The sequence below is a fragment of the Varanus komodoensis genome, unplaced genomic scaffold, assembly GCF_004798865.1.
Source record: "Varanus komodoensis strain SLA01 unplaced genomic scaffold, ASM479886v1 scaffold10, whole genome shotgun sequence".
Classification (NCBI taxonomy): Eukaryota; Metazoa; Chordata; class Lepidosauria; order Squamata; family Varanidae; genus Varanus; species Varanus komodoensis.
The window spans coordinates 36,662,486-36,769,193 of record NW_025335269.1 but is presented as its reverse complement, the minus strand read 5'-3'; the positions used below and the strand labels follow the sequence as shown (position 1 = coordinate 36,769,193).

The following is a 106,708-nucleotide window of genomic DNA, read 5'->3' as shown; positions in this document are numbered from 1 at the left end:
GGCTCCGGGGGATTTTCCGGTTGACAAGGCTGGTGATCCTGTCGATGCCCTGGTTGAACTGTGGAATGGGGAGATGACCAGGGCTATTGACACGATTGTTCCCAAGCGTCCTCTCCCACCTGACAGAGCCCTTTCATCTCCGTGGTATACACCTGAATTACGGGCGATGAAGCAGGTTGGGAGACGTCTAGAGTGTAAGTGGAGGAGATCACGGGGTGAATCTGACCGAACACACTTAAGAGCCCATTGTTGGGCCTATGCTGTGGCGGTGAGGATGGCGAAGAAGAAATTCTTCTCCGCTTCCATTGCCTCCTCACAATGCCATCCGGTGGAGTTCTTTCGGGTGGTGCAACGGCTGATACATCCAGGCCCAAAGAAAGATCTCATACCACCCTCAAAGGCCTGCTGTGATGACTTTGCCAGGCATTTCAGGGAGAAAATCGCTCAGATTCGTCACAAGCTTGACTCTATTGAACCAGATTCTACTGAGGAGATGCCAACGACGCCTTCGAGTCCGCAATTAATGGATGAATTTCAGTTGTTGCGGCCTGATGATGTGGACAAGGTGCTTGGACAAGTACGCCCTACCACCTGCTTACTAGACCCATGCCCATCCTGGCTACTTAAGAAAGCCAAGGATGGGATTGGCACCTGGATCCTGGAGGTGGTCAACGCTTCTTTAAGAGACGGTCAGGTACCGTCCTCTTTAAAAGAGGCGGTAGTCCGACCAGTCCTAAAGAAGGCATCCTGGATCTAGAGGTGGCTGTCAATTATAGTCTGGTGGCCAACATCCTGTTCCTGGGCAAGGTGCTAGAGCGGGTGGTGGCAGAACAACTCCAGGCACTCTTGGATGAAACTGATTATCTGGACCCATTTCAGTCCGGCTTCAGACCCAGGTGCGGCACTGAATCTGCCTTGGTCGTCCTGTACGATGACCTGTGCAGGGAGAGAGACAGGGGGAGTGCGTCCCTATTAGTTCTCCTGGACCTCTCAGTGGCTTTCGATACCATTGACCATGGTATCCTTCTGAATAGGCTAGCAGGATTGGGAGTTGGAGGCACCGTGTGGCGGTGGTTCCGCTCCTATCTCAATGGCTGATTTCAGAAGGTGGTGCTGGGGGACTATGGCTCTGCACCATGGCAGTTATGCCATGGAGTTCCGCAAGGGTCTATTTTGTCCCCCTTGCTATTCAACATCTACATGAAACCGCTGGGAGAGGTCATCAGGAGGTGTGGGCTGCGGAATTATCAGTATGCTGATGATACCCAGCTCTGCCTCTTGTTCTCCACCAATTCAGGTGAGGCAGTGGCTGTGCTGAACCGGTGCCTGGCCGAGGTAATGGGCTGGATGAGGGCCAATAAACTGAAGCTCAATCCAGACAAGACGGAGGTCCTGTTGGTGGGTGGTTCGGGACTCGGGATGGGGGACTTGGGCCTTGTCCTAAATGGGTTGCACTCCCTCTGAGGGACAGGGTTCGCAGCTTAGGAGTGCTCCTCGACCCTGAGCTGTCTTTAGAAGCCCAGGTGACGGCAGTGGCGAGGAGCGCTTTCCTTCAGCTTTGGCTGATCCATCAGCTGCGTCCCTTCCTGGAGAACGATTGCCTGGCGACCGTGACACATGCGTTGGTAACTTCCCGATTAGATTTCTGCAATGCGCTCTATGTGGGGCTACCCTTGAAGACGGTCCGGATACTTCAACTGGTGCAGAATAGAGCTGCCAGGCTGCTGACGGGGACTGGGTGTTGTTCTCATATAACCCCAGTTCTCTGTCAGTTCCACTAGCTCCCGATTGAAGTCCGGGCCCAATTCAAGGTGTTGGTTATGACCTATAAAGCCCTCAACAGCTTGGGCCCTGGGTATCTACAGGAACGCTTGTGTCCATATATGCCCTCCCGCCCCCTGAGATCAGCGGCAGAGGCCCTCCTCCGGGAACCCTCCGTGAAGGATATTTGGAGGGTGAGTACTTGGAGGAGGGCTTTCTCTGTGGTGGCGCCCAACCTATGGAATGCGCTCCCCAGAGAGGTCCACCTGGCGCCGTCATTATTTGTTTTTCGGCACCAGGCTAAGACCTTTTTATTTAAAACTTATTTTTAAGTGTTAATTTATTATGGAGGATTTAAAAAAAAATTAAGCCGAGATGCACCGGGTTTTATTTTTAGTGTATAATTTTTTATAGGATTTTGTTTGTTTTTGTTTTTTGCTGTGAGCCGCCCCGAGGCTTTGTTGCGATGTGGGCAGCATAGAAATGTTTTAAATAAATAATAAACTGGCTTTATTGTGTACTTAATGTTTGTCGATTTTAACTAAACTTTTGTAGCAGACTAATAGTTTTGTAGAGTCCCTTTATAAAAAAATCAAAGAAGGATAACTGGAGTTGGGTTATTATATGACTCTATGGTTTGCTTATTAATGCATATTCCAGATGTGTCCTACCACAGAAATGAGAACTGACTACATATATGATAAGACCAGCACATCATAAGAATATAAGGAGAACTCTGTTGGACCAGAGTAAGAGCAAAGGCCTACTTCATCCAGCAACCAGCCAGGTGCCCATGGCAAACCCACAGGCAGGAGGATGAATACAATAGCACCCTGCTGTGCTTGTGGCTGGAAATTGCCAGAACTACCATCATTCAGTGGAAGAACAAAATGGGTCACTTTGCAGGAGTGACTGCACTTTCATTGATTCATTTCTTCATTCACTGCTTACATTTCAATACTGCTCAACAGCCAAAGCTCTCTGGGCCATTTACAAAGATTAAAACTTTAAGAAATACAATATAAAAACCACAGACATAGAACACAGAGACATAAACACAACCATACACACATGTATACAATTTTGCACAATTGACACAAGAAGACTTCAAGAACAGTTTCATATGTTGCCAGATATTTGAGAGAAGAAAGTGTTAACCCGGTGCCAAAAAGATAGCAATGTTGGCACCAGGCAGGCCTCATAGGGGAGCTAATTCAAAATAAATAAATGGTGGGGTGGGGGGCTACTACAGAGAAGGTCCTCTCCCTCGTTGTATGAGCAATTTATGGTTACAATATGACATTCCAACTCTTCACCAAAGTGTCCAGGTTGTTCATGAGTTATTGGAGAAGGAAACTATATGCATGATCATTTGTTATGTGCCATCAACTCATCTCCAACTTATGCAACCCTATGAATGGAAGCCCTGCAAAATTTCCTGTCCTTCAGAGTGCTGCTCAGTTCTTATAATTGCAAGGCTGAGGCTTCCTTTATGGAATAAATCCATCTCACATTTGGTCTTATTCTTCTTCCTTTGCCTTCAACTTTCCATAGCATAATTATATTCCCCACTGAGTCTTGCCTTCTCATGATGTGCCCAAAGTATGACAGCTTTAGCTTCATCATTTTTGCTTTCAAGCCAAGTTCTGGTTTGATTTGCTCTAGGAACATTTGTTTGTCTTTCTGTCAGTCCAGAGTATTTGCAAAGCCCTCCTCCTGCACCACATTTTAAATGTATCAATTTTATTCTTCTTAACTTTTGTCACTCTCCAGCTTTCACACCTGTACATAGCAATCAGCAATACAATGGTATGGGTGATTTTGGCCTTGGTCTCCAGTGAAACTTCCTTACACTTGATGATGTCCTGCAGCAGCAGGGGGTTGAACCCAATGGCCTTCATGGCCCCATCCAACTCTACTACTCTATGATTCTATGATCTTTTCTAGTTCTTTAATTTCTGCCCTTCCAAGTCTCGCTTATCTTTTAATTTATTCATTGCAATCTCCCTTTGAATTGATGACTGAGTCAATTTATGCAAAATCTTTCACAATTTCTATTTCCTTTTCTTCATTGTTGACATTATAGTTGTGTAACTCTTCTGTAGTCTTGATTTTTGTTTTCTTAATATTCAGCAGCAATCTTGCTTTTACTCTTTCTTCTTTCACTATCATGACAAATCATTTCAATTTATTACTGCTTTCTGCCAGTAATATGGTATCATCTGCATATCTTAAAATATTGATGCATCTTCTGCTAATTTTCCCTTCTTCCTCTGATCCTAATCCAGCTTTCCTTATGCAGAAGATACTCTTGCCTGATACCTTTCCTATGGGAAACCACTCTGTTTCATCCATGGCTTCTCATGATCCACACAATCAAAGGCTTTGCTGTAGTTTATAAAGCACTGACTGATATTTTCCTGAAATTCACCCTAGCCAATGCACCCTAGGAGCCAACCTGTATTTGCAATGTAATAGCTCTGTTTCAGAATCCAGCCTGAAGATCAGGCATTTCTTGCTCCATATATGGTAAAATTCTTTGTTGCAGCACCTTGAGCATCAGTTTGCTTTCATGGGTTCTATAGTGGCTTCACTTTTGCACTCCTTTTTTGGGAAATGGAATGTATATGGTATGTTTCCAGTCTGTGCGCCATTGTTTCACTTTCCAAGTTTGTTGGAATATTCTTGTTAGGATCATGATCATACATAAAGTTTTCTCATATTTATTAAGCTAAAATAACCAATAGTCTTATGGTACCTTAAAGACTGATACATGTTATTATGTCATGAGCTTTTTGAGCAGTGCAGTCCTAGTCATCAATCTGTTGCAACAAAGACAAGAGTCTTGTGATACCTTAGGGCGAAAACCTTTGACAGAACAAAAATCCTACAACTCCCAGCAGTCTTCCACCCACGCGAGTTATTTGAGGCATGCTGGGAATTGTAGGAGTCTGTTTTCTCCTGGCTAAACTGGCATAGGATCGCTTCCTTAAAGGACTTAGTTCTCCTTAATCAAGTAGAAATCTCGCCCAAGCAAGCACACGCGTGCCACAATATTGAGGCACCCACGGGTCTTTTGGGTGGCTTCTGCTTAAACCGTTAGAGCCAAACCAAGTTGCAACCCTCATTCCTGAGCGGGTGAAGTGCGGCTGCAGGGGTGTAGCTTTCGGAGCAGCAGGGGGATAAAAGTGTCCATCTGCAGGAAAGGCTGAGAAGACTTCCACAGACTGTCCTGGGTGAACCAAGCCCTGATCCAGCTACTGGGAGACTTAAGATGTGCGTGTGCCGCGGCCGGGGTGGGGGGCGGTCCTGGATAGCCGGCGCGTACTGGGCACGGCCTGAGGAAGACAGCGATGTATCCACTTCGGCGTGTCTATTTTCAGCACGAGACTTGGTGCTCCCGCGTTCTGGACGGGGCGCGAGGGGCGCCCAAGGGCAGGGCGAAGGCTGGCTCGAGCCCGCGGCTCGTGAGGGCTTCCCTTCCCCGCCAGGCCTCGGCGGGGCCACGCGAGTTGCCGTGGTGACGAGGCAAGCCTCCCTCCCCGCTCCCGCTCCCCCCCGCCCCCTCCCCTCCCGGCTCCCTCCACCGCCCCGTCAGCCGCAAACATGGCAGCGGCCGCCCGGAGGAGGCTCCGTGCTGCGGCGGAGGCGGCTCTGACGGCGACGAGCAACGGTCACAGGTGAGGGGGCGCACGGGTTGCGGTGACACAGCGCGGCGCGGGCACACGGGAAGGCAGCCGGGCGGCCGCAGTCAGGCCCTCTGCTCCCTCCGCCGACCCGCACTCTCCATGGCGGCGACCTCTTCTCCCTGGAAGCCTCGTGGAGCCAGAAGGGAGTAGGAAGGGGCGTGGGGGGGCCGCTCACCCAGGCAGCCGAGCCATCCTCCCCCCTCTTGCTTAGGGACAGAGAGCAGGAGGAGGAGGAGGAGGCGTGGTCGAGGGGCAACAGGAATGGCAATTCTTGCCGCAGGGCTGAGCTCCAGGACCTGTTTTCTTTCTCTGCCCAGTACGGTACTCCTGCCGGACTGATCGCTTCACGTGTTTTCGTGGCGCTCCCCGCCCCCCTTTGCTGTTTGAATGCCTCTGTGCACGTACAGATTGCTCCATCCCGTGGGACTGAATCATGACTACAGCCAGACCTGTTAAATTTTAAGCGTGGCGGGATCATTGGGGCATTGAGCCCACACGCTTCTTATCGTTCAGAAAAAGGACAGGAGATGAATCTGTCGGTCCCCAGTGATTCTAAAATGGAGCTATAAAATGTGTGGCAGTGGTCTGCTATGGGGGTAAAGGGTGTGTGTTCAAAGGAAATATTTGTGTGTGTCTACCCTTCCCCCATTTTGTTCCTTCTATTTCAGTAGCCTTGCCTATAAATTTGTTCTTTTGCACACTATGATCTGCCTAGCTTCCCTCAACCCTGCGCTTCCATGAGTACTCTTTTTATAGGATAGTTGTTACTGAATGACAAAGTCATTTCCATTTTACCCCTTTCCTGTCTTCCACTTTCTCAGGAATAAATAAGACCTGTCCACTACTCCTTTTCCCACTTCCTTTGCTCCCACCTATCTCCCCTTTCGACCTCCTAATAATGTGGAAGCTCAACAAGAGTGGCAAAGTTCTCCTGGATGATTCTCCTGAGGATGAAGAGAGCCATCTACATGAGTCACCTCCTCCACTATCACCAGCAGCCACCTTCTCAGCACAGGTAAAAGATCCCAGATTGCTGACTCTGTGGATATTTTTAGTATCTTTGCAGTCGTGGCGCCTTTCATCCTGTTTTGTAGGACAGACTTTCTTCCTTCCATCTTCTCTTTACCTATTCCAGAATCTTGGCATTTTTATCTCTGACCTGGCATTATGAGTAATCACTTTCCATTCCCCTTGGATGCCTACATAATGAGGCTTGTGGCAAGGAGAAGCGGGTATAAACTGCTGCTGTTTTTGGCCTTCTCCTAAAAACTCTTTGCTCAGCAGTGTTAGACTTTGCAATCCAGTGGCTTCATACTTCAGGTCGCTTTCTTTTATCTCAGTCTCCATAAGGCACAGTAGAATGTTTTTTGATTGCATTCATTAAAATCATTGGTTATTGGAAATATAATCTCAAACATCATGGAAAGAATACTGAATGGTGGAGAAGAAATTGTTGAGATTCTTACGTGGATAATTAAAGCAAAGAGATTTGAAAATTGAGATGGAATTTTCTTGCATTGTGGTTCTTCTGTTTAGATATGCATAGATTTTTGTTTTCTTTTAAATTTACAATCATGCTGTTGTAATATTAATATAATATTAGTAGAATCACTTAATATGCATGTATACTAGTTAGCATTCTTGCAACGTTTATAAATATAAAATATATTGAATATATTTTTTCATTGTACAGCTTTATAAAGGTACTATATTGGATATTGTTACAGTACTTTTCCACAATTTTTATTTTGAAAGAAGGGTGTCAAGTGGGAGAAAATAAATTATATCATATTTTTTGAAGATGTACTTTAGTTCCTAGGCCAAAAAGTATTTACTTTGGAATTAGCCTCATTGATTCCTAAACTTACAGTACTTGCTGAGAAGGCAAATGCTCACAGTTGTATGTATATCCAATGGAGATGACTCCCTGGAAAATTGTTTCAGATTGCAGCTTTAGGAATATTTTAGACACAGCTTAAAATTCTGATATATGTGTGCCTGCTTAGGGAGGAAAAAGTGCTACAACTCCCAGCAAGCTCCAAGTGTAGGACTTTTTTCTGCCTAAACATGGTCAGGGTAGCACTTTTATCTACTTATTAATGTGTGCAGATCAGCTAAATATTATCAGTGAACTAGGAATTTGTCGGTGATATATCAGGAGTGTAAAGCAGATCATAATGTCTACTGTGGGGATATCTCAGAAGAATTTGGTTGTAAGAACAGGCAAGGGAAAGACCAACATCACTCACACTGCTAAGTGACAGGCAGTGAGCTTCCTTTATTTTAGAATTGGTGCACGTGGGACAAATTTACTCAGGATAAGATGTGGGATCCTCTTCCCGCCACCCCCAGGGTGTTACTGGTGGAATAGAAGCTCATGTAATAATATGCTGTTTTCCACAGCTCTCTGACTAACGCTGCTTCTCAGCGTTAGATTCCTGACTTTGCTTTAAGGAACAATAACGTATTATGTGTGTCATGAACACTTCTCCCCCTTTTCTCTTTCCAGAAGATCAAGGTAAAAGGCTTCAAAAATATAGTTTTTTTTAACTGAGCTAGGCTACCCAGTCAGGTATACCTTTGCAATACAAAGTGAGTAATTATAAAATTGTTATTAAATTAGTGGTGGAGTTAGCTCTTTCCCATATCAAGAACCAATTCCAAACTGAATCCCTCTTCTCACTTGCTCTCCAAAAGGGGACTAGGTCTACCCCCCAGGGAGGTCCATGGTACTTTTAGGCCAGAAAGTGGGAATGCTGGCCATTACTTAATTGGTCCCCTTGTTTGTCCTGGCAATGAACCACTGGGTTGATCAATTCATACCCCTCCTCCTCTGACCCTCCTTGTTCTGTAGTGGTTCTCTCTCAATCAGGGGTGCTCTGGTTCTAATAGCTGTTTGTCTAATCCTGCTTGTTAACCTTGGCATTGCAGTCACTCATTTCAAGCTTTCCTTCCCTTCTTGTAGCTCACCTAAAGAGCCTGGGCTTTCTAGCTTGAAGGGCTGTATTTTAAGAGAAAGAGGAGCAGTCCTTACAATGTGATCCATAGCATCCTGCAGTCCCTTGCACTCTGAACAAAGGCAAGGGGAATTCCCCGTTCACCTAGATGAGGTTTATGTGTAGTGTAGAAAACAGCTGAGGAAAGCTAGAAAGGGCTCTGGGGTGCCCTCTTGAGACAGCCCACTGTACCATTGACGTCCCACTCGTTGTGGACACAGTGGTAAATATAGAGATGAGGCACAAGTTTTCAGATCAGATCTGGCTACAACTCTTGTGAATACTTAATGAGCCTGTAATGACTTTCCCCAGTCATAACAGTGCAAATTATCCTGTTAAGGACTAATAACTATGGGTGTAGCCCAGCCCTGGTTCTGCCCAGAAGCAGTTAGTTCACTGCCCCTATACTTGTAATCGCTACACCCCTTGCATGCTTGGCATGCCCCAAGGTTGTTTCTGTCTGCTTCTCCCATTCCTGCTATCCTGGGAAAATGGTCTGAGAAATCTTCGCCCAGTTTGATGCTTCAGAATGCCCATTAGCTTTTGTTATTCTTTTTTCTAAACATGTTATATCTGTCATAGGAAGATAGCCACTTCTGGAAAAGCTGCAGCAATTGCTGTTACAGATCATGCAAAAATATTTTGACACCCCTTTTCTGAGTAATGCAAGCCATAAACTCTATATAGGTATGGCCAGGAATGATGTATCCCTGGGTGTGCAGTGCAGGAGCCATCATTGGCCTCTGCTGTCCTCCGCTTTTCTAATGTTTTCCCCCCCCCCAGGTTCTGCCAAGAGCATTTGAATCCATGGCCTTCTTTGTAATAGCTCATACTATGCACGCTCAATTACTATGTACTATTGTAATTTTATATCTGCCTTAATGGTTTGCCTGTTCCTGAGCCACAGTTCTTTTCACCCATATAGAAAGCTGAAATGCATGTCAGAGGGTGGCCTCTGACCTGATGGCAGTGGAAGGTTCCATCCTATACCATGCCTTGCCGTGCTGCCCAGTTACTCTGGTGAATGAGCTGAGGTTGAGCTGTAGTCAAATGTCAGGTGTCCATGTTAGCTCAGAAAACCATGTCGTGCATGGAAATAGGTACACCTTTTCATTCTCTCCTATTCAAACCTTTAAAATATAAAATTGCCAGCAGTTGACAATGGCTGTCTGATGCACCCAACAGCAGCATGAGTGATATCATACCACTTTCATCCTTCTTATGGGAAACCTTATTTGGAGGAAATTCCTCATGGGAAGGAGGGGTTTTGTAGCAGGACTTTCACCCTTTTCTCAAACCTGTTCTTGTTTCTTTGGGTTCCATCTCTGAAAGACTTACAGTTGTTTCCTCTAATCTTAATTTCAGGATATGTAGGTGGGCCAAATGACCCTCACTCAATTCCAAAGGTTTTTTTTACCTATTACAGTGTGTACATGGAGAGGGTGGTTCAACTACTGCTGTGGTTCACTGTTTCCTCTGCAGTTATAATTGCTGGGGCCCATGGCTTTCTCCAGTCCTTTCCCCACAACTGTACGGGTTTGGGAGCTTCCCGAGATCTTTCTTCTACCAAAGTGTTGAAACCTGTTGGACTGATGCATGGATTTGCATGGATTTTTTCCCCATACTTACGGAGCTCTGTGTGGTATACTCCCTGTATACTCCAGAAGGAGACCATATTTTCTTAACAGAGAGAATAGAAGCTTCAAAACAGAAGCTTGTATTCAGGAAAATTGTTTTAATTGAAGAGTTAACCAGTCCTGCAGTACAGTCACTTCACCATCCCTATCTGCATCTGCATTTTACTTTCATTTGAAGAGATGGATAATCTAATTATGAAACTTGATTGTCTTAACTACTTTGTCCTTTAGCCTTGCTCTGGGGTAGTATCAGATTTTTCTGCACTATTCATGGGACAGTGCTGATTGGAATAAAAAACTCTGGTGATTTATTGTGATGAAAGTACGTTGCAAGATGTACCTCATTCCATACCAGGTAGACTTAGGCCAGTGTGACATTGGTGTGGATTGTATTTTGGTTTTGCAATAAATCTACTAATGTATTGTAGAAGAGTGTGTGAAGCCATCCCATAGAAGCTAATGTAGTCCTGGGCTGTTGTCCGTTCTCTGCCACAACGCTGGCACATACATCAGTGTGCTATAGCCTGTAAGAACTATCAGTGATATGTCAGATTCTGATATATGTGATGACAGACTGTGCATTTTAATATAGTCAATTAAATGAGATAAGCAGTGAAAAACAAACTTTAATTTTGCTCTTTGAGGATGAGCTGCCGACTTTTAAATTAAAGAAAAAATAAAAAATGCACAGAAGTGTATTGATGTTACTCTTTGACCTATTTTCCTTTGATCTTGTACTATGCTGTATTTAAGTGGCAGAAGTGCACAGACATGTTTCATGTCAATTGTAGCTTATGGCTGCTTGGTGGATGTTTCATAAGTTCATGTAAATTTCAGCTGTATATTAATTAATGACATTAAAAGTCATTTATACAATTTTGACACTAACTTTTATGCTACCTGAAGGAACCTCAAGAGAGATCCTGAGGGAGTGGGAGAGGATCAATAGCTTCCAGATAGACTTTAGTGAGACACATCAAGTCAGAGTAATGAGATCAAATGTTATAGAGTGGAGAACAGAGGACGATATAGGCTTGAATAATTTGTTTGAATTGGATTTTGTGCAAAATCCTGATGAAGTTACCTGCACCTGAATGCTTAACTATGGGGGTAATTGATGGTGTGCCCATACACTTTTTCCTTTATTTTCAGAAATAACAAGTGGAACCTACAAGAAAATGCTACACTTTATGTTTTTCCCACTCCCATCCCCCAGGAGTGCCCCTGCTCACAGTTCCAGGTAGCCATTATGCAAGTAGGGGTGTTGAATCCTTCCTCTGCCCACCTCTTTGCTCTAGAGAGATGAACCTGTACAAGGGCAAAAAGCTGCTTGGAGAAGGGGCTGCATTTCTGCTTAAAATCATCCCTCGCCTTACACACAGGTCAGCCAGTATTACATGCATGTCCACTCTGGTAAAAATGTGTATGTCTAGTATGTAAAAATCAAAAATCTCAATTCTGAATTCTGCCTCAGAAGTAATTATGCAAACTTAGCATATTCTTGATTGACATATTGATTTTGACTCCTGTCTAATTATTTTCCCTTGCCATTTGGGTATGTGATCTGAGGGCTATTTTTAACTCTTTCCAACTCTCTCTTTTTTAGTAAGTTCAACTAGTTTTTACTGACCTTGTTGATTCTTCTGATTATAAGAATATATATTGTTTCCAGATCTGAGCACTGTTGGCCATTGCTGAGATCTTTTGACAAGCCTGCATCCAGAAGGGTGAAGCTTTATTGCATTGTTTTTATGTGCTGTCATGTCATCTCCAACTTTAAGGTGACACTAGAAATGAATGCGCTCCAAAACTGTCTCCTTGACAGCTCTGCTCAGCTCTTAGGAACTCAAGGCTGTGGCTTCTTTTATAGAATCAATCCATTTCATAGTTGGTCTTCCTTCTGCCTGTGACTTTCCCTAGCATGATTGTCTTCTCCAGTGAATCTTGCCTCCTCATGATGTGTCTGAAATACAAGAGCTTCAGTTTGGTCAATTTTGCTTTGAAAAATGCAAAAAATGGTGAATGGTGGGTTGTATGCAAGAATTGGCAAATAGGGAGCAAGTTTAATGATATGCTTATGCTGGGCTAACCTGCCCCTGCAAATGCTCTTCTCTTCTGCCACTGAGTATTAAGCATTATGAAGCAAACATGGGGTTGGGAACTTCTCAGAGAAACAGAAAATTTCATTCATTAACTAGACATGCACATGTGATTACATTAGCCAATAAATTCTTAAATGTTTGCATGTTAAAAATAGCAGTTTTGTAAAGTCAGAACAGAGATAAAGAGAAGGAGATTACAAGAAAGTATAAACTGTATTTAGCATGTCCAGTTATGTCCCAATTTTAGGCATAAAATGGATCTTGACTTGTAGAAATTGTGGTATGAGAATCCACTGTTTCTTTGTGCAGACCTAATTATTAATGTGAATACTCAAGCAAGACTGATATATGATTCAATCACAGAAGAATAGAGGGAAAGTAAAAAAGATTTGTGTGCTTGTAGAATTAATCCCTTTAGAACCTTACGGTGTGTAGAAAACACAAGAAAAGAGCATTGTACATTCCTGTAGAAACACACTGAATGCTCTGGCATTGTATTGCCAAACCCAAGGGGTTGTTGCTAAGATGTTAATCAGGATTTTCCATGGCATGGAAAGCAGCTGTTAGTTAGCTGTTTATAAAAGGGAGAATTTAGCTTTAAATTGTTAAATACTGAAAAATTCCATGTTAACCAAATAAAAAATAGGAGGTAAATTTCAAGTTTTCTCTATAAGCAAAATGCTCTAGCATAAGAATAACTGATCCTTAAGTACAGATAGGTAAAAGAATGTAGTATCCTCCTAATTTGGAGAAAGAAATACATAGGGCATTAAAAAGATGGCTGAATAACACATGTGTCCCATTTCAAGGAATTCTTTTGGATGTGGGAGTTCTGCATACATGGAACACCCCTGCCTGAAACAGTTTTTAATAGAAGTTGTCAGCATTTTGTTTCAGGGACAGTTCTGAACTTTCCTGTAAAAATTCCAGATTTAGTTGTGGTGAATATTCTTCTTATGCACTATTGGTTTCAGAATCTTCACATCACTTTGTATTCATGGGAAGTAGTATTTCTGTTGCTTACAGAGAAGAACTATGGGCGGGGACTATAACCTTGGTATGAATTGCATAGACAGATCACTTACAAGTGGTAAGGTTTACCCCAAACAGTATACCTGCTACTCTGTTGTTGTATTTATGTAGTGGTTTACCTGAGACACTGGTAAGAATTCCACCTTTTGAATTGCCATTATCACTTCATGCATAACTTTGTTTTTCTTGGAAATCTCCATTCTTTCTATAAAACAGACATAGCCTGTTGAGCAGGCTTGGCCTGGTTAACTAAATGTATGAAAACTAACTGGATTTTATCCTGGGGGAAGATAGCTGCCAACATTAGAAGGCAACCTCTATGATGCTTAAAATATTTTTTCAGGATTTGTAACTGAATTTATAGTAACTTATAGAAATACTATAATATCTTCTTCAAGTGTTTTGTTTTTGGGGAAGTATATTCAAATTACATCTTCAATATTAATTGCTCTTCTAAATAAGAGCTAAATCTCTATATTAATAAAATGCTGTGCTTGGAAAAATGTATGATTGAGAAGAGTTCTATTGCTGGCTCATACTTAATAATATACATCATAATTACTTGTAAGTGGCCATTTCCAAACCTAAAGTTATATTTCAGAGTAAGAAATTATTAAAGAAAGCATAATGAAGGAAAACTAAGACATCCCTTACAATATACTTAAGGCTTGTGGGTATTTTTTTCTTAAGGGATAGGCTATGTTTGTAATTTATGAGGCTTGCCTCAAAATGCTTTTGCAGTTTATAGATTATTAATTAATGAAGATACTGCTAAACAGTCTCAGAATATGTATTATTTAAGTTATTGTGGTGTAGTTGGCACTGAATTACTGGGTGAATTGAAGTTGGATGAGCATTAGGAAATATTCCTATTTTGCAGTGATATTATTTTAGCTCTTAATTGGCATCAAAACATAAAAAGACATGTTAACGGCTTCTGTCCCATTGTGCACATACATTATTGCAGAGGTGCTCAACCTTTCTGGGTCCAGGATATTGAGGAAGTGATGTGGGAGGTGTGGCCTTTCACAAAATAGCAAGAAGGTGAAAATCATCTTGAATTCTTACATGGGATCCCCATTGGATCATCATCAAATTACTCATGGTGGTTTATATAGACAAAGCAATCAAAATTACAGATCTGGCATTTGGTACAATTGGCATAGAACAAAAACATTAATCCAAAGCATGGATGCTCATGTAACTTCATGATTTTTATGTGATGCCAACAGAACCATAGAATACATCTGTGGACAGAGAAGTGCCCTATGATTAATGGTGGTAAAAATAATAAGAATGTAAGAGTTAGGGACTAGCATATACAGATACAATATTTCTGATGCTGAAGGCAAACTCTGGCATCATGATCAGTTGCCATTGATAGGCTTATTGTCCTTCCAATTTGTCAAATCCCCCTTTAAAGCTGTTCAAGTTGGTTGCCATCACTATATCTTGTGGTAGTGAATTCTATAATTTTCACTATATGTGATGTCAAGACACACTCTTCTTTATGAAAATTCATGCCTCTGATCCATGTTTTGCACCGGAAAGCACTGGGTGTGTGATTATATGGTTCAGTCCATGGAGAAAAATGTGTTATGCCATTTGATGCTGTGTTTTGGGGGTGCTATATAAACATTCTGCAAATTCAAGAGGGTCTTACAAGGAGGAAATGGGGAAGAAGGCCAAGGAGCAAAAAATTTGGTAGAATCCTTACAGGAGGAAGAGGACAAGAAAAATCCTTACATTAGTGCTTTAAGAAATGGCAAGAAAGTAGCTTTGATACAGATGGGAACAGCTGTGAATGAGGAAGTAAAGAGAAAATTCATATTACAGACTTCTTGAGCCCAGCAAATGAATTGGAGGAGTTCAGCTGTTTTGAGAATGCCAATGGGGGTGGGGGAGCAGGAAGAGTGGATTAATAACTTTGTTTTAATTAATGAACTCACCTCAACATCCAATATTGTAAATTTTTAAGGAAGGGAATAGGGTGTCATATGTTCCTGTCCAGTGAAAGATGTTCCTACTAATGGAAGTCCAAGGCTATTGCCTTCCTTTGTAAGGCTGCAATTGTATGCATATTTACATAGAAGATTTTGATCCTTATATCTTATTCACCATCAAGAACATGTTCCCGCCACACACAGTCACAAACATCTTCACCCCTATCAACCTGTTTATACATGCTTGAAGGGGAGATTCCCTGAGTTGGGGCTCTGAATAAAAAGGAAGAAAGGTGAAAGCCCTGAAGCAAAAAAAGAAAAAAGGGGAGATAAAAGTGGGAAAGAAATAGAAGGGATTAAGCAGCCTCTCTCCCCACATTGTTCCTTCTTTCTTCAAATTTGCAGGTTTCTGTGGCTGCTTTTCATAAAACAACAAGAACAAAAAAACAAACCCAACTGACAGGAGACTGTTTATGTCTCCTGTGTAATATTTAGTTTGGCACCTTGGTGCATGCCGAAGTTAAGTTATAAGAAGAGGAGCAATTGATTCCCTGCATCTTCCATTGTGTCACTGTAGATTTGGAATGGAACGTGCCTTGCAGAAGCACGGTCTCTCTGTCTCTCTCTCTCTCTCTCTCTGTCTGTCTGTCTGTCTGTCTGTCTGTCTCACACACACACGCACACACACACACTTTTGCCCTTTCCATATTTGTTGTATTACAGCCAGGAATTGAAATGGCTTTATTTGGCTTTGTTACCACTTGATGTGCACAAGTTACTCAGCACTGTGAAGCTGCATTAAAAATGGCAGACAAGTAAGCAAAAACAAAAGTGAAAAATTTAAAAGTGGGGTAAATGCTTCTGTATTGTTGCAGAGTTGGGTGTTTTACCTCACATTTGTGATATCAGTTGTTTATTTACTTTATTTTTTTCAGACCTTAAGTTGGCAGATAGTTCAACAGGGAGTGTTCAATGTCTTCTTTGTAAAAACAGTGCTTCCAAGGTGTCATTCAGAACATGAAGTCCACTGGATGACCGTCAGCCAGTCACTCTTTTTCAGCCTAACATATCTTACAAGGTTTTTGTGATGATACAATGGGAAAAGGAGGCCATGGATATTGCCCTGACCTACTTGGAGGAAAGGAAGAATATATCACATGAAGTTAAAAATAAATCAATTCAAATCCAAGTACAACCAAAACCAAATTCAAGGGGAGACTGTAATTTAATCTTGAGACAAATGGTTTTCATCTCAAGGGGACATCATCTGACTTCATATCCCATTATTCACAGTTCAAAACATAGGAAATATGTACTCCCTACTGTGTGCCAGAGGACATTGCAAAACATATTACACCAATGTAGTGAAGTAAAGTTTTTCATTTCTTTCTTATGTCAACATAAGCTGTCCATATTTAGCTAATAATGAAAATATTAAGCTATATTTTTAATAATGAGTTGAAGAAAATCTTAAAAGGATTGAATGGTGTTTCATCTTCTGTCAAATCCAAAACAAAATGGGAACTTTTTGTTGTTGTTGTTGTTGTTGTTTTGGTTACTTGTAGGTCCCCGGCTCAGTTTTCTGGGATCATGTACTTTGATACTTGACTTTGGCCTGAAAGATGTGAAATTTAAGCATTGTATGTGGTAGCATTTCACTCATCTTCAAGTAATCACTACATTTCATTTAATCAGAATGCCTAATTTCCAGAAATTATTCAAATTACTTCAACATGAAAATAAGTATTACAAGAGGCGTCCTATGCACATTAACAAATAGATGTTTATGCATAATTGTTTCTTTATGTATATAGCCCACTTTTCATATGCTATTCAGCTCATATCAACGAAACACTAGACATATATGCCAGCACCATGCCACTTCCATCCTGTGTCCATACCACAGTTACATGCATAATTCTGTGGAGAAAATGATATATGCAAATATTATGACAAGGATATGCAAACTATGGATGTTTGAACATTCTTTCAGAACTGTGGAATTGTTTCCTGTTTAACATGTTTCAGGAATTTTGTTCATTTATTAATGCTATAGAAAAAAAATGTATGTGTATCTGCATTCAAAACCAATGCAAGTAATAATGTTTTAAAAATTTCATATGCTATCCAACAGTTGGTCAACATGTAATTCCTCTGTTTTACTAACACAGACCTATCTGTTTTTAAGACTTTTTTTCTGACAGTTTAAAAAACTTTAATACACTAACTCAGCAACAAAGTACATTTACAAAATCAGTATTTTCCAGCAACTCTATCTGTTCTATGTATTAATATAATATCTAATCTCATCCTAAATTTTAAGTATCCTAGAATTATATTTTTAAACTGCCCAGTTTTTATTTTTGAAGTAGGTATAGAAGAGGTGCTATTTGAATATGATCTCTACCATAAAAGAATTTCGGACACAGAAGAAATAAAAAACAGTTACCAAATAAGGCTGTGATCTGAAGCATATTTGTGAAGCACATATAACTTCCATTGGCTGTACTGTGCTTCAAAATAAGTGTTAAGGATTGGAATGCCAATGTGTAATCAAATATATAATAGTGTTTTAATTCAGTAGAGTAGACAACACCTATTGCTTGCATACCAAATCTGCTGACAATAGAACATGGTCAAGCCATCGCCTGGGCATGGATCCACATATTTCTAAATCATTTTTCTCTGCGTCTTGTTCTTATGTCAAATTTGAAAGAAAAATGTTACAGGCACTGCCTAGTACTCATCATTGTCACCATCTGGAGAATGTGCTGCTGTTTGATCTCCCACCTGTCTAGGTATAAAGAGGTCACCCACAGAAGATGTTGTCATACTGAATCTGTTCTGCTTTCTAGTTAAAGGTTTCTATTTAGGGTCAGTTTAAGATGGATCATGAAAGAGCACATGCTGAAGCACCCACTGCTCCATACTATACTATATTATGTTTCTTTGTTTTGACTTGTTTTAAGCAGAATGAAAAGAATCTGAGAACATCCAGTGGATGATGCTTGCCAGAGGATGTTCTGAAATGGCTGTGGTCTGAACAGTAGAATAGTCAGTTCATGTTGGGAAATATTCCTGACTATTAAATATTTGCAGAAGCACTTCATGGTTATAGATTTGCTACCACATAGCAATCTTCCAGAAGATACAATAAAACAAAGGGAAATTCAAACCAACATTAGGAATGCTAAAAGACAAACATGTGGACACACTATCTGAGCAGGAGAAGGTAAAACGAAGATGGAAAGAATATATAGAGGAACTTATACAGAAGAAATGAAAGGATAGCAGATTCCTTGAAAGAGGAATCCTACAAGGAAGAGCCTGCAATATTAGAAAGTGAAGTGAAAGCTGCTCTGAAGGCACTTGGAAGGAACAAAGCACTCGGAGTAAGCAGGATGCCAATAGAACTATTCCAAGCTGCATAGAATGAATAGGTCAAGATTCAACAATATACCAACAAATATGGAGAACAAACCAAAAAAAATGTCCCACAGACTGGAAACATTCCATTTACATTCCAGTCCCCAAGAAAGGAGATGCAAAAGGGTGCAGCAACATAGGACAATTTTACTAATTTTCCATGCAAGCCAAGTGTTGTTCAGTGTATTGCAACAAAGACTATTATTACCCTATATGGAGTGAGAAATGCATGAAATTCAAGCTGGATTCCAAAAAGGAAGAGGCACTCACGATCATATCACAAATATATGTTGGCTGCTGGAGTGCAGCAAAGAATTTCAGAAGAAGATAGTCTGTGCTTTAGAAACTTCTGCAAAGTCTTTGACTGTATGGATGATGAGAAGCTCTGGATGGTCCTAAACAAAATGGGCCTCAGCACTTGATTATACTGATGCATAATCTCATACTGGGGAAAAGAAACTACCGTTAGGACAGAATATGGAGAAGCAGAATGGATTCCCATAGGCAAAGGTATCAGATAAGTGTATTTATCTCCCTGTCTGTTCAGTCTGTACACAGAACATATCAGAAAAGCTGAATTAGAATCAGAGGAATAAGTGAAAATTGACAGAAGACAGATCAATAATTTAAGATATGCAGATAATGCTGTATTACTGGCAGAAAGCAGCAATGAATTGAAATGATTTCTCATGACAGTGAAAGGAAAAAGTGCAAAAGGAGTACTGCAGCTGAATATTAAGACAGAAATCATGATTACAGAAGAATTATACAACTTTAAGGTCCAAAATGAAGGCATTGACATTGTCAAAGATTTTGCATAGGTTGACTCAGTCATCAGTTCAAAGGGAGCCAGCATCCAAGAAATTCTGAGGTCTTCGCGACAGGACGGCATACAAATAAATAAATAAATATTCAAATTCAAAGGAGACTGAGGCTTGACATGATGAAGGAACTAGAAAAGATAATCGACTGTAAGGACATTTCACTTGGAGACCAAAGCCAAGATAATCCACAGTACTGTATCCTCTATCACTGTGTATGGGTGTGAAAGTTAGACAGTGAAGAAAGCAAACAGGAAGAAAATTGTTGTGTTTGAAACGTGTTGGTGGAGAATTTTGCAAATACCCAGGGCCAACAGAAAAGCAGTCCTAGATCTAATCAAACCAGAACTTTGCCTAGAAGCAAAAATGGCAAAACAGAGGCTGCCATACTTTGGGCGTCTCATGAAAAGGCAAAACTCCCTGGAGAACATAATAATGTTGAGAAAAGTTAAAGGCAGAAGAGGAAAAGGAAGACCAAATATGAAATGGATTGATTCCTTAAAGGAAGCCACAGCCAGGAATTGACAGGAGCTGAGATCGGGCATTTTGGAGGGCTTTCATTCATAAGGTTCACCATAAGTCAGAGACAACTTGACAGCACATAATACCAAACAGTTTATATTTACACCCTAATTAGCCTCAAAGAAGTACAGTAAAATCTGCCTGTGCATGTGTGTTTGTGAGAGAGAAACTGCAGTTTCAGAGAATTTCCATATGCAAAAAAAAAAAAAAAGCTAGGTCCAGTGAGGCATTTACCTAGTTTAAGAACAAGAGTTTCTGTGGAAGGAAGTAAATGCAGGCCAAGTGGACATTTTATTACCATGGTTGTAATATTTCTGGTTCTCATTGCTGTCATCACAAAAGTTTCATGAACTTTCATGAAAGTGAGTACAGTTTTCTATTTCCCTTTATTTATTTAAAATTTTGGTATCTTGCCCTTTACAGTGTCTCAGAGTGGCAATAACCCAGATAAATAAGACACATTATTTATTATTATTTTTTATAATAAGAGCAAGAGCATGTCTTCAAGGTGAGGTTATATTTTTTGTACCAGGGTTGCATCAAAGGTTTATGCTGAGATGTAAATTTAAACATGTTTCATGAAACAGCTCATTTCCTGTGTCTCAGTATACTTTACTGCATGTTTCTGAGGCACTCTTCCTGGATAGGTTTACAAACAACATTATTAGGTCTTCGTTTAATCAATTTAATTTTCTTGCTACTGTAATGGCAGACATATATATTTTGCATTTCATGCATTTTCATGCTTTAATTTATGAAAAATACAAGTATAGCAAAGTTTTAATAAAGTTTGGTTATATTCTGTATTATAGCAGTTCACACACAGTGTTTGCTGTTCTGATTACTGTTTGTCTTCAGACTCTTAATACAATGATATCCTGCCTTGATGCTGAAAGAGGAAGTCCTGTTGTGCACAAAGTTATGCGATTATTTAGTTAACAGGCTGATTGTTAAACTTGGTATTCCAGTGTCTAGCACATTAATGTTGTGGTGCGAACTCAAAGTAGACATACAAATGCAACTTTTAGAGTCCTTGCATCACTTCAATATATAGCAAAATGTGAAATTAAATTTGCATGTACAAGTACAAATATGGCATTTTCTGACTTACAGATTCAGTATTTTATAGATAGTTCTTAATATTTTAAGTTAATATTAAACAATTTATTTTTGACAGTATTAGTAGTAAACAAATTACAGTGCAACTTTCTCTCCAGTCATGAGCTCATGAATCACCAGATGGTCTCTCTTTACTGACTTAATTATAACATTTGTTACCTGAAAGTACTGTAATAGCCCTGGGGACTTGGATTACACAACAGGGTTCTTGTAACAATGTAACTTTTAAACAATGTAACAATGTGTTGCTATAGAAGCATGGCTATAATCTTCCATTTCTTGTTCTTCAAGTGCCTTGTTTCAGAGTTTTTCTCAAATATACACACTCAGTGTTTATTCCCAACAAAATTTGGCCAGGAGATTATCTTTACATGTATGTAAGAGGGGTAGAATAAATAACTGGCAACAGCTCCCATTGCCAGTTATGGGACTCCCCCTACCCCTAATAATACATGCTTTTAAAACTAAAATAAATAAAAGGCAATTTAGGTATCCAAGTGAAAATCACCAAAAGAACCAGGAATGTCTCCCATTTTTTTTTCATCTCCTCATCAGTAAATATCCTATTGATTGAACCAATGGAGTTGTTTCTAGGTATTGTGGGGGCAGTATTTTTGTTGAAAAGTAAGAATTAGGCTTTTCAGCTGTTTGTATTCTATTATTATTCTGAATTGCTGCCAGTCTCTCCCCTCCCACAGAGGAAAACAACACAAGGAAGTTAGTATTTTTACCTTTTATTATTTAGGGGACTGTCTTGTGGACATAATGCAGCCATTTCCAGAGAACCTAATCCCATCAGACTGTCAGTCCTTGAAGCAATGCTCTTACATATACACTGTACTAGACATACAGACATATTTTAAATGTAATAGTTTCATTGGTATTTCAACACCCAACTTATATCAGCTTTTTCCGTACTTTATTTTGCTTCATGTAACTTAGCCAGTACAGTAGAGTTATCTGCTTGGTGGACACTATTTTGCCACCTAGGAGTTGCTAGTAAAAGAATATTTTGTCCACAAGTTGACATTCCACATACTGTCAAACATGAATTAGTCTTGAGACTGACATTCCTGTAGAGGATAAAATAATCCATTCAACTGGTCATTTGGGTGGAGAGAAGGGGATGGGAGAAAGTAGGGATTGCTGTAAAATAAAATATGCTAGAATGAGGAAAAGGAATAACTGATTGCACTACTTAAGCACCTATGAATTCTGGATCTTAAGTATGCTGGTAAAGTATATTTCAAAACAGAACCGTTATGGACAAAACATGGCAGATTAGTCACCAAAGTCTAATATCTTGGCCCAATCTTATTCTCAAGATGCTTTCTTAACATGATTTTTCCTTTACTGTCATTACATCATACCTATCTGTCTAAGCTTTAATCTGGAGTGCCTTTTCCCTTTGGGGGCAGAGAATTTGTGAATGCAGTGTTCATTGATGAAGGCGGCAGAACCTTTTTGCTTTTAAGAAATAAGTGGAAGTTGCATAAAATAAGTGGAAGTTGTTTGTTTTTTCTAGCTGTAGATTACTGCCTGGCTGGACCATTTGAGTCCATAGCTGTGTTAGAAATTAAGGAGCTGATGTCCAACCAAGTTTACTTTGGCATATAATGACTGGAATAAATCTAGGTGAGCTACAGCTCTTCATGAAAGAGAAGGAACCATACATCTGTTAAAAATGATAAAAATGATTAAGTGGTGAATGAGTAACATCTGAAACAATGACCTGAAACAACATGACAACCCACCGTGCTATTTTGATTGTTGTGTTTGTTTCTGTAGGATGCCTTATTTTTCCTGAACAAGCCACCTTGAGAATGCATGGCTTGTTTTGGGGTTGTTGATGTCATACCTCTCGGTGATTTTATCATGGGTTGCTGGGAATGGCTAGTGAGAATGCCTTTACATTTCCACAATTTCTCCTGCATGTTACTGCTTTTCCATGACATTTATGTGGACACTGTTCTGAAATCCATTTCAACCTGTGACAGTTAGCAACAAAGAGAAGTGATAAGCAGGAAGTTGGTGGGGTGGGGTAGAGGGGATAGCCAGAAGCATCTGGAGAAGGAGCTTTGCCAACAGTTCTCTTATTTTGGGATTGCATGTGGTTATTTTAGGGTAACATGAAGCAGCCTTTAAAAATGGTGTTTGCTACACAGCAATGTAAGTGCTAAAGTGGAAGAGAATATGGGGATGCTTAGTGAAATATCAGAAAAGCAGGTATTTGGACAAAAGCAAAATTTTCCATAAGGGGAATAGCTGGCAAATGGTTTGCTGATTTCATACAGGCCCAAGCATACTATTGGGCATACGAAGTTTCCCTTGATAGCCAGTAATCTTAGTGGACCAGTTGTAGGAAGACCTTGGAACAAGTGCTGCTGCAAGGACATCAAGGATATGTACTGGAGCCAGCAGGAGGGCAAATGAGTGGGAGGACAATCCATGGCAAGCTCAGTCGGTCATCTGTTGGGAGTACTGTGGGTTTTCCAGTGAACAAGCAACCCATGGTAGTTACTCATAGGATGGCTTTGCATGACATGCAAACTCACCCAGTGGAAGCATACTTTATTTATAACTCTTCAGAACCAGTCCTTATTCCATTTGCAAAGTTAACAGTCTTTTACTTCTCTATTACTATGCTGTGTTATCTTAGTTTTGTATCAAGGTACATTTAACTGATTAGAGCTATACATTTAGTGTTATTGAGCTAAACTTTATTTAAAAAGAAGTATTAAGGAAGTTGCTTGGCAGTTAGTTTTCTTTTTTCAAGTACATGCATTATCATCTCAATATTCCCATTAATATCTATTTAATCTATGTTTCTAGCTTTAAGAAAAATAGTGTAAAACTGCTCAAATTGCATATAGGATGCTGTGATAAACAACCCAGAGAGATGGGGGTTTCTCGGATTATTTACTGTAGCAGGAATAGACATAAGCACAAGAATTAGCACAAATGCTCACTTTCACAACATTCTGAACAACCACGGTCGGTTAAGCACAGCAAATGGAAGATGTGCGGCTGGGTCTATATGTACTCCAGTTTGGCTGCAATGAGGAAGAAATTACTTTTGCATCCAAGAATTACCCTGGATGATGGTATTTATGTCCACTGGGCTTTGGCCAAACTTGGAGGAAAAAACGGTTCCAGTTAGTGTATCTTTCAACTTGTGTATGAACAAGAATATGCAGAGTGGGGACTCAGTCATGTTAAGCACTGTAAATTCCATTGATTTCAACTGGGGAGAAGTAAGCATGTTTTAATTATCCCACTTAAACTGGTGAGCTTTAAACTTTTGACTGGATCATATCATAGCAGTTTTTAGATTAATATAGGCTATTAACTGTATACTAACATTCATTCCAGAACATTCTGGAATTGCTAGATTACTAACCACAACAGAGTATAATACCACTCAGGTTTTGTTGCAACTGTATGGGGTAGATGTCTATACTTCACTGTAGAATTCTAACTTACGAAGTCTGTGATTTTTACCATTTTTAAACATGTAAGAGTTGGACCTAATCTTTTACACATAGTCCCCAATCAGAAGAAATGGTCTACCTTTCTCCATAGTGCATCATGCATCCACACAGTACAGTGTGGGTAGGAATCTCTTTGTGTGTCTCACTACTCTTTGGGTGCCTCATTGAAATATAGATGTCTGCTCTGCACATGTGTTTCCATTTGGAAGAAGCCTATTTCTGTGTGTGGATCTCCTGAGACAATTTTGGAACAACTTTTTAAAACTGTAGCATAGCCTTCCCCAACCTTGTGTCTTCCAGACATGCTTGGACTGCAACACCCAGAATTCCCAGTCACTGGCCCTGCTGGATGGGGATTTGAGGAGGAGTTGTGGTCCAAATGCCTCTGAAGGCCATGAGGCTGGGGAAGGCTCTGTAGGATGCGAAGGACTTGAAACAAGCATTTGTTAAAAAAAACTATTTCTTTTAACAATGTTAGCTACTTTTTAAACAACATATTAGACACCCATATAAAGAAAATACATATTAGCATGCAGTGATCTCATAGTCATTGAAATAACATTGCATCTCTGTTCTTTGTAATCCTTTTCCTGATATCTAGCCAGAATCCGGCTTCCTGTAACTTGAACCCATTATTCAGTGTCCTGCACTCTGGAAATGTCAAGAAGAAATCCTGGCCTTCGTCTGTGTGATAGGTTTTCAAGTACTTGTAGAGTGCTGTCATATCTTCCCTCAGTCTTCTCTTCTTGAGGCTAAATATGCCCAGTTCTTTCAGTCTCTCAGATAACTTTTTTCCCAGCCCCTGGATCATCCTTGTTGGCCTTTTCTGAACCCTTTCCAGCTTGTCTGCATCTTTCTTAAACTGTGGTGCGCAGAATTGGACACTGTACTCTAGATGAGGCCTAATCAGTGCTGAGTAAAGAGGAACTACTACTTCATGGGATTGGGAAGTGATGCTTCTGTTAATGCAGCCTAAAATAGTGTTTGCCCTTTTTGCGGATGCATCTCATCATTGACTCATATTCGGTTTGTGATTTACAACAGTTCCAAGAGCCTTCTCACTTACAGTATTGTTGAGCCAAGTATTCCTCAACTTGTAACAACAAATTTAGTTTCTTTTTTCCTAGGAGCAGAACTTGGCATTTGTCCCTATTGAATTTAATTCTTTTGTTTGTAGTCCAGTGCTCCAACCTATCAAGATCATCTTGAATCTTCTTTTTGTCTTCCATGGTTTTAGCTGTTTCACCCAGTTTTGTGTCTTCTACAGATTTGATCATCATTCCCTACGCTTCCTCACCCAGATCATTAATAAAAATGTTGAAGAACACTGGGCCTAGGACTGTACCCTGTGGTACCCCACTTGTTACCTGTCTCCAGTTTGAGAAGATGCCATCTTTGAGTCTAATTCTGATGCAAACTATGGATCCTCCTGATAGTTGTTCCATCTAGCCCTCTTTTTGCTAGTTTGCTAAACAGGATATCAGGGGGTACTTTGCTACAGTCAAGATAGATTATGTCCACAGCATTCCCACAGTCCCCCAGGGAGGTTACCCAATTGAAAAATGAAATCAGATTGATCTGGCAGGATTTGTTCTTGAGAAATCCATGTTAGCTTCTAGTAATCACTGCATTGTTTTCAAGGTGTTTGCAGACTGACTGCTTTATTTTCCCAGGGATTGATGTCAGATTGACTGATTTGTAGATCCCAGGTTCTTCTTGTATTCCTTTCTTGAAGTTAGGGACAATATTAGCCCTTCTCCAGTCATCTGGCACTTCCCCTGTCCTCCATGATTTGTCAAAGATAATGGAGAGTGGTTGTAAGAGTTCTTTCACCAGGTTCTTTATGACTCTAGGATGGAGTTCATTGGGCCCTGGAGATCTGAACCTGATTAGATGATCCTTGACCATTTGCCTATCAATCTTGAGCTGCCATCCTGAACTTTCAGCTAGTACTTCCCATTCACCAGGAAAGTCATAAATCTTCTTTTGAGAGAAGACTGAGCCAAAGTAGGAGTCAAGCACTTCTGCCTTTTCTTTGGCATCTGTTATCATTTGCCTCCCACATTGACTGGTTGAACTCCCATTTCTTTCTTCTGTCTTTTACTTTGGACATACCTGATGAAGCCTTTTTTTTTTGTTATTGTTGCTTTTAGCATCCCTGCTTAGCTTCAGTTCATTCCTAGCTTGAGCCTTCCTGATGCCAACCTTGTAATTCTGTGCTGCCTTCCTGTATTCTTTCTTTGTAGCCTGGTTTTTCTTCTGCTCCCTTTACATGTCCTTTTTTGTTTTCAGATCATCCCTAAGGTTTCTGTGAAGCCACATGGGCATTTTCTGTTGTCTTCTACCCTTTTTCCTTGTTGGAATTGTTTGTAATTGTACCTTTAGAATTTCCTTGTTAAAAATTCCCACCCATCTTGGAGTCCTCAAAGGCTGTCTTACACTCTGGTATCAGCTAGAAGAGATCTTGACCTCCTTCATGACAACCTTTAAGGTACTTAAAGGGATATCATGTTCCCCCTCAGTCTTCTCTTCTCAAGAGTGAACATGCCCAACTCTCTCAGTCTCTTCTCATAGGGCAGTGGTTCAAACCCCAGATCGTTTTTGTTGCCCTCCTCTGGACCCTTTGCAGGAATGGTTTGTGCCTTTGAAAATGCAAAGGGAGGAACCCTAACTCATGACACTTTTTGATTAAGGGCGTGGCAGAATTCCTGAGCTCTGATTTCACTGTGCTGACAGAAGTAGTTTCAGGATTGTTCTCCTCATCTGTTTTAACCAAGACACATAGCTGTTCATATTGCTTGTTTCACAAGTTGCCTTCGTTAAATTATAACTCCTGATGGTGGAAGATTATTTGGCTACTGAAAGTATAGAAGACTGTTCCAAGAGGTTGGGTGAAGTCGAGTGAGTCGTTAATTAATTTATGTTATGTTAGATATTTGTATTTTATTTGTGTAAGCTGTCCTGAGGCTTTTGCAAAGGACAACATACAAATATCCTAAACAAACAAACAAACAAACAAACAAGGTCAGAAGGGGAAAAAAAAGGCAAGATGGCTTCTCCAGACTCTGCAGTTTGACTTAGGTTGCCATGACGCATCCAGAGGCTTCCAAACCTGAAGAACTGTGGGCATCCTATATAGGGTGGGGAAAATGGCAGAGGCAGTCTATGCCTCTCTGCTCCTCCTGCCCTGCTATCTAGCTTTGGCCCTTCATAGGAGAAGGGAAGGAGGCTGGAGTATCATCAGGATGTTATATTCTGGTGGCCCTGGTCTTCTCACCTCTCTGCCCCCCAGAATGCCCAGTTTACTCCTTTCCTGGGGTTGTTCTCAACAACCTTAGAGAAGGTACCAGTATGGTTCTCTCCACTTTGGCTACAAGTGGCTAGGGGGGAAGATCCAAACACACATTCCCAGCTCCAAGGTCAAAGCTCTTTTTGAACCTCAGATCTGGGAATCTATAGACTTGTGTCCCTGTTGATGCTTTCTAGGGGGCCAAAGAATTGTCTTGGCAATACAGATTGTATATTCATGTTCTGCTCCAATGTTAATGACAGGAAAATATCATTGCTATTTTTAGGATAACTTATTCTATGGTGGATGGTACATTTTTTTAAAGCTTCAGGCAAAATAAGCTCATTTAAATACTTAACTTTTTCTTTGCCATACTTTCTAAATGAAGATATACATTAACTGCTTGATATAACCATGGAAATGTATTACAATGATCCAGAGGTTGAGGGCCCTCCCATACTAGAGGTGTTCATGATACAGCTGGATAGCCATCTGTTAGGGATGCTACTATTCTGTGATTTTAAGGGACATCATTTGAACAGTGTGGATTCCATTCAAGCCTCAAGCTCTTGATACCTTTCCAAATATACAAGGCACAGTGTAGAGACAGAAATCCTTTTTCTATATCCTAAAACAAAGTGGCTTTCAGACCAGAGTGCATTAACAGTCCTGACGTATTGCTTTCCTACAATTAACTGGTGCTAGATTTACAACACTTTCACACAAACAGAATATAACACTATATTATTTATTTATCACACTTGTATGCTGCACTCTGTAGCCTGAAGTCTGTCTGGGTGGCTTATATTACATTGAGCAGCATTAAATAAAACAATTCGATATGGACAATAGATGATAAGGCAATGAAAACAGAACAATAAAAGGAACAGTAGAAATAAAATCATAATTACTAATAAAATAATTTAAAACAAACCTGTGAAATAAAAATTGTCTGACAGCTAAAATTCTAACATGTAATAACAACAATAAAACCATTATAAAAACCAACTGGATTCACCAAAGTAATTTACAGGGGAAAAACATTTTCAGTTGGCATCTAAATGACAAGAGACAAAAGAAGATGCCTGGCAGATGTCTATCAGAAGTGTCTTCCATACAGAAGGCCCTTCTCCTAGGTATCTCTTTCCCTGACTTCATTGCAGGAAGGGATTCAGAGAAGGCCCACTGATGAAGATCTCAGTGATTGGATCAGGGCATATGGGGACAGGTGTTCCCTCAAATATTCTGGCTCCAAGCAGTTTAGGGCTTTCTATGTGATGGTAAACACTTTGAATTGGCCCCAGGTGACAACTGGCAGCCAGGCAACTGGCAGCTAATGTAGTCTGCAAAGAACTGGTGTGATAAGTTCATGAAAACTAGTCCTCGTCAGCAGGTGTGCCTCTTGATTTTGGACTAGTTACATTGTCCAGTACCCTTTTCAAAGACAGCCCCATCTAGAGCACATTGTAGAAATCCAGGCACAGGTGCCAGTGCATGGATAACCATAGTTAACTGTACATACCCACTCATCCAAGTAGGATACAGCCGATAAACCAGTCTGAGCTAGTAAGAAGTGCTCCTGGCTACTGAGTCCACCTGAAAAGTGACAACTTGGGATCCAGGAGCACTCCAAGGCTGCAAACCTTGTCCATTGTGGGAGTGCAACCCAGTCCAGGACAGGTTGAAAATTCCCCAGTTGGATGGATGGACTTCCCACCAACAGTACCTTCATCTTGTCTGGATTGAGCCTCTATCCTGTAGTATTGGCTCAAACATTCTCTCCCATGAGGACAAAAACTGATTTCGGTCCAGTTAGAACACAATATTGGTTATTACTTTCCCATCTATGTTCAGTAGAAAGCAATGAACGGGACAGAACCTGCAAACCAGAAACTTTTGATTAAAAGCAAAGGCCTCTGTCTAGATTCTTTATTATATACATTTAGGTGCTAGGCTAAGATCTTCTGCTTCTGGCAGGGATTTAATCTTGAATTTGTAAACTTTTTCTGAGTTTTATTGCTGACTCTTTAATAATATTAATGTTTCAGTATTTTCATTGGCTGCCCTATTGTTTTGGTGATCTCGTTATTTTGGGTGGATATTCTTCCCCAAGGGCATTTGTCACTAAAGGGTATGTAACTTTCATAAATATTAAATAAATACATAAGTATTGCAGCTCAGCAGTCCTAGTTCTGCAACATGCAGCCTCTTGCTTTTTTTTTTTTTTTTTGCATTGGCAGGAGGCAGCATGGGCTAGTTGGTCTCTACTTTAGAGTAGGGCAGTATTTATAGATACTGGAAGCCTTGTTTGGAAGAACTTACCTACAAGTCTCAAGAGAAGAAAAATATGGGACTGCTTTTGAATAAATATTTACCAGTCCCAAGGTTCATTGAAGTATGAATCCAGATAATTAACCCACAGAAGTCTTCTTTGTAAGGTTTAAGGCATGACTGACTTTCATTGCTTTACCTTGCATTAGTCACTGTAGCCAGGATTTAACAAGAGTTCCCACATTATATTTACCTTATGATATATTGCATGTTTAAGCACATGATCTTTACAATAGTCATTTTATGTACTTTAAAAATTATTATTATTATTATTAGGTTCAAGGTGCAGGTTTTCGGGGCTGGAAAGAAGTAACATCCATATTCAATAAGGATGATGAACAGCAATTACTAACAGGATGTAAATCTCCAAAATCTAAAGGGTATGTATATATATAGGAATGCAAAGTGCTATAAACGCCTTATGAACAGTGCGGTCCTATGAATAAGGAATGCAAACATAGCAATCCAGTCACAAAATTCCCCATTCTTCCAAAGCCCTGATGAGCTCTTGCCAGCAGAGTGGGAGAAATGACAGGAGCATATTTTACTTTTCTGTCCTCCTAAAAAGAGATGTCGTGGTGCCAGGTGTGAAAGACTATTGAATCTGTTGGATCACAGTGTCTCTCTCTCCCACCTTGCTGTTTTCCTCTTCCCTGAAGTCAGCGAGAGGGATCCACCACAGAGGTTTCCATAGAGGCTGGGAGGGGATTAAAGAATGTGCAGATTCATCAGCAACCTTAGAGATAGAAGTCCATTGTATCATATATCACCTAGGACATCGGGCAGGAGATTATTCCCTAAAGGAACAATCAGTTAGAATCTAATTACAGTTAGAATATACAGTATTAGGGAAAAAGTGACAACATTCCAGAAGTTGAGATACTTCTTACATTTCAATGTTCACTGGTACTACTCTTCTGATATCAAGATTCTGCTCAAACTAAGTAACCTGCATCCGGGTAGGAAAGGCATTTTGTAGGTGGCTTGCTAAAGTGGAGTGGCCTTTAAAAAAACAATGTGTTGCAACCAAGTGTCTTATTCATGGGAGAACAGGCCTTCTTGAGGATGCAGCTCTATGGCAGTCCTTTGAACCAAAATGCTATAGGGGTCAGTTGAAATCAGATGCCCAGTATGGTATCAAATGTTTAAAAGAGCATACTTGCACACAGCAGCACAAAAGGTGGTCCAATCTGCCGCCAGCACTGTACCCAACAATCAGACTGTTGCTTCTCGCACAAAAGGGCTATAACTTTTGCACCTTCTCTATTTTAAATGTATCTCATTCTGATTAATCTTGTATTAGTTCATTCTGTGGTTAGCCCTTTTTTAAAGCATAAGTAATGCAAAATAGTTGCATTAATAAAATATGTATAATGAGAGACTTGAACAAGGATAAGGAACAAGGATAGAAGGATAATGGCAAAATTGTTCTGGCCCGCCTTAGTCATAGATATATAGAGTTTAAATTTCTTCCCCTGAAGTGTCTGTTCCTTTTATCTTTCTGTAGAACAAGTTTAAAATCAAAAGAGGATGTGAAATCAGAAAAGAAAACAGGATTTTGGGATAGTTTGGTGATAAAGCAGAACGTCCAGACCAGAAAGCCAGATGAGATTGAAGGATGGGAGCCACCACAGATCCCTGCTGGAGACCACCTCAGTGATGTAGGAAACACTCTAAGTGACTCTCCGACGTGGTCAGGCTGGGAAGATGAAACCAAAAGCTCCACAAAATACACAAACCTGGCAAGCTCAGGAAATAGTTCAAGGTGGAGCATCAAATCAGCTGGAAGGTTGGTCAGTATTCGGCGACAAAGTAAAGGCAACCTTACTGATAACTGGGAAGAACTAGAATGAGGCAGTGGAATAGTCTATAAATGATAATAGGTGACATGATTTATGTATCTCTTCAAACCAAAATCAAACTGCTTAATATTGCACCTTTTCATAGAACAATATTATTTGAATTGTTCAGTGGTTTGCTCACTCTATCAAAAGTTGCTTAGTTGCTGTTTTCCATGCTGAACAAAGTACCTACTTTGTGCCTATATTTCATACATTCATACTGTCGAGTATCTTTGTTTGCTCTTAAAAAACCTTAATGAATGTACACTCTGGTTGAATATTGATTGCCTTACTTAAGAACTTCACTAGATTGAAGTTCTAGATTTCTTGGTCTTCTTGGTAAGTTTATATTTTGAATGCTATCCTTGTTCGGTAAAAGTGCTGATTTTCAGCTGATATTGTGCTTATTGTTTCAGCTTAATATATTGTTTTCCTTGTCCTTGTATGAACACATGATTCTCAGGATGAAGCATCAGAGATCCTGCATTTTCCCTAAGGACTAAATGGTACATGAAGTGTGTGAAACACAGATTCATGTGCTTTTCTTCTTCTGTTATAACAAATCTCACAACAAGTAAAATAAGGCTCTTTAATTCCGCTAGGCAGGTTTACAATCATCCCAAAGCATGTTTTGTAAACACGACTGCAGTGAAAGCCAAGGCCTGACTTATGTATTCCCTAAGCACTATAGTAAGCACCAAAAATAGCTTCCATGTGTTTGGGCTCCACGTTGCAGGAATAACATAAGCAAAGACTGATCACTTCAATAACCTGGATCGCACAAATGTTTCCCATGCCAGTGCTGCTACTCAGCTGGATCTTTGCATGCGTTACCACTGCAGCATGGTGCCTGCCCACACAGAACAGGTTGCGCTCACAACTGCTGCGTTATTTAGGGAACACAGAATTCAGGCTTGAGTTTCAGATAAGTCCACCTATGTGGCAGCCATATCGCTTTAGAGGCACATGACTCTTCAGTCTTTGTCATCATTCTGCTTGAACTACACGATCCCATGTTTCCTTTTGTAGGATTTGGTGATCTAGCTCTGCATTTTCATGGTGACAAGAGGTTAATGTTCCATCTTGACAGTGTACAAGGGTTGTTTCAGTGTTTGCATTTGCTATGTGAGGTTTAGTGTTACTTGTTGCTGCTAATTTACTATTTATTACTAAAAAGGAACTATGCATCAGTGCACATGGGAGAGTTGAGATGTACTATAACTGAGGTTTAGGGTTGTTCCCTGGAATATCTTCACTTGTCCATTTTATTTAAAATTGCACATTGTATGAGATCAGAGCAACAGAAAGTGTTACTCTAGTGCAATTCAGTGTGCCTGCATACCACTATGACAAAAGAAGGCTTCCAGTACTTTGTCTGAACAACTCATTTCAGCCAGCAAGAAAGCTATCAAGATACATGTGCATCTTTTTTGTGCTTGTTGCAGCCAAATTCTAATCTCAGACTTGATTGTTTGATATATACTACAAGATCACCTTTGTCACACAGGAAGACACTTCTTTACTTGCCAGAATACGGGGCATCACAACCTCTTCTGTGTCACATTAGCACCATTTACCAGCTTGCCTCAAATTCTGGGGATCTACCTGGACAAGGATGATCTCGCCACAGAGTGTTAGGTCTTTGCAGAAGGCAGCCCAGTGCCAATACCACTTGGGGGAATGTGATAACTGTAAGTAACAGAGGGACTGCAGGAGACAGGAGTTGCTAGAGAGCCATCATCCAACTACCACGATTACTGATTTGAGATATGAAGATGCTAAAAGTGCCTTGTTCTTTAGCAGTCTGCCCTACAAATGCTCAGTTTTAACTACTTTTTTGCTGTGTTCCTTATGTACATGTGTTTAATTTCTGTCTTAAGATTGTCAGATGAATGTTTAATCCAAGATGTTAATATATTTCTTTTCCCTAAGATACAACTCTTTACTCAACACTCCTGCTGAGCCTATATGCCACTGCTTATGTAATAATCTTATTCAGCAATAGGATTCACCAAAAAGCAAATTGCAAGGTTTGCCTCCAACTGTCAATGGTTTTTAAATGAAATGAACTATTTTGTAACTATGCAGAGTTTCCATTTTAGAAGTTTTTTCCATGGTTTAATAGCCCAGTTCACATAAAGACTTTACAATACTGACATGTGGAAGAGTAAGGGATTGCTACAGTTTTAAGATATATAAGCTTCTATCTCTTCTTCTCTATTAATAGATACAGTCTTTTCACTAAATACCATCCAGTGCTTTTGAAACATACCTAATTCTTCCCATGCATCCTCTCTTTCTACTCCTTCCCCAGTTTAAGAAACTTCCATTACAGTAGGAGCCTGTGATCTGGCGGCCTTCACATGAATTGCAGAATTCTGGGCTAGGCAACCACAACTTGGGAGTTTCTGTGTAACAAGAAGATTATCCATGTTATGTCCAAGTGTTCTGCAACAGTCTAAAGCTGACTGTGAGCCACCTCTTCTTGCTTCCTCCTCCTGCTACCCCCAAGAGGTTTTTGAAATTGGTGGTGTCTCCGGTAATTTGAGGGAGGCCTGAGAATGGCCTATGCCTTTTCAGGCATCACATAATAAAGTTGCAGCTTGAACAGGACTGCTGTGGCAAAATTCAGTCTTTTGCTTTGAAGGGTTGCGATTCTGAACTAACACTTTCACTGAATCGATAATGTCAATGCAAATGTGTTTAGGCAAGTTTGCAGGGGAAAAACCAAGTGTAAGCTCATGTTAACTACATTTAAGCCACTTGGTTTGGAAGAAAAGTTAAATGCATGTTTAACTTTTTCCCATTTGAAAGTAGTGGGACTTAACAGGGCTTAACTTGGACTCATTTATACCCTAATTTTAAAAATTATTATTTTGTTGGTCTTGGATGGCATTGCAATGTAGAGCCATTTTCTTTATGCAAAGGATTTCAGGTTTACAGTTAATGGAGGACCTTCATACAGCAGGAACAGACATGTGGGATGTTGGCACTGGACCTGGCTTGGAAAGCACCCCAGCGAAGATCGAGGAGCAGAGTCAGAAGTTCAGCTTTCCACTTGCGGAGGTTGTTACACTTGGACAAGTAGAGGCTCAGCCACGCACATTCTACTGTCAAGTGCCTGTACTTCACCCTGATCACTTGTTTGTGATGCACAGCTTAACCCCATGCCAACATGACGTTCATATATTTGTGCTGCGCTTAGGTAGCCAGTGAAAGAGTTACAAAGCTGGTGCTTATTGTAAGACAAACACCCAACTATCTGGATCCTCTGTGTTGGCTTAAGCTGCTGTAGAGTAACTGGCTTGTGCTACTGAAGTGTGATTTTATGCATGAAAAGCAGGACCGATTTAGCTGGTTCTGTCCCACTGTTCAGAAAACTCTTCCTTCTGTTGCTCATTATAATCATCTGACAGGCCAACTTCGCTGCAGCCTTGTACAGGACCTGCGGATCACAAGGCTTGCCCAGCCCTGCTTCCTCCACAACTACACCAGGGCAAGTGTTGCTACGAAGGGGGACAGCCTGTGCAGGGTCTCCGAGGCGTTGGTCAGACAGCTGCTGTGCCGAATCCCTTCCCAAGCACTGGATGCGAGGTGGCCAGGGGTCAGGGTGGCTGTGTTGCCTTCTCACTCAGTTGTAACCCTGGATCCTGTGTGCTCTGGAGATGGATGGCCAGTCCACAGATCAGGCCTTTAGAAGGCTTTTGAGATATGCAGTACAGCCTGGTTTATTTAAGCTTTTAAAGATTTTTGTAGAAATGGAACAGAGTCCTTGAAAAGTTGTACATTTCATACCTCATTGATTTTTGTAGTATTTGGGTCAATGGGATAGAAGTGTCCTTTGGTTTGGCAGGATCGTGCCCATGTTTTCCTAAAACACAATGTTTAATTTTAATAGCATTAATTAAAATTTAATATAATTTATTGTTGTGCTTTTCTGGAATTGAAAGAGCTTTTCCTTTTGTGGTCTTTTATTTGGTTAGCAAATTTTTGTTATTTCTATTCTTTTAAAATACTAGCATCTAGACATTATTTGGGCTATTTCTTAAATGATAAATGCCCTTCTTTGTTGCTTTGGAACTATTTGATTTGATGTCTACTGGTCTTAAAGAAGCTACCATTGTGATTGTATTCTGAGATTGCACATATGTAAAGATTCAAATGTTCTTTATATTGCCTTTTCACTGCAGCTATGCATAATTCTTGGCTTGAACACAATGAAGGTGAAATGCTTTATGTGGCTGTAACTAGTCACTTAATGCTCACGTGTTTCCTTTTTTTCTGGTATTTTATTAGTTTCACTCCAAAAATATAGTATTTTCACAGATGAATAAAAAAAATTAGTCGAAACCAAAATGCCAAATTCCGTCATTTAATTCTGTTTATTTACTAATCATACTTTAAACTACCCAATAACCAAGTTCTCCAGATGGCATACAGTACATTAAAATATACAAACAATAATAAAAAGTGCATAATAAAACCCAGTTAAAATTAGCAGCAAAGAGTAAAAACCCTTTCATGAAAGTGTAAGGATATAAAAGTCTAAAAAGCAGTTACTAAAATGCCTGGGAGAACCAAAGGTCTTCACCTTCATTCCGGACAGACCATAATGAAGGTGCCAGGCAAGCCTTGGAGTGGGCAGCATCCCATGGACTGACTGTCTGACTGAAAAGTCCCTTTTGTAGCCACCTGCTTTTGCAGTTGAACCTGGGGGAGGGCTCAAATCATTAGGAGATGCTCCTTCAGATAACCTGGACCCAAGACATTTAAGGCATTAAAGAAGCCCCCGTACACACCCCCACACACACCCACACACCCTTTGGGCTGAGTAAACACACCAGAAATTTAGAGAGCGCTAAATTTAGAGAAATGCTCTTACAAAATGCCTGTAAAATGGCTATCCTGGCTGGTCACGAAACACTCAGTTTCCAGAGGGCAAACTAGTGCAACTGAAAGGACAATAATTTGTCCAAGGTTCCCAAATAAATGACAAATGGATGCTTTGGTCTTCAAAACAAAGCTGGCAGGAGGCCAGCCTCCCAGTACGCCTCCCCCCCCCCACACACACACACACAATCAGGAGAGGAGGGGATACTAGTGGGCACCAAGGGAGGTGCAGACCCCAGCTTTACGTGTTTAGACCAGCACTTTGAATTGGGTCTGGAAATGGACTGGCAGCTAATACAGGTGACAAAGTTTTGGCATTATGTGGTTGCTGGTCCCTGTTAGCAATTTAACTGCCCTACTTTGAATGAACTGAAGTTGCAGACCAAGGCAGCCCCACATAGAAATCTCTTGCATAGTCCGAACAAGAGGCTACCAGTGTGTGAATAGCAATCGCAAGGCTCTCTCTGTCCAGTTAGGGTTGTGGCTGGTATATCAACTGAAGGTAGTAAAAGGTGATTTGAGCCACTGAGGTCAACCTCTAGAGACAGTGGGGAATTGAAAAACACACCCAAACAATTAGCTTGTCCCTTAAAGAGGAGTGCAAGGCTGAATGCCACTTACCTGGCCATATGAATCACCTACAATAGGTATCTCAGCCTTATCTGGAACAAGACTTAATTCATCGACTTAATTCACTGCCCTCAGCCATACTCTGCCCAGGCACTGGCTCAGCACATCAACGTGCCTCACCGTCATTGGATGAGAGTGCTGGGCATCCTCCTCCTACTGGTAACATCTCAACACTCATCGTCAGATAAAATTTCCCAATAGTTTCATGCGGGTATTTAAAAGCACAGGTTAAACTAGGGTGCCAAGGAGGCCCATAGCATGCTTGCTGTGGGGCAAAACGGCCACTGGCATCGCCTTCTGGAATGAGACATCCAAACTGGGGCAAAATCACTGCGGCACAGTTCCCCCACATTCTGAGTCAGACAGCCTGTCCAGAAGGGTACAATGACTGATGGTATCAAAAACTTACTCATCTTATGATCTAACAGCCTGTCGGTAGAAATGAGGCACACACGGAGCCTGTGAGAAACCTACCAGTGTTTTGCAGGTTGTCAAGAGTCTTGCATTCTACTTGTGTGAATGCATGTTAGCGTCACCATGTATTAGCATAACTGCACATAAGCTTTCATTTTTTCATTTCAATAAATCAAAACAAAAAAATTAAAACTTAGAAACCTTATGTAAGAAAATGGTTATATCTATTACAACGCAAACATGCAAAGTCCCCCTCCCCCAGTATTTTATATATGGCTGCCGTTCTTAGGCATAATTGTGCATAGGCAGACCAATGCCCATATATTTGTCTACTCATAAGTTACATGTAAAGACTGCCAATTCAAAAATTACGTCCTCGGTCTATTGTATTAGCAAATACAAGCTTGTCCTTTCACACATTGTCATTAGTTTGCATTAGTTCCAAGTGTGCATTTTGCACTGACACTGATATGTCCTTGTACTAACGCACATTAGCACAAGTGCAAATTTATGCAGATCTCATGTCTCCCAGGTAATAAACTGGTTCGCACATCTATGGAATTGCCATGACTCAGAATCAAAATCAGGTTCATAGAAATCTGAACACATTTGAATTGTCGATTTCTCCAACAACGCTAGTACAAACAGGCAGTAGCTGTTCCTAAGGCAGTTTCCTATACAGCTGCCTGCTGAGGCATAATACAAACATCTTCAATGTATGAAATGACCCTAGCAAATAGAGATACGTTAAGAGGCCTCTGAGCATTTTGCTAGAACATACAATACTTCTGTGCATATTATCTTCTACGTTTGTATCCCACAGTTTTACCACAATTAAGAACAAAGTACATGATAAACACAACCATAATTATTAAAGAACAGTAAAACATAATACATAAAAGTGTGGAAGCACAATAAAACATTTTACCCTATCTCTGCATATGAGATGAAGTTGTAAAGGGGAAAAAATACGATCTTCACCTGGCGCTGCAATCAAGTATGCTGCAAGACGAGCCTTACTAGGGAGAGCATCCCAAAAGACTCTCCAGTTGCTGCTTACCTTATTGCAAAAGACAGAGACATCCCAAGAAGAACCTCAGATGCCCCTAGAGAACATGCCGTCTGGAACAGAAGGCGTTTAACAGACATCTGGACCCACAACTATAGCCTACTTCAACAGCACTTTAAAAAGTTGCTTAGTTCTCAGAGGAAAAAAAATTGCTGAAGGCAGTTCAAAACATTTCTCAATTAGTCTCCATGAAGGACTAATAACCTTACTGATCCCCCCGCCGTTTCATGAAGTATCAAGCCCCCTTTGCGTTTTGTTTTGTTTGTGAAAGGGCAAAAACTTGCACAAAGGGGTTGTGCCATTTCCTCGACCTGCAGCTCCCTCTGTTACCCACTCCAGTGGGCAGGGAACTGTTTGTACAGAGGCTTTCTCCTGGAACCCTTGCTGCTTTCCTCGTTTCCTAACCCTGTCCCTGTAGACAAGTAACATGAAGAGAGCTTTAATCAAAATTGCCTTAAGGGAACAATACTGACTACTGTACCCAGAGCATGATCTATATAACCATGACACTAGGCCTCATTACAGAAACAATGTTGTATCTCCAAGGAAATGTGTTCATTACAAATATGCTACAAATATTTTTGTATGCTGGGTGTACTCCTAAACCACATTGCTCTTTGATCAGCTGTAACTGATTAAACAGCAGTCCTCCAGTACCAAGTCTACTTTCTATCTTGAGGGAATCCAGAACACCCCTAAAATATAATTTGAGTTAAGCCCATGAAATGTGGGGCATACAATTAATCACATCTCGTATAGATCCCAGTGATTTCCCTGGATTTATTGTAAGTATAACTAAGGCTAGACCCAAACCCATGTATATATATTTCACCTTCATAAAAGGATTTCCTCTGCAGATGATCATTGAGAACACTCTCCAATGATGATTTAGATTGTGTACAGAAGTTTGTTTTACTTTAAAGTGCCACCTCGTGAATACTTGGGCCTAGTAAGGCAGGATATAAATATTCAACATGTATTTGTTTTAAAGTATTTCTCCGCACAAAGCTCACTGTTCTCATTTTACACATTTCTCATACTCCCTCACCGAGATCACAGCAGAATGTCGCCAAGCGCTGCAGAGACACTTGGCAAATTTCACCACAGGATCATGTACCTAGGGACAAAAAATGACCAAGTAAATAAACCCACAGTGAAACTGTGTTTGGTCACCAGTTTCTTTGTTTTTTCAGTTCCCCATGAATAATAAAAAAAGGTTGTTTCAACAAGGACCATAAAACTGGTCTTCCATGCCCTTATTTTTTTCCTCCTGGTGTTGCTCAAGGACCTTGACTCTCCCACTGTCCCCTGCTGTGCATTCCATTTAAAAGGTAAACAACAGACTTAAGACAATAAATTGGCAGTACAGCATATGGCACCAGCAAACAAAAGAAAAACAAATCAGTCCTTGCTTCCTGTTAGGAAATAAACTATTGTTTGATGGGACTTACCAGCTGACTTATTTCAGACAAAGCATCATAAAGCACACCAGATTTTATTATTTTATTTAGCAGCAAAGTCATTAATATTTTCATGTAATCGGATTTTATAAAAAATACGATATTATGCCAAGGAAATACAGAAACTGTTAGAATAGTCTGGCATTATCAAACATTTTAATGTTTTAGCTGTGGATGGACTTGAGCCAGGATCAATCCTAGAGGGAATAAAATATTAGTGTGTATGGGGGTGGAGGTGTGCTTAGAGCTTGGGCTTGAGACCCTAATTAAGTTTGGAAGAGTCAAGGTCAGTTTAACTCTTTTTACTTTTGACTGTAGTCAACTAAATGTTCACAAATAATTTCAGACATAGAAGGACAGGCTGTTTTAAGCCCAGCTGTTTGGCCCCAGCACCTAAGCTTATTCAAGATACACTCTCTGGCTTGGTTCTCAAAACCAAACTAGATTGTTGTAACAGGGGACAATTCTGATAAGCAAATAGCTCACAATGAGTTAAACAAGGGTTGCTTAATCCTCAAATAATGACCCCAGCAATCAGGATCAGACAGCACCATAAGTTCCAGACAGTGGTTGAGTATGTAATATGTGAGACATTATGGCTTAAGCAACCCATGACGGATGGTTTTGCCTTTGCAAACCAGGTAATTACAAACCCTTGTGTCAGAATCTGGCTTGCCACAGAATCTTTATAAAGGAGTGGAGAAATAAGGAGTATGGTTAGGATTAATGTGTTAGAAGGGGTGCTGAGTCCTTCTCAAAACTCCTCCCACCCTCCAAACTAATCTTAAAAGTACTTTTTATCCTAAGTGTAGTTCTAATACAAAATTAATCCCTGAAGAGGAGCAAAGGGACTTTAAAGGAAAAGAAATTCAGGTGGACAAACTTAAGACAGGATGAGCCTGTCTCATGAAGACAGATGCTCCTGAAAACAATGGGATGCCAGCCAAAAAGGTTCTTACTCAATTTGTAGTTGTTTACACCTAACATGAGCCTCTCACCACCTTTAGTTACCATAAGAACTGTCCTCAGAACTGTTTTTTGTTTTGTTTTTTCTGAAATTCATGGTTAGCAAATGGTCATGCTGCAAGCAGTTCGGTGCATTTAGTGGAAGTTGTGTGTACAAGGAGTTCTTGGCCCTTCTTCAGTCATCTCTGCGTTCCTTTAGTTCCAGGAACAGAACTCACTGAAGCCACTGTTACATTTTCTCTGAGAGGCATTATTCCCTTAACTACAAGACTTTCCCTCTGTTTTTGGTTGTGGTATTTTTTTAACCCAGTTAACCTGCCATCCTCCTCCTCCTGTAGACATGGAGCTTCAACAAAAGCTTCTGTTCCAGGCTTCTAACACTGTTTTTCCACTGTTGGAACCAAAAACCGTAGAAACCACTGGTCCCCAGAACTATGGTAATATACAGAATCTGAGCTTTCTTTAATTAAAAAAAAAAAATCATTTCCCGGCTTGGTGTGACTACGCCCCCTTCCACCCCACATAAGCTTGATGCATTTGAGAGAGTAAGTTTGCTTCTTCACTTGAAATACTTCCTAAAACTGATCTCTTCCCTTCACTGCCTTCCAACTGTGTTTCAGCTTCCTTGTGTGCATATGGCGAGCCTGACCGCATGATCTTTGTCTTTTACGCAATGTAAAAATCCTAGTTGACACAGGCGATTAAGCACAGGAGGCACTGTACATGTGGAAAAATGGCTGCATCTCCAATTAAGCTGCAGCATATGTGTTTCTTGTAAGCAAAAGCCAAATTATGCAGGGGAATAGTGTGCAGGCAATTTGTCATAATTCCTATGTCACAAAACCAAGAATTGAAGCAGTGCTTTTTCCTCTTTTTATTTCCTCAGCTTTAAACACTTTCCCACATTAACTACCAGTCTTTCGTTGCCTCAGACATTCTGGATTTGGACTGCTAAATATCGTATCTGAGCAGTGACAAATTTTAGTGGTTCTAAGGCTTCAGTGTCCTTTAGAAGAAGGTCACAGGAAACTTACAGGATTTCTGTATTACAAGATTTATTCACACACATATACAGGCTGAGTGTCCGATGGGATCCACAGTACTCACCCTTGAATAGATTTCTGTTCTCCATCAGAGCTCTGGAGGAACCCAAAGTGCAAGTCCCCTCCCCTGCCCCCGCCCCGGTTGCCACCACCTTTGCAGATCCAGTTTTAGCACAGATCTGCCAAAGTATGGATGCTGCTTGCTTCAGAGACCTCTGAATCAGCACATTCCTTTGGAAACAGAGAAAAGGCACATCAGCCCTGCACCTGCTCCAGCGATCTCTCAGCCCATCTCCATTAAGAGTAGGGGAGCAGCCTGGCTAAACTTGCCCAACTGGTTTCACCCATTCTAGGACTTTTTCATAAGAAAGGGTTGGGGCAGGATTCTGGAAAGGTGATTTAGGCCACCCCGCTGCCACAGCTTACAGTACTGCATTGTGACCAGAAATGATGCCAAAACAGATTTCCTCTAGGAACGAGAAGGTCAGCAGCACAGGGAATGTGGCTTCCAGCACTTTTCAGGTACAGTGGAAAGTTGTGATTTGTATTTTCAACTACTCTCCAGTTTTGTTATTCCTTCGATTCCAAGGGCAAACAAAGCTTAAATCCAGCTAATCTGCAGAAGCAATAAAAGACCTATTAAATCAGGCAAGCATTTATAGTTGGGGATAAGCAACCAATCTAATGAATGTCATTTCTATTTTTCCCTCCTGCTCTCTAAATATTTCTAGCTCACATAATTTAACCCACACCTTTGAGCACAGTGTGTCGGATCCAGGCTTGTACTCAATGAAGTCCCACTGCTGCAGAAAGAGACTAGCATAGCAATTTTCTCCAACTTTTCCTCCCTCTGAAGCCCCCAGTTCCAACAGCCATGCTGTTTCAAGAGGAATAGGGAATTCATATTACAGCATAGCAGTGGCAGAAACATAAGAAAATTGCCTCCTTTGCTTTTTCCCCAGGGGAAAACCTTTGCAGGATCCTAGTTTCCACTGTGAATGGAAGGAGTCCTACTTGGGGAAGGGGCGAGTATGTCTCCAACCCATATTATTCAAATATGTTTCCTCATCTTATTCTTTAACTTGTTCCCAAGAATGACAAAGCTTCCAGGAAACTGGAATGAACAAGACAGGGGGAACTCATGGGCACTTGCCCTCTATCCAGTTTTTACCATTTGGTTATACAGAACCATCCATCAGGACCTATTACTATATACTGTTATTAGTGTGCAGCATCAAATAATACATTCTGATATAACAGGGAATTTTAGTTAGGAGGTTGGTACTGCAACTTCTGATACCAGAATTTCTCAAAACCAGAGGAGTTTGGAGGCAGCCAGACTTTGCCAGGAAAGCTTGCAATTGGCTTTATTTTATGACAGTCTTATACCATCCGTTCACAAGAAATTTTCTGGAGGGTAAATGAAAATATTTAAAGCCATACAGCATAAGCAGCTAAACATTAAAGATAACTTAAAATAGTAAATCTAGAAGAAAATCTGAAAGAAAATACAGTTGTCTGATCTGAGATTTGTTTTTAAACCTAATAGTCTGAGGAAAAGATCTTCACTCAGTACTGAAAGGAACCTTAATGGAGATGTCAGGTGAGTCTCTTTGGGGGAGCATGAACCAAGCATGGCACCACCACTGAAAAGCCCTGCCCTTAGTAGCTACCCTCAGTAACTCCTTCTGGTTGGGCACAGAGGACCGTAAAATGGAAAAAAGAGGCACCTGCGAGGAAGTGTTGCAGTGAGGATCTTGCTCACTGTTCCAGCCAGCCAGCCAGCCATGCCCCCTCTAGAACACTCCATTCCTTTCTATTCCTCCCTGCTGTTTTCCACATTTTTTCCCACATGCTGTTTTCATGGCCACTGAGCATGCTCTGTCCTTAGTGGTGTGCTTTGCTCCTCACCCCATTCTCCCATGTTCTTAGAACATTCCAAGGACCACAGAACTGCTCAGAAAATCCCAGGCAGTGCTCTGGCCTTGGAAGGGGAGATTCAACCCTGGCTTCCCCTCTTTTGCAGCGAGCAGGGAGAGAACTGGACCCAGTTGCCTCCCCAAATGACTTCAGAGGGAGAGGGAAGGGGGAGTCCAGTGGGCTGGGAGGATAGAGGTGAAGATACAAGGTATCCTGTCCCCCGCCGCCGCCCCCCCCCCCAAATATCCTTGGCAGACAGGCTAAAAAGCCCATCAAATGTGTCACCAAGCACAGAGGACAGGGGAGCAAAGACTGCTTCTAGTGCACCTCCCACCCTACCTGCTTCAGCCCAGGAAAGTGTTGGAATCTAAGAACCCTCCAAGTTTGGGAACTTCCAAGCAGTGAGGGCATAATCAACTAGAATTACACCTTAAATTTACTTTTTGTCCTGCTGCAAACTGATGTGCTCCCCAAACCTTCTGAAACCTACCCCAATGTGATTGCTTTAGGTTCTTAAGCAAGCTGCTCTTGCCCACCCTCAATATACAGGGGAAACAATGATGCTCTCTATCTCACAGGGCTGTTTCATTAAGTTCATGGCAGGTGCTATGAACATACTAAAGATATCAATACCCAGTATGACGGACCCGCAAAGTCAACTTGCTGGCCTTCCTACAGGACCAAGAGTCACAAGAGAGCCATCTTATGCTCTCAGTATCTCCAGCCTAGCCTAAGATTAGCCGGAGAAGCAAGCACGGGTGGGGGTTGTTCCAGGCTTTTCTCTAGAGAAAAACAACACTCGTTTAGACTAGTCGTACAGCTGGCCTAATGTTCCCCATTTTGGGATTGCAGCTGAGAGGTCTGTGGACCTTGGGGAGGGACAGCCACTCCTCCACTGCTGACCAGCACGTCCAGGCATGCCTCCTTTCCTCCTTTAACAAGGTTTCAGGCCCAGCCGTGGGCAGGAAGCTGCTGCAGAGGTTTCTGTGGTGGCCGGGAAGGTCAATCATGATTAGGCTTTTCTCACGAGGATGGACTTCCCACCACACCCAGAGGAGGAAATTTGCCATTTCCTCTATGGCATTGCTCTCTCGACCAATACTCCTGCCGATCCCATTGCAAGCATGCATACTTTAAGTAGGCAGCACTTAAATCAACGGGGTTGTCTTCAAATACCAGGAGTCATAAGGTGCTGACACAAAAACAAAACTCTGGACAACAGTTAAAAGGCAGGAATGTGATTTATTTGGGTCCAAAATAGATTCAAAACACAGTATGGTATATACTGTAAGGCCTGTATTCATCTGTAAATTATGTTACATTGAAAGGACAGTTTCAGACTTCCAGAACACACAAATCATCTTTTGTCTGCTGCTACACTGATTCCTCCCACATGCCTTTTCATATCTGCAGAGCGCCAGTGTAGCTTCCAAGAGAATTTCAGCCTCTTCAGCTTAGCTTCCATTGCAGAACTTCAATTTGTACCAGTGGAAACTTAGTGGCATTCTTTAATTTCTTTATCAAAGTTCAGTGAGATCTTTCTTTCCAAAAGCCCAATGGCAGATATGATTAACATTAGCCCAATCAAAGGACCAAAACAACACCATACAAACAAATGTGACCACCATCAGAAAACTCCACACCACCAAAGCAGCCAGCAGCTCACATCATTCGGGACAGGCTGGCTGTAGTTAATAAAATAGATTGTAAGAAAATAAATATTCTGCATAATGTATGTACAAAACAGGGTTGGCTTCTTTCATAAGAGGATGCACTAAAGGTATGCACAACGATGATTTACTGGGGTGCAACACTCGCAAGTCAGCATGACATGTACAAAGAAGCCCCAACAGTCCCCTTGGGATATTTATGGGAAATGCCAGCTGCGTACATTTGGAATAGGACGAGAACAGAGAAGGTTTATGAATACGTGATCTGTGTTTGGTCAGCTCACCTCCTCAAACTGCCAGCTTGTCTCCACTCAGCATCCACCATAGCCCTAACAAAATTACATGATTGGAGAAACAAAAGTCCCAAATTTGATGATGTAGCTTCCCTTTCAAAGTGACTTCCCTTCAATTCTCTACTTACTAGCCATATTTATGAGAGGCTCTCATCAATATTCTCTCCTCCTGAACCTCTTACATCCCCTTTTAACTACAACACATATTCAGAGAAATATTGCGCAAAAAGCATTATACACATAACTGCATGACTACAAAGAAAAAAGTGACAAAAACGCAAAAAAAAGAAGATTGCACTTAAAATTTGAAGAGGTCTATGAAGTGCTGAGGAGACACTGGCATGAAGCAGCTGTTCGGATCACTGGCTGTGCAGGGATGCCCCGTGTCCTAAAGAGGGAGGGAAAAGGAAGGAAGGAAGGGTATCATTTCTTCTCTTTCTGTACAGAAAGTTGATTATTGCTTATAAAGTAGCATCTAAAGCCAAAAGTTTAAATATGGTAACAGTTAAGATGTACCTTGTTCAAGGTCTCCCACTTCTATTTTTAAATCAACTCTGAGTCAGGGCCAAAAGCCTTTTGGAGCTTTAATAGGTACCCAGCAAGCAACTGTATAGTTGCTGAAGAACATTTGGGAGCAGGCTTCCCAAACCGGTGCCTCCCAGATGCTTTGGACTTTAACTCTCATCAGCCCCAGCACAGTCAGTAATCTGGGGAGCTGTAGCCCGAAACAACCGGAGGGCTCCAGGTTACAGGAGCCTGCTCTGCAGTGTAGGAGCATCGGAAGCTGCCTTGTGGCCTGTACAGACCAGCAGTGGTTCCCCAGGCTCTATCCCAACCCTACCTGAAGTTGCTAAGGATTCAGCACAAGACCTTCTACATGCACAGCAGGCAGTCTCCCAATGAACAACAGCCCTTCCCCAAAATTTATTTGCACAGTTTAGGGTGCAAATTTTCCTTTACATAGATGGGCTCAAGTTATGCACCCTTTCCTAGTTTCAGCTTATTCCTGCTGCAGTAGTCTTAGAATAATTCAAACTGGGCTTAAAAGATCTGCTCAGTAGCAACATCCGCCCAAGAAAATCTGGCTGATAAATGTTCCTTCTGAAAACAGGCCTGTTTTTTATGAATGGTGGAGACAAAGCTTGCTAGCTGCTAAGAATCACTTTTTCCTTCCGCCATCAGCAGACCACTCAGTAAGAGCATCACTGAAGAGCTGTGCTGGCTCCGATGAAAGGCCTATCTGGTCTAGCAATCTGTTCCCATAATGGCCAATCAGAGGCCTATGGGTATCGCACAAGCAAGATGCTAATGCAAGAGCACCCTCCCTCCTCGTGTTTCCTAGCAACTGGTACTTAAAAGCACACTGCCTCTGATATTGGAGGCAATATATAGCCATTGTGACTAGTAGCCATTGACAGCCTTATTCTCTATGACAACCCCGTCCACAATCAAGTCACCCTGTCAGAAGAATGCTAAATTCTGCTGTGCAATGTAACTTGGAAGGCAGAGTGAAACAAACAGGAAAGATGCACAGTTTTCACTTGCACAATGTAGGTCTTCTTTCTGACATTTTCAGTCTAAAAAAAGAAAGTGCTGTGCCTCTGTCACACTAAAGCAGAGGGGTCTGTTTTCAGCAATCACAGTAACAAAACTGTCTTCTGAATTAACAGATTTCAATCTCCTGCTGGGTGAATGACGGTCCCACATCCCAGGTGAATTCACACAAAAGGTTGTTTTGTCTGGGCTCTTTCCTAAACCCGAGACAGAACATTTAGCAGCCCTCTACTGCCCTTCCAGTTCAATATGGGATCTCTAGCCTTGGTGAGTTATTTCTTGTAAATTTACACTTACACCTCCCTTTAGCCAAGCTGTTCAAAGAAACACAGCTGAATCTTTCAGCCAAGTTAAAGAAACTCCCATTGTTTCCCACCCAAGATGATGATGGCCACACACAGCAGAATGGCTGGATGCTGCTTATCAGAGTAGAGAACACCACGTCTATTCTTCATTTTTTAAATGCCAATCACTGCATAGTTTTTAAAAGGAGCTGTTAAAATACAAATAAAAGCCAACAGAAAGTCTGCACTACCTCCACTGTGCACTATAATGGAACAAGTATGACCATTTTCCTGCTCAAACCTCAATGTAATTCTTGAGTGTGCTATTCCCATGACAACTGATCATGGAATGCATGTCAAAAGGAGCTGAAATGTAACACTTCCATCATTCCCCTCCCCAAGCTTCTCCATGAACCACTGTTGTGAAGCCTGTCCTGATAGCTAGGAATGGAAATCTTGACTCCGTGTTACACACCACTGCACTCAAACTGAATTCCCGGCAAACAATGTCCTGGGAGTGGCTTGAATGTCAGCTGGGTGGTACAGCTGCTGTGGCCCGAGCTCTAAAGGAGCTGTCCGCAGTGCTGAACCCAGTTACCCAACCAGGCTCAGCACCATGGATAGCTCAGAGCAGTTCCTGACACTGGAGCGACCAGCCTCCACTGCTTCCTGTACCCTGAAGCAATGATTACATCTGTCCCCACACACCCAATCAAGTGGCCTTCTCCACGGTTTGTATGAACTCCTATATGCCTCCATCCTCTCCTTCCATCTCAGGGTGGGAATGCTAGCCACTTCGTTAGTGCTCCAAGTCAACTAGGGCAGTCTTTCCCAACCTTCAGAGGTATTTGGACCACCACTTCCAGAATTCCCATCCAGCAGGGCCACTGACTAGGAATTCTGGGTGCTGCAGTCCAAATGCACCCAGAAGGCACAAGACTAGGGAAGGCTGATCTAGGGAGCTGACTATAGTTCTGAACACTCTGCAGAATAAGAAGTTACCTCTATGCTGTGTGGCGCAAATATAGCACCACTCAGATTTGGCACATTTATAACGCTTGTTTTACAAACAACTAGCCCACCTTTTTATACTTCTAGGCAGGTTGCCATATGAAAACAAGGTTACAATGAAATATGAAGAGCCATCCAAAAGGAGAAGAGAAAACACCCAAAATAGCAAGCTGAAGTCAAAGTAAAGTAAAATAATATTGCTGCATCACATTTAAATCCCACTTTTAACCTTGTGTGGAGCCCAAGGCGCTTTATGAGTTTCTCTTCCATACCATTTTGATCCTCACAACAACCACCCTGTGAGGTAGGTTAGGCTGAGAATAAGTGACTGGCCTAAAGTTAACCAATGAGCTTCACAGCCAAGTGGGAATGAGAACCTGACCTCCAAGGTCCCCAGTCCAACACAGCAACCATCATGCCGCACTGGACCTTTGCAAGCCCTCTTAAAAGCCAGAAAGGGGGTGGGTGAAGGAGACGAAGCTTCAGACAGTGGAACAATCCTATTGTTTCTATTGCTCTTTTAACGCTGACTCAGTTTCTACTGTGCCGTTTATGGTGGCATGCCACCTTGGGAGAACTCCTGCTCAGCAACGTGGCCAGCCAACAAACAAACACTACCAGTCCTTAATCCATGTGACCCAGGCATGCATGGCAGGCCTTTGGAGGAGTACCGCTGCTATGGCAGATGGTGCAGAGAGAGACTGCCTCTGAATTACGCAGGACACCGCCTGTAAAAAGATGGTTGCCACAGATCCTTGCATTTGGGCTGGGAATTAATTTCCCTCTCAGGTTAGATTCTGTCCTGTGGTCTTCAGCCCTCCTGTGTGCATTCTATGGAGGCAGTTCGCTGGAACAGTTCAAGCATCCAGCTAGAGCTGGGGCGGCCCAGGCTCAGCTCACCAGGTAACGCTGGAAGAGTCACCGTGTCCCAGCCTAACTCACCCAACAGGGCTGCCGCAGAAACAGAGGGGCAGTGGGAGCACAGCACCCGGAGATCCTTAGAGGAAGAACGGGGTGGAAATGCAATCGATGCATCTCTTCGGTGGGTGGCCATTTGCAGGGCTTCCTCTTTGCCATCAGCCATGCTGTGTGGCTGGAAAGGTCCCTGCCGGGGTGGGAAACCCTGGAGCGGTGGGAGTCACCATCAGCCCTGCTGTGCAGAATGCACAGGGTTAGCCTCTTCTTCCCATGCCTCCAATTCTATATTCATTAGGAGATAGCTAGAGACCCGCAACCAGCAAATAATTAAAGACATCCCTGCTCATTCGCATCTAGGGCAGAAGCGACCGAACAAAAACAGCCTTTAAGTTTTAAAATACGCCTTCTCAGGAGATCAAGCTTTCTTACAAGTGTAATTCCAGTATGACCACATTTCTACTGAAAAGTTTTTTCCTGGTGTTTAAGAACAGGAGTTAACTGAAAGCTGCACCCACTTAGACCAAGAAGCAAAGAGGATCACTTTTGTGTTTGTTTAAAGGTCTTGAAAAGCTGCACCCTAGATTCAGAGACAAATTCTATGCAATCACCAGCTGTGAGAGCCACATGCTCAGGACTGTGACACTCCATTTACAAGAAAGCATATCTATTTCAGCTACACACCCCAAGCACAGAAGAAAGCCAGGATGAAAAGCACACAGAAGTACCTTAAGTAACAAAGCAAGGTGGTAGTCCTTTTGAGGTCATGAAGGAAGAAACAGGAAGGAGGGCAGTAAAGCAAAAGAGAAGAAGATTTTTATTGGACAGTGGCAACAAGCGGCAATGATCAAGACATGGCTACAACAGCTCTCTGCAAAGCATTGCTACCTAGGCCATCTTATGGCTGGAGTGTTGTCCCACTTTAAAGCAAGTGAAAGTGAAAATAACCAGCCATTAGTACCCCACCTATGAAGGTACTGAACCCCTGTGATATTGTAGACGTTCTTGACTATAAATAACTACCATTATTTGCTTCACTCTCTGAATCCAACAAATTATATTACTTAGTGACAGCTATCTTCATTTCTCATAAACAGGGCAATTCTCATGAGATACTGGCAGGGAGACACAGGTACAACAGTAACTCGTGGTTTAATTACTTTTCTTGGTTGCAAGCTACTTCTCTTGTCAATCTCCTTTCAGCCTAAAGTTGTCATATGGCATGCAAACCCAGACACTAACCAAACACACATATAACAATTGCAAACTGTGGACACAGCAGGCCCACAATTAGTTGCTTAGTGTTATGCTGGTTCATTAACCCATATTAACCTTTAAAGGTTTGGGTTTATGTTATGTAGCGACCTGATAAAAGTCGAATATTCAAGAAAGCTCCAGAACACATGGCATTAATTAAGCTGCAATCTGCTGCTGTTACTTGCAATCAGGCCTGTACCATTGTTTCCAGCTTAACAACTGAAAGTTAATATAAGAATTGAAGGTTACAGTCAGGCTATTTACCTGTAACCATCATTCTTTGAGTGGGCATCTGTGCATTCACACATATGGAGCCAGTTGTCAGGAAGATTCTACAACGAAGTGTTCAACTGGGTGGGAGCCGCTCCCCTTCTCTTCCATGTTTACATGGGAGAGGCTCCCAGCCATTCCCTCAGTTCTGTGGAGACCACCAGCGGTCCCAGGACTGAGGGAGGAATGTTGTGCCATTCCAGTCTGGCCTTGTGAGCCCCTGGCAAGCAAGGAGGCAATCATCAGAGGGGCCACACCAGTGGCAGGCCGTATGGATGTACAGATGATCAGCTGACGAACAACAATTACAGGCAAGCAAGCTGAATTTCTTCTTCATGGTCTCTGTGCATCACACATATGGGTAGCTGGCAAGCTTGTGTCAAGGACGCAGGGATGGTGTCTTCACTGGAGGACAAAGGTCGGCCCTTGTGTGGGCCTCTAGCCCTCAGTGAATGTTGAGGGCATAAACCATGTGGCAGCTCTGCATAGTTCTTGCAGGGGGATCTCTGAGAGGAGGGCTACGGCTACGGCCTTTGTCAGGTAGACAGAGACCTTGAAGGAGCCATGAGTTGAAGGCTGGACAGCTTATAGGGCAGTTTTCATGAGCTGGTTTGCCAATCTCTGAGCACAGAATGAGGACAGAAACACCTCACACCTCCCCTTCCTCTCAGCACGCTTGCAATCGAAAAGGAAGGGAGGAAATGGGCAGGAGCCCCTCCCATGGATGCAAGGAAGAGGAAGGGGAAGGGCTCCCACTTACCCATAGAACCTTCCCAGCAATAGACTCCACGAAGGAGCAGAGCCCATTTGTGTGATGCACAGAAACCACGAAGAAGAACTACGGGTTGTGTAATCCACAAACACCCCATAGTGTCCATGTTAGCGCTGTGAGTTTATTTTTTTCAGCGAAGAAACTGTGAGCACGCCAACTGAAAATTATGCAGAGCTGAAATGACTCTTGCATGTTCCACAAAACCTGGCAAATCACAGGTTGATTAGCTCATGATTTACTGCTACTACATATGACCTGGGCAACCATATTCTCAAAGCATGTCTTGGAAACAGACTCTTGGCTATATGGGGACCTGGTTTCAAGCAAATGGGTGCAGGATCTCACAGTAGATAACTTAAAATGCTAATGGTGGAACATTGAGTAGAAAGCTCTTAAAATGATTAGTGGTCATTGTCAATGACTAATATTAGATATTACTGACTTCTCATCTTGTCATCCTTTCTCTCTCTGAGACATAAGTATTTTTCTGACTCTTTCTGTCTCACATGTGATCCTTCAATAAGTATGATCCTCCTTTTGCTTCTGCATCCTTGAATGCTACATTTACACTGAGCTGAGCTGGCTGTTCATGCAGACGCAGACACTTGCAGTGCAATGTGTCTCATTACAAGTCTGACGGAAGCAACAGCTCGTGTGCGAAAGCATCCCTAGAAGTAATTCTGGATGTTACCAGGTGTGCTAAGAAGAGGATTGTACATCTAGCAAGAGAGGAGGTGGAACTCCAAATGCCAGCCACCTGGGAGAACTGCAGCAGAAGGTGGCTGCTGCCCTCCTGTTCCTCTTGGCTTCAGAAGCACCAGGCTGCCCACTGTGAGACAGAGAACGATGGCCTTTGGTCTGATTCAGCAGGTCTCTTCTTTTGAACAGGCATCAGTAAACAAACCTGCTCACTAAGCTGGCCTCTAGCATTTGGACCGCAACTCCCAGAATCCCCATCCAGCAGGGCCACTGACTGGGAATTCTGGGTGTTGCGGTCCAAACATGTCTGGAAGGCACAAGGTTGAGGATGACTGTCCTAGAGTGCTGACTACTTCACTTGCCTCACCTTAAATATAAGACTTCATGGGCTAGTAACTTTTGTGGACTCGTTTTGCAAAGTTGACCTCACTGAAGGAAATTCTCCATTTGGATATCAATCAGAAACTTAAAAAAGAAATTAGGATCATCTTTTTGCTTGTACATCCAATAACATCAAAGCTACTTTCTTTGTTTCCCAATGGGAAATTAATATTTTTGATCTCAAAATAGCTTCCTGAAACGTTTCACTACTAAACACAGCACCAAGCTTAACACTGGTTTGTTTGGAAAGCTTTGCATATTTTTGAACAGTGATCACTCTTGGTTTGGGAAAAAACACTTCTAGATACCACACCATTCATCTAAGCAAGATTTCTCCCAATTGGTACAAAGCTTCTAATCTGAAATTTCAGACAAATCATGTCTTACCTTCCAGAAAAGAATGCTGCAGTGACGACAAAAATGTAAAGTGTCTCCATATTGTTCCTTTATGGGATAATATTTCTGAAGTGCAAAGTACATCAGCTTCCAGTCAATATGACCTTTTTCTGACAGAATAAGATGCCTGCAAAACTGAACAAAAGTGTAATGTTTAATCAGTATCAGGTTGTTTTAACCAGCAGTCTACTTGGTATGTTCCATTTTAAATACATACAAGGAAAACCATTTGTAAAATATGTTAAGAGACCAGAGATCTGCTAAACAATGTGAGATTAATACTGATTGTTATAATCCTTTTATTTCAGGCAATAGAAGCTGCTTGTAATATAATGCACACCTCTTATGGAGTACATCCAACTGAACTCTGAACCATCAGCAAATAAACATGCTTCAGTTCAAACTACACAGGAATCACAGGCACACTTAACGGGAAGCAAGTTCTACTGGAATCACTGGAATGCCTCTCCAAGCAAGCATGTTTCCAATAAGCAGAGGAACAATCCCTCTCTGCTATATGCCTTTTGCTGGTGTACACATCTATTTCTTTCTTGCTCTACTTTTGCCTTCCCTAAGTAGCAATCCCATACATTTTGAGACAGAAAAAGTCCTGCAGCAACGCCATGACTACAAAATAATAAGCGTTTTAGGACTGTATTTCCTATCTAAACATGAACAGATTTGTACTTTAATAGGAGCAAAGTTTCAGAACCTCCTTATGCAGAAGTCAATGCGTGAGAAAGTTTGGCTTACCTGTTTTTCAGCAAAATGGTACTGGCAGAGCTTTTTCCATAACTGCCTGTCTTCACTGAGCATATATAAAGTGGGGGTTACTTGGCCCAAAGTAATGATGTCCCAACCATCTGAGAATCTGTACAAGATGTTATTTAGCATATGTAAAGGAAGATCGCTGAGTGTCAGTCCATCGCTGATTTGCTGAAAAGCCAGATAACTATTTTAAGTTGTTTGTTCAACAGATGGTGCCAAACATGCCCCAATAGGATTTTTTTTTTTTTAAGGCAGCAACTTGTGCGGTGCCACATTCCATCTAGTCCTTACTCATGATAAGGTGTGGATTTCCATCTGGGGTTTCCAGGCCCTGATTGTTAATCCCTATCTCTTCAGGAATTTTGAGGATTAATCACTTCAGGAATGACCAGGTCAGCTGGACAGCCATGCATGTGAAGGGGCCGAGAGAGCAAAGAACCCAACCAAACACTGTGGAAAGTTATGTGGTACTCACTGCTTCCATTAAGCTTTAAGTTATTGATGCTTAGCCCAGAACCTGCTCTGTATATTTCAGATGGGGAAAGAGCATAGAACACACTGGATTTTGTGCTGTTTTTATTCCGTTATGTGTTTTGTTGATTTTAATACACTTTCACTGTTGCTTTAATCGAGTTTCATTTCTGACTGTGAACTGCTCTATTTTTTTTTTTTTCTTTTTGGACATAATGGCATGGTATAAATCATGAATAACGTGTTGCCTGTTTCATAGCAAATTACATACTACCTTTATCACTGCTACAAACACTTAAGTGCTTATGTTCACTATCAGCAGTAGGTAGTACTCAACCATTTTTTTTAACTGGGTAGACCAGGATTTATCATATGAAAAATGAGCTCTGCTGGACCACAGAGGAGTGATTGCTTCACACAGCATTTACTAATCTCCTTAAGCCATCTGTGTCACTGACGGCTCAGGGAGCTTCAGTGGCAGCTACACTCCTATTTGGACGCCGTGCCTGGTTTCAGGGCCCAGATATGCTATGCTAATCTCTAAACCAGGTAGATCTCTGGTCTCTATGCCAGGCCCCACTGTGTGGGGCTGCTGTGCAGGGACTGTTCAGAGGCTCCAGCTGGAGCAAAATGTGACAGCCAGACTGAGAACTGGAGCCAGAAGGTCTGAGCATATAATCCCTGTTCTGGCCCACTTGCACTGGCCACTTATATACTTGCAAGCCTGATACAAGGTCCTAGCTGCAAAGTCTTTACCTGGCTTGGGGCCACAAGATCTGTCCAAGCCCTTCCCAATCACAATCTACCCTGACACTACAATCAACACTTGCGAGGCTTCCTCACAGTAAATACCCTCCCAACCCACACAGCATGGCATAAAATTCTGGCTACACTGTGACTCCAGACCACAGTATGTTCATGATGGTGGCACAGATAAGGGCATTCCAGCAGCTCAAAATCTAGACCAGGCAGTGGCTCGTAAGCAAGCAAATTTACAGGGCTCTTGCTCAATTAAAACCAATGATACTTGTTATCCCAGTGTGCCATGAGCTGGGGGATCCAGGTGACACACTGAAAGACAAACCAGAAACTCCTTCAGCATTCCTTGCCAGCAAGTCCAAACGTGTGAACAGAAGCGTTCACAAACGGAGTCACGCTGATGGATTTCAAAAAAGGTCTGGCACTTTGACAGCCATTCGACCTTCTTCAGCGTAGACTGATGTGGCAGCCTCAGACAAATGCAAGCCTGACATCATCCACTACAATAAGACTGAAGGTGGTGTAGACAGGTATGACCATGGGGTCTTCATATGCTGTGCATTATCTAATAGTAACATTTCTATGCTGCCCCACAACAGAATTCTATGTAGCTTGCAGTAAATATGAAATAAATGGTGGTCATCCACAGATATATTTGTGTCCAAATAGAGTGGGCATTGCCCATGTAGTCTGACAAGTGAACAGCCCATGAAAGCAAGAACATCCCCAGAGATGTCTTCTCCTGGTAGACCTGGCTCTGGAGTTTATCATACCCTAGGTGGAGTCTAGGGATGCAGCCAGCTTGCCTGGGAAGAGCCTGCCAATTCCAACACCAGGAGACGCAGAGATGATTTTTAGGGCAGGTCATCCCATCACATTACGGTAGATGTGATGATATAAAATCACAGCAACAATGTGCCTCATGTAATTGTTCACATATAGTTACGAAACGTAAGTTGCTCAAGTACCACGTCCTATAGATGCAAGAGCTTTGTTACCTCTAATTCACAATTAAAATCACTAGTATAACTCATACAGATTTTTCGCTTTCCCACCTGAACAGATAGTAATCTACCTAATTCATTATCATAAAAATTAATGTTCTGCCATTCACAAATCTTTTTGTTACAAAGAATATGGGGGGAAAGCCAATTATTAAAACCTGCCCATTGAGAAGTATGTTTAAGTTCAGTGATTTCCTAAGTAACCGAAGGGAAGATTACAGATCTGACACATACTAAGTAGGTATTTATAGTTTATTATGCTCAATTAATTCAAGCTGATTAAAGCTATTTGTGACACTATGGCTACAATACTTATTAGGGGGTAAGTAGTATTTAATTAAAGCTGTGTGCAAATGGCCTCTTGAAATTGTGGGCAAAGAAATTGGAGGATAATTTCCCTGAATGTCTGATTTCAGCCTAGCCCTAATTTAAAATAGCTAAACAGTGGCTATGTTTCAAAACTATGTATGGCTGGTGCCACTTGGGAGGAGGCAGTGCTTACGGCCCACTTCCCTAAAGCAGCAGATCCTTCTGTGCTGCCTAAAAATCCAACCCCTGAAGTTGGATGGTGGTCCCCAAACCTGTTTTGAGGCAGCCAGAAAAAACACAGGAGCATTGATCAATCTGACCAATTGATCTGACCAATCCATAAATTAATACTAGAATGAATGCATATTTCTACAGTCACACTATATTTTCTGAATGCTTAAATATAGGTGCTCACCTCTTTGGAAGAGTGTAATTCAGAATAATGGTTTGGGAAAGAAAATACAACACTGTCAATCACTGTTACATTTCAAATATGTTGTCATCTCAGTTACGTCAGAACAATAGCTTATTTCATTCTATAGATATTTTATTTATGTTTTCATTTAATTACACTCTGAGACAGGAGTAGGGGAAAAAGGGAGAGAGGGAAGCCCTACAGAAAGCCTTAGAGCAAACCATTTCACTCTTACATACTACATTTGTTTGAATACCACTTCCAAACAATCCTTCCATAATTAACCATGACATAAATATTGCATATACCTTGGTCACCTGAAGATTATTGAGCTGTTGCTGCCACAAGAGGATTCTTTCCAATCGGCAAATCCAAATATTGATGTTTCCTACCAGCACGGACTTCCCTACACCCCTTATTAGCATGCAGAGTGCAGAGCTCAGATCCTGAAGAAGGTCTTTGATTAGTCGTGGGTTGTACTGGTCTTCTAAAACTTTGAAGTGGGAATTTAAAACACACGGATGAGAACTCTTGATTTCAGCTGCATGTTAAGCCCTTTCATTCTCTTAATTAGAACTGAATTGGTCATTTCATCAGCTTAAATGAATAGCTAAGTTCTCCTGCCCAGCAAATATCTACTAATGGTGGAACCCAGGGCTCAGGTACAAATAGATGGCTCCTACATAGAGTAGACCTACTGGAATGTATGGGAATTCAGTTATTACCAGCTTAAGCCCTGCTCATTTCAACAGGCTTATTCTAAGTAGGTCTAGTTTTAGCATTAACCTATGGAGTCAGACTGATGCTACGGGCAGGTACATAGACAACCAATGTTCAGGATCAAGTTGCTAACTCTGCCATGGAATTAAAATGCATGTTCCAGCAAGCGAATCAGGGGTTCTGGTATTTCACTGCTTGCCACCCCTAACCTAATTGCACCTGGAAAATAATATAGTACAGCAGGACCCCCACATCTGCAGAGTATCGGTTCCAAGCCCCACTGCAGATGCCTGAAACCATGGATAGGAGTGAACATTATATTCACAGAAGCCCCACCAAAGTGGAAACACTGCAAATATCTCTAGAAAAAAGCCATCCATATGTCCACAGTCTTCGTGCCCACTGACAGAAAAACATGTGAGTGTCTTGGCTGGTACCAAGACAAAGATCCTGGTGTCCCCAAATGGTATGTGAGGCTTCCTAGAGGTATTTGTGGTTTTTCCACTTACATGGGGGTCCTGTGCCCCCTACGCCCTGCAAATGCAGAGGGCCAATGCTCAACTTCAGTTACGTGAAACCACGGAAATCTCTTTCCTTTCCCCAGCATCTACGTCTCACCTATATGGAAAGGGCTTGAGGAACATTTACAGCTGTCTCTCCACTCAGGAAAGCAGGCAAATGCAAGCAGAGCTGCCTGACGTTAGCTGATGGCCTGGGGGTTCATGCTGCTCTGCTCCCGGTGCTCTGCTTTACAGCCCCCACAAACCCCAGGGGAGGCTTCCCTGCCCCACAGTCTCCAACAGCCCATGCCCTCTCCTACTCAACCTCTCTCTGGTGGTTTTGGTCACCAGCATATCCACATGGGTACATCCTTTGCTAATACCGGGAAGACACCCCATGAACAAAGTATCAGCTTCCTGTAATTGCCCATTATGGCACCGCAGAAAAAGCAACGACTACCAATTGTTCAGCATCATCTCGACCTTTTATGTGGAGGAGCCATTTGGGTATTTTGCCTAAGACGACGCAATAATGGTCAGAGACAGGACTGGAGGGGAAAAGGGGACTGGGCATGAGAATTGCAAGAGACCTGCACCATCTGCAAAACCACATGCACGATGGCAAAAGCAGGGGCAACAGGCCACCCCTCATCAGGTCAGCCCTGTGTCAAGCAAGAGCTAAGACAGCAGCACTGACTGTCCCCAGGTCGGCCTTTAACATCCTCATAGCCCAGTGGATACCTAACTTTTATACCCAGCTGTGCGACTCTTACTCAAAGCCTGCAGCCAATAATTCAGCCGGTGGATGCAAACATGCAATTTTTAACCAAAAGCTGCCTTAAAGGCTTCTCACAATGCTGCCATCCCAGGACCGCCATTGCATCAGGACAACCAATGGCCCTGGCAAATTTGATGACAAGCCAACACTTTATATACAGCATCCACTTTAAAGAATCATAAAGCCAACATTTTTAAAAAGGCATCATCAATTGACCAGTCACATAAAGCTCAAGAATGTTTACGGCATCACTGTTATGAGAATAAAGGTGATCAAAGAGGTTTATTTATTTATTTATTTATTTTTATTTAAAGCTTTCTTCCTACATACCACACGAATCAGGCATTTCCCACTAGCTAATTTTATCATCCACCAAGCTTGTGCAGAAGGGTTAGCCTGCATGTACACTGGCCCAGTGTTGTCTAATGAGCTTGAGATCATGTAAGGAATGGAACCACGGTCCCTGGAAGTCTTAATCTGAAACTAATTGCTTCACAGTAGCCTTTGCCACAGCTAACAGCTTGTATGCCGGCTTGGAGTGCCAGCAGGAGCAGCTTTGCTATGACCCAATTTCTATCCTTGCTAACGTAGGACCACTTAATTAAAAATTAAAAAATGGTAAGCTACTATCTGCGTGATGGCATTCCTGGAATATCCGACTGGTCAGCGGATTAGCATACCAGCTCCATGAGAGCTTGAAATGTGTTTAATTCAATCTGGCAAGTAAGGCTGCAACCCAGGCTCTGCCAGGGGCTGGCTGAGGAGAGACCAGAAACAACTGCAGCGGCCAAGTGCTCTTCTGGGCTGGGCCCAGAAGAGGAGAGTGCCACGTCCCCCCTCCACCCATTCAGCCGCATGGAATTCTTTGCTGCCTAGGGCTGCCAAAAAACGCTTAAATACCAAGCGGCTTCCTTTCCCAATATCTAAGTATCAACAAGGTATTTGCAGCTATTTTAAGCAGATCAGGCCAGCTGCAGCCTTACCTTTGCAAACAATTTTGTCCAAGATGTTGAAATAGTTCTTTTGAGCAGCCCCACTCAGTGATGTCAACTGGGATTTTGCTATTAACTGCAGCAGCTAAAAAGAACAGAGAAAAAAACCTGCATTAGATGTTGTGCAAAGCCTGGGAGACACAATGAGTTAAGCTCTTTAGAGCCATAAAAATGCACCATGCAGGGTGGGGTGGAAGGAACTGCCCTTCCCTTTCTCTGATTTTGCCTGCATCACCGTAAGCACAAGGCAAAGACTTGGGCTCCTGCACTCTGAAAAGTGCTATGCATGCTGAGAATGCAGCATTCACACATGCCAGCCTCAAGCTCCCCTTCCCCACCCCAAACACCACCCTGAAAAAGACAGGAAATAGAAACTGAGATTTCTCTTCAGTTGCATCTGATCCGCTTGCATACGGTGTGTAAAATGGAAATGACAGCACTGTTAGGATAATGGGCCTTTTGCTAGGCTCAGAAGCCTGAAAAAAGGCCAGCCTTGCCACCCTCTGGTACTGTCCTGTTATTCAATGTATAATTTTATTAATTTTTAAAGCAGCAGTAACAACAAAGGAAATATCCTAGCAAAAACCAAAGAGCAGCTCTAGACCAAGTGATGTACAAGTGAATGGCCTGGTTGATGCTGCCAGAGCAGGCTCCCCTAGCAGAGAAATGTTTAAGCTGCATCCCACCGGTGCATACAAACTCCCCTTTGAACATCACAGCAGGAGCGAAAGTCATTTGAGCATCTACTTGTCAGTACTTGATGCTACCATCAGAAGCTGCTTTCAGAGTTACACGCAATTTCCCCTTAAATCAAGCTCAGTTAACTTCACACGGAAAGGCACTTACCAAGCAGTCTTGAGGTTACTGGTGTTGTTTTTAAAAAAAAACCATTCTGCATGGCAGATAGGGAATTAAATCCTCCAAGCAGATTCTCTTTAAAATATGTTAAGCTCCATAACATGCTTTTGCTATACTGCATAGAACACCCATCAAAGAGATGAAAACATTTTTGCTAACCCTGCTACTTTTCTCGAACACTTCAGGAACAATCCAGTCAGAATTAGGCACTGTTATGCCCCATTGATTCCAATAGTAAGGTTACAAGAGACTTTAAAACACACACACAAACAAGCCTCAGACAGGAAGGAGAAGAACTGTCCTGCGAGGGGGGAAGACTCAGCGTATGTTTATCTGCATGCTTAAAGGAATGATATGCAAAATGTTCAAACATTTAACTTAAATATCCCTTCAGGAAAGTAGACAACAATTCAAAGCACACTTACTCAAAAATAAGTGAATTTAATTGAATGAGTCCTGATCTATTCAGTGGTGCTTAGCCCCAAGTAAATGTGTATAGATCTTCACTGAGCACAAAAATCTCACTGTGGTTCCATAATAGTTCAAAACCGTAAGAGAATCAACTTGGTATTAATTTCTGAGGTGTTGATTAAGGAAGCTTTGCTAGCAGAGATCTTTTTGCCTGTCTTGTCGTACAGAGACAGAAAAAAATCTGCTATTATTTTTTTAATGTGGAAAACAGAGGAAAATCCTTCTCCCACTCTGAAATGAACTCTCACAAAAAAGCCAGCAACTTTAGGTGAATGGATTATTTTTAGGAAGTCTCATCTAATCCTGGATAGACAAAGTACAAGCATATCTTACTTTGACCACGTAATTAAATCTTCTGATGTCCTGAATCGCGCTCGAGAAATCTAAGCGGTTAAAAGCTTCTCCCAAAGTGCAATAGCCATGTCTCTTGAAAAGGAAAATTACAAAAGAACAAGTTAGGGGTGCACAAGAAAACTTTCTAAAGAGGGATACATGCACCCACACGCCTGTCAGCACCGTTACACCATCTCCTCCCTGCTCAGCTCCACAGCACTCTTCACAACTAGGAAGGAGATGGAAACATAAACTGGTGATGAGAGAGCAGTAAAGCTTTTGGCTCAGCCTACCCCAACTGATTTCTTCTCTCCCAAAGGGTTAGGCCTAGGCAGTGGGTTGAGCTACACTGAGGGTGCCCAACACTCCAGGGGTTTGGCCAGAAGCCGCTGCGCATGCCAGCCCCTGCCCTCCATCCATCCGTGGCCAAGCTCCATGCTCAGAATGCCTGCCCTAAACCGCTAAAAATACGGTGTGGGAAAAAATACGGAAGTGCTGCAATCGGAACAATGCTGTCCAGGTGATATCACAGCAATCTGACGCCTTCCCACGAGCTAACTCAGGGCCCCCTCACTACTAGCTTACTTGAAACAGATGATCACTGGGACCAGATGAACTGTGCTCATCACAGGTAATACTTACTTCTCTGGTACTTTCTTTATGAACATATATCCATTTCTCACGAAAGAAACCTACAAGCAAAACCAGATAGAAGAAAATTTTAAACTATCTCCTTCACAAGAGACATACTAAGATAAGAGGAAAACAGACCCATTATTAAAAACCGGAAGAAGGCAAACCGGATATACAAATAGGTAGTTTTCGACATATGTCTGTCATCCCCGCTTAAAGGGACCCACAGTTTTGGAAGCTAGCTGTCAAAGCTCTTTTGCAAAAAAAAAAAAAAAAGGAGGGTGCACTTTTGCTGAGAGCCTAGAACAGTGTTGGCAAACCTACGGCACACGTGCCACAGCGGGCACGCAGAGCCCTCTCTGTCGGCACGCGAACCAAGTCGCCCCAGCAGCTGAGCATTGGATAACAGCGCACACAGGGGCCATGCGCATGCTCAGGAAGGTGTAATGGTACCAGGCGATGATGTCACAAGCTGTGACTCATTAGCCGCGACTCGTCCGAGCTTTCACATGGCCGGTCAGTGCACTGCTAAGGATATTTATTTGCTTGGACTGGCTGTGAGCTGCTTTTTCTAAACTAAAACCTCAGTATTCAGGTTTTATTGCAGTGTTGGCACTTTGCGATAAATAAGTGGGTTTTGGGTGGCAGTTTGGGCACTTGGTCTCTAACAGGTTCACCATCACTGGCCTAGAAGCTTAGGGAAAAGTACAAAAACTACACTGAGGACGGTTGAGTGGGGGGAGATGGAAGATCTTGCCATAAAGATGGCATAAATCACACCACACCCATAGCCAGAGGAAAAAACTCACATGCACCTTTTATTTCACTTGGCCACTGTTAAGAGAAACCAAAATTAGGGGAGGATTTGGAGCCTCTTTTGGGCAATGTCCGAAGTTGGTACCTGCTATACCTTGGCAGCAGGCATCACCCACAACATGTCTCCAGCTGAAGCTTCAAATTGCTACACTTCTGCAACTAGGAATCTCTACTGTGGTGCAAGCTCAGCTCAATTAAAAAGTAAACAGATTAATTATTTGAGTAAATTGTGTATTTTTTAGAACTCATCTGCTGGCCTCTGACAGCCCTTCCCAGGTGCCACCTGGGTATTTTGAAAAGGCTGTCACTGTCAAACCAAAAACTGCAAAGCTGACTGTCAAGCCAGCTTTTGTGATTTCCAGGAAAAAAGGGTAAACATTCAAAAAGCCCAAGTGAGCAAAAAATGACTTCTGAATATCACGGTGAGGGGTAAAAAGAGATGGTCCTGCTGTCATGCCCTTGAGGAAGAAGGGGGCTTACACAACCCACAGCAAACCCAATCATCTGCTGGACACACCATGAGTTGTTTGCAAAGCAAGCAGCTAACCTGGCTTATTGCCTTGGTAGGTTGGCAGGACAGGTAAACTTGCACTGCATGTGCACCCCCGATTAGATTGTACGCTCTGTTTTCTGCACAGGCTGCATGCAAACACAGTCCTTTCATTAGAATTATGATCCCAAATCCTGGATATTGCCCCCCCCCCCAACAAAAAAAAACCCTGATAGCAGGAAGGTGAGCCTTGTTGAAATGCCTGCCTACTTCTTTGGATGACAGTGCACAGGCAGGCAAAATTCTGCTAAGAGGCAGCACTGGTCAGTCAAGCATGAAGCACTGCCCACATCAGAAAGGCTCTTCCAGTGATATTCTTTCATCCACAGAATAACTCTAGGAATTATTCCTATAAATTCACACACCTGACAACATGGCTTGCTGAAGGGAGATCATCTTCCTGGCTTTCCACTTTAAAAAAAATACTGTTCTGTTACCTTTCACAGAGCTCACCTGAAGTCCAGCAAGAACAAAAACTGGAATTATGCCACCAAAGCCTGTTTTACCTCTCCCACAGTACCCTCATTCCCTCTAGTTTCCTCACTGAATCAAATACAGAAAAGATTCTCTACATCTTCAAGCCTTGTGTCCCATCCTTTAAAACTAATGAGCACAGGAAAATATTTCATTTCAGAAATGCTGACCTTTTTGGTAGAATCAACATACTAGGCGATGCTTTGATTTATATTCTGATCAGATACTATTCCCTGGAATAATCCTGAAAGCCATTCTGTGATGCAAAGAAATATGTAGGAAATGAGCTGAAGTCTAATTGGTTTAAGTGAGACACAGTTCCAAGTAAATAAGCCTTGGGTATTTAGAAAGATCTGATATTAGCTTTTGAAAATTCTGCCTCAGACACCTACAGGCTATGTACCTCCCACAGATGAAACTGCATACATGTTGTTTAATTAAAGCAAACCACTACTTCAGAAAAAGAAAGTCTCCATGTGAAAATGGTGAAAGAAAAAGTTGCAAATGAAAGATCGTTATTCTTTATATAAAATTTGCCCTGTCATTTTTACCTGAAGTGCTTCAATGTAAACATCAGTTTATTTCATATATGCCTTTAAAAAGACACCCACAAAAAGTATCCTTACCTGGCCTTGCTCTTTTCATATACACAAGCATTTAGTTCACATTACAGTTTTGTACAAGTCTCACTTAAATACAAAGCTACATTTGCACTGCCAAATTCTAGATGGAACCAGAATTAAAGAGCAATTAAGTCTTCTGTTGAGATTTCTGCATTGTACCTACAGTGATCCTTTTTCCTTTTCTTGCTTGCAAATTCACAATCAGCAGCATAAATCTCATCATTACCCAAGAGGCTGAAAGAAAGAAAACACACATTTCACTTAAAGAACTAATGCCTAAGAGACATGGACATCCAGAATGAGACATGCATACTACCATTCTCAAATTTAAAGCAACCTCGTAAACAATCCAACAAGGGCTACTATCCTGTGTTAAGTCCTTTGCTGCTTATGAAGGAAAAAAGATGAACGAACTCTTTTACTTTATAAAAAGATCTCATTCCTGGCTGCTGTGTTTAAATGTATAATCTCCTAAATTCAATCCCTGCCACCGTCATTCAAGGGAGTTCAGATGAGCAACACAGGAAAAGATCCAGACAGGTCTGCGAAGGCTCCTGAAAATGTCAGCAGTGACGGCATTTGGATCTGTGCTCTAACTCAGCCAGAGGCAAGAAAGCCAGTTAGAAACTTGATTTAGGGCCAAAAGAGATGCCACTTTCCCTTTTGATCTAGAGTAAGAGCAGGAGGCCCAATTCAGACAGAGATGCTAGTCTGACAGGTGGAGAGCTTTACTGAGAGTGACCCACCAAGCAAAATGATCATACTTTTAAAACATGGCATGGATGTATGGCCCCACAATTCAGATCAAGCCCACAGTGGAGAAGGGAGAGTTAACGCCCTCTTCCTTGCACACTAGGATCCCAATCCAGATTGGGAGCCCTGCATTTAGTCTAGGGTAACACTGAACAGAGAGAGAGAGAGAGAGCGCGCGCGAGATAGAGAGAGCGAGCAAGCAAGCAAGCAGTCACTGGCTATGTTTTTTCAAGTCATATACAGTACCTTCGCCCTACATTCAAATACTGCTGCTCTTTCAAATCCTTTTGCAAAATAAATTCACTTCTATTCCCCCCTAAGGGAAGAGGCCTGGGTCAGAAGCAACAGGTGAGAAGGGCCTCTGGCGCTCCACCTGCAGAAGCAACCCAAGTGCCAGCTCTTCGTCTTCTACTGGCCTCACTGTGTTCAGTGGGCAGGGATGCACGTGCAGCTGGCTGATGAGGACTCTGATGAGTCAGGCACACCCTGAGAAAGCCAGGGGGCAGTGGCAGCGTGAGGCACTCTGGGACCCTGACCTTGATTAAAAGAATGAGCAGGCTGTGAAAGGAAAGGTCTTAATGTTATGTCAGTTTGGTACGGGAGTGACTCTGAAGTTCTCCTAATAACCAGAACACTCCTGAGTTCAGAGGGAAGAGACCGGCTTTAAATAAGCCACTGATGCCGAACGGGGCAGCTCTAAAGATCCAGGGCCCTGCTCAAAAGATCTGGGGCTCAAGCCTACATGGCTCCACATCAACACCACTCATGTATAATGTAAGATTTAACTGGCATGAATCTTTTTTTGAAAACTGCAACTACACGAATACATTAAAAGAGCTTTTGGATGGGTTCATGAATCAGACCACCATGGAAGGAATTCCATTTCTCATGTGTAAAAAACTTGTGGGATTACATTACAGTAATTCCATAGTCTTCTGCCTCCTACAGCCTTCAAGACTGATCTAGCCCCAGTGATCACAACTTTTAATCAACTCCAAGCCACCATGCAATGTGCTAGTTTTTCCACAACCTACTAAAAATACAGAAAAACCAGGCTGGTAAAGGGTTAAACAATTCTTCACAAGCAAATAATTGAACAAGTTCACTGTAGTATATTCAGTCCTCAGACTCAATAATTTACACTACTAGCTCAGTATAGTATTTTATGACTTTTTTGGTACTTTATTTTCTCTCTCAAATTATTTTTGCTCCTTTAAGATTCTGAAAAAGCTACTACAAGTTTTACAGCAATTCCCAAATTAAAGTTTCATTTCTCACACGGAAATCTAGAAGAAGCAGAAGGTGCAGAAAGACAACAGAAAGCAATCACTTTCCAGAAATGCTGATGACCCAAGATGCCCTTCTTTGCAGAGCAGTTTGCCTCACACAGATAAGCAAAGCTACTAAAGCTTCACAGCACAATATGTGTAACTGTAAGTAAAATTACTTTGTCCTCCCATCTTCATTTTTAACAGGAAAGATGTATACAGGCATCTTTCGCCACTCACCAGTATCCACTTTCAAGAAGACAGCTGAATTTGTTAAATGAAGGTATTTATCACCGTCAATTCAGGCTTTAAAAGCACCCATATTATAGCCCCGATGTTGTAAATCATGAAAAAAATAAAAATAAAGGGTGTGTGTGTGTGTGTGTGTGTGTGTGTGGGTGGGGGAATCAAATACACACTTTCAGGTATTAAATGGCAAGTATCTAAAAAGTAAAATACATCATGAATTTACACCACACCTTGAATGTTAGAAGAATTCAATTACAGGGAAAAGCCTTTGAAGTCCTCCAAAAAATCCAAATATAGTAATCAGATATAGCAAGAAAGTGTTCTCACCTATAAAAAACCAAACCAGGCCATCAAAACAATGGATTCTACCAATACCTATTTGCGATGGAGCCTCAGTAGAAAGGGGAACTAGATATCATCCCTACTTCCTATGAAGTACACGGTCAGAGATCTCATGTTATATTGGTTCTATTCCTAAGCAGGGCCTACAACCTAGCATTTAACTCAGACTGGTATGAAGGAGTTACTTCTTTTCAAGCTCACTTTTATACACAAATAAGAGCCTGCCAAATCTCCACTGAAAATAGAAGAAATAAATATCTGGATGGAAGATTAAATCTCCTATAATGCAGTTATGGAACAGGTTTGTATATTATAAAGCAGAAATATACTTGGCTTAAGCAACAAAATGACTTTCCTGAGAGCCAAGATGGCAGAAAACAGAACATAAATAACCCAGAAGACAGTTACTATACAGTGCACAGGGATGTGTTCAGAGCTTTCAGTGCCAGAAATCCATCTGACCATTAATAAATCAGCTTTTTGCACTTGACTCCTGTAATGTTAATGGATGTTTCTGAACTTTATCCTTGCATGTTACCGGATAAATATGTTTTATTCTGAGGTCTGTTGATTGGATCAATACACTGATCTACTATCCCCTGGTTTCACCAGCTAAGAGCTTCTACAGCAACCATCCCCAAGATGGAACTGTCTGAAGGAAAGCTAGGAACTGTTCTCCATATGGAGGGTGCTTGGGCGGGATGGGTATATTGGGGCCACCTGCCACCTCCTTGTACCCCATGCTAAGATTCACAGAGAAGACTGCAATTCACAGTACAGGGGGCACTTGCAAAGAGCTATAGAACAAAGGGGTCTCTCCGTCCTTTGTTTCTGTCTTTTTTTAAAACTACCCTATTTTGTCCTGCTTGCCTTGTGGATGTGGTTATTCAAGATATATTTCTTGGTGTTGCCTTTAGATAGTCAAGCAAGCTGTGTCATATTTATTATTATACTCGATTTCTACGCCACCCAGAATGAAAGAAACATTTAAGTCATCCATCCACATTTCAACCAGGCCTGACCCTGCTTAGCTTCCAAGATTAACCAGGATCAGGCAGTTCAGGCCATACTGATAGAGGAAGAGTACACTGAAGTCAACAGAACATACAGCAGTGGAAATTCACCAACATACATTGTAAAATTATCTGAGGCCCTGACTCCTATGGTCAAGAACTTAGTTTTACTACAGTGGTGCTCTGAAGATGGGATGGCTGACCCACAACTCCCATGTGTACCCTACCTGCAGCCACTGCTCATTTCACACACATCTTTTGCCTCTAAGTTGGTGACTAGAGGAACAGGAGCTATTATTCCAGAGTCGCAGGGAGAAGATAAAATAAGGGATGCACAAAAATACAGATTTTATTGGCCAAGTCAACAACACCACTGATGATTCACATTTCACATAGAAAATGTGTGTCCAGAAACTGATGCACATATCATGCATACATTAGGTGCTGGGACAGATTTCCTGTTAACAAATGTTCAGGCAGAAAAGCTGAGAAATATATGAGACTCTGGAGACAAGCTGACAGATACTGGGATAGAGAGATCAATAATCAGATCAAGCTTAAACAGTTTCATACGAAATTACAGTGGTGGTGGGTAACACAGGGACATCCTCCAGATAGATCCTGCCATTCTGGTGGTACAGCCTAACTAATTTTAGAGGTCCATGGTTAGAACTACCACTATCACTAGAAATGTCTGTGACTACACCATGCATTTTCTGTGCATGCATAAAGCACTTTTCTAAGAATGACACAAATCTGCTTCTTATAATAGATAAAGCCTTCTCAAAAGTAGAAAGAGTTAAATTTTCTTTTCCCCCTGCAAGAACATTTGATTCACCACCACCAGAAAAACAGGTGCTTTGAATTTCAAATCTCTGCATCCTTCATACCTCTGCGGTGAAGATCATGTACAGAATGCAATTTGCAGAATCCAGGCATGCAATTTTGAGCTTTTTGCAGCAATAAGCTACTTTTAGTGACATGGATCTAATGGCCCACCTTATATTTAAAACAGTGAAGTCCCCATGGCAACACCATATCAGATAATTAGATTGTTACATAAGTACGAAATACCATACAATATCAAATAACTGAAAGTAGTTTTCAGCTGCCCTGATCTTACATAAACTGAGATCCCTTCTCCACAAAATATACACTGCCTGTACATACATCACATACTACTTTATGCATGAGAACAATCTCTGTGCAAAGCCAGAATATAATTTTAATTAAGAATTAAAAGATTTACAACATTGTTGTAACTGCAATCCCACCAAGTCAAAGATGAAAAATGTAGAGAATCTGTTTTAAAGAAGAACTCTGCCTTATCTGTAACTAGTTACAAAGTCCAGAAAGATATACGGAAGCCTGTAAATGTTTTACTGAATACTTCCCCAGCTTTCTGCCTTAAAGGTTTAAAGACCACAAGCAACTGCTTTTATTCACTAGTTTCAGACTAAATTCATTCAGCTCTGTTTAATATTTAAATCTACCACCTTACTGAGTTAACATTCATCTTTCCTGACTCAGCATAAGAATGTGTAAATAATTTGTCACTTGGCTTCTCTCTTGCATTCCCCCACCTTGAACTAAAGTTTCCAAAGCTAATTTGCTTTACATCCTGGTGGTGGTGATTCGTCATACTTTTGTTAATCTAATACCCTGTGACACTACATCTAGCATGTAGAGGCCACATCATCATTATTATTATTATTATTATTATTATTATTATTATTATTATTATTATTATATTAGAACATTTCTATGCTGCCCCTTGCCGAAGCCTCAGGGCAGCTTACAACACAATAAAATACAATACAAAAATAACAATATAAAATTAATATTATAAAATAAATAAGAAATATAAACAATATAAAGAAGTTATAAAAGAAAAGTTATAAAAGAAAGGAAAAGAAGTCGCCCTGGCCAGATAAATAAGTAAATATTGTTAACAATTAAAATGACGTTTAAATAAAAAGGTCTTCACCTGGCACCGAAAAACAAATAACGACGGCACCAGGCGGACCTCTCTGGGGAGCATATTCCATAGATTGGGCGCTACCGCAGAGAAAGCCCTCCTCCGAGTACCTACCCTCCTTATATCTTTCACGGAGGGTTCCCGGAGAAGGGCCTCTCCCGCAGATCTCAAGGGGCGGTCGGGCATATATGGATGTAAGCGCTCCTTCAGGTAACCTTCACATAAAACTTCCTCTGTACAACCACTAATTTCTATTCATCTGTAACACTGGCAATTGTCCATAAATGGATTAAGAGGATGGTTCTAACCAGCAGACAAACAGCCATGATTTGTCCTGTGTACCAAATACTGTGCATACAATGCCACTTAAAACATGCCTCTTCATACTACCATCTACCTGAACATTATGGTCAAGATCTGGGTCCAGCTTCTGACTGCTACCGCCAAGAGGGGCTTGGTTGGTGGCAATAAGGAGAAAAGCCTTTGCAGTGGTGGCCCCCAAGTTATAGGACAAGTTCCTCACTGAGCCCCAACTGGTGCCAACCTTTCTGTCTTTTCAGCAGCAGGTTAAGGCATTTAATTAGTTTACTGGCTTTGTGAGTTGCTTAATCAGGCACAAGAATGACTTTGGTTCTTGGGATGTTATATGTGTTTTAAATTTGGTTTAAAATTTTGTACAGCAACCATTCGTATGATGTTTTATAATGTGATATATTTTAGATTGCATTTTAATGATTTGTGTAAACTTCTGAGAAAGCTTTGGCTATTGGGTGGTACAGAGGTTAAATAAATAAATATAAAGCTTACACATATAGAAAAACAGGCATTACTGTTGCACTAATACCCAGCTTTTGAGTCAATCTTCCTTGTTGATTCCTCCTCCAGAAAACTTACACAGCATGACTGATGTCATTAAGCCGATTATCCTCATCCTCAAGTTCTGAGCTGCAAGGTTCACAACGCTTCCAACCATCTTCTGTTTTAATCCACCTCCACCCTGGAGACCGCCAGTCCTGGCCCAAAAAAGGCATGGTTTCCTTAAGGTGAGAAATGAGGAAGGTTGTTTCAGCAATTTCACCATCATGTAAGCAGAATGATATTCATAACTTGTTGCCATGAGAACCTTTGTGACAATAAAGGAGGAACAACTGAAGTCAAACAGTGGCGGAAGATGAGCACATTAGCTGATATAATGAACACAAGTCACCCTGGCCAAAGGCTGCCTCCGTCGCGAGAGGCTGCATGCCTCTGTAGGCCAGTTGTTGGGCAGCATGGGCGAAAGAGTGCTGTTGCAACCATGCTTTACTCGTGTGTTTCCCAGAGGCAGCGGGATGGTCACTGTGTGAACAGGTTGCTGGACGAGATGGACCACCGCTCCAATGCAACATTCAGTGCAACGTCTCGTTGCCTTTGTCATGTTGGCCACTCAACAGGAGCTAAGTCAAAGTGTTTTAGACCATGATATACACCTTCATAATCCTAACAATTGATAAACAGAATGAACTCATGATTGCCAAGTAATGACAACATTATTGATACTTCAAGTAATGTGACAGATAAGCTTGTGAGTTCAGATTACATGTACCCTTTGGAACATCTTACTGTGTAAAAAGAAGCTCAAAGGGCAAAAGCAGCAATTTCATCCACCTACCATACATCAGCAGGAGAGAACTGTGTTAGTTTTCAAAATAAACCATCTGTCAATGTCATATGAACCATTTACAAGCAATATAAATAAGAATGTAAGAGCTGCCCTGCTGGAACAAATGAAAAGCTTCTTGTCTCTCACTGGGATAAACCAGATGCCTCCAGGAAGTGCACAAGCAGGACATGAGAACAACTGCCTGCTACCACTCTTGCTCTATAGTAACTGCCATTCAAAGATACACTGCATCTTGTATTGGAGGTATGACAATCCATTGTGGGTATTAGTGCATGAATTTGTCTAATCCCCCTTTAAAGTGGTCCAAGCTGGTAGCTATCACTATACCTCATGAGAGCAAGCTCCACAGTTAAACTTACTTGCCATATAAAAGCATTTCATTTTCATCTGCCCTGAAACTCCTGCCATTCAGCTTCATTAAATCACTCCATTTATTTGAATTCTCATGTTAAATTAATAAGAAATAATATTTTGCATCTTTTAAAGCTTGTAATTGTTTTTCCCACAATAATAGATAGTATGGTAAATTTGGAACTGTTATCAATGCTAGAATGCAGTTTTATATAATAAGTTCCATTTAAGTACCACATTCACATTACCCTCAAGTTTCTGGCTACAAAGAATGTTGTCATACAAGACAATAAATCACTATTGGTTAATTGTCTGCCTGCAACTGAGGAGACTTGGATTCAAATCCCAGCACAGCCAACAAAATGTGTGGTTGGCCAATGTTTCTTACTAGCCTACCTTACAAACTAGTTGAAAGAAAAGCTGGGACAGGGAGCACCAATGATCTGTCCTTAGCTGCGCCTGGGGGGGGGGGGGAGACAAAAATATAAGAACTGACGTTTGGATTTGGGGGAATAAGGCCATGTAAGCCATCAGAACTCTTTTGAAGGAGATGATATACAAGTATAACAGGACAAGGATACAATTCAGAATAGGAGGAAAGGAAAAAGAATATTGCTGCACATAATATTCTAGTTATTAGGTGGTGAGATGGGGGGTGCGCAAACACCACATTCTAATGCATGCTTTCCAAGGAACCAGTCCCACTGAACTTGGTGGGACTCGCTTCTGAGTACACAAGAAAAAAGCCTGGGCAGGGAGAGAGAAACCTCTTGGCTCTCTGCGGGGCACGTGCTCTTTCAAGACTCCGAGGTTCACTATCGATTCAGGGGGGCTGTTGTCTTACAAATCAGGCTCTTCCTGCACACTTATGGCAAGGCTTTTGCAGATCCAAAACTTGTTGCACAGAGCACAACTCACCTTTGCTTGGGTAAACCAGCCTTCCCTAACCCGGTGCCCTTCCGATACTTCAGAAAACAACTCCCAGCGTCCCCAACCAGTCAAGCCACACTTGCATGGGGTTGATGGGAGTTGACATGCGAAGCAACTGGAGGGGACCGAGGCGGGGAAGACTAAGAGAAACAATACGGGGGGGGAGGGGGGCAGAAGGAAGTCCTACGATCCCGAACTGCTCGCGATGAGCGCCCGTCTCACCGCAAGAAGCGTTACCCAGAATACCGCCCGAGCCCACCGCAGCCTGATCCCCTCAGCCCCCCGAGCTCCTCCTGCCCAACGGCAGCCCCTCCTCTCCCGAGGGCTGTTTTGGGTCCCCAACGCCTCCTTCTCTCCCCCCTCCTCCCGCAGCGCATGCCCGCCATACGCCCCCTGCCCTTCCCTCCCGGTGGTCTCACCGAAGCCGAGCAAGCGCCGCACCGCCAATTCCGAAGGTGAGGTTCTTGCTATTGACGGAAGCGACGAGGAACTTCCATTTTCCCCGCCCCTTTGCTTTCTGCCGATAGGCCGCTGTGCGCGGCGCTTGTTGCCATCCCGTATCCCGCCCCGCGATTGGCTGCGCCGGCGTGGTAACGTTCCAGCGCTCTCGCGTCACGTGACGAGACGCTCACGGAGCACGTGTCAATGTTTTGGTGAAGCGGAGGGAGGTGCGCCGCGCAAAAGGGGGCGGGGCTCCAGAGGCGGCGAGGGGCTTCGTCGGGAGAAGCTCCGTGCCGCTGGAGGGAGAGGAAGGACGGCGCAAGGCGTGCTTAGCCGCCGTCAGGGCCGTTCAGTCAAGCAGGGCCGTAGCAAATGGAGGGCGCGCGGGGTTGCGCATCTCTGCCATGATCATTCAGGATCGGATTGCCCGGCCCAGTGGACTCAGTGGCCGGGATTTACTTAGAATAGGATTGGGTTGCTCGAAACATTAAGAGCGCAATCCTAGGCACGGCTACTCGGGAGTGAGACCAGTTGAGTAAACAAGCATTTACTTCCGGGAAAGTGAGCATTAACCTGTGCAGCCGTAGATCAGGCTTGAGGAAGAGGACAAATTTTCCCGAATAAAACGCGCCTCTCTGGAACCTTGAAATCTTTCAATTGGCCAGAATTCGTCCCTCAGAATTCTCCCTAAGCCTAATGGGATCCTGCCCCGTGATTTCTTTCCTTCTGCAGATTTAAACACAGTCAACTTAGATATAAAAATGTCCCCAGGCTTTTTCCAAAGAAAACTGGACAAAGGAAGCAAACTTAGCAGGCAATCTTGCACAAGTTCAGATTCCCAGAATGTCCAAGCCAGCATTGCTGAACCCATTTTTTTCTATCTAAACTTGCATAGAATTGCACCTTAAAGTATGCTGCTTTCCATAGGTAGGCAAAAACTGCGGAACTTCATTAGGTAAACCTTCACCGCACCAGACAGCATCTTTTTTGGGACTGGAAAATCACTCCATATGGCCAATAAATAATAGTTTATAATAAGAAAATTTTACTCATGACAATTTATGCTTTTCTACAATGTTTAACTAAGTTGAAAACATATTTCTTATGAAAGTACAGGCATATTTGAGATGATGGGCTATTTTGCCATCTCCAGATACATCAAAAATTGGCCTGAGATAGTAAGATAGCACCCAAACAAATTTCTGTACAATTTTTACAGTTGTTGGGTGAAGGCTGAGGACAGAGCCTCTGTTAGGAAAAAACAAAGTGGCAAGCCTAACTTTCTAAATTTCCTAAACAATTGTGCAATTGTTTTCACAACAACCCTGTATAATAGGTGAGGCTGAGGGTGAGTGACCAGGCCAAAGGCACACAGTGAGCTTCATTTGTATTTATTTATTATTAAACTTATGTTCCGCTTTATTACACAGTATACTAAATACTGGTTTCTGCAGTCCCGTTTTAGTTCTCCAACCACTGTAATGCACCGGTTTTGCATTGAATCTGCTTAAGAAATAACCTTCATTGTGCAAGATGGTGAGCCAGTATGGTGGTTAAGAGCGGGGGACTGGGACTCAAGCGATCTGGGTTCTAGTCCCTGCTTGGCCATAGAGTCAACTGGGTGACTTTGAGTCTGTCACAGTTTCTCAGCCCAACCTACCTCACAGGGTTGTTGCGGGGATAAGTTTGAGAGCAGGAGGAAGAGAAAGAAGTTGGTTATAAGAAAAAAGCGGGATATAAATGTAATAAATAGATGATCTCAGTAGATCCCCCTGTATAGATGCAGCTATGCCATCTATTTAACTCAAAAACAAAACTTTATCTATGCAATGAAAAAAGTGTAAGCCGCCCCGAGGTTTCGGCAAGGGGCGGCATAGAAATGTTATAATAATAATAATAATAATAATAATAATAATAATAATAATAAAGTGGACTGCTTCCAATAAACTCAGATACATTTGGATTAGATTGCAAATGAATGATTAAGGTGTGTTTAATATTTTATTAAACACCAAGGAGCAGCTTGAACATTGGCTCCATCACAGGGAGATCTTGTGGTGCGCTGAGACAGAAAGAGAAACGGCTCCAAATACACAAGCACCTTCCTCATCAGGGGCTTTTTGCAGTGAGTGACTTTGGCTTGCATTTCATTAATCTTTTTTTCAAACATATAATGGACCTGCCATTTTAATATAGCAATTTAGATAATGGTGATTTACTAAGATCTATATTAGAACTGAGAAGCAGCATGAAATGATCAGCGTGCCCTCCAAGTGGGAGATGTATGCCAACAACAAACACAATCAGCATGCGATTGTGAACAAGCTTCAAGACACGATTGAGCAGGCTATTTAAACACAACCCTTACATACAGTTTCTTTCACAGTCAAGCATCAGTGAAATGCTTTATGAACAACTTCCTTCTTCATATACATCTTTATAGGATGTAGCAGTCATTCTGCGGTAATGAGATCTATGGGCTGCATGAAAAAGCCTATTGATTTTTCCTAAACCTGCTGTTAATCCGTTTTTTGAGAAATGTATTTTTATGTACTTTGAGCACACAAAATGTTTCCCTAATCTACAGCAGCTGTGAAAAAAGCCACTTTCAGCCAAACTCACAGGTACCCCCCCCCCCACCGCCGGTCACAGGATGGAATATGATTTATGGCCCTTTAGTACTTCCCCAGCTGGAAATCCCACCAGCCCAGAAGTCTCACCTCTTGAACTGCTGCCATGGATGCAAAGGTCACCTGATGGGGGATCCTTTATGAACTCGTCATGCCCCAGGGACCAATAGGAAGAAGTATTAGGATACGTAAGTTTAAAAACAAAAATGAGAATCTTAGAAACATAGACACAGAGTGAGTCAGAAGGAGTCTCCTGGGCCATCTAGTCTGACCCATGGCTCCAGCCAGCTCCGCTCATGACATGCCTACAAAGGGCTTGAATGAGCTGCCACCCCCTTCTTGAGTGCTAACATTATTTGCACCTTTGGATATATGTGACAGCAAGATCAGCTGGGGGAAGCCATGGCCACTTGGGCACTTTTGGAGCAGCCGGCGCTTGCGGGCAAGAGGGCATGCTTGGCAAGGGTGCTAAAAGGATTTTGGCATACTTGCAAAGCAAATCAGTGGCTGATTTCTTGCACCAATGACAGGGTCCGTTGCCTGGGTTTGAATGATGCAACAACCTATTGTGCATACAACGACCTCTACAACAAGCCATGGGTTGTGAGGGTAGCTTGTTGCCCTCAGAGAAGCCACCCTGCAAGAATTGGTCTGAGTTTTCATAATAGGACAGGTACCTGTACATGGTCATGCAGATCCTGTAGCAGTTTCTTACTTTCCTGCAGCAGTGCTGCAATTTAAACAGATTCCACAACAGTATTTTTGTAATTTAGAAATAAATTATCAAATGGTGGAACATTTTGCAAAAAAACGAGGACATGGCTAGGCCTGTCTTAGACATGCATCAGTCAGCCCAAAGCTCTATCATGCAGTGGTTTTCATGGGCATATTTCCCAATCAAATGCTCTTTAAGGGATTTTAAAAGAATTTGTCTGTAGTTTTTTCCTGTTTTCCTTATATGAGACAACCCCAGGCCAGATAAGTTTAAATAAGGTTTCAAAGTGTATTTTGTACTGGCCAGTACAAAGTGTACTGGCTAAACTTAGGCTTTGTGGTAAGAGCCTAAGCTGAGTCAGGTAGAAATGCTGGTCTGCCTTTGATTTTAGGAGTTGTGTGACATGTTGGATGAGCAAACCGACCACTGAAGGCCTTTAGGTGAACCAAGTCTTCTCTCTTGGCAGGACTGCCTGCTGAAGAGGTTGGGACATTTAGTTCAGGCAGGTCTCTCAAGGGGCGTGTGATCCTCTCGACTAAACCCCACATTGCTTGAACCAGCGATGGTTTCTTCCTTCACAGCAAAGGCCCTTTGTTATCAGAGCGTTCCAAACAGTTGCCATGCATCCTGAGAGCCTGTAGTTGGAAGAGAGCTGTTCTTTGGAGGTATTTGATTTTTACAGGCAGAGTGTTCTTGTAGCTGTTTAATATTTTAATAACCTTCTTCTCCAGTACTATCTCCCTTTGTTGAATTGTTTGTTCTCTGTTCCCTTTTCCAGAATTTACTCCCACCTACTTGAGTATGTTTAAAGAGTGTGTGACCATGAGCAAAATAGTTATGATGCAAGTACCGTTTTAAAAACTGAGCAGCTCAGTTTACCATTATCCTCATCACCACTCAGTCTATCCAACCATTTGTGTATATATAGGTGTTTTGGTCTCCCTTTCGTGTGTTATGATCCCAGATCCCTCTTTCACAATCATAACAGCAGGCCTCAACAAGTTAGCAAGTGCCCTAAATGACAATACAGATTGCTGGGACACATGTACACAAGTCCAAGGTCAGGGAAAAGGGTGTGGGTGTGGGAAGACATACTTGTTATATACAACCTTCTCTCTCATACACAGATGCACACACAGTCACTTATAACCCATGCTCTTGCTTGATTTCCTAGGTGGGGAGGGCCACTGAGGGGGATATCCATTGCAAGAAACAACAGTTAAATCAGTAGATTCCTGGTTTTCCCTACAGTTCCCTCCTACATTTCTCCAATACTCTGCTTTGCCTGTATCATCGTCAGGGCTTTGCACACCCACGTGTTTCCTTTTTAAAAAATGCTTCTTTCCTTGTACCACAAGAAAACAAGGTAGATGCTGACCTGGAAGGTTTTCAGGACCAAGGCCTCCTTGAGGTTTTCTGTAAACAGCAACACATACATGATTGCTGTTTTTAGAAAGAACAGCACATTGTTCTTTACATTAAAAACAAAGCATTTCCTGCCATTTGACCTAGTACCTTGCCCACGTCTTTACTGCTTGAGGGCCCTGACAGTAGCCTCAGGATGCTGCTTTCCCTCTTTTGTGCCTCTTGACTTAATTTCAGAGCATTTTCTGTTAAGTGATCCTGTAAATGAGAAAAGGGGTTAGTTTGTGCTTATATAGGCCTGCCCCACCCTTTATTCTGCCCCAACCTATACATATGGTATAAGAACCTAGGCTATTTTTAACAGCAATTTGAGAGTAAATGGAGGGGGAAATGGTCACGCTGGTTCAAGCATATTGAACATGGCTTGTGGCCAAATACAACATGAAAGACCATAATGCAAAACCATATTAATAGGAAAAAATGAGTCTGTACAATTCAAGACAGTGCTGAAGAAATGCCAGCCCCCTTTGTTAATGCTTTTCTTATCCATTCTTTGGCTGATGTAGTCAAAACTTTTTACTTTCGTGATACATTGTCAATTTTCTGGTAGTAAATCATGGATTTTAACATTGGGGGAATGGATTTTAACATTTTTCTTTTTTGAAGACTTGAATGCAAAGAAGCTACAGACACATGGAGTTCCTCTAAGACAAGAGAATCTGCTGGTTTTAACCTGCAAAGCCTTACATGGTTTGGAATGGCAATTCCTGTCGGAACACTTATCCCAACTGCGACCTACTCAGACACTAAGCTCAACCTATGGGGCCTTCCTCCAAGTGCCAACTCTGAGGGAGGTTCAGACGATGGTGACAAGAGGGGGGTAGTTCTCTGTGGTGGCTCCTCATCGATGGAACAACCTCTCCACTGCAGCATTTCAGCAACCCCACAACTAAGCTACAGTTCTTTTAATATTTGTTACATGGTGACCTATATTTCTCTGAGGAAGAGAGGCTTGGTGAATAGAGTCTAAGGTGGTAAAGAAGATACAGTGTTCTTGTATTTGAAAATGCCAGCTCATAAGGTTGGTTTTTAGTCCAATCATTATGTACTATTTTGTCTTTATTGCAAGGAAAATAGGTTGTAACTATATTTGAAGACACAGAACCCTGGATGCTTTTTTTACGATGTAAAGAAAAAATCATGGGTCTCTGCAATATTTTCCCCTAAAATGGATGTTGTTACTTGCACAGAGCCTGGCAGCATCTCTGAATTAATTAATCTGAAATATGTCAACTACATTAGTCTTTCATATGTTTAATTTGGGGATATTGTTAAAAAAATGATAAAGTGGAACTTCAAGTCAACATAATCAAGCCAGGTCAGTGGGGTGTGGGTGGAGGTTGAATTAGTGAGGGAGAAAAAAATAATTGAAAAAAACCTCTACATGGTACTGCATCTTGTGGCCTTACTAGACCCATTCCTGCAAAATCCTCTAAATAAAAATTTAAAACCTCTAAAACTAAAACCTGTCTCAAGCCAATTTACCAAACCCCCATCAATAGAGATGGAAAAGTCAAGAACTCCTCTGCTTTTCAAAATCTAACCAACCCGGCATGCTTGTTAGCAGTGGAAGGCAAGCAGCCTGCTGACTTCTCTACATGAGGGACACCACTTTTCCCCTTTTCATGGAGGGTCAAAAAGTTGGTCCTTTCACAGGCTCCCCCCCCCCCCCACCTCCATCCCCAAGGCTGGCATTTCTCTGCCTTTCTGTTAGTTCTGTTAATGGACTACAAGGTGGCACAGTATAGCTGCAGTTTGGTGGGATTGGGACAATACACAAGGCTTTTGTTCCTGTTTGAAATTTGATAGCTTATTCTCCTGCTTTAAAAAAAGGCTGTAAAAATTGCTGGAATACATGGCAGAAGCCCTGGAGGAGGATGGCCTCATGAAAAGACCCCACAAAGTTCTATGAGTACAGTAAAACATTAGGGTCACACATTCAAAAACTTAAAGTTTGATTAATTCTTCCGTGCATTGTGTTATTACAGATGGCTGTTTATACTTCCAAGGTTGTAATACTAGCCTTTTAGCTTTCAAAAGGGCATGGAAAGTACATTTAAGTTGACCACGCATCAAATTCCAAGAAATGGGTATATAATCCAAAAGAACATGGGTATCTTTTTATTCTTATTATTGAATAGTGAGGTGTGGTATGTTTTGGTTTTTCCATTGCAAAATTAAAAATACATGTTAAAAACTTCTGTGAGTGAGGAATCAGGATCAATAAATGCCTTGTGTACAGAAGTCCTACAAAAATATTTAGGAAAATATTTCAGATGTTTGTTTTTTTAAAAAAAGCAAACATGTTCAGTGCTAAGTTCAGAAATACAGTAATCACAACACACACACATGTATACACCCCTGTATCTGACAGTTTTCTTGCGAAGCCATCTTGGAGTATTATTGGAGATGGTGTCTCTGCATTCATTCTTTCTTATCCAGCCAAAGTATTCACAGCAGGCTCCTAGAAATAGGAAACTTTCTGTTTATTCATGAAGCCCTAGAACCTCTCCAGGTAGAGGGGGGAAATGACTGGAGTTTTCTGTTGCAATGGCTTCCAACAGGTTGTGATAAAACAAGTGAGGGAAAAAAACTGATGAAGGAGAGTAAACAGGAAATTTCAGGTATCTATGGAAAATCTTTTACTGTTGTGCAACAAGTTTCAGAAAATGTTTCTTACCTTCATTGTGGGCTACTTGTCTCAGATGACTAACGGAAGTCAAGCAGCCCCTCTCTGAGGAAAAACATTTCCAGAATGTTCTGTACAGGACAAGAAAGCATTTTCCAACTGGCACTCTCTTTTTACTCTTTCTCATTGGTTCCTCTTCCAACAAGTTGTGCAAAATCTGGGGAATCTCTTCTGTTCTTCACATTGAAGTTTAGGTGGAGAAGGAGTCTCCTAATCAGAAATGATACTGATTTTCAGGGTTAGGTTTACTTAGATCTGCAAGTCCTGGAGGCGTGCTTGGCATTTCCATGTTCTCTCTGCAGAAAGCATGCCTGGGCAATGAAAAATACAATCTCTACCAAATCTGAATGCCCTTGCTTCTGATCGGCTGGTGGAGATGTGGGGTTAATTGATTCTGTAAAACTTCCTTTTGGTCTGGGGAATGGGGCATGTTCATGTAAGGATGTAAGATCTTGTTGCACCAATCTGAGGACGGGTTGGAAAAGTTGCAGTGGGAATATTTCCAGTCCCAAATGTATCTGAGACCTCTAGAACTTCCTTATATTGGTTGGAGCTACAGGGTCATAAAATATCTGCCATCTTGTGAACGGGATTTAGGAGATGGTCAGGCGGCACCCTTTTTCACTATTCAACCCATTAGCAATTTCCTAAATTTCTGTGTTGTTCCCCATCCCTTCCATCATCCTTCTCTGAGTTTAAAGAACAAACAAGCTCCTGCTGTTACACTCCCCCACTTTCTCATTTTGGTTTGACATTTTACAGGTGTTGTGCAGACTCCTCTGCAAAAACTGTGAAGGAACATAAATATGAATAAAGGCAAACCTAAGAATCCTTGCACAATCCTTTTCCTCTTTGTCTTTCTTTACTTTTAGTAGAAGACCTCTCTTCCACTAAAAGTAAAGGAATACAAAGCTCAATCATACAATAAAAATACACAGCTCAGTCATCATCACCTTTACCTGTCTAGCTTCTGAGGGAAGATGGCATCCTCTGGCAACTTTTCCAATCAGTAGCAAATACACATAATGTCCAGCTGGAAAGCTGAATGATTACAGAGAAGTTCTCAGAGGCTGCATTTAAGTGATATGAGAGGTCGAAGGCAAAACAGGTAGGTACAAAGTACCAGAAATACCTTAACTGAAACAGGTGGGCACATTCAATAATAGGTTAGGCCCAGTGCTTTTTTTGTCATAGAACGCACTGGAATGGAGTTTCGGCACCTTTTTTTGACATATTTTCCAAGTTTTAAAAGTAACTTTTGAAAATTTGGTGTTTGGTCCACGTGGATTCAAATCGCCCCATCGAGCATAGCAGGTTGGCGACAAAATCATTAAAACGGTGCATGCGGGCTGCTCGTGTGTCGAATCCGATGCATGCGTACTTCGTCCGCGCTGGTTGTGATGGCGCTGCTCGGCTTGTGATTGGTCGTGTGGTCGCGTGCTGAGTGCTTACTGCAGGTGGCGACCGTTATGTTTCGTTACACAACTGACGTGTGTGGGTGTGTGTACAGTGACTGACTACATGTGAAAGGTAAATGATTTCATGAGTTCTGGCACCTTTTTTTATTACAAAAAAAGCACTGGTTAGGCCTAAGAACACGCAGAGAAAACAGGAAGAAGACGCATTCTGCACAGATTCTCCAAAGCCCATTCTTGAGGCCCAGGAGATTTGTTAAAAAAGTAGTAGCAATGAATAAATGCATTTTTAAATTGCATGTATCACTGTATTGCATATTTAAAACATCTCTCCCATCACCATTAAATTTTTGCAGGAAAATCATGCCTCTCCTACTCTTTGATCCAGTTAATTATGGCAGTAATTTAACTCAAAATATGGGACACATTTGCTTGGAAGTATATGGCTTCCATGGAAGATGCTGGGATGTTAATGTCCAAATAAGTGTGTTTAGGACTCGCACAGGGCTGACCCTGCTGTTAGTCAATGTAAGCCAAGGAACAGGAAATCATTAGTTGTGCGAGTTACTGTTGTTGCATTTTTACTCCCAGGCAGGAATATGTGAAATTTTCTGTTTCAGCTGCTGAAATAATACAGCCTAATTTGAATACTATGTAACTTGACCTGGAAAAAGCATTGCCTTTTGCTATTCCATCTCTGGCACCAAAATATGTGAGACCAGCCCTGCACTGCAACATGCAACTTCCACACATTCCATTCAACTACTGGGATAGAGAAATTCAGCCAAAGGATATTAAATGTAGACTGAAAATGAACTTGAATGTTTTCTTTCTGCCCTGTATTTAAATATCACATTTTACAGAATGTATTCACTGATGCTGAGCATTAATTATCACGATTAACCTCTCCCATCAGATTAATTCTTTGGCTTCAGAATGATGCTTCAATTCCATATTGATCAATAGATTCATCACATCTTTTTGACTTACACCTTGGAAAGATGTCATGCGTTTGAGCTGAAATGTGATAGAATAGCTAATGCCAAATTAGAAATCAAGGCCTTCTTTCTTGAATTAATTTGAATTAAAGAGATAATTTCCTCTTTCCTGAGATTTATTCAATGGCAATGAATTATGCACCAGGCATACTTAGTATCAGGTATATGATTGTGTGTTTATCTCTTAAAAAGCCTATCTGTCTTGGTACCCATGGGTCAAAATAGTCATGGCATGTCTCATTCCGAATACCGATTCCATTCACACATAAAACGGGAGGGGGGCGACTTTATGCATGAGGGAAAGTTGTACCAAGCCTTCCACATAACACAGCTCTTCTCCCTCCAGTCAGCTGCTGCAAGCACATTTTTTCATTTCATGCCTCACTGCTTAAGCAGGTTTGCTTCATACTTTTCATGTTTGATGGCAACCAAGCAAAGGGTTGGCTTTATTCGTTCCATCCCTGAGCAGTCTGGCTTCAGTTGTGGCTCCTGTGCTGAACTGTGCATGAAAGAATAGCCCGTGCTTCCTCCCCTCCCTTGTTTCCTTTCCCAGTGGCAAACTAGAAACCTAGGATGAAAGCTGGTTTGGGAATCCCAAGACCTTAACTCTTACAAAGGCACCTCAGTATTCAATCATCTTCTCATCCAGGAAACGGCCATGCAAATTTCAGGTTTTCAAGATGCGAATTTGTTGACAAATACAGGATATGTCAACAGGATGCAGGTGAAGAACAGTTCCTCTGTCTGGGTGGTGGGGAACATGCTATCAGAATCAAAGATCAGGGGGACTGTGACTATATGCTCAGCTCAAAGATGTGCTTGCAGTGTCAGAACTGAGCCCAGAGTTGATTGGCCCTTTGTTGCTGCTGTTGTCGAACAACTGGGAGCAAACGGTCCTCAGCAGCCTACTACAAGTTGCTCAAAGAGGCACCTCTAGATCCTGAGCTACTTTCTGCTCACCCCAACTCTCTCCAAGAGCAGGAAATCCACTGCTCAAGCATTCCTTGTGGAGGGCTGCCTCGCTTCTGCTTAGAGGTCTCTGGAAGAGTTTGCTGTGGGTATTCTGTAACCCACCGTAGCAGGAGTGCGGCACTGCTTGGGTATGTTTACTCCTGTTAAGCTTAGGGTAGGTACTTAGGTATCGCCCCCACACCCAATAAAATGACAAAAGCAGATGTTCATTTCCATACAATTTCCCTGTGTTTATGGATATATATCATATATATAAACATACAGAGAGATGGATTTTTTATTGTTGTTAGGTGCCATCAAGTTGTCTCTTACTTATGGGGAACCTATGAATGAATGCCTCCAACATATCCCATCCTTCACAGTCCTTCATTTGAATCTTGCAAATTCAAGGCTCACCTCATACTTGGTTTTCCTTTTCTTCTGACTGCAACTTCCCCTAGCATGATTGTCTTCTCCAGTGAGTCTTGTCTTCTCATGTCCAAAGTGTGGCAGCTTAAGTGTTCTCATTTTTGCTTACAGGGAAAGTTCTTGCTTGATTTGCTCTAGGACTCACATGTTCAACTTTTTGCAGGTCCTGGGTATTTGTAAAGCTCTCCTCCAGAACCATGTTTTGAATGCATCCATTTTCTCCTTGTCAGTTTTCTTCAGTTTCTAGCTTCCACACCCATGCACAGTGATCAGGAATACAATAGTGTGAGTGATCTTGGCCTTGGTCTCCAATGAAATATCCTTAGAGTTAATTACCTTTCCTGTTCCTTCACTGTTGCCCTTCCAAGTCTCAGTCTTCTTCATATTTCTTGGCTGCAGTCTCCCTTTGAATCAATGACTTTGTCAATGTATACAAAATATTTCAGAATTAGTCTCTTCATTGTTGTCAGGAAAGTTTTGTAATTCTTTTGTAGTCATGATTTTTTTTCTTAACATTCAGCTTCATTTCTGTTTTTAAACTTTCTTTCCTTTCATCAGCAATATGGTATCATCTGCATATCTTAAATTACTGGTGTGTGTTCTACCAATTTCACTCCTTCCTCTGATCCTAATCCAACTTCTTTTATGAGATATTCTCTGTACAGGATAAAGAGAGTGTAAACTGCAGCTTTCTCTGAATCCTTTGCCTATAGGAAGCCATTCTCTTTCTCCATATTCTATTCTAGCAGTAGCTTCTTGTCCACAATGCAGGTTATGCATCAGGATAATCAAGTGCTAGGGCACACTCAATTCTTTTAGGATCATCTAGAGCTTATTGTTATCCACATATTCAAAGGCTTTGTTGTAGTCTATAAAGCATAGGCTGACCTTATTCTGAAATTCTTCAGTGCACCTTAGTACCCAATGTTTATTTGTGGTATGATCTTGAATACTTCTAGGCCAAACTCCTACAACTTTTGATTCTGTTTTGTTTCCTATTTTTGTGTTCTAGTCATCTAGGATTATCAGCATGTCTTGTTTTTGTGTGTTATCCATTTCTTCCTGGTTGGTTGCATAAAAGTTTTCCATTTCTACTTCTACAGCATCTGTTGTTGGATCATAGTCTTGAATGATCGTTATATTAATAGGTTTTCTGATAATTTTTATTAATATGATTCAGTAGGACTTTGCATCATACTTTACTCCTATATTGCATCTGGCCTCAGTATTAGAGACATTCTATTTCACCTAGGTTTGTCATTTCCAGAGTAAAACATTTTGTCTTTGTCTGGCAAAAAGATGGCCCATTCTAATCCACTTTAGTTCGCTTACACCCAGTACTGCAATATTTAGCTGTTCCATTTCCCACTTTCCGGTTTCCAGCTTGCCTTGATTCATTCTTCTCACCTTCCATGTTCCAATTGTATGTATGTACAGCATCAGACTCCTTTCACCTCTGTGCATGTCAATCACTAGACTTCCTTTCTGTTGTGTCATTAACAACAGCACTATTCATAGTTGTCCTTTGCTCTCCCCCAGTAGCTGGTTGAGTGCCTTCCTACCAGGAGAGTGGTCTTTTATCTTTTTGATTTTGGATTATTTCATCATAAGGTTTCAGAGATAAGAAAATGCAGAAGAGGTTTCCTATTGCCTTCTTCTGTGCAGTAGTAACAAAACTTAGCTTGAGCGTCACTGCTGCTGTCCATGAAAGATCCTCCGCCAGTGTCTCCTGCAGCTACCAGCACTGCCCAGTAGCTCCTCTTCAGAAGTTTCTCCTCCTCCATCACCATTGGGGGGGGGGGTCCATGCTCTTCTGTAGATGTGACCATTCCTCCTGAAGTGGGTGGGTGCATCCTAGTTTGGTGTCTCACTTTGACCATTCTTATCTTGTTGGCCCTGCTAGGAGACCAGCCTAGTGAGATGGTCTGTCCTCCTGCCTGCATTGCTTTTGGCTTCTCTGACATTCTTAAACCTCCACACCGTGTTAAAGTGTACATCCAAGAGGGGGAGGACGTTTTAGAGATTACTGTACAATTCAAAGGAGAATAACATTAATCTAAACATAGTGGAGAAGACTAGCCAGTTTAATTGAGTTCCTGCTTAGTGTGGTGCCCAGCAGCTAACTGTCAATAGTCCCTGCTCTATCATCTCATGGCTCCTTGGATTTGAATTGGATCTGAACTGCACAGTGTTTCATGGCAAGGACACTTACAAATCAGTGCCCTCTGAAAGCCCTTCAGATCCAGTACTGGCCTCCAAAAAAGCAGGATGCACGGCAACCTAAAACAAACCTCCCCCCGCCCAAGCTAAGGATGACTTGCAGTAAAGCAGATTGAGACCATACAAAAAGCTGCCCATCAACAGCACCTGGGCAGCCGACTGGACAGGCATCGCCACCTAGTCAATGTTGGACCCTATGGTAAGTGAACTGTGTTTCCCCCTCTATTTCAAGATTAGCAGCATTACATGTAAAGAAGCCCGTGAAATTGTATGCAATTATCTTGTCTTCTTTTTGAGGATGCATATCCTCTTCTTGGGCAGTTCATAAATGAGCCCTGTGTCTGGCCTTTGAGGTATCCCAGTCCCAATCCAAGAAGGGCTTTAAAGCTCCAACTGAGCCCAGAAACTGTGCAATGGACAAAGCACCCAGTATGGGTTCTAATCCCTGATGCTGTACAATAGTGTTGTTGTTTTACAAAGGATGATGAGAACTGCTGTGTTTATTACAACCACAAATATGAGGAAATCTTTCTCTAATAGCAAAACCCTGTTCTCCAAAATATTTACTATACAAAAAATTTGCAAGTTTCTGGAAGTTTACTACAGGCAATAAAGTAGTATAATCCAGACCAAGATTATAGAAGCCATCATTAAAAGAATGAATGGTATAAATGATAGCCATTTTCTTTGGTTTATTCAATGAGGTGTAATTTCAACGGAAAAAAATGTTCTCTCAAGTTATTTACTCTGATGCAGCATTCAGAAACAGGCTGCTAAGGAAAATAGACACACCGCAGAATTGTGGCATGTAGCAGTTGGCGGCACGTGCAAATTCTTCTGTCAGGAATGGGAAAGCAGAGGTGGCAGCAATTCTATGGTTATAAATCTTTGAGACGGGAGGATGGATGAAAAGCATTACAAAAGTGGAACATTTAGTCATTCATTCATCCATCAATGGAGGATTTGGCATGGTACTTCTGTTCCTTTGATGAAATCACTTTACAAAAACATCCGCACGAGTGCTTGGGAAAGAGAAATTGAGGCAAACATATGGACAGCGATGTCCCATTTACAAAATGCATTAGAAGGAGGAGGGAAGCCTTCTCGTTTCCTTTCGCAGTCAACTGAGTTTTTCATTAGTGTTTAATCATAAAGGCTAAGTAGCACTGTTTTGCCATATGGAAGAAGCACTGCCTTAAAAAATTAAAGCTCCTGTGAGAAAGTCATAAAGAAAACAGTTACGAGAAGCCACAAAGCATTCTGTCAAGAATGCATAGCTAGGGATAGTTTGGATGAGCTACATCAGGATGAATGTTCCAAGACATGTAACACAAAGAGGGCATGCCAAGGTTTTTTTTTTTGGGGGGGGGGGGGGGGAATCATACTGTTGGAACTCTCAAGCCATGAGAAACCATATCATCAAACCATTTATTTCTGGCAGAAATCGATCAACTGATCAGTCAATCGATTGATCAATCAATCAATCAAAATAAGTTCAGTACCCTCTCTTCCTGCTCCACCTCATTTTTATCAGAATATGTGGAGCAGAGATTTAACTGAGAGGAGATGAATTTTCCCAATTTCCCAAATGCATATACTCACATGTGGGTAGGAAAAACTTCATCAAGCTTTTCTAGATGGGGCAGAAGGGGTTAAATCTCTCTGTGTTGTAGTCCCAATAAAAATTATTTCCTTTGAATCCATGTCTGCTGTCCACGGATGGGTGTAGGTTCTAATGACCTGGTTATCAATTACACATCAGCTTGGCCCTTAATCGTGCTTAATCGTACATGGAAAGAGTTACACTCACTGTTATTGCAGCTTGATCCCCATTGATTCAAAAGCATGTTGCTTTTGGCTCAGAGTATCTGCCTCTCCCCGGAGTTTTGCACTATGATGCTTTGCCCTGACTAATGCCCCCTGAACAGCTCTAAATCCCCGAGTGCCAGCAGAACCCCACACTGATGGTTGCAAAGGAAAACAAAAAGTCATGTCGTCTTAGCAATGCTGTTGCCTCGACCAGCGCAAGGGAGCGAGCGGGTGGCACTGGGGGAGGGCCGGCAGAGATGGAAAGCACTCCCACTGCAGCAGTCCTCCCTGCTCTTTCTCTTCCTGACAACACCGCTAAAATGGAGCACAGCGCTCCCATCAGCTCCGGTGCCAATCCTGGGACACCATCAGGCATCTACAAGACTCGGCCGGGGAGCACGGCTCACAGCAATGGCGACGCACAGAATGCAGCAGGGGGTCGCTTCACCCCACGCCTCCAGAACTGGAAACAGCCAGGCAGGAACTGGGATGCTGGGGCATTCTCCACAGATGCATTGGCATATATATGGCAGGACAGTTCGTCCATGGATCCCAGTACTTTTGAGCCCGAGTGCCAGGGATTCTCCGGGTCTCAGGCAGAGGTCCCAAATACTACTCCTCCCGTATCCTTGTCATTGGTAATAACCAGAAACTGAGCCTGGAGCCTTCCACATGCAGCGCTCCTGTGCTGCCACTGAACTGCAGCTGCATTCAGTGGTTTTGGATCCAAGCATCCAACACCAGGTAAATAAATAAACACACATTGGTTATATTATGAATAACCTGCCTTTCTTGCAACAAGTACAAGTGGGCATACATGGTTCTGCCCCCTCACCATTCTACCCACACAACAACCCTGTGAGGTAGGATAGGCGAAGAGAGATACAGAGGCTAAGGTCAGCCACCGAAGTTCATCCCATGAGCTAGGGCTTGATCAGACTGCGCCTGTTTTCCAGAACCGTAGAACTGCAACATATAGGTCCTGCCACTTCCTTGTGCAGCTTCTGCTAGACAAATAATAACAACAACAACAACAGACACTCTGTAGTAGCTGCAAAGCACTGAAAGGATCCTATTTAGCTTGCGCATGAGGTAAATGTATCCTTTTCTTGTGATGGCGTGGTATGCCACCAAACTGGCTTTTTTCCCGCTACATCAGGGGTCTCAAACTCGCGGCCCGCGGGCCGATTGCCGGGCCAGGTGGGGCACGGGGGAGGGGCCCTGCGGGCTTCAAAGCGCCGGCGGCGCCCAGGCCGGCCATGGGATGAGCGGCTCTCCACCACCACCACGGGGGTGGAGTACTTGATGAGGCCCAGCCTCACCCAGACTCTACTTCCAGCGGCCCCCAGGTCAGTTGAGTTTGAGACCCCTGTGCTACATGGTGCAGCCTGCTGGGGACATGGTGGGAGATGCAGGCAAAACTGGTGCCTGGATCTCTTGCAGATGTGCACTCCGGCTGTAAACAGTGTAAGGTGTTCAGGTGTATTTTCAGCCTTGTTCACTTCTAGATCATAGTCTCAGCAGGCAAAACTACCATTACATTTAATATGTGGTGTACAGGTGATCCATTTCTAACTGTTAAAAAATGATGGTGTTTGCACATGAGCAACTGATCTGAACTGGGTCCACCATGCTCAGAAAAGGTTAAAACCTCCATCCAGCTCCTTTCTCAACACAAATTCACACACACCCATGCATGCACATCCACCCACACACACATATACACACGTATAAATAAAACCCTCCATCAATGCCAGTGGAATCATCCTCTGTTTCATTCTCTGTGTGAAGGTGAGTTTGGTGAAGAAGAGGGTGGATGGGAAGGTTTATCCCACAACACACACACATATACGCATAATGGTCCCAGTCTTGATCAGGGCCCACACACTTACACTAAAGTAAATGCTAGGATCAGCTGCATGCCATGCATTTAAAGTAGCTGGAGGTTAAATCAAGCTTTGCTCTTCTGCCTACAGGTAAACTTCCTTTGTTTCTGGAAGCATTTCTAATCCAGAGGAAGCTCTTGTCGAAGCAAAGAAACTATATTCTCTTTCAGATTTCTCCTTTCCCTTGCTAATTTCCTGACACCCCCCCCCACATATTTCTGGGGGCTCTCCAGCCTTCTGGAATGGAGAGTGGTGGGGGTGGGACTGGGGACAGTAGGCGAAAAGGTGTATTAGCAACCTCCTGCCTCTTGGAAGCATCTTCTGAGTAGATCTTTTCCTGTGGGAGCTCTCGGTCCAGGCTGGGAGGGAGGAAGGGAGGAGAGGAAAGGCATTCCAATTTTGGGGACTCAGTGTTGTTGTCTGCACAGCCCCTGACCTGCAAGGAAGGATTTTAAAAAATTAGTCTATATTTAAATGAAAATTATGCAAGAGTTTTGATAGCTTTCTCACATCAAGGGGAAAAAAATCTAATCAGCATCAGTAAGGTATTACAACATTAGGCAATCAGGATGAAAGGACTTGTGTGTATAAAATATATTAATAAGGAAGCAGGTTGTACATTGCAAGTGTATTTACACTTTTAACTTGTATCAGTCAGACTTTAAAGGTTTTCTGAAAGAGTTTTGTGAATAACAGTTTCATGTGAATGCTGAGAATTCTGTGAGGAGCTATGGGCCTGCACATTTTTCCCCTCTCGGAAGAACTAAGTGTTAGGGTGCGTGTGTGTGTGTGCGCGCACATTTGAAATGCAGGTATGGCTAGGGTGATTATTTTTCCAACACATAAAGCAAAACTTTAAGCAAATGGCATGTGCTTAACACTAGATGGCAACAGCATACATTAGAAATAAAGAGTTTATTCCCCAGGTGGTTTTAAAGTATGCAAACCATTCCCAGTAAGTCCAGACTTTGTGGTGCAACTTTGCAGGAATACAGAATCAAATTAAAATAAGCTCAAAGCAGCCAACATGTCTGCACTCATTTTGCCATCCAACTAGATAGTCATTTTTCAGCTATTTATATTTTCTCATGGGTCAAGCTTGCTTTAATTTACACTTATGAAATCGACAGGAATTTACTAATATTAGCTGAGAGCAAAAAGTACCTTTGAAAACAAATTTCGGCTACTGAGAGGAAAGGGTTCTACTTTCCTGTATGGCTGGGAACAAATTTGGAACTTTGTAGTAATGCGGAGCTCGGGAATCCTTTCTGGACCAAGGGTGGGATCTGGACAAACACTCAGTTGTGGATGGCTTTGCCCCATTGCGGGCATGTGGGCCCCAAAGGGATTACCTGGGCCCCATCCATACATTCACACACACTGCTCTCTTTGCCTCAAGCACATGTGAAAGCCTCCCGCACCTTGGAAATGTCACCCATGCTGCGATTAGTCTTTTAAAAAGCTTCTCTTGGCTCCAGAGCAGACTTTAAGAAACCCCCCTTGTGGAAATTCGGTGGGGGAAGGAGGTCACAGAATTGGATAGGGAAGGCTCAGTCTTTCCCCTCCCAGCAGCAACACACCAGGTGTGGTGTCTGCACTACAACTGAAATGGAGCCTGGTGTTTTAAAGGGGACTGGCCCAGCTAGAAAGAGAAGGACCCCCCTCTTGGCTCAGCAAAAACACCTCACCTACCAGCCCTAATACCAAAATGCCCCCTGTGCTCCAGGAGAGTTTCCAGAGAATCCATTGGCTCCACCTGACTGTCTCCAAGTAACAGCCTAAGGTAAGGACCTCTGAGTCCTGATGATCTGTGCAAACCCTCCGTGATTACCCTGTAGGCTTTAGAGAGGATAGCTCTTCTGTTTTATTGTGTGTATAAGAGCCTTATAAGGGCAAGCACGCTTCAGGGAAAACAGGAAAGCAACACCAACGTTTAGTAGTCATGTGGCAGCCTTCCACAGCCTGAGCCCTTGAAACCCAAATCTCATTAAACTTCTGCATTTGCAGCCTCTGTTTGCTTCTGCGGCTGCTACTGAGTTGGCACAACTGAACAATACCATCTGCCTGTTCTTGAACAAAAGAATAGATATATAGGATTTTTTAAAATGCTCTTGTAGACCTGTCAGTCTCCTGTCTCCCACACAAAATAAAAAGCTATATTAGCACCACTCTGTTTACGCTTCTTAGCACCAGGCCTGTGGAATTGCTACCTCCAAATTGCTAATGCTGAGTTCCCCCCATTCCTTGGTTCACATTTTCTTCTCATTCTGTCTGAGAGATAATAGCAGCTTTGCTCTGATGCTCCCCAGATGTGCACAACGTGATACTCTCTGGATGGCAAGAAATTGAAATGTACATACTCCTCCCCGCTCACTTTCCTCATGATTAAGAAGCGTAGCCAAAGGCTCTGGGTGTATTATGGAGAGGCTGCACGGTTTTCCTCGCTGGGGGAGGCAGAGAAGCCTGACACAGGATGCAGAGAAGCCTGTGATTACAACAGAACTCTGCACAGCACACTCCCCATCTGCTCCACTCTTCAACAAAATTTGGGGTGGGGACAGGAAAAGGAAAGCTGGGGAGCGTGGAGCTGTTTGTAACCTCCTTATGTGGACTCAGCTGTTCATGCAGGATGCACTTGGAGCACATCTGGGGAAAGGTGTGGAGGATGCAGCTTCTTCGTTCCCTTGCACCATTTTCTGCCCCTGTGCTTGGTTCTCATGCATCTGATGGCACAGAGAGCCTCTTGATAATCACTGATCCGTCACTTGCAAATCAGTAAGCTGTGCAGCAGCGATTCCGACTCAGCCTGAAGCTTTAATACTTTTTGTGTTTTTGTAACAACCAGAACAGACTCTGCACCATTATTTGAAAGTCTTTGTTGAACCTGAACCAGTTCAGAAACCTTAAAAAATACAGGTTATTGCTTTAGTGTAGGAACGCAACTTTTAAAATAACGAAATAACACAAAATATATTTATTGACACCAACCAGAAACATGAGGAAGAGATTTTTTTCTAATTTTACACATTTTGGGTTGTTTTTAGCTTCTTTCCTCTTTACATGAAGTAGCAGCTGGGTTGAAGGCCTGCTGCTCGAAGGATCGCACATGCCATCGCGCTATATTGAGATAAAAAACATCACAGAAGCAAATATTCTAGTTTATTGTATGTGCAGTTCATAATACCGACGGTTTTGGTATTTTGCCAGTGCCACCTTTCTATCTGGTTATATTACCTTTTGCTTTCAGCCCTGGCATGTGGTCCCCAAGAAATGATCCAAAATTATCTTTAGCTCTCGGACAGTAAATGTGTAGATACCACTGTCCCATAGGAAGTAGATCTTGAGCTAAATGGTGCAATCAGAACAGCATCCACCAGTGCTCGGCTTCATAGGAAGGTAACCAACCAGTAGAAACATTCTTGGAAAGCCAAGTAACAGTAAGACAGTGATATGACATATCATTTAGCTCTTTATTGCTCCCCCTCTCTGTTTGAATAATTGCCTGGTAGTGCAATCCACTGCATGCTTACTTGGAAGTAGGTCTCAATAAGTTTAAAAGGGCTTACTCCTAGTTGTGCATAAAATTGCAACTTTGGATAATAATGTGGGGAACCTGAGATAAATCACCTGAGCTTTGCCTTGCTCCTATGAGGAGACAGAAAAATAGCACAGCCTGTGAGAGAGAAGAGGAAAGGGGAGGTTAATAAAAATATTGGTCAAGTTACTGCTCATGTTATTTATGTCAAGCCAGATTACCTTGATTGTTCAAGTGACCCAAAGCAGCAGTGACAGCTCAGTATCCCCTCGACACATAGCTCCTATTGATTTTGTGTGCTTTGTATTATGGGAAGTATGCAGATCATAAAGAGAACAGCTTGTTATGCTAAATATTTTACAATCTCAAGAGATTATGTGAGTTGCTATTAAAAAACAATTTTAAGTGTGACATTTAATTTATATCACATTTATTTACAGCTGAAGAACTGTCATAGCTGATCAAATTATTTGTTTGAATAATCATTATTTATAATAATCATTTCTGGATTGCTATAAGGAACATGTAAGAGAAAGAGGAATTGCAAACTGAGGCACAGATTTTGGTGGGCTTAAGTGAGCATGCCTAATTCTATCTTGGATTGTTGCCAGGTGTAAAAAGCAAGAGTTTTCTGACAGTATTTTACCTGAGATGCAATTTGCCTTTCAAACATGACCTAATGCAAACATGTAACCAGAAAATCTATACGAACATGTTTGTATAAAACAAGCATTAAGGCTGCTTAGATTGAATTATTAATGCAGCCTTTTTAAATAGAAATGCCAGACTTCTTTTTAATTATTTGTTCCAGGTATAATATTTCTTCTCAGTCAACTGGGTAAGTATAATTTATTCCTTTTAAAGACCACAATTCTGTGTGCACTGATGTGGGAGTAGATTTCCTTGAATATAATGGGGCTTCTTTTAGAATAAAGATGTGGAAGATTCAGCTGTTATGTGTGGAATTCCTAACTTTCCCTTATCTTTTTAAAATCTGTGGCATCAGTTTATGCACAACTACCTGTGTATAAACCAGCTAAGAAATGTGGCTTAAATAGGCCGAGTCTTTGACACATGAAAATATTTCCAGCAACAATATCTACCTATAAGCTTAAAATGCCCTCTGCTTTGTGTGAGGTTCTAGGAGACAGCTATTTTGGAGGCCAAGCAGGACAGTGTGGTAGTCTCCACTGTGAGGGACATTGCATACACACACACACAGACACACACAAGTCCACTCCAAAGTGCATGCTAGCATCAGCCATTCATCTTTCCCAACAATTAAGACCGACTCACATGTACTAGAATTGAGCAGTCAACCCAGCAAGCTTCCAAAGAGAAAATGTGGGATAGTTGTAGAGCACTGCTATTATCACAAGGAAGAGTATGTATTGAATGCTTGAAGTAGGATGGGATGCCATCCCATTTCTTTTCAGGCAGAGTTTGCTTTTGATTCCCCACTTAAAAACCATCCCATTTCAGGTAACGTGTAGGTCACTTACACAATATTGATGAGGGTAAACAGAGTCAAACTAATGCAAAAAGCAGTCCTTGTTTTTCTGTATTGCCCAAGCCAGGTGCACATGTGGCTTGGTGAATTCATGGAGTCATTTACCTCCCTTCTAGTCTTTTGAGGGGCAAAGGCTGATCCCAAGAGTGTCTCCAGGCCTGTCCCCAGCTCCTCTGGCTGACAGCATCCCTGTGGAAGAGCTGCCTCCCAAGGCTTTTCAGCCTAGTGCATTCATAAACTCCTCCTTGCACAATGAGAGTAATGAAAGAAGCAGGGCTATGCCAGCCCCAGGGCCCAAATCAGCTCCATCAGGAAGAATCATGGCTTCAATTTGTAGCTTTCCACCAGCCTAGGGCCCTCTCCTCCAACAGAGGCCAGTGGAGAACCATTAATGCACCTTCCTAACCTCCTCTGACCATCAAAATTGGGTTGGGCTAGTGTTCTGTTTGGTACTTGGCCTATTGTTAGATGAATCAAGGGCTCCATGGCCTTTTTGGACATATGCAACACTTTTCTCCACACATTTGCAACTCTGTGTGTACTAATTTCCTCCTTATCCTTGACAGGATGATACAGGCGATGTGTTTACTAAATTGTAAAGGCTCTTGACAGTTATGTTCACTTGCCGATTGTGTGTGTATCTTCCTCTGAGAACAGACGTGCTACTGGCTACTCATCAGCTTCTTCAGGTACATGAAAGTTGTCTCTGGCCCACTTGATATGTCAGTCCTCTAACAGCCCGACTTCGGCTCTTATCTCTTTTAAAAATCTACTAAATTCCCAGTTCTTACCCTTGTAGAAAACAAATGTTTTGAAATGTGTTTGCAATGCTTACTGTCAAGCGGTATGTCCCAGCTGCAGCCACTGTGGGATTTTTCAGCCACAGAACATCTGCTGGCATGCAAACACAACCTGTTATAAGAGTATAAGAGAGCCAATGGGGCATAAAGTGTGGGTCTGCTGTCTTTCCCAGGAGAAGGAAAGATGAGCCATTGCTTATTTGTGCAAGTTAATTAATTGAAATATATGCATATTGTCAATCATCCATTGGCTAGCACTGAGGCTGTTTTTTTTCTTTCCGTTTAGCTCTCCGGGAGGCCACCCCCATTCACCCCCGTCTGTCAATGTAGCACTGATTGGATGGCAACCCTTGGAGAAAAAGGCTAGAATTTATTCTGGCTGCTATGGAGGGAGATAAACCTGCTAGAAATGTCAAGGCATTTCTGAACGCATTGCAGGAAACACTGGGGGAAAGCTTAAGGCATGTGGCAATTGTGAATGAAGGGGAAACGAGAAAGAAGTCTGTATTAAAAATCAACGGAACACAAGGCATGCACAAGGCACCCATTGAGAAAAAGAGGGCATACACTTGCACAAAAATGGCATGTTAATGTATATGTCTAAATGGAAATAATAAGGAATCATTCTCATTTAACTAGGAATACAGTACCTCTCACCAAGATGGGAAATACTGATCAGATGCCTTATGACCTGTTTGCGGATGAGTTGCTCTTGATGGAGGGCTTTTTAAAGGCTCTCCCTGATTTCCATCAATGTGTTTTGTTATATTTCTTCATCCTTAAATTTAACTTTGGGTGACTGACCTTCCAAATAGAGGGATCCTTCCAACAGAAGGCTGCCCTCTATGAAGGACACCTGGCCATCCTAAATGTGAGCCAAAATGAAGCTATATGTGCATTTGGATGTGGGAGCTTGAGCTCACAATGGAGCAACAGTGGAAAACGGAGGTGTCATTTGGAGCAGGGAACAGATGCTGAGCCGTTGCTGGGTTATTTCAAGATACGCAATGATGCTTGGAAAGTTCACGGTATTCTGTGGTTTGTATTTATGTCAGAAGACACCCAATGGCTCCTTAAGTATTACACAAGTGCAAGTCCTCTATCAAAAACAAGCAATTAGAGGGATGATTCAACTCAACTAAGTCATGTAATGTTTGAGCAATGTGATCTGCAATGTCAGTGACCATGAGGAAAATAGACTTCTCAGAAGAGTGATTAATCTCGGTACCATCTCAGCATTTGAACTTGGAGTGATGGGGTGGGGAAGGAAAAGGAGCAGCTGTTTAAAATTGAGCCATTTCAGGAATGGGCTGTCGGGCATGGCTCCTCTGTATGTACATGCACGCAGGTAAGTGTATATGTCCAGAACCAGTCCAAGATATTTTGCTGCCTGAGGCAGAAGTGGCGCCTCCCAACCTCTGCCTGCTGTGTGCAGAAGTGACTGGGACTGATGCTGTAGCCTCTCTTTAACACTGGTGACAAGACAGTGTCATCTACCACACCCGGAAGCTAGCTTAACAGCTGTGTCCTGCAGGAGAGGGAAATGGCTGAAGGGCTGCCCTTGCTGCCTGAGGGTCTCTTTGCCCTGCCTGGATATCTGTGGATGCTCAGAAATTCTGTCCTTGTACCTGGGCTTTTTGGGTCACGATGACAGGCAGCAATTTCAGGCTACCGACTAGATTATCCTTACAGAATTGCTCTGCAAGACGCTCGGTGGGTGCAAACCCCATTTTCCTCCTCACGGGAGGCGTGTGCCACCCAGGCAGTTGTGGCTCAGAGGCTCTTGCCATTTTTCATCCTTGGCCCCCTGTGGTGAGTGATACGAAGCCACTGTGCAGCACCGTTCAGATCTGTTTTTGTCAGAGGACCACAAACAACTCACAGAAACTGTTGGGCTCTGGCAAGATGAAAAGGTTCTGTCAGACACAAGACACTTTTATTATGATAGCTTGATGCTAAATGTGATGGAGAAACAAAGCAGAAATTGTGATGATGGAACAAAACAAGGAGCAGTTGAGATGTGCCATCTCCCGGGTGATTGCTTTGTCTCTGTACACCAGGTGTTTCACTGCTAGATGCCATCAGTTGCCTAATAGAAATTGGAATTTTCACACACTTTATGGAATACATTGTCCTTTTATTATTATTTAGCACACTTATCATAGCATAATTTATCCAGGGTGTTTCATAATCACAGTTCACTTCAGACTCTAATGACATATGTTCATGTAATCTTCTTCTATAACAGGAATTGTGATTGAATTGGAAAAGACTAGATGACCTAAGCCCCACTAGTTATTAAAGCAAAGTAATCCCCCGGCACTTACATCTGATGTTCAAGGGGTTGTTATGAGAATAGCCTTTAATAAACAGACAGACAGGATGATATGAAATTACTAGCTCCTCTGCAAATGCTGTACCTACTTTGTTGGGATGGTCAACAATTGGCAGGGAAACACAGCACATTATCTAGAGCGCATAATCAGACCTGTTATGTGGCAGTGTAGACAGTGAAGAAGAGTTCTTCTGTTGCCTCCACAGCATCCTTGAAGAACCTCCACCGCATCCTTGTGCAACTCTTTTGAGTAGATCAGCAGCTGTCAACATCTACCCAGCAAATGAGGAGACTGTAGATTATCAGGTCCCCTCAATACCCACTGCGACTTTTCTCATCACACTTTAAGGACAAAACCTCTTGTCTCTTCTGCAAACTTCCTGACACTGTTGGTGCAGCTCCAATCAAGGTGACCCAACTCTGAGGAATCCAATTCAGTTGTTGCGGCGTGATGATGTGGCCTGTTGTGCGCGTGCGCTCAGATGAGATTCTCAGGTGCACACGAGAGATGGAGGGCTCTGGTGGAAATGGTGGCTTAGACCCAGAGGAGGGGAAGTGAATAGTTGACCCGGTAGTGGCTGAGTTCTCACTCTGATATTGGAGTTGTTGAGACCAGTGAGGCCCCAGCTGCCCAACTCCTCCCAGTGAACCAGTCTGAGACAGCGCTGGATCAGAGCAGTTCAAGGACAACCACTGAGCCCCCTCCCATTCCTGAGTGTGGGAAAGAAGCCGATGGAGAACAGGCTGGGGAGGGATTCTCGGGAGGAGAACTTGACACCCCAAAGGACATGGACGCGCAGGCCTGTCGATGCACTCACCGGGTTGACCAACTGGAAACTCGACGGGAAGAGTGGTGGCATGTCTGCTTCCATAGTGCGCCCCCATCCAGAGACCAGCCCCGAAGGGTTCATACGCAGAGCTTTGGGTGAATAGGGTCAGCTTTCTACCTGGAATGCATGTTTCAGAGTTTGTGTATAACTTGTAGCTGTATGGAATAAAGAATCTTTTAATAACTTGCCTTGTTTGGGAAGGCTCACGACATGGACAAGGTGCTCGCAGTGATGTGACCAACTCCTGGTTAATTAAAGCTAGCCGAGGAGGGATGACTGAGGAGGGCGGGTCCAGGAGGACAAATGCATCTCCACATGAAGGGGTGGCTTCTGCTGACCTTAAGGTGGCCGTAAGTGACCACTCCTGAGGAAACGCATCCTGGACCCCATGGTATTTGATGACTACCACCCAGTTGCAAATCCCCGTTCCTTATGGAAGATGCTTGAGATGGTCATGGAGCCACAGCAGTTGTTGTTAGGGGATACTGATTAATTAGACCCATTTCAGTCTGGGTTTTGATCTGGTTACAGGAGACACACTGCCTGTTAAATTCCAGTGACCTTTGCATCACCAAATGCTAAGGTCCATGCAGAACAGTTATGGATGAACTTTGAAGAAGCTGAGCAACTGATCCCAAATGAGTTCCAGGAAAATGTAGTATCCTTGTAATACAAGTGCCAACAACCTGGAAGTCCACATGGTTGGTGGACTTCATTTCACTGTATAGCTTATAGGTTGTCCTGATGAGTATTGTGTGGATGACAAAGAATCTCTTCCTGGGGCTATGCAGGCAAAGATACAAATATGAACACTTTCCTATGAAAAGTAAAATAGGATGTGATCTTCTAGTCTACACTGAAAAAAAAAGTTAATTTTGGAGACAAGAAGAGTCAATTTCTCATTGCAAAAGAAATCTAAATTTCTCGGTCCTTGTAGAGAGGCTCAGCCTAAGAAAATATATGAATCTATGAGAAGGTGAATGATTAATACATGCACCAAGTGTTGCATGGTAGACAAAACAGAAGTATGACATTTTGTGAGATGGGTGACTAGACAGAGATAAGCAGACTATATTCTTCATCAATGTTAAATTTTACTCATTGAGTAAAAATAGCAATAGAATGATTCAGTGACAGCTGGAAAAAAGAAGTCCCTGTTCCAAATTTCAGTTAATAATAATTAATATGGACTGTTTGATGCCAGCAGTTTTTACCATCTCCAAAGAGCACTCTGTGCTTAGAAACATTTATCTTGAGCCGAAGGATAAGGAGGGAACCTCTCTGGTGAAACTAGAGACAAAGGCAAGCAGGCATTCCTGTTAAAACATCTCCTGTCATGTTCTTTGGCCTCATGCCTCCCCTCTGGATAAGGGGAGGGCTCAGAGCAGGAAGCTTCAAGCAGCAACCCGTAACCTGCTACCGTCCAGGCCAGGGAATGTGGCTTCATCAAATGTGTGAGGCACATACGTAGCTCCGTTACCCACCACCACCGCCACAGCCCTGCGTGATAGGTTGAGATGGCCATCTACCACTGCCCCAGACTCACCCAGGGAGCTTCATGGCTGAGCATGGACTAGAACCCAGAGCTTCCAGGTGCCCAGTCCAACACTGGGCTTTTTTATAAATTGTTTTAAAAATGGATAGATACATAAATAAAAGCACTTCAACCACAGCACCTCACCGGCTTTTAGTGCACTTGCTTCTGCTCTTGCCCCACTTGCAGGAGCTCAGCACTATGAAAGCATCGCCACGATTGAGTCCTTGGGAGAGGATCGCGCCTCCTCGGTTTCATGTGGAGAATAATGGTTTTGAATGCGTCCCCCATGGTGCTACCTGCCGTCTTCCTATTAGTAATACCAACCCTTAATGGGACTCAATGTCCCATTGAGTCGTCATATCCATCATTTCAGTATTCTTGAGGCTGGTTCTATTATACCCACTTTACAGAGAAGGAGCTTAGACTGGCTGAAGAGGGGCTTGTCTCAGTTCATAGTGAGAAGACCTAGAATAAATGACATGTTGCCTCTAAGACAGCAAGGTCCATGCTTTCCTCATCCTCCACAGTCACTGGATCATGATCAGAAGGCGGGTGAGTAACCTTTGATACTTTGCCCTCTCTCACCGTGGTCCCAGTCTAGCTCAAAGGTCCCCAGTCTAGAATCTAAATGGGGCAGGAAGAAAAGTCTCAATTGAAACAAGTGGGCAAGGTGTGTTTACACTTCAAAATCACACATCCTTGGCACATCAAGAGTAAATTCAGAGCTGTTTCCTCTTCCTTGTGCTCATCCTATAAAGCCCGAGGTGTTCATCCTTTCAGGCTTCGAGGAGCCACATCAACAAGAGAAGTGGAGGCTCCAATGTGCCTTCAGGTTTCAAACATGCTAGATCAGCAAACATGGAGATGGGTCCAGAAGGCTGTTGCGTAGCCTGGAGAACGGCTGGCCAGCAGCATTGAGTTTCAAGCCCAGTTCTCCACAAACCACCTCTGTCTGTTGATAGCTTGGCTGCATGAAAGCTCCACCAGAACGTTCAGAAGGGCATCAGGGGATGACCCTGCCATTCAAGGACCCCACCCCATCCCAGTGTCCTTAGCCACAGACCCCAACAGTATCCCACAGGCTTTGTAAGGCAGCAGTTCAGAGGCCTCACATGTCCCAGGCTCCGTGACTCCTAGAGATAGGATAATTCATTTGGGATTTAGACAGCAGGCAGAGAATTATGGTTTTAACTTTTCATTTAATGGGCTTCTTTTCCTTTTCATCATATCCACTGTCAGTAAAATTATGTACTAAGGAGCACATTTACATCAAACATGACTCACTACTTTTAATTAGAAATGTTGGCAAAAATAATAGGGAACATGTCTTCTGGTAACATTCATTTCACAAATTACATTCAATTGCTGCCAAAATTTGTCATCCAAGTTGGCTGCAAAGTCTCCTATCAAAAACAGTCCCTTTGGCTTACCACGTTTTAAGGGCTGTTACTATCGGAATGACTTCTTAAGTTAACTTCCCTGAAAAGAATTGGAGGACCAACAAAATTGGAGGACCAATTCTGGGGGAAAGAAGGTTCAGGGTAGAGGTATTCACTTGGCACTGATGGGCAGCTCAATATAGAGTACATTTTTATCAGGATTATTTCCAGTTATGAATCCTCTGATAACCAAAGCTCTCAAGGTGACATACATAGTAAAAACAAGCACCATAATGCTCATAATGGAATGAATAACGACAAATATCACTTAATCTAAACATAGAATTTAAAAGCACCAGCAGTAACCATTCTAAAAGCAGAAGATAAATATTAAAGCAGCTAAAAAAAAACCTGAGTAGGGAACAACAGGGAAAAGGACAATTTTAAACTGTATTCATTAGTGATGGAAGGTGAAACCTCCTCCTCATGTATAAAGCTCTGTTCAGGCATTCTGTCTTTGAGTAAAACAAACCCACGAGGAAAGGAAATGTTCCATTCGCACACCCTTCCCTTGTCACAATGGTTGCCCTTACTCATGGAGGACGAAGTGTGAAAAAAAGAGCTCTCTTTACCCATGGACTCTTTCCACGCAGCCTTTGCAGGCACACTTGCCGTGACAGTCCTTCCAATCACGGCTGGCCTCATGGCTGGGCATCTGCTGATGGCCCTCAACTCTCAAGGTCATGCCACGCTTCCCCTGGGCTCGCTCCTCCTCCTCTTCACCCTTGCCGCTGCTGTGTCCAGCAGCCTCCCGCTCCGGCTCAGACAACCATGGTGGTGAGAAAGGGCCAGAGAGGCCCCTGCTGGCTCGCTCCCTGGATCGCCACCCGCCAGGCAAGCAAGAGGTAGCCGTGATGGGAAAGAGGAGGAGGAGGAGGAGCAAGAGCTTCTGTGACGATGGCAGCAAGAGAGGAGACTTACTGAGGCCGAAGAATGCTGCCTTGCTCACGGCCCTGGCATCAGCCCTGCTTTCCATGGTAGGATCTCAAGGAATTTGGTGGCTGTAACTTGATAGCAGTGAACTTTCGTACAAGGAAAGGATCAACGGAAGTGAAAAATGGATAGGTCCAAAAAGATGAATATATTGGGTGCAATATATTTGAAAAGCAGTGGTACAGTAAATGGGCCTCCAAAGCAGCAAAAAAAAAAAAAAAAAAAAGGCACTAGGCTACATTAGTCAAAGGAGGATATAATGAGGACTATCAGCCTACAGGATGGTAAGTAAAGGGCAGGTATTAGACACATTGAAGGGTGGAAGGCAGGTGGATGGGGCTGGGTGCTGAATGTGCGAGTTATGGGCAGGGAAAATGTCAAAATAACCTTGGCTCTGCAGGGATGATGGATGTGGAGGATGTCAATAGCATCAACAGATTTGTCAGAAGAAATTATGAAAACGAATTAAGATTGATGCAGGTATCAAGTAAGCCATCAAGCCCCATAGTATTTAGCATAGAAAATGACAGCTGCTGAATAAAATTGGGGAAAGCAGGTACTGGCTCAAGAAGATTCAAAGAAACGCAGCAAAAAATATTACAGGAATTAAAATTGCATGAATTAATGATTTGATTATAATCGTAAATGAATAAATGAAGCTTATATTTCTAGGTGTAATAAGAAAGAGCTATATATAGGTATGGAGTACATTAATTATAGATCTCATGGCTGGAAAGTAATAAATCTCAGTTGAGTTAATGTAGTTAATTAACAATATTTGATAGGGATGATACCAGGTTATGGTGAAACATGGGGAAGGTACTGAAATATTCTTTGCAATTCTGTGTTTGCCTCTGTCAGGGATCACTTCACTTCCAGACAGGAAAATTTACTGCTTTGTTACATTGTGAAGATTCTCTGTCAGTGCGACCTTCTATACAACTACTCAAATACAGAGGATTGAAGCCTAAATTGCATGCAGTTCAGAGCACTTTAGCAGGGGAATATACTTCCTTTGCCTGCTGTGGGTTAGCATTTCTTTCCTAATCAATGGCAGTGACAATAAAAAAGATGGCCTTTACCCCAGCCCATTAAATGGGAAAAGAAATAAGGTATGGATTCAGAGTTTTCATATGTTGTCTTCTTCAGACTTGGAATGGAAAAATAACTGACCTGGAAAACTGAGGAAGCTGGACATCCTTCCCATGGATGCTATGATGCCGAGGGTAGGAAATTTTTTTGTGCCAAGGGCACATTTAGCGTTTTAAGAAGCTGTCCTGGCCCCACCACAAGAGGCGTGGCGAGGAACGAAGGACTGAGTACAAAGCAGAGATGAGCTCTGAGCCACTGACAACTCAGCAAGTCCTTTGAACCCTCCATTTGCAGCACCAACAGAAACAGTTTGCTAGTAAGAACATGTGCTGGTTTTTTAAAAAAGTGGCAGGTGTGGTGCACTTTGAGGAATGCCAAGAAAAGTGTCCAGGAGAGCAGCGGTGCCCTTCGGGGTGGAATTGCTTTCCCCTGCACCAGCTTCCCGGGGGGGAGTACATAGGCGTGTTGCTCCATGGAGCTGCCTTCCTCCTCCTCTCTCCTCTCTGGGTAACACTCAGCCATGCCTACCTGGCTCATGTATACTGTAGAATGTCAGCCACCTCTTTTCTTGAAAGTTCTGGCAACCGTCCAGCTGTCCCTCTCCTGCCTGGTTGTCTCTTCGTGCCAAGGCATTTTCTAACAGAAGTGCAGAGTGTTCTATACGATTGTACACGCAATGGTATATCTCGCTGGGCGCCATGATAATGCTGGCATCTCCACCCATTTCATTCTCGAGGGACAAGGCAGCCAATCGGTTGATATTTTTGTGGATCCTGGCCCCATGCCGAGGAGTCTGAGGAACTTCAGCCTAGAAGCCATACCCTGACTGTCTGGTCTTCCCGCCCCCCTCATGCTAGCAACATTAGAGCTGGTGGTGGTACAATGTATTCGTAGCCGTGCTCTTATTCAGCTCTTGCACAAAATAGCCCACAGCATCCATCACTTAGTTCTGTGTAATGCTTTTGTGCTGTTTCATGTCTGCCAGCACAATAATAGTTCAGAGATGTTTCTCTGAACAGAAGATTCTGCATTCCTCTGTTCTTAGGGCTATGATCCCCTTTATTATTCATATAGATATGTTCCTGTATAGTTATCAGATTGACTCAGGGCAAAAGGAGAGTGGAAGGACAGTTTATTATAAAATCGGATTATCGGAATCATTTATCTGGCCACA

General features: G+C 42.3%; 2 protein-coding genes across 8 annotated transcripts; one reads left to right on the top strand and one right to left on the bottom strand.

Annotated features, from left to right (window-relative positions):
- Positions 1 to 5,336: 5,336 nt before the first annotated feature.
- On the top strand, positions 5,337 to 36,356 carry LOC123017513 (testis development related protein). Of its 2 annotated transcripts, none has more exons than XM_044418927.1 (4): positions 5,337 to 5,441; positions 6,272 to 6,465; positions 30,436 to 30,539; positions 31,667 to 36,356. In XM_044418927.1, exons 2-4 carry the CDS (start codon positions 6,349 to 6,351, stop codon positions 32,010 to 32,012), a joined length of 567 nt encoding a protein of 188 aa, XP_044274862.1. In that variant the 5' UTR covers positions 5,337 to 5,441; positions 6,272 to 6,348; the 3' UTR covers positions 32,013 to 36,356. The 2 variants fall into 2 exon arrangements, with proteins under 2 accessions (XP_044274862.1, XP_044274853.1); XM_044418918.1 differs by lacking the exon at positions 5,337 to 5,441 and adding an exon at positions 5,696 to 5,766.
- Positions 36,357 to 37,051: 695 nt separating this feature from the next.
- On the bottom strand, positions 37,052 to 74,398 carry FBXO25 (F-box protein 25). 6 transcript variants are annotated; one of them, XM_044418909.1, is made up of 11 exons: positions 74,335 to 74,398; positions 71,866 to 72,008; positions 65,532 to 65,602; positions 62,915 to 62,964; positions 62,273 to 62,365; positions 60,602 to 60,695; positions 57,929 to 58,113; positions 54,648 to 54,830; positions 53,886 to 54,029; positions 50,848 to 50,874; positions 45,615 to 46,743 (listed from the first exon to the last, which is right to left on the bottom strand). In XM_044418909.1, the coding sequence occupies exons 2-11, from the start codon at positions 72,000 to 72,002 to the stop codon at positions 46,654 to 46,656; spliced, it is 1,074 nt and encodes a 357-aa protein (XP_044274844.1). In that variant the 5' UTR covers positions 72,003 to 72,008; positions 74,335 to 74,398; the 3' UTR covers positions 45,615 to 46,653. The 6 variants fall into 6 exon arrangements, 4 of the variants coding, with proteins under 4 accessions (XP_044274820.1, XP_044274844.1, XP_044274811.1 ...); XM_044418876.1 differs by lacking the exon at positions 74,335 to 74,398 and adding an exon at positions 73,382 to 73,531; XR_006413621.1 differs by lacking the exons at positions 50,848 to 50,874; positions 74,335 to 74,398 and adding exons at positions 51,641 to 51,866; positions 73,382 to 73,532 and having other exon boundaries at positions 46,673 to 46,743.
- Between the last annotated feature and the right edge of the window lie 32,310 nt (positions 74,399 to 106,708).

Bases quoted from the DNA above. Each gene is read 5' to 3' on its own strand.
- LOC123017513 (XM_044418918.1), top strand. From the start codon at position 5,712: ATGGCAATTCTTGCCGCAGGGCTGAGCTCCAGGACCTGTTTTCTTTCT. The intron at 5,767-6,271 runs GTACGGTACTCC...CCACTTTCTCAG, and splicing joins CTGTTTTCTTTCTCTGCCCA to GAATAAATAAGACCTGTCCA. The intron at 6,466-30,435 runs GTAAAAGATCCC...TATTATTATTAG, and splicing joins CAGCCACCTTCTCAGCACAG to GTTCAAGGTGCAGGTTTTCG.
- FBXO25 (XM_044418876.1), bottom strand. From the start codon at position 73,516: ATGGCTTACATGGCCTTATTCCCCCAAATCCAAACGTCAGTTCTTATA. The intron at 60,696-62,272 runs GTAAGATATGCT...TGTTCTTTTTAG, and splicing joins GATTTAATTACGTGGTCAAA to CTGCTGCAGTTAATAGCAAA. The intron at 54,030-54,647 runs GTAAGCCAAACT...ACTTTTGTTCAG, and splicing joins ACCATTTTGCTGAAAAACAG to TTTTGCAGGCATCTTATTCT.